A 144,179-nucleotide genomic window follows, 5' to 3' on the forward strand; every position below is an offset into this window, starting at 1 on the left:
TTCATAATAGCTGGCCCTCAAGTTGAGGAGGACTGCCCATGCTGTCTTCATAGCATACCAGATGGTCATTTGTCTTTCTGTTCCCTTCACCCCAATCACTCTCCCACGCCCAACCACCCAGCCCTCTGGACCTACATGAGAGCCACTGGTCTTATTGCAAATTAGATGGCACTCTCATTTGGAGACCTTGTGCAGACATGATGGGCCGAATGGCCTCCTTCTGCACTGCAACAGTTCTATGTTTCTATGTTGGGATTCATTTACCTTTCATTAGCAGGCTGATATTGTGCTCTCAGCCTTGGTTGCATTGGTTTGATTTGATTTATTATTGTCACATGTATTGGGACACAGTGAAAAATATTGTGTCTTGCACGCTATACAGACAAAACATACCATTCATAGAGTACGTAGGGGAGAAGGGAAAGAGAGGGTGCAGAATGTAGTGTTACAGTCATAGCTAGGGTGTAGAGAACGATCAACTTAATATATGGTAGGTCCATTCAAAAGTCTGATGGCAGCAGGGAAGAAGCTGTTCTTGAGTCGTTTGGTCGGTGACCTCAGACTTTTGTATCTTTTTCCTGACAGAAGAAGGTGGAAGAGAGAATGTCCAGAGTGCGTGGGGTCATTGATTTTGCTGACTGCTTTTCCAAGGCAGGAAGTATAGACAGAGGCAATGGATGGGAGGCTGGTTTGCATGATGGATTGGGCTACATTCGTAACCCTTTGTAGTTTCTTGGGGTCTTGGACAGAGCAGGAGCCATACCAAGCTGTGATACATCCGGAAAGGACATTTTCTATGATGCATCTGGAAAAATTGGTGAGAGTTGTAGCAGACATGCCAAATTTCTGTAGCTTCCTGAGAAAGTAGAGGTGTTAGTGGGCTTTCTTAACAAAGCACCAGCAATGGGGGGGACCAAGACAAGTTGTTGGTGATCTGGACATCTAGAAACTTGAAGCTCTCGACCGGGCGGCATGATGGCACAGTGGTTAGCACCGCTGCCTCACAGCGCCAGGGACCTGGGTTCAATTCCTGGCTTGGGTCACTGTCTGTGTGGAATTTGCACGTTCTCCCCATGTCTGCGTGGGTTTCCACCGGGTTCTCTGGTTTCCTCCCACAGTCTGAAAGACATGCTGGTTAGGTGCACTGACCTGAACAGGCACTGGAGTGTGGCGACTAGAAGAGTTTCACAGTAACTTCATTGCAGTGTTAATGTAAGACTTACTTGTGACTAATGAATAAACTTTACTTTAACTTTACAATCTGAGCAGGAAGCCTTTATGGTTCACTGAGATGACTGGCTCATTGGGAGATCCCATGATTAGTGCATGAGTGCAGTTATGAAGCTTGAACTTTCGGGAATCCTATAGCACTTCCCTGGTGGCTGCTTCTGTCAATCCGGACGTGGGCTGCAGACAGGCTAACATGACAGATGTCATCTGCTGTTGCCCAGAAAGAGTCAAACAAAACTACAGATCATTGTGACTTCCAATCCCACAGGCAGGGTGAGCTGGGGGAGAGGGCTTCAAGTCTTGCTGAAAGAAGCTGCAACATCTCTGGGGAAAGGGACACGACTGAGATACTGCTCCTTGCAAAACAGAGGCAAGAGGACCCTGAGCCTAGAGTTCTTTATAAATACAAGTTGTTATTCTCTGGAGCTTGGGGCTTGATTCACCTAGGAAAATTTTTGTGTGAGAAAAATGCCCCATGAGACACATGGTTTTCCTGCCAGTACAAAACTCAACATGCTCTGTAATAACCCAGGTAGAAATATACAAATCACAGTGATGTGATGTGATCTGTAGAAAAATATACAAAGATATTGGTGTTATTTACAAAGAGCTTTCAAAGTAGGATAAAAAACGAGTAACATTATTGTTCAGAATAATATTTGGACTGATTTGTGTTCTAGGATCAGTGAGAATGTTTATGAAACATATCAGTGCTGAGGTCAGACATCACGGTTTGACGCTAGACATGGTTGACTGTGGTTGACCTGTTGTTCATGTGCTGGTCACTGGAGACTCACACTGGGCTAAACAACCTTTCTGGTGCAACATTATACAATCACAGTTTTAACAAGATGTAAGGGGGCAGAAAATATTTTTGACAATTGTGTATCTAACAGAATAACAAGGGAAGTTTTGAAGGTTAGAATAATAAATGACTATGTGCCTAATATTCAGCTAAATGGTTGAAAACTGGACAGGTATGCTGGATCCTGCCGACACACAAAAACCCTTCTCGGCCTTGGAAGGAATGGAGGTTCCTTAAGGCTGGAAGGCCTGGGTCAGAGTTGGAGGTCTCCAAATTCTTTATTCATTTATATGATGTGGGCGTCACTGGCTGGGTCAGCATTTATTGCCTGTCCCTAACTGGTTTTGAACTGAGTGACTTGCTAGGCCATTTAAGAGTTGCAGTGAGTCTAGAGTACCATGTAGGCCAGACCACGTAAGCATTTCCTTCCCGAAAGAACATTATTAACCAGATGGATTTTTATGACAATCGACTGCAGTTTCATGGTCATCATTAGACTTCTAATTCCAGATTTTTATTGGATTCAAATTTCACCGCCTGCTATGGTGGGGTTTGAACCCGGGTCCCCAGAGCTCCCTGGGCCCCAAGATTACTAGTCCAGTGACAATACCATTACACCCCATTGAGCATATCTTTCATCTTCATGAGGAATACATCACACAAACGAAATTGCAGAAGATCTGTGCACAATGACCAGACACACCCCAGCCAAGCTATTCCAGTGTGACTACAATAATGACACCTGCCTGATAAGGAAGAAAATGGCCCATGTCCTAAAATGGATAGATTTAACCAGAAAATTATCATCCAATCACCTCTTCTTCCATCACTTTGCTGAGCATTGAGATGTTGTCAATAGTCTCAATGAATAAAATCTAGAATTATAGAATGATTACAGCACAGAAGGAGACCATTTGGCCCATTATATCCATGCCAGCTCTCTGCTAGAGCAATTTAACCAGTCCCATACCCCTACCATTTCTCTGCAGCTCTGCAAATTCTCATCTTCTGAAAATGATCCAATTCTCTTTTGAAAGCCTTGATTGAATGTGCTTCTGCCTTACTCTCAGGCAGTACATTCCAGATCCTAACCACTCACTGTGCAAAAATATTTTCCTCATGTCGACATTGCTTAATTTACCACCTTCTCAAGGGCAACTAGGGATGGGCAATAAATGTCAGCAATGCCCACATCCCGTGAAAGAATGAAAAAAAAATCACCTTAAGTCAGTATCCTCTGGTTGTCAGTCATTCCATCAACTGGGAACAGTTTCTCCTAATCTATTCTATCAAATCTCACCTCAGCGTTTTCCATTCTAAGGAGAACAGCCCCAACTTCTCCAGTCTATTCACGTAACTAAAGTTCTTCATCCCTGGACCCACCATCGTGAATCCTTTCTGCACCCTCTCTAATGCCTTCACATCTTTCCGAAAGTATGCTATCCAGAATTGGGCTTAGTCCTCCAGTTGAGGCTGAACCAATGTTTTATACAGGCTTAGTATAACTTCCTTGCTTTTCTATTCTTATGCCCCTATTTATCAATCCTCAGATCCTGTATGCCTTATTAACCGTTCCCTGAACCTGAACTGCTAACATCAATGATTTGTGCACAAAATTCCACAGGTGCCTGCTTCTTCTGGAACTCCTATGGAATTGTAGCCTTTATTTTATATTGTTTCTGCATGTTCCCCCTACCAAAATCAATCACTTCATACTTCTCTGCATTGAAGTTCATCTGTCCACCCATTCCACCAGCTTGTGTGTGTCCTTTTGAAGTTTAACACTCTCCTTCTCACAGTTCACAATGTTTCCAAGTTTTGTATCATGCACAAATTTTGAAATTGTGCCCCTTAATTGATCCGATTTGATTTATTATTGTCACATGTATTGGTATAACAGTGAAAAGTATTGTTTCTTGCGCGCTATACAGACAAAGCATGCTGTTCATAGAGTACATTGGAGTGAAGGAAAGGAGAGGATGCAGAATATAGTGTTACAGTCATTGCCAGGCTGTGGAGAAATATCAGCTTAATATATGGCAGGTCCATTCAAAAGTTTGATGGTAGCAGGGAAGAAGCTGTTCTTGAGTCGGTTGGCACGTGACCTCAGACTTTATATCCTTATTCTGATGGAAGAAGGTGGAAGAGAGAATGTCCGGGGTGCATGGGGTTCTTGATTATACTGGCTGTTTTTCCGAGACAGTGGGAAGTGTAGACAGAGTCAGTGGATGGAAGGGTGGTTTGTGTGATGGACTCGGCTACGTTCACAACTTATTGTAGTTTCTTGCGGTCTTGGACAGCGCAGGAGCCGTACCAAGCTGTGATGCATGTGGAAAGGATGCTTTCTATGGTGCATCTGTAAAAGCTGGTGAGAATCATAGCAGGCTTGCCAAATTTCCTTAGCCTCCTGAGAAAGTAGAGGCGTTGGTGAGCTTTCTTTACATAGTGTCGTCTAAATTATTAATATATGTTAAGAATAGCAGGGGACCTAACACCGATCCCTATAGAACCCCATTGTAAACCTTCCTCCAATCCAAAAAAACAACAGTTCACCACTATTCTCTATTTCCAGTCACTCAGCCAGTTTTGTATCCATGTTGCTGCTGTCCTTTTTATGAACTCTAACTTCATTGCCAAGCCTGTTGCACTGCGTTTTATCACAGGCCATCTCCACCACATCAACAGCATTACCCTCATCTACCCTCTCTGTTACCTCATCAAAAATCTCAAATTAATTACTTAAACATGATTTTCCTGTAACAATTCCAAGTTGTCTTTCCTTAATTAACCCCCATTTTCCCAAGTAACTATTAATTTTATTCTAAGTTATTGTTTCTAACAGTTTGGTCAGATTCATACTGGGAGGTCAAAGCAAAGAATCCTCTTGTGTTAGATAACTTAATATTTTTCCTCCCCTTCATTTTACAATTGCAAGTTCTTTCAGTTTCTACGCCCTCTTCCTGTGGAAGCTTTACTCCCCTTCCTCAGAAACTCCTCCGTCTTGACAGCACTCCCCATACTTTCAAAATGTACCCTAGAAGACTGTGCTCTCGCTTGAGCTCAGCACCTCCATCCACACCCTCACTACCCATTCTCCCTCGTTTCCATTTTCCTCCGATTTGATGCCTGCCTTCTTCTCTCTGCAGCCTCTCTGTATGTGAGCGAAGCCATGGAAATGCAAATGCTCCAATTCTCTGACAGTAAAAATGAAGGTGGCAAATTCCAACTAATAAAATAATATTTCCTATTTAATGAACTTGCTTGTCAGAAGTTGAAGTCCAAAATAAGGGCCTGTTTATAACTGCAACTCATTATTGTAGATCTCTGGCTCGGTGAATGATGGATTGTTCTAGAAAGACAGGGGTCTATTCACACCTCAGGAGTGAAGCAGACAATAAAGGCAGCATTGTAATTGTTGACAGGGTCACAGAGAAGGATATGACCTTTAATCCCTGAGGAACATTGGTTTACCAAGTATATCTCCAGAGATCGTTATCAAACTGTTTGTTGTGGGTGCATTTCAGTGGATTTATATTCTCTTCATTTACAGAATGAATAAAGAAAGCACATCATTTGTGAATCCTACAAGCAGCTTAATTAGAAAACTATTGGAAATATGGAATTTGTCCATTAGCATCTGTAAAGACAGGTTAACATTCCAGGTTTTGATGCTTCAGTGGAATGTCAAAGGCTATTGATATTGTATTGCAGTGAAGGATCTGTGGTAGATTCTTTTACATAACTCTATAGTTAAAACAGTTATTAGAACATGGAATGGTTTACTTCAAGTGTCAGCAAAGAAGGTATCAGTGGAGGTAGCAGCCTTACCTGAGTCAGAAGGTCTGAAAGATGGCATCCCTGGTTGTGCAGTATTCCCTCAATACTGCTCTTAAATTCAGCCTGTATCTCTGAAGTATCACAGAGTCACAGAATTGTTACAGCTCAGAACGAGGCCATTTGGTCTGGGAGGGGTGGATTTTGCACTCTGTTTTTGGCAGAGGAATTGTAATGTGAGTGGAGAATTGAGTGGGAGTCCCAAAACAGCATTTATGCTGGTAGGATTTCTCCGCATGTTTGTCCTGGCTCCTCCCAGTAACGTAATGGAGTTCCTGTCATGGCATGGTGGGACAAGCACATAATATATTTAAATATGACTCCCCATCCCCAGGGTGACATCACATTGGCGGGGTTTACAAAAGGTTTTTAAGAACTGGGAACAGGCAAACAGAACATGTGGGGGCGCACAGTTAAGTACAATTCCCAGGGGAGGGAAAGGGCTGTTCCCTGGCATTGCCCCCTTGCACTGCCAGGGGGCAGTGGCAGGAAGCAGTGGCAGGGGGAGGTGCCAGAGTTTCTGTGTCTGTATCGGAGGAGGTGGGGCTGTGTCCATTTGTTGGGGGGGTGAATTCCATGCTTTGGTGGGGTTCTTTAATTCTACTGTTATCTTTTTGACATTGGGATGCCTTTTAAATATGGTGACTTGATCTATCAAGAGCTAAGTTTAAGTTTTTTAAGTTTATTTATTAGTGTTGCAAGTAGGCTTACATTAACACTGCAATGAAGTTACTGTGAAAATCCCTTAGTCGCCACACTCTGGTACCTGTTCAGGTACACTGAGGGAGAATTTAACATGGCTAATGCACCTAACCAGCATGTCTTTCGGACTGTGGGAGGAAACTGGAGGAAACCCATGCAGAAAGGGGGAGAATGTACAAACTCCACACAGACAGTGAGCCAAGTCAGGAATCAAACCCAGGTCCCTGGTGCTGCGAGACAGCAGTGCTAACCACTGTGCCACCATACCGCCCCAGAGTTACTGTTGGGACAGACTCATGCAATGACATCGTGGAACCAACCTCCTTGATTTCTTTTGACTAAGTGTCAAGGAGGTTCACAAGAATGATCCTTGGAATGAAGAGCTTGTCGTATGAGGAACGGTTGAGGATTCTGGGTCTGTACTCATTGGAGTTTAGAAGGATGAGGGGGGATCTTATTGAAACTTACAGGATACTGCGAGGCCTGGATAGAGTGGATGTGGAGGGGATGTTTCCACTAGTTGGAAAAACTAGAACCCGAGGGCACAACCTCAGGCTAAAGGGATGATCCTTTAAACTGCCAGTTTCCAGATGCAATTTTACATCTCATCCGCTTCATCCTGGACCACAATATCTTCACCTTCAACAACCAGTTCTTCATCCAGACACACGGAACAGCCATGGGGACCAAATTTGCACCTCAATATGCCAACATCTTCATGCACAGGTTCGAACAAGACTTCTTCACCGCACGGGACCTTCAACCGGTGCTATACACTAGATACATCGATGACATTTTCTTCCTTTGGACTCATGGTGAACAATCACTGAAACAACTCTATGATGACATCAACAAGTTCCATCCCACCATCAGGCTCACCATAGACTACTCTCCGGAATCGGTTGCATTCTTGGACACGCGCATCTCCATTAAGGACGGTCACCTCAGCACCTCACTGTACCGCAAGCCCACGGATAACCTCACGATGCTCCACTTCTCCAGCTTCCACCCTAAACACGTTAAAGAAGCCATCCCCTACGGACAAGCCCTCCGTATACACAGGATCTGCTCGGATGAGGAGGATCGCAACAGACACCTCCAGACGCTGAAAGATGCCCTCATAAGAACAGGATATGGCGCTAGACTCATTGATCAACAGTTCCAACGCGCCACAGCGAAAAACCGCACCGACCTCCTCAGAAGACAAACACGGGACACAGTGGACAGAGTACCCTTCGTTGTCCAGTACTTCCCCGGAGCGGAGAAGCTACGGCATCTCCTCCGGAGCCTTCAACATGTCATTGATGAAGACGAACATCTCGCCAAGGCCATCCCCACACCCCCACTTCTTGCCTTCAAACAACCGCACAACCTCAAACAGACCATTGTCCGCAGCAAACTACCCAGCCTTCAGGAGAACAGTGACCAAGACACCACACAACCCTGCCACAGCAACCTCTGCAAGACGTGCCGGATCATCGACACAGATGCCATCATCTCACGTGAGAACACCATCCACCAGGTACACGGTACATACTCTTGCAACTCGGCCAACGTTGTCTACCTGATACGCTGCAAGAAAGGATGTCCCGAGGCATGGTACATTGGGGAAACTATGCAGACGCTGCGACAACGGATGAATGAACACCGCTCGACAATCACCAGGCAAGACTGTTCTCTTCCTGTTGGGGAGCACTTCAGCGGTCACGGGCATTCGGCCTCTGATATTCGGGTAAGCGTTCTCCAAGGCGGCCTTCACGACACACGACAGCGCAGAGTCGCGGAGCAGAAACTGATAGCCAGGTTCCGCACACACAAGGACGGCCTCAACCGGGATATTGGGTTTATGTCACACTATTTCACATAAATATTTCTGCTTTTTTCCTCCTGAGTCTTTATCATGCGATCCTAGAATCAGAATTTATGTCACACTATTTGTAACTCCCACAGTTGCGTGGACCTGCAGAGTTTCACTGGCTGTCTTGTCTGGAGACAATACACATCTTTTTAGCCTGTCTTGATGCTCTCTCCACTCCCATTGTTTTGTTTCTTAAAGACTGGATTAGTTGTAAGTATTCGCATTCCAACCATTATTCATGTAAATTGAGTCTGTGTCTTATAAGTTCTGTTTGTGAACAGAATTCCCACTCACCTGAAGAAGGGGCTCAGAGCCTCGAAAGCTTGTGTGGCTTTTGCTACCAAATAAACCTGTTGGACTTTAACCTGGTGTTGTTAAACTTCTTACTATGATCCTTTAAAGCAGAGATGAGGAGGTATTTCTTCAGCCAGAGAGTGGTGAATCTGTGGAACTCTTTGCCACAGAAGGCTGTGGAGACCAGGTCATTGAGTGTCTTTAAGACAGAGATAGATAGGTTCTTGATTAATAAAGGGATCAGGGGTTATGGGGAAAAGGCAGGAGAATGGGGATGAGAAAAATATCAGCCATGATTGAATGGTGGAGCAGACTTGATGGCCTAATTCTGCTCCTATGTCTTATGGTCTTATGGTGTCAAAAAATATAGCAGGAGAAGCCGGCGGTGGAACCAATGGGCTTTCCCGCTTTTGCAGCCTGACCTGACACTTTGTCAAAAAATGAGAAAATTCCACCCATTGTGTCAGCTCCAGCTGTCTAAACGAGCATTATGACTTAGTGCCGTTCTCCTGCCTTTTCCCCATACCCCTGTACATTGTATCGGTTCAAGTAATCATCTAATGCCCTCTTGCATGCCTCAATTGAACTTGTCTCCAACACACTTCCAGGCAGTGCATGCCACATCTGAACCACTCGCTGTGTGAAAACATCTTTTCTCACATCATATTTGTTTCTTTTGGAAATCACTTTAAATCTGTGCCCTCTCATTCCTGGTTTTTTGAACAAACGGGAACAGTTCCTTCCTATATACTCTGTCCAGCCCCCTCATGGTTTTGAACATCTCTGTCAAATCTACGATTAGCCTTCTTCTCTCCAAGGAGAATGGCCCCAACCTCTCCACTGTATCCTCATAACTGAAATTCCTTATCCCTGGAATCGCTCGCGTAAACCCCTTCAGCACTCTGTCCAATAGTTCACATCCTTCCTATGGTGTGGCACTCAGAACTGTACACAATATTCCAGCTGAGTTCTAACTAGTGTCTTGTATAGGTTGAGCATAACCTCCTTGCTCTTGTGCTCTTGTGCTCTGATTATTGAAGTCCAGAATACTATATGTTTATTAACTGCACTCTCCACCTGTCCTGCCATCTTCAATGGTCTATGCACATATACACCCAGATCCCTCTACTCCTGCACTCCTTTTAGAAATTTTACCCCTTATTTTTTACTGTCAAGCATGTTGTTCCAAACAAAATGCTGACACTTCTCCACATTGAACTGCATCCGCCACTTATCTGCCCACTCCACCAACTTGTCTATGCCCTTTTGAAATTCTACATTGTCCTCTCCACTGTTACAATAGCTCCAAGTTTTGTGTCATCTGCATACTTAGAAACAGTCCCCTGCACACCAAGATCCAGATCATTAATATACATCAAGAAAAGCAAGGGTCCCAACATTGACCCCTCAGGAACACCACTCCAAACCTTTCTCCTGAAAAATATTCAATGAGCATTATTCCCTGCTTCCTATTATTCAGCCAATGTTGTATCCACATTGCTATTGTCCCTTTTATTCCATGAGCTATACATTTCTCATAAGTCTGTTGTGTGGCATTGTATTGGATGCCTTCTGCCAATCCATGTACACCACATCAGCAACATTACCCTCATCAACCCTTTCTGTCACCTCCTCAAAAAACTCCAGTGAGTTAAACACAATTTCCCCTTTTGAAATCCATGCTGGCTCTTCCTAATTAATTCACATTTTTCCATGTGACTACTAATTATACCCTGAATTATTGTTTCTAGAAGCTTGTCACTCTGATGTTAAATTGACTGGCCTGTAATTGCTGGGGTTATTCTGACAACCTTTTTTGAACAAGGGCGTAACATTTGCAATTTTCCAGTCCTCTGGCATCTCCCAAGTCTAAGGAAGATTGAAAGATTATGGTCAGTGACCCTACAATTTCCATTCTGACTTCCTTCAATATCCTTGGGATGCATCTCATCCGGTCCCGGTGCTTTGTCAACACTTCCTCTTCATCAATTTTGAACCCTTCTACAAGGACTTCAAGTAAGATAACTCATTGATTTGGCCAGAGTTCTCTGGCCATTTACGCCAGTGGGTTTCTCTGGTCTAGCCGGCAGTGTACCCCCCGCCATGGGTTTCCCGACGGCATAGGGTGGCTACAATGGGAAATCCCATTGACAGCGGCGGGACCAGAGAATCCCACCACCAGTGAATGGAACGGTGCCTCCCACTGCCGAGAAACACATGGCTGGGAAGCCAGAGAATCCCAGGACATGTTACCACTGAGCTCCAGCTAACTAGCTTAGAATGCTGGACTGACTGAAAAAGAGGTTATTGGAACAAGATAAATTAAAATGCAGCCTACCAGGATACACAACACTCACCCCCACCATGCACCACCTCCACCCCGCTGCCTGCTCCACCTGAAGGACAATGTAATCATTATTTCTATTTTTTATTGTTACTTGGAGAGAATAATGCTGCTAGATTGCATGTGACTGGACAGAATTGGAATGTTTTGAAAGTGAAGCTCTCAGCACCTCACTGACCAACCTGACTTTACCTCTCACTGGGGCAATCTCTGGCCACCCGTTCCTTGCCTGCTGCGTGCACATGGTGAGTGTTTGAGGTTTGGGTTCCAGGAGTTTCTTCCCAATCCATCCTTGTGGTTTCCTGGGGCTGCCATGTGGAAGGCAGTGCTAAGCCCCATGAAGATCTCCTGGACTCGTTTCGATCGCCTCAGGGGGTCGGAGAGGAATTTCCCAGATTTTTTTTTCCCATATTGGCCCTGGGGTTTTTCACTCTGGGTTTTCGCCTCTCCCTGGAGATCACATGGTCTGGAATGGGGGGGTGGGGGTGAGTTAATAGGTTGTAATGAACAAAGCATCGTAGCTGTGGGGGACAGCTCGGTGGATAGGATATTGGTATGTAGATAGGCTGGAAAATGGGCGGGGATCCTGGATTCAGGATTCAATCCTGGACCGGGGAGCGGCGCGGGCTTGGAGGGCCGAAGGGCCTGTTCCTGTGCTGTATTGTTCTTTGTTCTTTGTTCTTTGAAGAGATAGCAAAGATACTGAGTTCCACCTCAATGTGGGATATGACTTTCTTGTGGCCTCTTCTCCCTCCATTCTGACCCCGACTAAACATTTCTTGTAACCCTCAATCTCTGCAAGGCCCATTTGGCCTCTCTTGTGATCTGCAAGCTGCTTCTGTCATTTTAACTCCCTAGTATTGGTGGATGTTGAGGCTTGGCAACGATGAGCAGGGATAATGCCAAAAGCCTCCAAAATACCCTGTGATGAACCCCTTCAGGATGTGCCAGAGAGGTGAATGGAAGTCCCACCCTGCTGGTAACGTGGAGGCTGGGAGGAGTGCCCCAGCTGCCAGACTCACTTGCTTTGCAAAATTACTGTCCAGGTTAAAAGAAATTAGGGGCTGGATTTAACTGCATGGGGTGAACAACATGCATGTGTATGTTAATTAGATGCATAAACTGGCCTTGACGAATCAGGTAAGGTTATTGGGTGTTACAAGTCTGACCAGAGAGCAGCGATTATAGAAACATAGAAAATAGGAGCAGGAGACGAGGGGCAGCATTCGACCCTTCAAACCCGCTCCGCAATTAATTACAATCATGGCTGATCCAGAACCAGGGGCACAGTCTGAGGATACAGAATAGACGGTTTAGGACAGAGATGAGGAAATATTTCTTCACCCAGACAGTGGTCAGCCTATGGAATTCGCTACCACAGAAAGTAGTTTTTTTTATTGGTACCTTTCGGTACTTTAATTCCAATTAAATAGCCTGATCCCGCCTTCCCCCCCATATCCTTTGATCCCCTTTGCCTCAAATGCCATATCTAACTGCCTCTTGAAAACATACAGTGCTTTACCTGGCAGGGGGGAGTCAATGATCAGGCAGGGGACAAGGCTAGCCCATTTCACTTGGGGTGTGCTGACGTCTGTGATCACTGTTTGCCTAAGCTAGGGTAGAGTAAAGGATTAGAGTAGCCAATGAAGCTAAACCATGGCTTTGCCTGATGCAATTTTTCAAAGGCATCTCGGCCTTTTGGCTAAGGTGAGATGTCAGGTCAACCCCGGGAGGGGGTGCAGTGTTCACACAGGTAACTGTTTAAGCTTATTTATTAGTGTCACAAGTAGGTTTACATTAACATTGCAATGAAGTTACTGTGAAAATCCTCTAATCACCACACTCCGGCCCCTGTTCAGCACACTGAAGGAGAATTTAGCATGGCCAGTGCACCTAATCAGCATGTCTTTCGGACTGTGGGAGGAAACTGGAGCACCTGGAGGACACCCATGCAGACATGGGGAGAACATGCAGACTCTGCACAGACAGTGACCCACACTGGGAATGGAACCCGGGTCCTTGGTGCTGTGAAGTGCTAACCACTGTGCAAGTGTGGGCTCCTTTGGGGCAGCCAAGAATCAGCATCTCAGATTGTTTCTTTATACACACGAGAGTCTAGAACAAGAAAGGATCATCGGGTTCATCATATTCATTGGTGGATCTCATTCCCAGTTATCAGCCCACCCTCTTCTCCTTCCCCTTTTTATAACTCTACTTAAGGCTTGAGGATCCATTTAAAAGTTTCTCAGGCTTTTATTGTGCAATGTCATCCTTGACAACCAGCTCTCTCTTCCTTTTAACTGTTGCTATGGTCTCTTTCCATTTTTGTAAACAAAACTTTTTTTTTAAAGCACAACACAAGAACATTTATTATCCTTTTAACTACGTTACAGTCCCATCTAATAGCAAAGCCGCCTTCAGCTTCTTAATTGTATATTAGTTGTGTTTAACTATATGCACGTAGTGAGCATTAACTGGACGTTTATTTAAATGCCTCTATAAATAGACACAGCCGAAACCTCTTAATTGTTGGATCAGAATATATTAGGCTTGTAATTTGTACATAGGATAATGGCACAGGAGCAGGCCATTCGACCCACTTGAACCTCCTCCCATCCTTTCCTATCTAAATGAAGGATGAAGTAACAGAAAAGGTTATTGAAGAAAATGTGATGGATGTTCCCTGAATGGATCTTGAGGAAACATTTAAATACCACACAAAGGTTGGTTAACAAAATTAAGTCTTGTGGAATAGGATGGTCAATGTTCAATTAACTAAAAAAATGGGCTTAGTGACAGAAACCAGCAATTGTGGTTGTTTATCTCTGGAGGGTGGTAGACAGTGGTGTTCCCCAAAGGTCCATGTTAGAATTGCTGTTTTTTTGCTGTATATAAATTATTTGGATCCTAGAAAATGGAGCAAAATTTCAAAATTTGCTGTTGATACCATACTCGGAGGGATGGCAGAGTGAGGATGATATGAATTGCCTGCAGGGAAATGTAGATAGGCTAGCAGAATGGGTAGAGAAGATAGGAGGTAGATGGAATTCAGTACAAAGAAGTGTGGGTGATGCATGTGAACAGAAAGGAGAGACCAAGTAGACACAATGCCACGATTCTAAAGAGTGTGCACTTAGAGAGGGACTTTGGAGTACATTTGCATTGATCTTTCAAGATGGCAGTCTATATTGAGAGCATATTTAGTAAAGCATATAGGATCCTGGGCTTCTTAAAGAGAGACATCGAGTACAAAAACAGGGAAGTTATGCTGAATCTTTATAATAGTCTGGTTAGATCTCCTAACTAGAGTTTTGTGTCCAGTTCTGGTCAACACACTTTAGGACTCTTCCTAGTGAGTTGTGAGCAATTTGGGGCCAAATGTGAAGGCAGGACACCTCCGTTGGAATTCCACCTCCTTGCCTGTCACAGAATCAGAGCGAGCGAGAGGCAGACAACGGAAATGTCCGTTGACCTCTGGTAGAAATTTCAGGTCTCACTCGAGCGAGGCAGTAAAATCCCACCCATCATCTCAGCAACGGAGCAGCTATTCCCTCCAGTGCCAGTCAAACTTTGGATCTTTGTTGGGGTGGCTGCATGGGTGTGGTACCAAAGATGTGCGGGTTAGGTTGATTGGCCAAGCTAAAATTGCTCCTTAGTGTCCTGAGATACGTAGGGTTGAGGGATTAATGGGTAAATATGTAGGGATATGGGGGTAGGGTCTGGGTGGGATTGTGGTCGGTGCAGACTCGATGGGCCAAATGGCCTGTTTCTGCACTGTAGGGTTTCTAAGTTTCTATGTACCGGGGGAAGGAGACCCCTGTACTCCCCAATCGCAGACTGGACCGAGACGATGACACAGGATGGTCCATGGGTTCAGCAGCATGGTGCTGTTTCATGAATGCCAGCTTTGCATGGAGATAGAGGGCAGAAACCTATCTGGCCTGGCAGTGTGGTGTGCAGCACAGCAGGAGCAGTGCAGCGCTATGGCAGAAAGGTTTGTTGCACTCACCTCAAAGTCTCCAATGAACTGAGGGCCGCCCTGTGCGCGCCACGCTTTAGCAATCGGATTTGATGCCAATGTGATATTCCTCTGGCATGACGCAAGTTTGCGAGGCCTGATGGGTTGCCAACGAGCAGCCGTTTAACTGAGCATTCATGAGAATGAATGTAAAAAGATTCACGCCACCAGACAGCGGGAAGACCAACCTGCCATTAGCCTGCCCTTGGGAGAATTACAATGTAATTTTACGCCAGCGAATTTCCAACTTTTGGCTCCCGCCAGATTCTCTGCGCCCACCCAGCACCGTGCCCGTCGCAAACAGGTTGAGAGAAATTTGTACTGGGGCTTCAGTCAATGTCTTTATACATCTAATTTGATTTGTGCCTGGAAATCTGACAAAAAGCTGGAAACAATAGATTGCTAAACCGAAATAAAGTTTAGCACACACAAAGCAACAGAATGTATAATTGACACAGTTGAGAGAACAGGAAATAAAATGGAAAATAGAAACAGTCAAAGTAGAAAGAAAAAGAGGAAAAATGAAAAAAGCCATCACAGCAATGAATAAATCAAAGAACAATTTAAAATCTTTGATATTCTTGCTTCAGGGATTTTGATGGATGGGAAATCACATGAAGCTTAAAAACAATGTTCTGAAGCACATTCAGTACTTCAGCATGTAAAACAAGAACCCCCGTCAAACAAAACCTTTCAATTTTAAAATATTCACTTCTTAAATGAACATTTGTTATATTGCTCAGCACAACCGTTTGGTTTGCACATTTATGTAGAATTGTAAAGACTGAATTTAGCACAGCAGATGGGTGGAGACAAGAAGTTCTAGATTTAGCATTTCAAAATTTAGGTGGAATGAAAGGTTCTTATATAGTCACAATTGTAGCTGTTTAGCTGTAAAATTGCCTTTTAAACTGTAATTGCAAATATAATTCCTTAAATTTGTAATAATTAAAACTGTCCATATGTATGTTCTGTCCATGCTTAACTGCATTCGAACTAAAAGTAATGCTTTAGGCACCCCTAGTGGTTATATTGGCGAACTACATGACTTGCTTTCTCTCCAAGGTGAGAATATTCAATATTTCCTTCAATCCTCAAGAATGTCGTGGACAAATCAATAGGCTAATAGCTACAATGACCAACACACAATCAGTATTTGTTGGACTGCTTTATGTGTAACTTTTACTCATCACAAAAGGCCAGCACAAATTCTATAATAGATTGTTACCCCAGTTCAGGACAGAGGGGATGCTGCATTGACAAAGGGTCATCTGGACTCGAAACGTCAGTTCTTTTCTCCCCTTACAGATGCTGCCAGACCTGCTGAGGTTTTCCAGCATTTTCTCTTTTGGGATGTTGCATTGTCAGAGGTGCCAGTTTTCAGATGAAACATTAAACCAAGGCCCCATCTGTTCTTTCAGGTGGGTGACAATTATCCCGTGACACTTTAACAAAGAAGAACAGTGGAGTTACCTCCACACCCCTGGCCAAAATTTACTCTGAGCTGATAATCTGGTCACATTGCTGTTTGTGAAGACTCACTGTGTGCAAATTGGCTGCCCTGAATCCTAATTACAACAGTAGTTGAGGCAAATTGAGCACATTGATGGAAGGGGGAACTGTAGGGGAACAGAGGGTGGCGCTGGTAATTAAAGGAAGGTGGGGGGTGTAGGCTTGAGAGGATATGAATTCGGTACAGACTGGTTGGTCTATTTCTGTGCTGTATATTCAGCTTGTACATTGTCCAGTTTAGGCTAGCAGGAGCCATCAAAAGGGAGTCTGGTACATTAACATTACAGTTTCATCAACCAGTTCCTTAGCTCTAGTCTATAGCAGAGAATGGCAGCATCCATTTGTGCATTACATATTCCGACAGCCAATGATTATAGACCTGAACTGTCTGTGCTGACAATAATTTGTGCAAACGGAGCCCTCGCTACAACCTATGGTGTAAATGCTAATGAACTGGGCAGCTTGCTGACATTCATCCTGCTCCCAGTATTAGAAGCTTACGTGCCACCTTTATACTGAGGCAGAAACGTTTGTGAGAATACATTTCTTTCTCATCCAATGGTTAAAGTGAATAAATTTATCATTAAGTTTGTCTGTGCAAAAGACAGCAATATTTGAAGTAGGGATGCAGAGCTCCACAAACTATGTCTAGCTTCCACAGGCGCAAGACCACAAGGTTGCAACCTCCAATGGAGATTTTGAGTATATAATCCAAGCTGGCACTGCAGTCAGTGGGGGGTGCTACACTGTTGAAGGTGTCGTATTTTGGATGAGATGTTGAACTAAGAGTTGATTGCCTTCTTAGATTGATGTACAAAACTCACGTCACTATTCAAAGTGGATCAGTGACTCGGCCAATATTTAGCGCCTAATCATAACCTAATATAGGTTACCAGGTCATTTATTTTAATGTTGTGGGATCTTGCTGTGTGCAAGTTCCTGCCATACATCATATTTTACAACAGTGACAACAATTCAGATGTACTCTGTCAGCAGCAAAGCACTTTGGGACATCCTGAAACTGAAAGCTGCATTTGTTTCGATAGATATTAATTATGGCATTTGCATTTCAGCAACATATATGAGAAGCACTGCAAAGTGCTTTATTCACATGAAGTACTGCTTGGGAGGGAGCTCCAGGGTTTTGACCCAGCGATATGCTGATATAGTTCCAAGTCAGTTTGGTGTGTGGTATAGAGGGGAACTTGAAGCTGAAGGATGACCAACTGTCCCATATATTATGGAATGGTCCATAATTTAAAGTTTTGCCCTGAGTCCCATATGTTGGCTACCCGGGAAGCCACTTGGCCGTATTTTTTGGGCAGTAACTGGGAGACTGTTGGGGAGATTCCTCTTGCCGTTGCCCTTTTATCTTCCATTACTGCGCACATGCACTGTGTTGCTGAGCATGTGCTGCCCACTCAGCTACAAGGAGAAGGACAGCCAATATTCTGAGTCTCAAAGAAAGCTTAAGTTGGTAAAGCCACAGGGTTCAAAATGGTTGGAGCGCAGGAGCAGGAAGAACTACAGAGTCAGAGGGGTGGGGATGGAGGAAGAGAGTATAGCACGTGCACAGTAATGGACAACCTGCAGCTTCAAGTTCTCCTTTATACCACACACCAAACTGACTTGGAACTATATCACAGCTTGAGGCTCAGGCAGAAACAGAAAGCTGGAATAGATAGCCTAAGATCAGCCTTTGGGAAAATGCTAAAATTCATTATTAAGGAAGTGGGTGCAAGGCATTTAGAAAATCATAACACAATCAGGCTGAGTCAACATGGTTTTGTGAAAGGGGCATCATGACTGACAAATTAGCATTTTGAGGATGCAACAAGCAGGGTGGATAAAAAGGAAGCAGTAGATGGATTTCCAAAATACATTCACTAAATGCCACACACCAGGCTATTACACAGGGTGTAATGGTGTTGGGGGTAATACATTAGCAAGGATAGAAGAATGGCTGGGAGGCCCATTAGTTCAGCTTGTGTGTGATTTGGATTTAATCCAAAAGTGTGGGGTTTGACTCCTCATTCTGGCTGTGGTAAACTGAGGGCCTGCCTCCTCATCCTACCCATAGTTAACAAACATGGTATTTGTTGTACTATTTCTGCAAATAGTCACCAAGGACCTGCCTTTGGACAAAGAACTGAAGAAGAGGATTGGCTAACAACAGGAAGCAGAGACTCAGGGTTAGTGGGTCAGTTTCAACTTCAAAAACTATAATTAGTGAAGTGCCAAAGGGTCCAATGCTGGGGCCTCAACAATTAATGATCTATATTAATGATTAGGGTGAAAGTGCTGACTGTATCCAAGCCAAATTTACTGATGATACAAAAATAGGTAGAAGAGCAAGTTCAGGTTGTCACTGAGTCTAAAAGGAATACTGTTAGGTCAAGTGAGCGGACAAAAATTTGGCAGATGGGTATGATATGGGAAAATGTGAGACTGTCCACTTTGGTTGAAAGACTAGGAAAGCGGAATATTAATTCAATTGAGAGTGACTGCAGAATGCTGCGGTATAGTGAAATCTGGGTGTCCTTGTACACCTAACACAAAAAATTAGCATGTTGGTCTTTTTTATTCTTTCATGGGATGTTAGCATCACTGACAAGGTTAGCATTTGTAGTCCATCCCTAATTGCCCTGAACTGAGTGAGTAGTTTGCCAAATCATTTCACAGGGCAGTTAAGAATCAACCATCTTACTGTGGGTCTGGAGTCACATTTAAGTCAGACCTGGTAAAGATGGCAGATTTCCTTTACTAAAGGGCATTAGTGAACAGGATGGGTTTTTATGACAATAGATGGCAATTCCAGATTTGCTGATTGAATTCAAATTCCACCTGCTGCCATGATGGGATTTGAACCCTTGTCCCAAGAGCATTACTAGTTCAATGACATTACCTACACACCATCTACCCAATAGTTATGTTATTAGGAAGGTAATTGGAGAGTTGGCCTTTATAGCAAGGTGGATGAAGTATAAAAGTAGGGATCTTGCTAAAACTGTACAGGGCATTGGTCAGGATTCAACTAGAGTATTGTGCACAGCTTTGGTCATCTTACTTGCATTGGAAGCAGTTCAGAGAAGATTTACTAGGCTTATTCCTGGGATTATCATATGAGAAAAGGTTGGGCATATACAGTTTGGGCTTTAGAAGAATGAAAGGTGATTTTACTGAAACATAAGATTCTGAGGGGCTAGACACGGTAGGTGTTGAGAGGATGTTTCCATTTGTGGGAGAATCAAGTACTGGGGGTGCAATTTAAAAATAAGCGGTCTCCCGTTTAAGTGTGACATGAGGGGATTTTTTTTCTCCCAGAGGATCGTAATCTTTGGAATTCTCTATCTCAGTAAGCAGTGTGGGTTGGGTTATTTAAATATATTCAAGGTGAAGTTAGACAGATTTTAGATCAACCAAGGGAGTCAAGAGTTATGGGACAGGCCAGAAAGTGAAGTTAATCAGCCATCATCTTATTAAATGGCAGAGCAGGCTCCAAGGGCTGAATGGTCTACTTCTGCTCCAATTTATGATCTTAGTGCATCTTGTGGATGGTACCCACTTATGTCAGTGTACACCAGAGACAGATGAGCTGTTAATCAAGCAGCTTGCTTTGTCCTGAAAGGTGTTGACCTTCTTGAGAGTTATTGGAGCTGCACTCATCGATGCAAATGGAGAGTATTCCTGACTTACGGCTTGTAGATGTTGGAAAAGAATTGGGAAGTCAGGATTGAGTAGTAAGTCACATAATTCCCAGCTTCTAACCTGTTTTTGCAGCCACTGCATTTATATGGCTGCTCCAGTTCAACGCTAACCCCAGGATGGTGATGGTCAGGGATTCAGCAATTCAGCTGTTGAATGTCAAGGGCAGATGACTAGATTCTCTTTAGCTTGAGATGGTCATTGCCTGCTCTCGTGTGGAATGAATGCCACTCATCAGCCCGAGCCTAGATGTGTAAGTGTAGCTGCATGTGCACAGTATCTGAGGACTTCTGAGTGGTACTGAACACTCTGCAATCATCAGCAAATAATCCCATTTCTGTCTTTACATTGATGAAGTCATTCATGAAGTACTTGAAGTCGGTTGGGTATGGGACACTACCCTGAGGAATCTGTAGTGATGCCCTGGGACTGAGATGATTAGCCTTCAAAAACCACAACCCTTCTGCTAGGTATGACTTCAACCTCAGAGCGTTTTCCCCCTCCCAATTCCCATTAACTTCAGTTTTGCTAGGACTCCTTGATGCCACAATAGGTCAAATGCTGCCTTGATGGTAAGGGCAGTCATTTCCAACTCACTGCTGGAATTCAGTTCTTTCATTCATGTTTGGACATGGCTGTAATGAGGTCAGGAGTCAAATCCTCCAGCAGGACCCAAACTGTGTAGCTATGAGCAGGTTATTGCTGACTGAGTGCCGTTTAACAGCACTATCAACAACACCTTCATCTCTTTATTAATGACTCAGACTAGACTGATGGGGAAGGAATCGGTTTGATTGGATTCGCCTTGCTTTTTAAAGACAGGGCATATCTGAGAAATCTTCCACATTGCCGGGTAGATGCCAGTGTTATAGCTGTACGGAACTGGAAAAGTCTGGCGAGGGCATAGCAACTCTGGAGCACAAGTCTTCAGTACTATCAGGGTCCACAGCCTTTGCTGTGTCTAGGACAATTTGCTGTTTCTTAATATTATGTGCAGTGAATCAAATTACCTGAAGATTGGCATCTGTAATACTGAAGACCTTAGGAGGAGGCCAAGCTAGATCACTTTGCTCTTCTGACTGAAGATGATTGAAAATATTACAGCCTTGTCTCTTGCATCGCCACACTACCAGGAGGATGTGGAGACTTTGGAGGGGGTACAGAAAAGATTTACCAGGATGTTGCCTGGCATGGAGGGCATTAGTTTTGAGGAGAGGTTGGAGAAACTTGGTTTGTTCTCACTGGAATGACGGAGGTTGAGGGCCGACCTGATAGAAGTCTACAAGATTATGAGGGGCTTGGACAGCGTGGATAGTCAGATTCCCATGATGGAAGAGTCAATTATTAGGGGGCATAGGTTTAAGGTGCGAGAGGCAAGGTTTAAAGGAGATGTACGAGGCAAGTTTTTTTACACAGAGGGTGGTGGGTGCCTGGAACTTGCTGCCAGGGGAGCTCGTGGAAGCAGATGAGATGGTGATTTTTAAAGGACAAATACATGAATAGGATGGGAATAGAGGGATATGGTCCCCAGAAGGGTAGGGGGCTTTAGTTCAGTCGGGCAGCATGGTCGGTGCAGGCTTGGAGGGCCAAAAGGCCTGTTCCTGTGCTGTAATTTTCTTTGTTCTTTGACGTGCTGGGGTCCTCCCATTTTTGTAGATGAGGATGTTTGTAGAGCCTCCACCTCCTGTTACTTGTCTACTATCATTCATCCCATGAGGTCTGAAGAACTCCAGAGCTTTAATCTGTACTGTGCCATAGTACTGAAACAGCTCCTAAGAAAATCACAAATTATAGGCTACATGACTGTGTCAAAGATAAATTTTCTCTCTTCGCCTTCCTGACCTGCCTGCAGCCTTTGACACAGGTCAATGCCTCTCTACTCTTCCCCAGTTGAACGGGACTGCTCAATTTTTATCTAATCATAGCCATCCTGCTCCTGCACTGCTGCATCTACAAGGATCTATGCATAGCTCCCTCTATTTCTCTTCTACATGCTGCCTACAGAGAGATCATCCAAATGCAAAGTATCAATTTTCAAATGTGAGACAACACCCTGCTCTACCCCAGCACACATCTCCACTAGTTGCTAAATTATCAGACTGTTTATCCAACACCCAGTATTGGATGAGCAGATATTTCTTCCAATTAAATATTGGGAAGGGTTAAGTCATTGTTTACTATCTCTGCTCCAAACTCTGTTCCCTAGTTACCAACTCCATCTTTCTCTTTGACACCAGTCTGAGTAAGCTAGAGTACTCACAACTGAGGTGTCATATTTGATCCTAAGAGCTTCCAACCTCATTTGTGCCATTAACATTACACCTATTTCCACCTCCCTAACATTGCTCAACTTCATCACCATCTCATCTGTGGTTGAAAACCTCATTAATACCTTTGTTATCTTAACTTGACGGTTCCAACAACTCGTGGCTGGTCTGGTTTCCCACATTCTATCCTTTATAAATTTGTGCTGATCCAAAACACTACTGCCCACCTCTTTAATTGAACAAGGTTCCATTCATTATCATTCACGCTTACTGACCTGCACTGGCTCCCTTCAAGTGGCACCTTTAAAATTCTTATCCTGGTTTTCGAATCACTCTACGGCCCTCCCCTCCCCTTTTCTGTAATGTCAAGCCCCACAACCCTCCAAGATATCTGTGCTCAGATTCCAGTCTTGTGTGTTCCTAATTATAAATGCTCCAACTTTGGTGGCTGTGCCTTCAGCTGCCTAAGCCCCAAGCTCCACAACACCCACCTTACACCTTTCCACAATCTTTTCCTCCTTTAAGACACTCCTTTAAAACTCTTGCTTTGACCAAGCTTTTGAATACCTGACCTAATATCTTATGTGACTCAGTGCCATACTTCACCAATATTGTCATGGACAAATGCATCTATAACAGGTCAATTGGTGAGGACAAGGTCAAGTAGATACTTCCTCTTTGTTAGTTCTCTCACTACCTCCCCTATGCATAGTTTTTGATTTGATTTATTATTGTCACATAGCAAAAAATATTGTTTCTTGTGCGCTATACAAAGCATACCATTCATAGAGAAGGAAACGAGACAGTGCAGAATGAAGTGTTACAGTCATAGCTAGGGTGTAGAGAAAGATCAACTTAATGTGAGGTAAGTCCATTCAAAAGTCTGAGCAGCAGGAAGAAGCTGTTCTTGAGTCGGTTGGTACGTGACCTCAGACGTTTGTATCTTTATCCCCATGGAAGAAGGTGGAAGGAGAGAATGTCCGGGGTGCGTGGGGTCCTTAATTATGCTGACTGCTTTTCCGAGGCAGCGGGAAATATAGATAGAGTCAATGGATGGGAGGCTGGCAGACGTATCCTTGAGGACTCAGCCAGCTGTGTTAGTAATAATCCTCTTGGTGATAGTCCTTAAAATTCCCAGGGTACGTTCTGCACCTTTACTTTCCTCGTGTTCAACACTGGAGAACACTGATTAATCAGCTGAGGGAGGGTAGTAATCAATAGGTTTCCTTTCTCAGGACAGGATGCTATGAGACTTTGTGAGGTCCAGAGTTGAGGGTCTAGATTCCAGGGTCACTCCTTCCTGACTGCATAGCACTGCGTCATGGCCTTCTGACGGACAGGACATATTGAGGTAGGGTAATTGATGAATCTGGGACATTGGTTCTAAGATACAATTCATGGAGTATGATGATGTCAGGCGTTTCTTGACTGCTTTCCCAAATTCAACTCAAGTCCCCATATGTACCTGAGGAGGAGTTTTCAAGGTCGACTGGGTTGAGTGTGCCCATTGTCGTTTCCAGTGCTGAGGTTGGTGCCAGTGGTCTGTTAGGTTTCATTCTCATTTGACTTTTCTGCAGTGGCTTGCTAGGTCAGTTCAGACAGCAGTTAAGTGCCAAGAATACTGCTGTGGGTCTGGAGTTATATATAGGCCAGACCAGCTTAGGATGGCCGATTTCCATTTCTAAAGGGCATCTAGATGAGTTTTATGACAATCCGATAGTTTTGTGATCATCATTGCTGAGACCAGATTTTTATTCTATATTTATTAAATTTAAATTCCCTCAGCTGTCATGGTGCGAATAGGACTGATGTTTCTAGAGCATTAATCCGTGCCTCTGGATTAGTTGCTAATCAACTACTATCGTAAATCAATTTGAACTCCAAATAAAGCTTTTATATATTTTATCAATAAACAAGTGTGAAGCATAACAAACTACCATAGAAACCATATACTAACATACAAACATGAATATTACTTTGTATCATCCTGTGGTATTGTCCTTTAGCAACCAAATAAATAATGTTTATCTGACTTTGAAATATTCTGCTGAACTCCGTGCATCTTCAATTTGTATTCTGTATCAGTGGAAAGATAGAATAGCCATCAACAGAATAATTATTCAGAAGGGATTTTCTGATTTTAATTACAGTTTGCAATATTGCAATGGATTTAGATTAATGAACTGGCAGAGAAAAAAATCTAGTATCTCCAATAGAGTGCGCACTCTCGGATGTGACTGCAATAACGACACATTCTGCTGAAAAAGCACTATGTACAGACGTAATACTGCTCATACAGATTTAGAATCGCACTAATATGAAAGATATGGTTCATCCTTTACAATATACAGATGGTTAGAACATATGGACAGTTCAAAAGGAATCACATTTGCCATTACATTAGAATTTTATTAAATATGGAAAGGGAGGGATCATGTCAATTTAGTGTGTAATGGATCTACCACTGAACTATTAGCCTCATTGAACTTAATAAGAACGAATTGCTGGTGGAACTGTGGAACAGTCTTTTTCATCCAACGTTGTGTCAATTACAGGTCTGTATTCCAATGTCACCTGGAATTTAAAACAAAGATTTTAATAAATGCTCAGAACAGAAACATGTTTAGTGCCCTGTTCCTTGCCTCGACCATCCCTCTACTTCACTTCAAGCAGCAATTTCCAAGGATTGGAGGCTCCCTAAGGAGCTTCCAATCTTTTGTGTGTGGAGAATGATCCACAGGTATGGAAATACTCAACCGAACACCCAACCCCTTTAAAAAATATCAAAAGATATTAATTCATAAAGTGGCAGTAAGTGACTGAAATTTGAGAGTCCTATCCAGACTGGAGTGTGACGACTAGGGGATTTTCACAGTAACTTCATTGCAGTGTTAGCCTACTTGTGACACTAATAAATAAACTTTAAAACATAAACCCGATGACCGCCCCAGCAGCTGGTCACAGAAACTTCAGTTTAAAAACTTATGTTCCACAACTAATGGGATAACTGCATGAAAGCTGACTCAATGGGAGTTAATTTAGTGCATTCATGCTTCACATTTACTTTTCACCTCTCATCATAAGCACATGCTCCTCATTAACGTATTAAAGAAACCCCATGTGGAGTCTAATTAGAAACACTGTATTTCAGATACACCATTTTAATCAGACTTTCTGCTGCATACAAGCTCTCGCACAGTAAGCCTCCAGCTAAGTGGTAGCGTTCCTGCCTGTGTCAGCAGATGCAAGGTTCGAACCGCTCTGCAGATGAACCTGACAAGCAGAGGCCAGAGTTCCGGCTCTGCATTCTGGTTTGACATCCAACGGGTACTCGTGTCTGGTTCAGGGTATTTTTCATCCCCTTGCTCATTGTATGGGTCATGTGAGCCTGTAAAACCCTCCCACCACGTGGGACTTAGCACTTAGTTGACTAATATGAAGATGGTCATGGTCATGGAAGGAGCGTTCACATTGTAGCTTGCCAGGCAGTTAACCAACCTGCAAATCCCTGTATTCTATCATGCAAAGTCCCATCATATAGAACTGCTCACTGTTTTCTGACCATTAATGTTAATGATAGAAAGTCATGGTAGAACACCTGTAACTTCCTATTTTGTTTATGCAAGTGAGGACTCAGTCAAAGAAGCCTTTGTAATATTGATATTTTGAAACTAAAAGTTCGTAACTACAAAAAAACATGCTTTATAGAGGTGCATCAGTGCTCTCAGGTAAGAAGAGCATTCAAAGAATTCTACTCATGCAAATTATCTTCCATTTGCTGCAGTCAATAATTCTCACCTTGCCAGTCTTGGGATCCACATATGAGAGTGTGTGCTTTCTCCAATGTTCATTGAATGATTTCTTCTCTTGGCCTTGCAATGGTTTTGAAAAGTCATATTCATCAATTCTCACCTAAAATGAGAACAGAAATTAGAAAGAGAAAAAAGTACTGCACATTTCAGACCAAAGCCCAGAGAAACATCCTCAATTATGTGCTTTACAAATGAGGCCATAAACCATCTTCCCTTTCTGTTGGGACTTGAAAGATCCCGTAAGCGCTATTCAAAAACAAGCAGTGGCATTCTCTCTCATATTCTAACCAATAGTTACCCATCAACATCTGTGGAGAGAAACAGCGTTAATGTTTTGGATCCAAAGGGTTAACTTTGTTTCTCTCCACAGATGTTGCCAGACCTTGTCATGACTGTGCTGCTATTTGTGGAACTTTGCTGTGTGCAAATTGGTTGCCACATTTCCTACATTAACCAGGGAATATATTTCACAATGCCATCGCCGGTTGTAAAGCACTTTAAGATACCCTAAAATCATGGAAAACATTACCTAAATGCAAGTTCCATATTTCCCCCTTTCCCACTACCTGGTTGCAGACACTTTAGATTAACTTTATTTATTAGTTTCACAAGTAGTCTTACATCACAATGACTGATCTTCTGAGTGCACAGTGCAGCTAATGAGCCTCCCTTACCAGGACACACATTGAGGTATCACAGACAATACTGCCCACAAATTTCCAGTGATTAATTTGAAAAGGGTGTAAAATCAGAAGGAGCGTTCATACCATTTTCCAGCATACGCTCCCAGGAAGGTGATGGTCTACGTTAGCAGCCTACATTCTGAAAAATTGGCCGTCTATAACAAACAGCCAGTATTATTTTAAAATAAGTTCACTAAAACAATCCCACTGCTATTTGAAAATATGCTTTCTAAAACAGACCCCCACAAGTATTTGAAAAACACTAAAACAGACCCCTACAGTTTTTGAAAAGCTACCAAAACCAGAGAGGTACATCCTTGCTCCCAGAAACAAAAGTAAACATAATTAGGAGGACTAAGATGCTTTTAATAGTTAGAAATTGGCCCTCAGTTTGCAATCTCCTTCTCCTATTAAAGTGGCGCCTTTCACCTCACTCCTTACTGCAACTTTTGTTTGAAATGATTCTGAATGTGTTTTTTTTCTCTAGGTAGTGAGTTGCACTGGAGCAAAGTTCCGTTACTATGAACCACCCACAGTATCTGCCCCAAGTGAACAACCATCATTTGTGAGCCTGGATCATGCTGGCAGACTGTATGACTGGATGGCAGGAGATGAAGCACAACATTGAAGTAAAATTCTGTTTAAAAGCATTCACATGGTTAGGGAAAATAAAATTCTATTTATAGGTTAGAAATTCTTCAGGTAACTTGTAATGTTGTGCAGGATTAAAAGAGAAAAATACTTGTATTTATATAGCACCTTTCACAACCTCAGAACGTTCCAAAGCACTTTATAGACCAATGAAGTTCTTTACAAAGTGCGGTCACGACAGAAAAATGCAGCAGCCTATTAACATGCACAGGCATAAATAGCCAGATAATCAGTTTTATAACAAAAGCAAAATACTGCAAATAATGGAAATCTGAAATAAAAACAGAAAATGCTTGATAAACTCAGCAGGTCCAGCAGCTTCTGTGGGGAGAAACAAAGTTTAAGGTTTTGGATCTGAAACATTAATGCCATTTCACTCCACACTTGCTGCCAGATCTGCTCAGTTTATCCAACATTTTCTGTTTTAATCAGTTTTAAAACTGGCTTATTGTACACAGATATCAGCTTTCTCAGCTGCCAAATGCAATCTGCTTCCAAGCGAAGTCCCAATCTTAACTGAAAAACCAAGAGGACCAAGTAAAGGCCAGTTAGCTTCTTACACAAAGGGAAAGAAAATTCATAGAAGGGTTAACTCAGTCCACTCTTAAAGCAATAGCCAGAGTGAATCACTTGCAGAGGAGGGTGCATGTTGCAAGTTGTAGTCATATGGCAAACATGGCACAGGAATTAGAAAAAATGTGTGGGGAGCCAAGGGGAGAAATTCTAACAGTTAGTTAGAGTATACAATAGATGCAGAGTTCCCAGGAATACTTAGATTATGAGGGAATATTTTTACTGTCTGTGGTCGCTGACAAGATATTCAATAGAATTACATTCAGCTTCAGCACAGAAACCACCTTTTCGGTCCAATTGATCTATGCCAGCATTATGTTCCATAAGAGTCTCCTCTTATTTACTTCATCTAACTATCAGCAGAACCTCTATTTCTTTTTCTTTCATGTACTTATCTAGTTTGCCCTTTATATGTATCTATGCAATTCAACCCAACTACTCCACCTGGCAGCAACTCTCAGAATCTAACCAACCTTTGAGTACAGAAGTTTCTCCTGAAATCCCTATTGGATTTGTTAGTGAATATCTTATTTTTATAGCCCTTACTTTTGGATTTCTCTCACAGATAGAACATTTTCTTTATGTTCATTAAATCCTTTCATAATTTTAAAGACCTCTATGGGGTTACTACCTCAGCTTTCTCTATTTTCTTTTAGAAAAAGACTCCTGACCTGTTCAGTCTTTCCTGATGATTGTAACTTTGAGAGTCCTGGCATCATCCTTAGTTCTTTTATAATATGAAGACCAGAACTCTCTGTAATCTTCTAAGTGTGGTCCAATCAAGGTTAACATAGCTTTTCAATTCTATTCCTCTAGAAATGAATGTTTGCATTTTTATGGCCGTGCTAACCTATATTGATACTTTTAATGATTTATGAATCTGTACCCCAGATCACTTTGTACCTCTATCCGATTTAATTTCCAAGGATCATGCAGTCTCCTTATTCTACGTTCCAAAATGCATACCCCACAATATCTATATTCAAATTCATTTTCCATTTACATGTCCATTCTGTACGTTTGTTGACAGTCTAATATTTTGTCAGTCTTCCTCAGTATTCCCTATATCCCTAATTTGTTATCCACAAATTTTGAAATTACACTACTGACTCCAGACTGCAAATCATCTATGCAAATGGTGAACAACAGTGGTTCCAGCACTGAAGCCTGTGAAACACCACCACCACCTTATGTAAATCTGAATAACAGACATTAACCCTACTTCGTGGTCTGTTTTGCAGTCAGTTTGCTATCCATTCGGCTACTTGCTTCTTGATTATATTCTCTGATCTTACCCAAGGTCATGATTATGATCTTATTGAAAGTTTTTTGGAATGCCAAAAATACTAGAGGCATTAGCCCTACTCTTTCAGATATTCCTTCAACTAAATCAATAAATTGATTAAGCATAAACTTCCATTTTGGAACCTGTGCTGATTATCATTTTCAGTTTCTAGATGATTTACATTGCATTTTTGCATAAAGATTTCATTATCTTTCCTACCATCAATATCAAGCTAACTGGTCTGTTGTTCCCCAGACTTGCTCTATCTCCCTTTTTAAACTACAGGAATAATGTGAACTGTCAACCAGTTCTCAAATTCTCTCCGTTTTAATTTGCACAGATGCAATCCATTTGGACTTAAATTTATTAAACTTGAGAGAATAAAATTCCATTAATTATCTCTGCCTTTCCTTCACACTTTAACGTTTTTTCTAAATCTCAGGTCTTACCCACCCTGATTAAATCATTAGTAATTAATGAGGGAAGTCATTATTCACTATTTCTGACATTTTACTGTCATTACATAAGTAATAGGAGGAGTAGACCATTTGGCCCCTCAAACCTACTTTGCCATTCATTGAAATCAGGTTGATCTGATTGTGGTCTTAACCCTATTTTCCTGCCTCTCCCCTTGGCTCCCATGTTGATCAAACTGAACAGATTTAATGATATAGCATCCACTGCTCTCAGATAGAGAATTCCAAAGATTGACTCCTCCCAGAAGAAATTCCTCCTCGTCTCCATCTTAAATGGGAAACCCCTTATTCTGAAACCTTGCTCTCTAGAACCAGATTCCACATGAGTGGAAACATTCACTCAGCATCTACCTTCTCAAGCCCCCTCAGAATCTTGTATGTTTCAATAAGGTCACCTCTCATTCTTCTAAACTCCAACGAATATAGGCCCAAACTCTTCTGTATCCCTCAGCAGCCTTATCCCTACTCTTTTTGCTATTTGTGTTAAAATATTTTGCTCTCCTTGATAATTTGTGTTCCTAATTGTATTTTTGATTTATTTCCTAACCCCTTCATATTCCTTTTTATTATCTATTTATTGCCTTTTCCTTTAGTTTTTTTTTGTCCTTTTCGCTTTACTTAGCCACGGTTTCATTATTGATTAGCTTGTTCTTGTTTTCAAAGTGGAAAAAAATTCTCCTGAACTCTCGATCACATTTTAAAATATTTCTGACTGCTGCTCTATTTTTGTGTTTGCCAATATTTTTTTCCAGTTCACCTTCCCTAATTTTATTCTCATTCCCTTTTTTTCCCCCCCAGTCATTTACTTTGGTCTTTATCTTATGCCTTTCTCAATCATTATCTTAAATGTAATTATGGTGTGATCGATCTTATCTAGATTCTCTTTGTTCACTTCTCTCAACTGCTCTGGTTTATTTCCTATTATTTGATCCAACAGTTCTCTTTAGGGCTTTTTACGTAGTTGGTGAGAAAGGAGTAGTTATTACAATACATAATGTTATTATTGAAACAGCCAAAAACTTTCCCATTATTTTGAGACCATCAAACATTAGATACAGCCTTTGAGCAGGGACCTAGCCAGTTCCATAATTCATGGCAGCTCTATCTCATCAAATCAAAATTCTCTGCACTTGTTCACATCTCTAATCTAAGCTGGAATTTTTGAATTTTGTTTATTCAGCATATCTCTACCAGAAAGCTTTCCTTGACTACTCTACTTTAATACAGTACTTCAATCAGATCCTCCTTTAACCTCATCTCCAGATTTGAACATAACTCTTTTATGCATCTTTTGTCATAGCTCAGCCCCTTTTATCCCAAATTCCATCCTGGTGAATCATTACATAGACTCTAGATGACCAGTGTCCAGTAATGTTATCTGCTCAGAACTTTTAAAACATGGCAAACAGTAAAAAAACACAGCTGTATTATATAACTATCAGTAACTCATTTGCTTGTACAATACTAAAGCTATCTTTGACCAGCCAGTTTGATCACAACACTGTCGTATCACTCAAACCTTGAAATCCTCCCGGGCATGTGCTCCCCTGCTCTCTTTGCGAGCCTCTGCACCATAAATGGTTTGTAGGGCACAAAGCATCAGGTTCTGCAGCTCCAAGGTCTCGATTAGGTCAGAGTTCCAGACAATACCTGAAACAAAAGTGTAGCTCTCATTAAACACCAAGTACTGGTTTAATAAATTTACTGCATATTTGAACAGGACACAAATTTGTTCTCAGGATGTGGGTGTTGCTGATAATGGTACATTTAACAGTTGACCTGGTCAATGGCTTGTTAAACCACTTCAGAGAGAATCAAAAGTCTGCCACACTGTGTGGTCTACAGTCACATGTAGCCAGTCTGGTTCCTTCAAGCTTTAATAACAATCTGGCATCACTCGTGGTCAATTTGTTTTCCTGGTGCCAGCCACAATTTACCAGATTTATTACATGCAATTGCGCAATTTGCCATGGTGGGATTTGAACTTTCAACCTTTGAACTACTAATCCAGTAGCTTAACTGCTACATTACCATGCCAGTTCAAATGTGTATCATTATGTACTATTATTAAAAACAATTGTGATAAGTTTGGAGCTTTTGAGACAGGCGTACACTTTGCTCATTCGAATTAAATACCAGCAACAACACTCGGGAGGCTCAATACCTTCCAGAAGAAAGCAGTCCATTTGATCACTCTCTTCATTATTTAAACATCAACCCGTGACTGCAGTGTGCATTATCTACTTGATGCCCTACAGCAACTCACCGAGATTTCTTTGTCAGTATCTTTCAAACTCAAAATTTCCCACTCAGGACAAGGTCAACAGGTGCATGGGAACACCATCACTTCCAACTCATGCACTATCCCTGTTCCTCCATCATAACTGGGCCCAAACCCTAGAACTCCCTACCTAAAAGCATTGAGGAAACACCGTCATGTACACTGAAGTAGTTCAAGAAGCTGTCCAATCAGCATTATCTCAAGGATTGCTGGGGATGGCCACCCACACCCTAAGAATTTTATTTTTTAAGCTTACTCTATCAATTAAATAAAACAGAAAATGCTGTGCAAAGCTGCAAAACCAGAACACTCAAAATCTGGTCCTGCGTTAACTTTTAGAAGAATGAGTGGGGTTCTTATAGAAACATACAAAATTATGAAGGGAATAAATAAGATAGAAGCAGGGAGATTATTTCCACTGGCGGGTGAAATTAGAACTAGGGGGCATAGCCTCAAAATAAGGCGGAGCAGATTTAGGACTGAGTTGAGGAGGAACTTCTTTACCAAAGGGTTGTGAATCTGTGAAATTCCCTGCCCAATGAAGCAGTTGAGGCTACCTTGTTGAATGTTTTTAAGGCAAAGATAGATAAATTTTTGAACAGCAAAGGAGTTAAGAGTTATGGTGAGTGGGCCGGTAAGTGGAGCTGAGTCCATGAAAAGATCAGCCATGATCTTATTGAATGGCGGAGTGGGCTCGAGGGGCTAGAGGGCCTACTCCTGTTCCTAGTTTTTATGTTTTACAGCACTGAAATGGACACAGAATTCTGTGCACCCTGACCTAGCAGCATCCTTGTAAAATGACTGAGGGAATCTGGAATCAATTTGCTTTACAACAATATGAGAGATATTTTAAAATTTTAATCCCAATATTATATATGCATAAAGTAAAACTCAAATAGATCTACAAATAATTGTTAATATTTAATAACTTGAGGAACAATTTTGAGGGTTTTCTGTTGATGTGGAGGTTTATTAACAGAACGAGTCAATGACAATTGAGGAACAGGAGTGCTATCTCCAGCCCGAATCCACCTGTAGCAAGGATCCTCTGAGAATTAACCCTGGGTGGTTTACAGTTATGCAGACAAATATATGCAATATAACATTCAAATGATAATCACCCATGTGACAATTAAGTGAATTAACATCTACCTCTGTCAAATGTCTTGATGTCATCCAGAGAGCTATACAATTCACTCAACTGCTCACAACCTTCTTTTAGTACAGAGCCTGTACGGAACACAGCTGCGTGACTCTGCATGCACTGTTGAAAATAGGTATTAAAGGAACATTAATCTCCAGTCTCAAGTACAGCCATTGAATGAATAATGTGAATTAGTCACACAAAGTCCCTACTTGTGAATGAGCAGTAAGATTTTATGTAAAGGATATCAATTTAAACAAAAATACTTCTCATTTACACCAGGTCAATTTACATTAAAATGGTACAGATATCCTTTTACTATTGCCTTCACAGCTGAATACGGCATGAACTGGCTTGAGCCAGGGTGCCTAACACTCTGCTTATGATGCCAAACCAATAGAGGTTGAATGCAAACAGTGAATTATACAATACATTTATTAGGAAATCTTTACTTTGGTAATCAGCAAAGTGGATTGAACCAGTTTCAGTGTATGGCTGAGCTGTGAGCCATATCCAACAAACGGAGTGAAATTTCACAATAAAACCATATAGAGCAGAACTGGCCAGCAAAAAGCTGGCAACTTATATAATGTGAAATATTAATTTCTCCCTTCATAGATACTAATTGGGTAGATTTGGAGTTTTCCACTCAGGTTTAAAACAAGCAATTGCAGAGCAACCACCTAGAACAGCAGCACCTAGAGGAGAATGAGAGAGGAGGGCACTGGGACAGACAGTCAGCACCGAGAGGAGAGTATGAGAGGCAGACACTGGGACAGACAGTCAGCACCGAGAGGAGAGTATGAGAGGCAGACACTGGGACAGACAGTCAGCACCGAGAGGAGAGTATGAGAGGCAGACACTGGGACAGACAGTCAGCACCGAGAGGAGAGTATGAGAGGCAGACACTGGGACAGACAGTCAGCAGCACCTAGAGCTGGAGTAGAGGCTGCAAGGGAGAGAGCTGATTGGTAAGTAGTGGGTTAGTTGTTCTTTTTCCAATTCAAAGCTACATTTAGGAAAAGTAAGAGTTCTAACTTTTAAAAAAAAACTTAAGTATTTTTTCTACTTGGAATAATTGTAGCTAAGAGTCTTTTAACTGGGAACTCAGCAGTTTTGCACGGCCGGCAGCATGTGGGAATTCCTAGATGCTCCTTGGAGTCTGGGTGGCTACATCTGCAGGAAATGCCACCAGTTTCACCAACTTAAGAACCAGGTTTCGGAGTCTGTCGTCTGGAGGCACAGAGGTGCATCCGCAAGGCTGAGAGATTCATGGATAGCATGTTTTTAGATGTAGTCGCCCCACTGCTTAAAGTGCAGTCAGAGAGGGAATAGGTGACTATTAGTCAGAGGAACAGGGGCAGGTATGTAGTCAGGAAAGCCCCAGAGTGTATCTCACTCTAGAACCGCTTCTCTGTGTTGGAAAATGGTGAGGGTGACAGTGGGGAGGTGAGCAGTCAGAAGGTATAGTTCACACTGGTATCAATGACATAAGAAGAAAGGGGGATGAGATCCCACAGCAGGAATTTAGGGAGGTAGGTGACAGATTGAAAAGCAGGACCACAACAGTTGTAATCTCTGGGTTACTCCTGGTCATGATGTGGAGATGCCGGCGTTGGACTGGGGTAAGCACAGTAAGAACTGTGCTTACTCCTGGTGTCACATGCAACTGAGTATAGGAATAGGAGGATAGAGTAGCTGAAAACATGGCTGAAGGGATGATGTAGGAGGGACGGCTTTCGTTTCCTGGATCACTGGGTCCGTTTCTGGGGAAGGTGGAATCTATACGTATTTTTTCTATGTTCTATAGCCTATATATAAGCCTAGGTAGGCAGGGACATGACTGGCGCAACTTGTGGGCCGAAGGGCCTGCTTGTGCTGTATTTTTTCTATGTTCTATATAAGTTGGATGGGTTGCACCTGAACAGGAATGGGACCAATATCCTAGTGGAGAGCTTCACTAGCTTATGGGGGGGGGGGGGGGGGGGGGGGGGGTACAGTTAGTCTGGAAGGAAGAGCAAAGATAGACATGCTAAGGCACAAGGGAATGTGGCAAGGCTGGATGGCATTTATTTTAGTGCAAGGAGTCTTATGGGCAAGGCAGATGAGCTGAGGGTGTTAACACATGGGTGTATGATATTATTTGTTATCACAGAGACATGGTTGAGGGAGGGGCAGGACTGACAACTCAATACTGGAATAGGCAGAGTGTGAAAGGCATCGAGGGGCAGAATTCTTAAAAATGCATCCAGGAGAACTTTTAAAGCCAGCACTTAGGAAGCCCTACGAGGAGGCGGTACTTGACCCAATTTTAGGGATTGAAGCCAGGCAGGTGGGAGAAGCGTCAGTGGGGGAGCATTTTGGTGAAAATGACCATAACTCAGTAAGATTTAAGTTGTTATGGATATGACAAAGTTGGGCTGGAAATAAATTGGGGGAAGGCCGGATCTGGCCAAAGTGAACTGGGAGCTGATATTTGTAGGAAAATCCACATCAGGGCAAGTGGCAACTTATGTGTGGAGCCGAAAGACGTGGGTGAGATATTAAGTATTTTGCATCTGTGTTCACTATGGAGAAGGACAATATGAGTATAGAAAGCAGGAAGGGGTCTGTGATACAATTGAACAGATTAGCATTGATAGGGAGGAGGTGTTAGTGATTTTAGTGGGCTTAAAAGTGGATATATCCCCAGGCCCAGATGAGATGTATCCTAGACTGCTGCGTGAGACGACAGAGGAGACTGCAGGAGCTCTGAATTTAATTTTCAAATCCCCTCTGGCCACAGGTGAGGTGCAAGAGGACCGGAGGACAGCTAACATGGTGCCATTATTCAAGAAGGGAAGTTGGAAAAAAACATGGATAATCACAGGCCAGTGGGTCTAACATCAGTGATAGGGAAATTATTGGAAAGGATTCTGAGGGACATAACTAATCTCCACTAGGAGAAGCAGGGATCAATCAAGGATAGTCAGCATGGTTTTGCCAAGGGGAGACCATGCCTTCCAAATTTGATTGAATTTTCCAAGGTGACTAGGTGTGTAGATGTAGTCTACATGCTTTTCACTAAGGCTTTTGACAAGTTCCACATGGGAGGCTGATCAAGGATTAGGAGCCCATGGGATCCAGGGCAATTTGGCAAATTGGATCCAAAATTGGCTTAGGTGGCAGAAGGTGATGGTCGAAAGTTGTTTTTGTGTCTAGAAGCCTGTGTTCAGTGGTGAACACAGTAAGAAGTCTCACAACACCAGGTTAAAGTCCAACAGGTTTATTTGGTAGCAAATACCATAAGCTTTCGGAGCGCTGCTCCTTCGTCAGATGGAGTGGACTTAACCTGGTGTTGTGAGACTTTTTACTGTGTTCACCCCAGTCCAACGCCAGCATCTCCACATCACGACTTCAGTGGTGTACACAGGGATCAGTGCTGGGTCCCTTGCTGTTTGTAGAGTACATTAATGACCTGGACAGGAAAGTGGCGGTATAATCAATAAATTCTCAGATGACACAAAATTTGGTGGTGAGGTACATAGCGAGGAGGAAAGCCTTCGATTACCAGATGATAGAGACGGGCTGGTCAGATGGGCAAAACGGTGGCAATTGGGATTTAACCCTGCAAAGTGAGGTGATGCACACTGAGAGGACTAACAAGGCAAGGGAATACACAATGGAACGGTAGGACTCTAGGAAGTATAGAGGACCAGAGGGACCTTGAGGTGCATATCCAAAGACAGCAGGACAGGTAGATAAGATGGTTAAAAAGGCATATGGGATATTTGCCTTTATTATCTGAGGCAAAGAATACAAAAGCAGGGAAGTTATGATGAAGCAGTATAAAATGCTCATTGGGCTACAGCTAGAGCACTGTGTGCAGTTCTGGTCAACATATTATAGAAAGGATGAGATTGCACTAGAAAGACTGCAGAGCAGATTCACTAGTACGTTACTTGGGCTGCAGTGGTTCGGATATAGAGAGGGGCTGGATATCCTGGGGATGTTCTCCTTAGAGCAGAGAAGGCGGAGGGGAACCTGATCTAAGGTGTATAAAATTATGAAGGACATAGATAGTGTAGATAGGAAGAAACCTTTCCCCTTTGTAGAGGGAGCAATAACCAGGGGGTTTAAAAAGATTTAAGGTAATTGGCAGGAGATTTAGAGGGGATTTGAGGAAATACATCTTCACCCAGAGGGTGGTGGGAATTTGGAACTTAATAGCTTAAAGGGCGGTAGAGGTAGGAACCCTCACATTTAAGAACAATAAGAAGTCTCACCATACCAGGTTAAAGTCCAACAGGTATATTTGGAATCACAAGCTTTTGAAGTGCTGCTCCTTCAGGAACAAGAAAGCTCGCGATTACAAATAAACCTGTTGGACTTTAACCTGGTGTTGTGAGATCTTTTACTGTCCAACACCTGCATCTCCACATCATAACATTTAAGAAGCATTTAGATGAGCATTTGAAACACCAAAATATACAAGGCTATGGACGAAGTGCTGGAAAGTGGGGTTAGAATAGATAGGTGCTTGATGGCTGGCATAAACATGATGGGCCAAAGGGCCTCCTTCTGTGGGATAAAATTCTCTGACTCGAATAGCAACTGTCTATTTTTATCTTCACGTTTGGATGTTGGCTGACATACATGAAAGTCAACAAGGGCCAATAAATGTTTTTATATTTGGACCTTCATCATGTCTATTTGGAAATGTGATCTGTCAGCTTTCACTTATATTTTACATCAGAATAATACTGGTGCTTAAGAGGGTTCAATTCTGAGAGCAGGTTGCATAAACCTGGCTCCTGTTCCTCAGATTAAGAGTTGATCTGATGTGTTTTAAATGATTGAGGGATTCAAAAGGGTTAATATATTGAAAAACTATTTTCTATGGTAGCAGGGTTGAGGGGCTGTGGACTGGGAAGGAGATCAGGAAAGAGAGGACATAACCATAATATTAAGAGCCAGGCTGTTCAGGAGTAAAATCAGGGAACACTTTTTCACACAAAGTTAGTAGAAACCTGGAATACTCTTCCCCAAAAGATTGTGAATGCTGGAACAATTGGAGTTTTCAAGACACTAGGTAGATTTTATTAGGTGAGAATATCAAGTGGTATGAACCCAAGGTTTGTAAAGAGAGTTAAGGTGCAGATCATCCACAATCTAATTGAAAGGCATAGCAGGTTCGAGGGGCTGACTTGCCTATTCCTATGATTTCGGGATCACTTTAGAATAAATCTAGTTGTCTATTTGTAAAGTATGCTAACAAGAAATGTGAAATCAATGTCGAATACTTCGGTTTCATAGTTACATGCAGTAACAGTAATTCAGTTTCAGGCACTCTGTATTCCTTCACTGAAATCCTGAGTTTTAGCCAAATAACTGAGCGATAACTATCACAGTGGCACAGTGGTTAGCACTGCTGCCTCACAGCGCCAGGGTCCCAGGTTCAATTCCAGCCTCAGGTTACTGTCTGTGTGGAGTTTGCACATTCTCCCAGTGTCTGTGCACGTTTCCTCCCACACTCCAAAGATGTACAGGTTAGTTTGATTGGCCATACTAAATTGACCCTCGTGTCAGGGGATTAGCAGGGTAAATATGTGGCGTTACGGGAATAGGGCCTGGGTGGGATTGTGGTCAGTGCAGACTTGATGGGCCGAATGGCCTCCTTCTGCACTGTAGGAGTCTATAACAGGGGTGGCACGGTAGCACAGTGGTTAGCATTGCTGCTTCACAGCTCCAGGGACCTGGGTTCGATTCCCGGCTTGGGTCACTGTCTGTGTGGAGTTTGCACATTCTCCTCATGTCTGCGTGGGTTTCCTCCGGGTGCTCCGGTTTCCTCCCACAGTCCAAAAATGTGCGGGTTAGGTCGATTGGCCATGCTAAAAAATTGCCCCTTAGTGTCCTGAGATGCATAGGTTAGAGGGATTAGTGGGTAAATATGTAGGGATATGGGGGTAGGGCCTGGGTGGCATTGTGGTCGGTGCAGACTCGATGGGCCAAATGGCCTCTTTCTGCACTATAGGGTTTCTATGATAAATTCTTTGAGCAGGTGTCAGTGCTTGTTCGGAATGAGAAATACTGTATTACAATTACATCTAAAACTTATCCAGCAAATGACGCAAGAGTAACCTCAACATCACAAAATAATTGCATGTGTAACATCGCTGAATAACTACTAATAAATCAAAAAGCTCCACATGTAGATGTGCACATCTGTTGAAGCCACAGGCCTTGGCATTGTCGCACCCTGTAATGGTGTTGCACTGATACTCATCATGTTGAGCAGAGTTTGCTTAGAAATAGAAAGCTCTTGCACTTTCAGCAGTGACAATTAACCCTGTGCAGTCCAAAAATATCAGAAATATACAAAGTGGGAAATTGTGAAAGGGGCTTCCCTTCCCTCACCCTCTGCATGTCCTTTCGCATCTCTGATGTACGGGTGCCTCCATCAGCAAATCGCAGCCTGTCGAGGTTGGCTACCGACTCCTCACCAGCATTTGAATTAATTGGTGCGACGGGTTCTCCTGGATTCAGAGCAATAAATAAGAGTATGTCAGATTCCAAGAACTGTTTTTCAAAGTATTGAATTAATTCAAGTATGCTAGGAAGAGATCTGAAAATAATTCTCCCACAAGGGAAATGTGGGCTGCAAAATTTAGCTGCAAAATCCCCAAAATCTAGCCAGGTGTAAAACCTGAGCTTACAAGAACAAAGCAATCATTGCAAAGTACACTTAGATCAGTTGGTATCACATTATCTGCAAAAGTCAGGATGTTCTGGGGTTCAAGGCCCGTTATGGATTCCAAAGTGTAATCTAGAAAGATATTAGAGTGAAATACTGACAAAAGTTTGCACTGTCAGTGATGCTGTCTTTCAAGTGATCTGTCTTGCAACTCATGGCATCGTTTCAAAAGTAGGGAGGTGCCACAATGTCCTCAATTAGTTAATCTGCTCAGCCTGGTCATTTATTGCTTGAGATTCTGATTGTAAGCATACTGGCTACCACACATGCCCTTCTAATAATCAACTCATTTCAAAGTAATTAATTAGTTATAAATCATAGAATCACAGAATCACTACAGTACAGCTATTCGGCCCATCGAGTCTGCACCGACAACAATCCCACCCATGCACTATCCCCGTAACCCATGTACTTACCCTGCTAATCCCCCTGACACTAAGGGGCAATTTAGCATGGCCAATCAACCTAACCAGCACATCTTTGGAATGTGGGAGGAAACCAGAGCACCCGGAAGGAAACCCATGCACACACGGGAAGAATGCGCAAACTCCACAGTCAGTCACCCGAGGCCGGAATTGAACCTGGGTCACTGGTGCTGTGAGGCAGCAGTGCTAACCACTGTGCCACCCCTAAAGCTGAGGAAATGAAAGATGCTTTACAAAATTAATAGTAAAAATTAACAGCACAATACTGAGAGCCAGGGAAATTTCACTTTTCTGGGGAAATATGTGGAAAGATCATATGGAAGTAAAAAAACACTAACTTTAAATCAAAAGTAATGAGGAATGTTATTTAAAATATTCCATAAGAAAAGGGAAGCCAAAAGTGGCACTACTGCTCTCATCCACTGCTGCTGTTATCAAAATCAATGGCTCATTCAAAAAAGATGTCTTGATTTTTAATGTTTCTATGACATAGAAACCCTACAGTGCAGAAAGAGGCTATTCGGCCCATCGAATCTGCACCGACCACAATCCCACCCAGGCCCTACCCCCTTATCCCTACATATTTACCCGCTAATCCCTCTAACCTACGCATCTCAGGACACTAAGGGGCAATTTTAGCATGGCCAATCAACCTAACCCGCACATCTTTGGACTGTGGGAGGAAACCGGAGCACCCGGAGGAAACCCACACAGACACGAGGAGAATGTGCAAACTCCACACAAACAGTGACCCGAGCCGGGAATTGAACCCAGGTCCCTGGAGCTGTGAAGCAGCAGTGCTAACCACTGTGCTACCGTGCCGCCCCCGTAAGATAATTGGAGCAGAGGGGAAATGAGAATTTTATTTGCCATGTTATGATTTGGAATCCAGTGTTTAAGAGGGTGGTGGAAGCAAATTCAATAACAACTTTTCAAAAAGGAAGTGGCTAACCAATTTAAAAAGGAAAAAAAGATGCAAGGTTTGGGGAAAGAGCAGGGGCTGGGACGAAGTGGATCGTTCTTTTCAAGAGCTGCCGCTGGTACAATGGGCTTCTTCTGGCCCTCCCTACAACAGAGGAGCAAGTCACCAAGGAAATGCTGACCCTCCAATGATGTATTTAATGTTGCCTTTGATGGTGCTGTCAATTTTATGATTAGCTGAGATTAACTTTTAAGGAAAAGACTACTAAAATGTCTCAATTTGGGTTTGTGGCACAGCTGCTTGTGGCTACATTTTATTTAAGTCCTAAGTGGTGTTATAAATTATGGATGTCGCTGCACAGAAAGTCACTCAGCTGCAGTTCCAGTACATTTCCAATCAACACTCTGGTTAAATGAAGCTCCCCAACATTCATGTTTTGCCCTGCATAAAGCATGATATGACTGATCAGTTGAGAGACCAATATTTAATCTCCAAATCACTGACTCAGACATATAAAGCAGAAACCAACATACCCTGAAACAAATAATTTTCTCTATGGTGTTCATATTTCAGCTGAGAGGCACAGTGCTATTAGAGGGAGTTCCAGGATTTTGACCCAGCGACAGTGAAGGAACAGCAATATAATACCAAGTCAGGATGGGCAGTGGCTTGGAGGGGTCTTCCAGGTGGTGATATTCCCATGTGTCTGCTGCCCTTGTCCTTCTAGTTGGTAATGGTCATGGGTTTGTAAGATGCTGTTGAAAGAGCCTTGGTGAGTTCCTGCAGTGCATCTTGCACATGGTACACACTGCTGCTACTGTGCGTCAGTGGTAGAGGGAGTAAATATTTGTGGCTGGAGTGCCAGTGAAGTGGACTGTTTTGTCCTGGATGGTGTCAAGCTTCTTGAGTGTTCTTGGAGCTGCACTCATCTCGGCAAGGGAAGAGTATTCCATTTCACTCTTGACTTGCGCCTGGAAGATTGTGGACAGACTTTGGGGATTCAGGAGGTGAATTACCTGCCGCAGGACTCCTAGCCTGTGAGCTGCTCTTGGAGCCACAGTATTTATATCACTGGTTCAGTTCAATTTCTAGTCAATGACATCCCCAAGATGTTGACAGTGGCGATTAGGTGATGGCAATACCATTGAATGTCAAAGGACTATGGTTAGATCCTCTCTTGTTGGAGATGGTCATTGTCTGGCACTTGTGTGGTGTGATCGTTACTTGTCAGCACAAGCCTGGTTACTATCCAGATGTTGTTCCATTTGGACCTAGACTGTCTTAGTATCTGAAGGGTTGTGAAGAGTGCTGAACATTGTGAAATCATCAGCAAACATCCCTATTCTGACCTTATGATGAAAGAAAGGTTGTTGATGAAGCAGCTGAAGATGGTTGGGCCTAGGACACTACCCTGAGGAACTCCTGCAGTGATGTCCTGGGACTGGGATGATTGGCCTCCAACAACCACAACCATCTTCCTGTGTGCCAAGTATGACTCCAACTAGAGGAGATTCCCCCCCCACCCTCCCAATTCCCATTGACTCTAGTTTTGCTCGGGCTGCTTGATGCCATATTTGGTCAAATGCAGCCTTGATGTAAGTAAGGGCTGCCGAACAAGCCTGCGATGGACTCTTCCAGGCACACTTCACTTAATGGTTATGTAAAGCCATCTGTGAGTGTCATCAGAAACTCTGTATCCTGCCGGCCCCCATTAGCCTCCCCCCAAGATACTTATTCTAACAGACAACGAGCTAACCATCATTCATCCATATTGCTCTTCATAAAAACTGATCAAATATATTCACTTGAAGTCTACTGTCCAGAGTGAATGGGTCTACAATGAAGCAGAATCCATCAGAATGGGGAATTCACATAAAGGCTTTCCTGCTTTGAAATAGACATTATAACTCCATTAATGCTTGTGCAAACACTCACGTGAATTCCCTTATTCAACTAAGATGTTGTTCTCATCTACTTTCTATTACTTTTACTCAGTGTAACTCCTATACCATTAGCTGAGTTAGGCTCCTCGCTCCTCTGCTCGGTAACCAGTAATGCCCATGGTGGGCATCCTCTAGATTTTTAAAGCCACGAGGGCCCCGCTGTAAACTGTGAAGGGCCAGAATTGGACATCTGTCAATTACTCAGCAGGAGAATATCCGTGTGGCTCTGTATGGAGGGTGGCATGGGATTAGAAGTAGGAGCACCCAGAGAAGAATCCTCACAGCCATGTGTCCTTTCCCCACCTCCCTTTTCAAGACACTCATGCTAGAAATGAACTCCTCCATTCTCTCAGACAGTGTACTGCCCTGGAAATGCTGACAATTTCCCCTGGCTACTCCACAAGTTCCCTATTAATGCTTGATCCGTGAGTTTAGTATCTATGCCCAACTGAGCAGAGCTTGGAGTGTATTGTGTCCTCCAAAAGGGACTCTCCATTGCTTGTCCCTGTCTCCAGCACCTATTCCTACTTACATGTGATTTGCTCTTTACCATGTGACATTCTACCTATCACTAATGCACACCTACTTGAGGTGTGTGTGTGTATCTGTGTTGATATCCCCACCTAGGTTGTGAGTGTGCATCTTCCATTCATTCTCCTGCTCTCAGAAAGCTTTACAATCAAGCTTTCAAGCAGCCAGTCAGACCCCTCCCAGGGCCTTTTAAACAGAGAGCCTTCATTCTGAGTGTAGGTAGGTTATCATCACTCCTGCATTTTGGTCGGCCAGAAAACCTGGAGGCAACATATTAGTGCCGAGTCTGATTTAAACAGCAACAAAGCCTACTACTTCAGTAACGGGTTGCTGACTTGCTACCCACCTCCCTGTGCATGTGGATCTGTTCTATTAACATGCTGTTGATTATCTCCATGCAAAGACTGCTACAGAAGATAAAGGTGGAAAGTATTACGGGTAACATATTAGCATGGATACAGGGTTGGTTAACGAACAGAAAGCAAAGAGCGGGGGTAAATGGATGTTTTGCTGATTGGCAATCAGTGACTAGTGGTGTGCCTCAGGGATCAGTATTGGAACCGCAATTGTTTACGATTTACATAGATGATTTGGAGTTGGGGACCAAGTGTAGTGTGTCAAAATTCACAGATGACATTAAGATGGGTGGAAGAGCAAAGTGTGCAGAGGACGCTGAAAGTCTGCAAAGGGATATAGATAGTCTAAGTGAGTGGGCGAGGGTCTGGCAGATGGAGTACAATGTTGGGAAATGTGAGGTCATCCATTTTGGTAGGAATAACAGCAAAATGGACTATTATTTAAATGGTAAAAAATTGCAGCATGCTGCTGTGCAGAGGGACCTGGGTGTCCTTGTGCAAGAATCACAAGGAGGTGGTTTGCAGGTGCAGCAGGTAATTAAGAAGGCAAATAGAATTTTGTCCTTCACTGCTAGAGGGATGGAGTTTAAAAACAGCGAGGTTATGTTGCAGCTGTATAAGGTGCTGGTGAGGCCACACCTGGAGTACTGTGTACAGTTTTGGTCTCCTTACTTGAGAAAGGATATACTGGCACTAGAGGAGGTGCAGAGGAGATTCACTAGGTTGATTCCGGAGTTGAGAGGGTTGGCTTATGAGGAGAGACTGAGTAGACTGGGGCTACACTCACTGGAATTCAGAAGAATGAGGGGAGATCTTATAGAAACATATAAGATTATGAAGGGAATAGATAAGATAGAAGCAGGGAAGTTGTTTCCACTGGCAGGTGAAACTAAAACTAGGGGGCATAGCCTCAATATAAGGGGAAACAGATTTAGGACTGAGTTGTGGAGGAACTTCTTCACACAAAGGGTTGTGAATCTGTGGAATTCCCTGCCCAGTGAAGCAGTTGAGGCTACCTCATTGAATGTTTTTAAGGCAAGGATAGATAAATTTTTGAACAGTAAAGGAATTAAGGGTTATGGTGAGCGGGCGGGTAAGTGGAGCTGAGTCCACGAAAAGATCAGCCATGATCTAATTGAATGGTGGAGCAGGCTCGAGGGGCCAGATGGCCTACTCCTGCTCCTAGTTCTTATGTTACGTTACTCCTTGTCCGAGTTTGAACCATATTTTTTGTATCAATGTGGAGGAAATTCTGCATAAAAGGATTTTCATAATCCAACTACAGCTTGAACTTTTTTTCTAGGAGATTCCATTAAGTACTATAAACAGCGATCAAGAGAAACTGCTATTATTACTAGTAAGAAGTCTCACAACACCAGGTTAAAGTCCAACAGGTTTATTTGGTAGCAAATACCATTAGCTTTCGGAGCACTGCTCCTTCATCAGATGGAGTGGAAATGTGCTCTCAAACAGTGCACAGAGACACAACATCAAGTTGCAGAATACTGATTAGCGGAACTTGGCTATCAGTTTCTGCTCAGCGACTCTGCGCTGTCGTGTGTCGTGAAGGCCGTGTCGTGATAGCCAAGTTCCGCACACATGAGGACGGCCTAAACCGGGATGTTGGATTTATGTCACATTATCAGTAACCCCCACAGCTTGCCTCCTGGGCTTGCAGAATCTCACTAGCTGTTCTGTCTGGAGACAATACACATTTCTTTAACCTGTGTTTAATGTTCCCTCCACCCACATTGTCTGTACCTTTAAGACCTGGCTGGCTGTAGGATTCGCATTCTAATCAGTATTCTGCAACTTGATTTTGTCTGTTTGCACTGTTTGAGAGCAGATTTCCACTCCATCTGACGAAGGAGCAGTGCTCCGAAAGCTTATGGTATTTGCTACCAAATAAACCTGTTGGACTTTAACCTGGTGTTGTGAGACTTCTTACCGTGTTCACCCCAGTCCAACGCCGGCATCTCCACATCATTATTACTAGTAACAGGTTTAAATTCCAAAGCAATCTAAATGAGGTAACTATCTGTAAAATCTAAATTATGCAGCCTAATATTTGTCCTGTTCTTACACACCCCAGTTGGCGCACACAAGAAAGCAAATGTTGGTAACTATGTGGAAGGGCAATACTGCTGATAGTTAATGACTGCGCTGGTTATCTTACTGCACAGTAAACTGCTTTCACTTTTTTCCCCGACTGTAGCTCCCAGTCAAGCCTAAGTCCCTTTCTACTTATGTGCCATCAATCATATCCTGAACAGATCCACAAGGAAAAGGCAGGAATGAAAGGTGCAAAGGAGATCAATAGTTAGAAATTAAAGTTTAAAAGTTTATTTATTAGTGCCACAAGTGGGCTTACATTAACACTGCAATGAAGTTACTTTGAAAATCCCCTCGTCGCCAGAGTCTGGCACCTGCAGGGGTACACGGAGGAAGAACCCAGCACGCCCAATGCATCTAATCCAACTTGCCAACCCACTCATCAGAACAGTCCCAGCAAAGCTGTTTTTCTTCACATTTCAACCTACACAAGCTTCCCACACAATGTTTCCTGATTTGTATTGCAGGTTATGATGCAAAAGAATTACTTGCACCACATTTTCTCCAAGACTCCTTTTTAACCCTCAGAGTCATAGCATTTTGTGATAATAGTTTTGCACGCATTATTTAGTGTTGGCTATTGTACACAGGTTTAAATGTAGATTTTAAATTCTTTTTCTAAAAAGCATCAGTAAGATTGGCTGATAACATGAACCACATGAGGCTCAATTACCTCCCTGTTGTTTGGTCAGGAAAAATGCTGGACCTCTGAGCATAGATTTCCACTCACAGAGTTGCTGGTTAAATGTTGGTCCTTAAAAATATACATTTCAAAAGATTTGTGAAACGAGTGAGGTGTCAGATGAACAGCCATGAGTTGCTCTGGCACTGCTTGTTTGGATTTGAAATAAAAGACAAGACTTACCAGGCTTGCAAGTTTCTGCTATGGTTAGAGCACAGGCACGACCAAACACCACCAAGTCAAGGAGAGAATTTGCTCCAAGTCGATTAGCTCCATGAACTGAAGCACTGGCAGATTCACCACAGGCATAGAGGCCAGGTACCACAACATCCTTACCGTTTGTCTGGTTTATCACCTGCAAGAGGCAAAATTCATGTTTAAACATTGTGTGCTACATTTTCATACTCTGACTCATAATACTGGTGACTAGCGAGCCCACCAGCAGCAAATGAGGGAGACAAACAGTCTCTGATTGAACAGGTAGTGAATACCGCTGGCTGTGAATGTGCTGATGGTTGTCTGATCCAGAGAAGCAAAGGTGCAGCAGGGCCGGTGACTGGGGGAGCGAAGGTGCAGCAGGACCAGTGACTGGGGGAGCGAAGGTGCAGCAGGACCAGTGACTGGGGGAGCGAAGGTGCAGCAGGACCAGTGACTGGGGGAGCGAAGGTGCAGCAGGGCCGGAGACTGGGGGAGCGAAGGTGCAGCAGGACCAGTGACTGGGGGAGCGAAGGTGCAGCAGGACCAGTGACTGGGGGAGCGAAGGTGCAGCAGGACCAGTGACTGGGGGAGCGAAGGTGCAGCAGGGCCGGTGACTGGGGGAGCGAAGGTGCAGCAGGGCCGGTGACTGGGGGAGCGAAGGTGCAGCAGGACCAGTGACTGGGGGAGCGAAGGTGCAGCAGGACCAGTGACTGGGGGAGCGAAGGTGCAGCAGGGCCGGTGACTGGGGGAGCGAAGGTGCAGCAGGGCCGGTGACTGGGGGAGCGAAGGTGCAGCAGGGCCGGTGACTGGGGGAGCGAAGGTGCAGCAGGACCAGTGACTGGGGGAGCGAAGGTGCAGCAGGGCCGGAGACTGGGGGAGCGAAGGTGCAGCAGGGCCGGTGACTGGGGGAGCGAAGGTGCAGCAGGGCCAGAGACTGTGCAGTGAAAGTCAGCAGGGCTGGCGGCTGGGGAAAAAAAAGATAAGGTGGGGCTTAGGTCCACGGAAGGGAAGATGTGGCAGAACTGGGGAAAGGGGGAGTGAGAGTGTGGCAGGACTGGAGCCCAAAGAGGCAAATGTGTGGCAGGGCCCGAGCCCGGGGATGTGTAGGTGTGGTGGGCCTGGGGAAGGGGCATGACTCGTGAGAGGCAGACCCCAAGGTGGGACCTGGATGATGGAGGTGCAGAGGTGGGTGTGTGAGAGAGATGGAAAGTGTGAATGTGAGGGAATGTTTGTGAGTGTGAGAAAGAGAGTCAGGGTGTGTGTTGGGGGAGGGAGAGATGTTGTGTGTGTGAGAGAGAGAGAGAGAGAGAGAGTGTGATGGAGTCTGCTGGGGAAGAGGGTGTGCATGTGCTGGAGAGAGAGTGTGTGCGTGTGTTCATGTCCATGTCAGTCAGCCTTACCCCCACACATCCTCACCCACACGTACAGTGAGCAAGTTAACAACAAGACTGGGAGTGACACACAGACATTCAACTTTTTTTGGAAATTCTTGTGCATTTCTGAAATTAGGTCATCGAGGAAAAAAATGGAAATGTGGCCCCCTTGCAAAGGGTTGCACAAGCCTGGTCTCGATTGAGTGCTCGGGTTTCGAGAGGGAGGCTTGAACCCACAATCTTCTGATTCAGAGGCAAAAGTGTCCCCACTAATCCAAGGCTGACGCCTATAGAATTTGCAGAAATTAAACCCAAAAGTCTGCGATTACCTGTCCTCTATAGTTGGTGGGGACACCTCCCATGTTGTAATGCACTGTAGGAAGAACAGGAATAGGCTCTTTGGTGACATCCACACCAGCAAAAATCATGGCGGTTTCTGAAATACCAGGCAATCGCATTGCCAGCTGCTCAGGGGGCAGGTGGTGCAGTTGTAAATACACATGATCTTTGTTAGGGCCACAGCCTCTGTTAAGACAATAAAGGCAAATGTCAAAAGTCACAGAAGTCTAGAGAAAGTACAATCCCTATACATATGCCATCCATGCTTCTAACAATCAAATGTCCATGTAGCAGAATTAACAACCATCATCTATCGTCTGACATTCAGACAGACATTGCAGCGGGATCTTGATCAACTGTGCCAGTGGGCTGACGAATGGCAGATGGGAGTTTAATTTAGACAAATGCGAGGTGATGCATTTTGGTAGATCGAACGAGGGCAGGACTTACTCAGTTAACGGTAAGGCGTTGGGGGGAGTTATAGAACAAAGAGATCTAGGGGTACGGGTTCATAGCTCCTTGGCGGCACGGTAGCACAGTGGTTAGCACTGCTGCTTCACAGCTCCAGGGTGCCGGGTTCGATTCCCGGCTCGGGTCACTGTCTGTGTGGAGTTTGCACATTCTCCTCGTGTCTGCGTGGGTTTCCTCCGGGTGCTCCGGTTTCCTCCCACAGTCCAAAGATGTGCAGGTTAGGTTGATTGGCCATGCTAAAATTGCCCCTTAGTGTCCTGGGATGCGTAGGTTAGAGGGATTAGTGGGTAAATATGTGGGGGTAGGGCCTGGGTGGGATTGTGGTCGGTGCAGACTCAATGGGCCGAATGGCCTCCTTCTGCACTGTAGGGTTTCTATGTTTCTATGAAAGTGGAGTCACAGGTGGACAGAGTGGTGAAGGCGGCATTCAGCATGTTTGGTTTCATTGATCAGAACAGTGAATACAGGAATTGGGATGTCTTGTTGAAATTGTTCAAGACATTGGTAAGGCCACACTTGGAATATTGTGCACAGTTCTGGGTCATCCTATTATAGAAACGATATTATTAAACTAGAAAGAGTGCAGAAAAGATTTACTAGGATGCTACCGGGACTTCATGGTTGGAGTTACAAGGAGAGGCTGGAGTAGATTGGGACTTTTTTCTCTGGAGCGTAGAAGGCTGAGGGGTGATCTTATAGAGGTCTATAAAATAATGAGGGGCACAGATCAGCTAGATAGTCAATATCTTTTCCCAAAGGTAGGGGAGTCTAAAACTAGAGGGCAGAAGTTGAAGGTGAGAGAGGAGAGATACAAAAGGGTCCAGAGGGGCAATTTTTTCACAGAGGGTCTGGAACAAGCTGCCAGACGTAGTAGTAGAGGCAGGTACAATTTTGTCTTTTAAAAAACGTTAGTTACACGGGTAAGATGGCTATAGAGGGATATGGGCCAAATGTGGGTAATTGGGACTAGCTTAATGGTTAAAAAGAGGGGCGGCATGGACATGTTGGGTCGAAGGGCCTGTTTCCATGCTGTAAAGCTCTGACATTAATTCTCTGCGCACTGGCGCTGCACGAAAGCAGTGGATACTACTGCATGGAGATGCTCACGTGTGCGCGCATGTACTCCGCGACTTCTAAAACAACGTGGGTACATCTGTTTTTTTTCTCTTTTGTTGTGGCTATGGGCGGTAATAATTTCAGAATGGCTTATGTGTCTGCCTGCCAGTGGGCAACTTTCTGAATGTTTTGGGTCGTAACAGGCATATAAAAGTGTTTATTAAATATCTTTTAGTTTGTTAAACATTCACCCGAGATATTGATGATGAAGGAGCAGCGTTCCAAAAGCTCGTGATTCCAAATAAACCTGTTGGACTTTAACCTGGTGTTGTGAGACTTCTTACTGTGCCCACCCCAGTCCAACACCGGCATCTCCATATCATCTCTTTTTTAGGGCAAAGTAGAAGAGCTGGAAACCAGACTGATTACAGACATTGTCTTTAGTTAGTCCTCAGCTATGCGAAATAAATACGGCAGAGGGTGAAAGATATGAGTTTCAAGTTGTTACAGATATGTTTCAGCTCTAGCCGCAGTTGTTTGAGAAAGCAGTTTTGGAAAATACCCAAGGACAGGTTCTCTTCATTGCGCCTGGGGAATGATCAATCCCCAGGTTGATGAGCTCTCGTCCCCACTACCCTCCCCTGGTAATTATTTAAGTCTTCCTTATTAAATATGTCTGGACCTAAACTACTATACATTGGCATTAGGCAGAAGGGGGGTCTGTGTCCTCAGATTCCTGCCATTATTTTCTTCACTGCCTTATTTTGCTTTATAATGCCCGTGAAGTCCTTGGGATGTTTCATTACAATAAATGCGCTATATAAATGCAAGCTGATGTTGTTGCCTGTTAAATACCCAAGCAGAAGGCTGCCTAGAGAAATCTGGCACTGGGGCTTGTGCAGGGAGGGTACCCGGTGTAAATAAATGATCCAAGACAGAATAACCTTAGACGCTCTATGTACATCAAGTAAATTGTGCCTGATATATCCTACAATTGATAATTGGCAGAAGTCGTAGATCTTTTGTGATTTACTCAATTTCGTGATGCCTCTATTATCTGAATTAAGGTGACGTTTGTGCTCCAATACATTACAGGACATTCAGGCTGCAAATAATTGGAAACAGATTTCTCAAAAATAACTTCACACACAAACTTGATACAATGATAATGGAGCTGTTGATTAAAGAATCTCAACTAATTAGATTACAACAGACCCAGACAGGAGGCGAGGAAAACTGCAGGGGCAGGGCGCTTTGGGAATCATAGGTCCAAACCCATTCATTCCTTTCAAACATGCTATACTCCATGTATGGTATATCTCAAAATAATCATGTACATATCCTCAATATTATTTTTCTGAAAGAACATTAATTGGGATAGTCATAGTATAAAAGGGTTCAGAGGGAGCGTGGATTTCTTGAAATGTATTCAGGGGAACTTTTTATGTCAATATATTAAAGGCCAACAAAGGTTGGATATAATTATGGGGAACAAAGCCAGACAGATGTTTGAGGTGGCAGTGAGGGAGCATTTTAGTGACAGCAATCACAACACAGTACAATTTAACATGGAAACAGAAATTACTGGAAAATCTCAGCAGGTCTGACAGCATCTGTGGAAAGAGAGTAGAGCCAACGTTTCAAGTCTGGGTGACCCTTCGTCAGAGCTGTACACTTTAAGTTTGTTATGAAAAAGCCAAAAGATGGTCTGCAAAAAACGATTTTGGATTGGGGAAGGGAGATTCTATTAAAATAAGGCAGCATCTGGCCAAAGTAAACCGGGAGCAGTGGGAGTGTTTGAAAAGGAAATGGGGAGAGTACAGGCTCAGCATGTTCCCTTTGGGGTGAAACGTAGGAATAACAAGTCCAGAGAACCGGGATGTCTAGGAATATTCAGGACTGAATAAGAAAAGAGAGGCTTTTAGCAGGTACAAAGGGAGCAAATAGTAGAGACTTTAGTGGAGAATAGAAAGTGCAGGAGGGAACCTGCGGAAGCAATTAGGAGAGCAAAGGGGGACATGAAAAATCACTGCTCGGTAGAATTAAAGAGAATCTCAAGATATTCTATAAATATGTTAAGGGGAAGAGGATAACCAGGGAAAGAGTAGGGCCCATTAGGGACCAAAGGAAAAATTTGTACAGGAGCCGGAGGATATTGGTAGGGTTAAAATAGTATCCTGTCTTCGCTCGAGGGGAAGAGAGGTCAGGGACAGAATTCAGGGAGAGGGACTGTGAGGTCCTTGAACAGTTTGACAAAGATTGAGGAGGTATTGGAGGTTTTGGCAGGCTAAAAGTAGATAAATCCCCAGGTCCAGATGAGTTGCATCACAGGCTGCTGTGGAAGGCAAGGGAGGAATTTACAGGAGCTCTAACCCAAATTTTTAATTCCTCTCTGGTCACAGGGGAGGTGCCAAAGGACTGGAGGACAGCTAATCCGGTTCCACTTTTCAAGCAGGGTGGTAGAGATAAACCAAGGAATTGCAGACCAGTGAGTCCCACATCTGTGCTACGGAAACTATTGGAAAACATTCTGAAGGAGAAAATTAATCACCACTTTGAGAGGCAAGGTTTGATCAGGGATAGTGAGCATGGCTTTGTCAGATGGAAGCCATGCTTAACGAATTTGATTGAATTTTTCAAGGTGGTGATCAGGTGTCTAGATGAGGGTAGTGCAGCTGATGTTTTGATTTTAGCAAAGCACAAGGTCCCACATGGGTAGGGCAGAGGGAGGGCGGGACAGACGGAAGGTGGGGCGAGGGACAAAGGCACACAAACCCATAGGTAAATCTTACCGTCCTTCACGAATTTCAATTGTCATAGATCGTGAAACCACATCTCTTGAGGCAAGATCCTTTGCAACAGGAGCATAGCGCTCCATAAACCTCTCTCCCTCATGGTTGATGAGAATTCCACCTTCACCACGACATCCTTCAGTGATGAGGCAACCAGCACCATAAATTCCTAGGGCATACAACAAACATAACTTTCAGGCATTTCCTGATCTAAAAGCAGGATTCAGGGTACAAGTCAAACAAACAATCCAATGTGATTGATCATTCTACAATTATCCAACACAGATGTAACAGCTCTGAAGAAGAGTCATATGGATTCAAAACAGTCACTTTATATTTCTCTTCACAGATGCTGTCAGACCTGCTGGGCTTTTCCAGCATTTCTGTTTTTGTTACAGACAAGAGCAGTTGTCACAAATTATTTTAAAGCATTGTAAACTCACCTTGTACTATAAACTCAATGCTTTAAGTTTTTTAAAGAGTCAGCCTCGACTCAGTGGCAGTACCCCACATCTGAGTTAGAGGATTGTGTATTCAAGCCCCACTCCAAAGACATGGAGCTGACACGCCAGTGCACTACTGCATATGAACCTAACCCTAGTGCATTCTTGGGTACGAAGCCATCTGCCCTCGCTGGTGGACGCAATGAAATCCCACAGCATGGTTCAAAGAAAAGGAGGCCAGTGTCTTGGCTAATATTTGTCCATCAATCGAAATCTAAAACAGATAATCTTATCAATAATTTCATTTGCTTAGGGTAGCATGACGTGTATAACATGCTCCTGAAAACCTACTGGTGAGAAATTGGGATTTTCTGTGCTGATTTCTGGGCATTGTGAATGCTCCCAGAGCTCCACACCACATGGGCACATCTCGTAGGACTATTCAGGCTACAACATCATTTCGGTGAAGCCATTAGAGCAAGCGAGCTTTGAATGCCTACTAGACGTATGCAGAGCAAGGACATCATAACATCAATCAGCACTCTAGTACTGTCAATGTGGAGCTCAACCAATATCCACTACACAGCTGAACATGCATTCAACAGCAGCAACACCAAAGGGATCATCAACTACTTACAGCAATGCTTTCCAAACTTTTTCCGATTGTGACTCCATTTTAAAGACTTTGATGGGGCCTCGGACCCAAGAATGTATTAGATTTTTGGGGTCAGACAGAGAGAGAGGAGATGTCCCCTTTTCCTCTTGCTCTGCCACTTTTCGTTCAGCTCGCATCCAACCCTTGTTACAGGCTTGCTGTCTCCTTGTCCCCCTGGAGGTTTTCTCTTTTTTATATTCATGTCAAGAATGCATTAGGGTTAGGGCCATGTGTAGAACTTCAATGCCGATTCCCAGGACTGTCCCAATAGCATCTTCATTTGACATTCGTCATTGCTTCCTCAGATTCACAAGCCCAAATCATCTGTGACCCCAATGTACCCCTGACTTATAGGTTAGTTGCTGGTTTATTTCCAAGTGGCAAAACCATTGCTCTCACACAGAAAAACTTTGTTTGAGCACCCATTCTGTAAATGAAGTCCCCTGGCATCATTGAGCTTGCAAAGCCATTCTAGTCATATCCTTTTTAGTTGCTGCCACAAAATCACTTAAGGCCTTCATTAAAAAAAAAGAAATAAAATCAAACGAAAACACTGGGTATGTGTGGAAGTAATCCATGTACCTGTGGGGTGAAACTGGACAAACTCCAAGTCCTGATTGGGTAATCCAGCTCGAGAAACCATGGCACTCCCATCTCCAGTACTTGTATGTGCTGAAGTGCAACTGAAGTAAGTTCTTCCATATCCACTGCCAAACACAACAAATATTTACCCAACAGCTTAACTTCACATAAAAGCTATTTGCCTATATTTCTTATCCACAATCTTATATGACATCTTGTGATCAAATTGTACTTTTTAAAGGACAATTTATCGCTCCATTAAATTTCAGTTTTAATTCAGTTCTTGGTGGACAGGGGAATGATTTCTGATGTTGTTTATAAGGATGTCCAATAGATATTTGATAAAGTCCCTTAAAAGAGACTTAATTTAAGGGATTATGGAAAAACATGAAATTATGTTCCAGATCAGCCATGATCTCACTGACTGGCAGCAGATTTGAAATGCTTCAACCAATAACTGGGTGAACACATACAAACTGCAGGATGAGCAACACCCCCATTGTATTTTCCACATTTGTTCAGGGCAAATACCAGGGTCTAGTGTTGCAGGTTGACAGAGCGGACCTATGGACCTGGAGAGGGACAGACTTGTGCAAGTGCTCTTTGAACTCAGGGGTGCACATTATAAATTCCATCCCTCTCCAAAAAATAAGGCTGTTCCCACTAAAGCACTTCACAAAATTTAAAACAGATGGCAGTACATTACCACTAAATAAGGGCTGGTTAAGCATACATTTTACCACATACCAAGCTAGATAACATAGACGTTGGAGGTGACGACAGCCCAGGCTCGACCAAATCCCGGCTGAGGCAGGGATCGGATCAAACACAATTAACACAAGACACGGTCAATGAGGTTTCCTGGACATTTCTGAATCACCTAGAGGAGTTGGAGAGGTTTTCCACATTCCTTGTTTTACACTTCTCCTAGGAGATTATGTCACCTTGCTTTGATGCATTAGGCATCAAAACTCTATAGAACAGGCGACATCAGCGGTGAGTAACCTGTGGCCCGGGGGCCATGCGCAGTCCGTCTGGATTCTGATTGTGGCCCATGAGACATTTTATTGACCGGTGGCCGCACGCAGGGTTGCCACATTCCACTGATTTCCATCCGCGTTGTTTTATTCCTACTGGTATAAGTGAAGTGATACACACATAAAAGAAGGATAAGTGAAGTGAGGTGCATACTGATTACACACATTGACTGTGAGAGCCACGCGCTCTCCCTGTGTTTAAAATGTAAAAAGTTTTTTTTTAAAGTTTATTTATCAGTCACAAGTAAGGCTTATATTAACACTGCAATTAAGTTACTGTGAAATTCCCCTAGTCACCACACTCTGGCACCTGTTCGGGTCAATGCACCTAACTAGCACGTCTTTCAGACTGTGGGAATAAACCAGAGCACCTGGAGGAACCCACACAGACACGGGGAGAACGTGCAAACTCCACTCAGACAGTGACCCAAGCTGGGAATCAAACCCAGGTCCTTGGCGCTGTGAGGCAGCAGTGCTAACCACTGTGCCACCCATTTCTTTTGTTTTTATCATTTGAAGCTGATGATGGTTCTATTAATAAACAAATTAAGCATTTTCTATAACTCATTATGAAATATTCAGCAGGTATTAAATCTTATATATGGGGTCACGGTTAGTGAACAAGTTTGATTTTAATCTTTTGGTCCACTAAAATGAAGGAGGGCCACTCATGCAGCCCACTCATTAGCCTAGATTGCCTATCACTGGGCTAGATTGACCAGCTGGTCTTTTTCATCCAATATTTGTGTGTGTTTGTTCATGTCCCTGTCACATTTGATTTTTGCACCACCAAAACTTAGCACCTGGATTCAAACTTAGAGCTTTATGTTGCTTCTGAATCAACACAGTGTATCAAGTGCTCATCAGGATGCAACAGTGACAAAGCTGTGTGGGGTAGTTGATGAGTTCGGATGGAATAAAGTACTAAGCAGAGAAAAAAAATTTCCCGTAACATTTTCCTCATTGTGGTTTCATGCTAAAATTTGGAAAACAAAAATCAATATAATTCTAAATTTAATTATGCCCTTAAGGAAACCACTGTAACATTGTAGGATTACTTCAGTATCAGAACTGTATATATGCATTTTATAATTATATATAAAATATAAATGTTAGAATGGTATGCTTTCAATTTTAAGTTGCATTGTTCTACGATGAGCATCTTCCCAGCTGCAATAGTTTTTCTTGAATAATTTTAGTCTATCATACTTGAACTATCTTTAATTGGTGATGATACTGTTGCGCTTTTTGGTTCCTGAAGCATTGGTTTCGTGGCTCCCTAATTTGGGGAATGAGTGGCAGGCAATACACAAGATAACTTAATTTTATGTAGCACCTTGCAATGTGCATAGCATGTCCCAAATGCTTCACAGCTAATAAGTACTTGTTAAGCATTGCTACTATCACATAGGAAAGTGTAAAAGCTAAATGTGTACTGCAAAGTTCCACAAGCAGGAAACAAAGAAGCCATTTTGTTTCAATCCTGTGGACCAATGGGCTCTTGCTGACTAGAACATTGGAAGTACTCAATGTGGGGTGAGAACTTCGACATTCATTTTAATAGGCTTTGCTTTAACCTCTCCTCTGTAGACTGGATTCCCACAATTTAGGAGTACTAGCTGTACACTTGCAAAGCAAATGCAGATACCCATTCTTACCCAGTAGCAAGCACAGTATTATTGGCTCTAAACCGGTGAATAGAACCATCTTCCATACACAGTGCGATGACACCTCGACACTCTCCGTTCTCCATCAGGAGGTCCAAGGCAAAGTATTCAACAAAGTAGCTGGTGTCATACCGCAGTGACTGTAAAAACATATTATAGCAACTCTGATTATCCAATAGCAAAAAGGCAATACATACACCTGCATTTTCTCAGAAATGTGGACAAGTTAAAATTGTGCATCAAAAACAGAAAATGCTGGAAAATCTCAACAGGTCTGATAACATCTATGGAGAGAGAACAGAGCTAACATTTCGAGTCAGGATAACCTTTCACCAGGGGTGTTACATTAGGCATTAACCAAAGCTCCGATGAAGGGTCATCCAAATTCAAAACGTTAGCTCTGTTCTCTCTCCAAAGATGCTGTCAGACCTGCTGAGATTTTCCAGCATTTTTTGTTTTCGTTTCAGATTCCAGCATCCGCAGTATTTTGTTTTTATCCTAAAATTGTGTGTGGCTGCCAATTACTGCATGGCAATTGGGTTTCAAGATTTTAAGGATATGGTACATTTGCACTGAAATTTGGGGTGGTTTACAAGGCTAACATAGGTTGCAGGCTCCAGTGTGATTTGTGAACTGGTTTCAAATGGCTTCAGTATTTAATCTTCTTAAAATTTCTCCTTTTTAACTATTTTTTAAAGAGACACAATTTCTTATAAAGTCGAACTGTAACACTGGATAACAATTTTCACATACTATAAGCAAATGTTTAACCCTTTAATTGGTGTAAGTGTTTATGTGGAGTTAAACATAATTTAAGCAAAACAGCTGATCTCCACTGAACAACTACGGCAGAGATTTCAATTATACGGCCAATTATACAGATTCAGGTTGTTGTGCGTCCTGAAACAAGAGACTAATCTTTCTGGAGCTGCTTCCAACAGCCTAGGAGATTGTGCAGAGTGTGTCAGGATATTACATTAAGATGCATCTCATGGAGAATTGGGGGAGGACATTAACATTGATCCGTGAGAAAGATGAGGGCCAGGATATTATCTTGGTTCCTGAGTGGAGTTCAGGGCTTTAAGATCGGGACTGCAGCGAGGAGGGAGTTCAGACATTAAAATTGATCTCATAATTCAAATTAAATATGTGACATATTTTGTTAAATGAATTAATTCGATATGGCTACCATTAACCATAATCAACATGTTTTAAAATCTTGTCTGTTATAATTCAGGTCAGAAACTCCAAAGTGTTGTATGAAGTCTGCCTGGATCACAGGTTTTGCATTTTGAATTTGGTTAGGGTGAGCATGAGATGTTTTACTTCAGGTATGATTCAAATAACCCACGAAGGAGCTTTATCAAACAAAGTCTATTTAAGTATACAGTTAACGTGTATAGAAAGAAAATTAGCAGCAACCTTTACCAATTAAACAAAAAAAAAGAACAATGATATTGTATAAACCTTAACAGCTAAATACCATTCCAACAAAACAAATCCCATAAACAAAACCTTTGCCACGGGTTTAATACATAGAATATGAATGCTCACATGATGCTGGAACTTAGACCTTTGGTTGAATGCTGCAGTTCTCTTGAGGCATACACAGACAAGCCTCGAGTCAGAATAGCTTCCCAAAACACCAGGGAGACACTCTGGTCAAGTCAACCACCAACAGCAAATTTCCTACTCCAGGAAGGCAAGGAGCCTTGCTTCCAGCTAACAGCAGAATTTTCAAAACCGGGAAGAGAGAGAGAGAAACACTGCTTTCCATCTTTATGTCCACCCGCTTCTAAACTAAAACTGAAAAATGAATCCTTAAGGTCTTTTCCTGGGGAGGAACCACCTGACTTTCAATTTCAATCAATACTCCCCCTCATAATGCAAGGTCATAAAAGATCCTGGAGGAAAAATAAACAAACCCCCATTTAAGCCATTGAAGAAGCAATGAAAGGACTTCCTAAAAGCAGACGGTCTGGCAACAATGAGAAAAAGAAAACTGAAAAGGTCTGCTTACAGCTGCAGAGAATGTGATTTTTAAAAAAAATTTCTTAAAGGTACACTAAAGTCACGTCAAATTTGTTGTCTTTGGCCTCTCACTCAAAGCGTTCATCAAATTCATTGCGAGTCACTTTGGCTATGACATCATCATAAGGATCCCATTCTGGATCAGATTTGGCGCTTTTGGTTTCAACCGTCCCTCTACAAATCACCTTCCAATCCATCTACCGAACTGGATATTCCACATTTTTTGAATGATCTGATGATGTTTTGTATATTAACAGCATTCCATGATTTGACAATGAAACCTCACAAAGCATCAATCAAGTATATTTCCACTCCTTTTGAAGGGATTTTTCCCTCCGCCATCCATCCACATATTCCACTCAACACAAACATGATCCTTGATTGGCTTGTTGAGTCACGCATATAAAGGATGAAAGAGGGAAATTAGATCCTCTGGTAATAACTGCAATTTGGGTGATATTGCTTCACAGAAAGCTCTTGATATCATCGGATATATGGAATCTGAATAGCCGCATTCTTTTTTGGCCCAAGACGCCCATTCCACACATTATCAATTCATAACCTCACTTCGCCCTCACCCCTGAATATGCACAAAGAGTCCGGTAGGAAACTTAATTTTTGGCATGGTTATCTTGAAGATTAACATAGACTTTAATTTCATTCAATTGACCATGCAAACTAGTATCATCATGAATCTCATCTTCTCATCTCATTCCTTGTGGTTTTCAAACAGTTTTCAAACCTTTCTGTTCCACAGTTTGGTCACCAACATATTGAAATTCAAGGGCATTTAACCATGTCACCATAATTTAGCATCATAGGTGTTTGTGTTTTTGCTGCTATCTGATGAAGAATTGCTGGAAATTGGTAATTTTGGCATTGAGATCTTTTGGGCCTTTTGGTAACCTCCGAGCCATCTTGGTCTTCTGCACAACACTAAACATTTTCATTCCATAAAGCAGCTACTTCATCTGACTGTTGGTGTGAAATCATTGCTGGATTCAGGGTTTGATTCGACTCACTTAAGTGTGTTCATATGCATTGCATTTCCGGTGATGATGTAACTAGTCTGACAATATCAGGGACCCATTCCAATTCTTGCTTCCCAAGATGAGGCCAGTGACTGGTTCTGTTCTCAGGGCACATTTGGTCTGCGGCATCTTTTTCAGGGAAGATTCCTCCTTCTATTCCTGTACAAGTTTTTCATGAACTCTGACTCTGCACAGTTATTTGAGTCATCAAATGACATGACCTTTAGCTTAAAACCAGCTTTGTACTTCATTCTTTCTGCCAGAGGACCCATTTCTGTTCATCATTCACTAACCACAGTCTGCTGTGTGGACATGTCTTAATTTTAATTACATCATCAGCAGCACTTGTATCTTCAGCTGCCAAGGCCCTAAAGCTCTGGAATTCCCCCAATAAACCTTTCTGCTTCATTCCTCCTTTAAGATGCACCTCAAGATTTACTCCATTGACTGACCTGCCCTAATATCTCATTATGTGCTTTGGTGTGAAATTTTGTTTGTTAAAATTAATGTGAAGTACCTTGGAGCAGGTTTGGTTGATTGGCTATGCTAAAAAATTGCCCCTTAGTGTCCCGAGATGTGTAGATTAGCGGGTAAATGTGTAGGGATATGAGGGTAGGGCCTGGGTGGGATTGTGGTCGGTGCAGTCTCGATGGGCCGAATGGCCTGTTCCTGCACTGTAGGGTTTCTATGACTTCTATGATTAATTGAAGACAATACAGAAATACAAGTTGTTATTGAGAAGGCAAAGTAAAAATTTATATTTACAGGTTCAGAACTTAATCCCACTTTTCTGATGAATGATCAATGCCCAAAAATGTTAACTATCCCTCTGCTCTATGGATGCTGACTGACATCTTGAACATTTCTTACCCTGCCATATAGTGTATGCAGCAAAGAGTGTCCAGTCCGGTCTGCAACACAACAGCAGCGATGAGCCTGTCCCCCTTTTCCAAACTGTAAACTTTGTCCACCAAATGCACGTTGGTAAATCTTGCCTGCCTCCGTCCTACTGAAAGGCATTCCATAGTTTTCCAGCTAGTGTGGAGACAAAAGGAAACACAAAACTTGTCAACAGTTCAATATCGCAGAAAAAGATTTCGACTCCACGAGCCCAATCTTCTAAGCTAGATAATAGCGAGTCGCTTTCCCCAGTGTTTTCTGCTGCCAACGTGTGGTTTCCATGAATGGGGATAACGCTGACAGGAAATGCACTGATAAAGTTTTTTGAATAAATAATAGCAAAAATAGACAAGAAAATCATTCTATCTAATGAAACTTGCAAGAATTGCTACCGCATAAATATAGCATCTTTATACCGCCAAGTCAATCAACCAATTAGTGTAGTAATATACTTAAATTCATGTTGTGGACTCACACCCCTCAAAATTTGGTTGAGGAGGCTCAAATTTAATTCATTGAGGACTTTAACTGCTGTCAGAGGGAGAATAAAGGCTTTCCAATATTTTGGGTACAAACTTATGTCACAAGGGCAGCATGCTGAGCTGTTACCCCAACCACTCCACCGTTAAAGCATACCTGCTGTTTAAACATCTCCTTGTGCCATCTTACCTCAATGACAGCAGCTGGTGCCTGTTCGGTCATATAGTGGATTGCATCTTGATCTCCCAGCCAATCAGATCCTTTCACTGTGTCGTAAAAATGCCACCTCCAGTCATCACTCTCCATATTACCCAGTGCAGCATTTATTCCACCCTGCAAACAGAACCAGAATGTTTCCCTGAGCCTTCTTTTCATTTGTTGGGTAGCTGTCATTGGAGGGTGTTAGGAAGAAATCAAACTCTTCCCCACCATTAGTATCAGCATACAAATCATCAAACACTCTCAAGTCAAGCTCAGCACAAGTTAGATGAACAGTGTAGAAACATTCTTTTGACTTTGTCCCATTGTTGGTTCTTAATCTTAACCTCAGCAATGAACTTCCGACTCATCAGAATCAATTTTCGATAAGAACAATCATGATTAACAATAGTGTAAAAATATTTGGATAATTACAGTCTATTGTTGGGCTGCCATTTGCTATTATTAAAAAACAAAGAAGCACTGTTAAAACAGGTAAACTCATTTCATAAATAATCTTAAAAGAAAGGTAACACACATCCGTCAGTCTCCCCTGCATTAAAAAATGTCAAACACATTTCAACACCTTTTAAGTAAACATTCTCCTATCTCTTTCATTCAAATTCAACAGAACAACTGGATAAGAAATAAAGTATTTATGTAACATCTTTCATGACTAAGGACCAATTGTCTCAAAGTGCTTTATGGCCAGGAATTACTTTTAAAGGGTAATCACTGTTGTAATGTAGGAAATACAGCTGCCATTCTGTACTCAGCAAGCTCCTACAAACAGCAATGTGACGATGACCAGACAATCTTGTTTTCCATGGTGTTAATCGAGAGATAAATATTGGTTAGATTACTGGGGATAGCTCCTCTGCTTTCTTTGAAATAGTGTTATGGGAGCTTTAATGTCAACCTAAGGAGGCAGACTGGGCCTTGGTATAATGTTTCATCCAAAAGATGAAGACAGAAAGGGAGAAAAAACAAGAGAGAGAAAGTGAGCCATTGAGGAGATGCAAGTGTGAGGAAAAGAGAGGACACGAGAGAGCAAAGAAAGACTTGCATTTAGATAGCACCCTTCACAACTACAGGAAGTTCATATTTTTTACATAAAAGTACTTATGGTGTTTATTCAATGCTGCAATGTATGAAACACAGCAGCCAATTAGAAGATCTTTAACCCAGGACGTTGGCACAATGGTTAGCACTGTGGCTTCATAGTCCAAAGATGTGCAGATTAGGTTGATTGGCCATGCTAAATTGCCCTTTAGTGGCAGGGGGACTAGCGGGGTAAATACATGGGGTTATGGAGAGAGGGGCTGGGTGGGATTGTGCCGGTGCAGACTCGATGGGCTGAATGGCCTCCGTCTGCACTGCAGGCATTCTAACCCACAAAACTTTCAACACAGTGAAGTGAGTGTTATCAGTAAGGCTGACATCTTGCTGGTACTAAACTAGTAACTAAATCCTTTCCATTTTTAAAGATTTTCAATATTTCATTTACAGGAGGTTAAAATAGTCACGAACTTTGTCACTAAGCATTAAATCTATACAACGCACAAATGTTGTGTGCTAGATTTAGAATCATCTTCTATTCCATGTGTCCTTGATGCTGTTCTATGCTCAAGAAACTCAACAGTTTAAGCAATACTGATTGCATGTATTTCAGTTACTGCAAGAGCTGAAGGTTATAGTTTTGCAGTGTAAGATACACTTCCTCAGCTATTACTGTAGTCTTTACACAGTTCTAATCTACAAGATGCACAACATACACCCCATAATTGGCAGCTCCACATTCCACCCCCCAAACAGCATCCTTCATTCTGCAATCCATGGAGTTCTGTATTCTACCCTGTGCAGAATATACTCTCTACTCTTCTGCGGTAAAATTTACAGCTTTACATCCCAACTCATGCTCACTTAGTCTGTGTTCAACCTTATGCACAGGTTGCAAAATCCGCAACACTGCAGTTTTCATACACCTTGAATGGACCTATTATCTGAAGTTGTTCAATACAGTGCCATTTGTGGCTCAGAGGCAGCAACTTTTGCCTGAGATTAGATCTTGTGTGTTTACGTCTGACCCCAAAAACTCTATCTCAAAATTCTGTGTCGTACTGAAAGAGTGTTCTGTTGGCAAATGTGCCATTTCCTGATGGAACTTAGGCCCAATCTGGCTGTGCGGATTTAAAAAGATCTGGCTTTTAATCCTATTGCTGCACGTGGGATCTTGCTGTGCACCACATGGCACCTAGCCACAACCACACCTTTCATGCCTGCCACAATCAGGTCCCCAGCCAAATCCTTGAGCACTGACGTAAGTCACATAGGCTAGTATTGGCCCTTGCCACAGCGGTGTGCCTGAACACCAGCTGAGCCACTTGTTGCCCAGCCACATTCCCTAACACCTGCCCCAACTGGATCCCCTAGCACTGACTCCAGTCACATCCCCACCCATCACCCCAACAATTCCCATTCTGAATGGTCCTCATGATCTTCACTCACAATGGCCGTGGGAACAGTCCAGTCAGTACACTGCTCACATTTAAACATGAATCAGGAAACATCATTGCTTGCGACACATGGAAGAAACGTTAGTGCATCTTACCTGAGCAGCGACTGTGTGTGATCTAGTTGGAAAAAGTTTTGAAATACAGGCAGTGTTGAAACCAGCCTCGGATAAACCAAAAGCTGCTCGTAAACCAGCGCCACCTGCTCCAACCACAACCGCATCAAACTCATGATCAACCACTGGGTACTGATTGGAGATCTGCATCAGGGAAACAAGACACAGACACGTTGCGATTACCAAGTCTAACAGCACGGACTTTAAAATTAAAGGATTAGAGAGACAACATCACTGGTGTGCAAAACAATTTATATTTATATAGTAAATTTAACACAATGAAAGGTCCAAAGCAATTCGCAGAAGCATTGTAAAACTGTGGCACTGAACCAAATTAGAAGATATTAGGTTACATGACCAAAAGCTCAGTCAAAGAGGTAGGCTTTGGAGTGTCTGAAAGGAGGAAAGTGAGTTGGAGAGGCAGAGTGGTGCAGGGTCAGTGTTCCAGAGTTTGGAGCTGAGACACTGAAGGTACAACCACTGATCGTGCATTTCTCAATTATAATCACATCACTCAGGGGCAGAATTAGTGGAGCACAGATAACCCAGAAGGTTGGGGGCTGGAGGAGATTGAAGATGGGGAGAGGTAAAACCATGAAAGAATTTGAAACGAAGTTTGACATCTTTGAAATCAAGACATTGCTTGACAGGGAGCCAAAGGAGGCCAGCGAGCACCGTGGTGATAAAGGAAGGAGAAGGGGAACTTGCTGAGAGTTAAGACACGGGCAGTTAAGGTTTGGATGACCCCAGGTTTAAAGGGTAGAATGTCACAGACCAAGGTGGTCTTAATATTGGCATCAAGGTCATACAAGGTTGGAAATTCAATCAGCATGAGCGGTAACACCAAGTTTGCAAACAGACTGGCTTAATCTCAGACTGCAGACAGGGAGAGGGGCGAAGTCGGGAGTTAGTAAATGCAGTTTGGACGAGGAACCGAACACAATGGCTTCAGTCTTGCTAATATTTAATTGGAGGAAATTTCTGCTCATCCAGTAATGGATGTCAGATAAGCAGTCTGATAATTTAGCAACAGAGGAGGAATAGGGGGCAGGATGTAGATGAAAGCTGGTAGGGGACCAATGCTCGAGGGACATCAAAGGTAATGGTGCGATGGTTGGAAGAGCAGGCATTGTAAGTGATCCTCTGGCTACGATTAGATAGATAAGACTGGAACCATGTGTGAACTGTCCCACCCAGCTGGATGACAGGAGGGAGGAGTTGGAGGAGGATAGTTGGTCAGCCGTTTAAAAAGTTGCAGACGGGTCGAAAAGGATGCTAAAGGAAAGTTTACCTTTGTTAGTCACATAAAATGTCATTTGTAACTTTGATAAGAGCCAATTTGATACTGTGGCAAGGCAGAAATTTGATCGGGGGGAGATTCAAACAGAGTTCCGGGAAAGGATTTGGGAAGTGACAACATGTTCAAGGATTTTGGCAAGGAAAGGTAGGCTGAAGATGGAATGGTAGTTTTCAACTGTAAAATTAGGAACTGGAGGCATACTAGAGGCTACCTATTCTCTTTTCCCTTTATGCTATAGCACTGTGGATGTATTTGAGGAAGGTTGTTCTTGGTATAGAGAGAGTGCAATGAAGGTTTACCAAGCTGATTCCTGGGATGGCAGGTCTGTCATATGAGGAGAGACTAAGTCAGTTAGGGTTGTATTCATTGGAGTTTAGAAGAGCGAGAGGGGATCTCCAAGACCTATAACATTCTAACAAGATTAAACAGGGTGGATTCAGAAAGAATGTTCCCAATGGTGGGGAAGTCTAAAACTTGGGGTCATAGTTTAAGGTAAGGGGTAAACCTTTCAGAACTGAGGTGAGGTGAAATTTCTTCACTCAGAAGGGGGTGAACATGTGGAATACACCCCCACAGAAAGTAGTGTGGCCAAAACATGTGATTTCAAGAAGAAATTAGACATAGCTCTTGGGGCTATAGGGATCAAGGGATATGGGGGGGAGCGGATATCAGGACATTGAATTTGATGATCAGCCATGATCAAAATGAATGGCGGGGCAGGCCCAAAGGGCCGAATGGCCTACTCCCGCTTCTATTTTCTATGCTCTTGAGTCACTGGAAGGAAAACATGGAGTTGATCACTCACCTTTAAGATAAACCAGCAACAAATCCATTTAAAATTAGATAAATGGATATATTTCTTGTGAAGCATAATGTACAAGTGTCAGCTCAATATTATCATCAATATTAGAAATAAAAGTTAAATACTTGTTTTGTAAGATAATGGGGCAGATATTTGTGGTGATAAGGTTGAATGGGTGACATTGAACTGACATCCATTTTACTTCCCCCCCCCCCCCCCACCCTCCATGGTTGGGTTTACCAATTCACATGAAAGGTACCTTTAAGAAGACGCAGCTCCTCACACTTCCCAGATCTGGGGACACTCTCTGAAAAGGCCCAATAACTGACCTTTCACATTGCTGCTCTGATTAGTGGCTGTGACTACTCCCAAAATCCAGCCTATGGTTTGGTTTCCCTGCCATGACCCAGATGGTTGCAGTGGGGTCTATGGAGCAGAATCCCATCATCCCTCATCCACACCTCTGACTTTGGTCTTAATTCAGTCACGATGACACCCAATGGACAGGTTTTTGGCTCTGGAGAATCCAAAGATCTCCAGTGTCATGGTGGGACTATGTTTTTTTTCTCTCTGTAAGCAAGTCGCATTTTCCAACACACACAGACTGAAACCATTAAACTGAAATGAGGTCTTACTAAAAAACAGCCGGCTTTAAAAGTGCATGGGTCTCAAAATCCAGAAAACATCAACAAGATTCATTTGGACACTTGTTAGAATTTTCTGTCTCAGTGCTGGGCATTGGTGATCATGTGAAGAATCTCAGAACTCTAACCAATAGCTACAGTAAGAGGCTGACGTTTGAGTTTTATGGATCTTTACTCACTGCAGTTGAAACTTTGGCTGCATCTTTGTTACGTTTCCCATTGACGGCAAAGTGGAATCTGTGAGCTGCAGTTTGAAACACTGCAGGAACCTGTGTTTAAACAAAAAAACAATTCAATCGATTAGAAATAATAGATCAATCCTCCTGGCACAAATGGAGACACATTTCAAACTGTCAGAACAAGTGATCTCAGAAATTTTCCCAAAACAAGTGGAAGGGAAAAGATGTGCACTCATGCAGTGTCCAATCAACAGAAATCTCTTAAAGTGCTTTCATTAGAATCAATCACTTCAAGATGCAGTAACATTCGTGGAGGGGAAGAAAGCGGCCATTTTGGATCCAGCAAACCAAATGCTTAATGCTTCAGTTCTGTTTTTTATTGATTTAGGAAACAATGCTGAGCAGAACGTCAGGAAAACGCCTGGCTCTTCTTCCAAAAGTGGCGACAAAACTTTTAATGGCCATCTGAACTAACAGAAATGGGAGAGTCTTCAGCTAAGCCAAATGCATTGCCTCTGACAAATCATTCGTTCAGAAATAGGAGGTATCACACTTGGAGGAAATGCGAGACAGGCTAAGATGGATTCGGAGTGAATGTGCAAAAGGCACCGGATGCAATTGATAACGTTGGTGACCTTCAGGTACAAGTAGTCACATGGGATTATGATATAATGACAATAGAGACCGGAGTCAAACAAGGGGAGGAATAGGCAGCAAATATCCACGGCTACATAGTAAACAAGAAAACTAGAATAGGGAAATAGGAGGGGGGCATGGCAGCATTGATCAAAGATATTGTTACATTATTAGAAAGGAATTAAGTGGCTGTAGGGTTAAGGGCAGAATCGATTTGGCCCCAGGGATCATTGCTGGCTCTGACATATATTAATGACCTGGACTTGGACATAATTTCAAAATTTGAAGACGCCTTGAAAGTTAAGAAACGTAGTAAATGGTGAGGATAGGAGGGGGGGCCCAGCAGTGACAGCCGGTGAAATTTGTTATAGTAGGATTGAAATAATCCTAGCATTAAAAGAGGACAAGCCCCTGTCTACATCGATGGTAGTCATGATATGGAGATGCTGGCGTTGGACTGGGGTAAACACAGTAAGAAGTTTAGCAACACCAGGTTAAAGTCCAACAGGTTTATTTGGTAGCAAAAGCCACACAAGCTTTCGGAGCTCCGAAAGCTTGTGTGGCTTTTGCTACCAAATAAACCTGTTGGACTTTAACCTGGTGTTGTTAAACTTCTTACCCTGTCTACATCAACAGGGATGAAGTGGAAATGGTCGAGAGCTTCAAGTGTCCAGATTACCAACAACCTGTCCTGGTCCCTCCACGCCGACGCTATAGTTAAGAAAGCCCACAATGCCTCTACTTTCTCAGGAGGCTAGGGAAATTTGGCATGTCAGCTACGACTGTCCCATTGGTAAGACGCAGCATGGGTTCATGAAGGGCAGGTCATGTTTGACTAACTTGGTGGAATTCTTTGAGAACATTACATGTGCAGTGGACAATGGGGAACCTGTGGATGTGGCGGATCTGGATTTCCAGAAGGCATTTGACAAGGTGCCACACCAAAGACCGCTACATAAGATAAAGGTGCACAGTGTTATGGGTAATGTATTAGCATGGATAGAGGATTGGTTAACTAACAGAAAGCAAAGAGTGGGGATAAATGGGTGTTTTTCTGGTTGGCGATCAGTGATTAGTGGTGTGCCTCAGAGATCAGTGTTGGGACCACACTTGTTTACGATTTACATAGATGATTTGGAGTTGGGGTCCAAGTGTAGTGTGTCAAAATTCGCAAATGACACTAAGATGGGTGGAAGAGCAAAGTGTGCAGAGGACGCTGAAAGTCTGCAAAGGGATATAGATAATCTAAGTGAGTGGGCGAGGGACTGGCAGATGGAGTACAATGTTGGTAAATGTGAGGTCATCCATTTTGGTAGGAATAACAGCAAAATGGACTATTATTTAAATGGTAAAAAATTGCAGCATGCTACTGTGCAGAGGGACCTGGGTGTCCTTGTGCAGGAATCTCAAGGAATTGGTTTGCAGGTGCAGCAGGTAATCAAGAAGGCAAATGGAATTTTGTCCTTCATTGCTCAAGGGATGGAGTTTAAAAACAGCGAGATTATGTTGCAGTTGTATAAGGTGCTGGTGAGGCCACACCTGGAGTAGTGTGTACAGTTTTGGTCTCCTTACTTGAGAAAGGATATACTGGCACTGGAGGGGGTGCAGAGGAGATTCACTAGGTTGATTCCGGAGTTGAGAGGGTTGGCGTACGAGAAGAGACTGAGTAGATCGGGGCTATACTCATTGAAATTCAGAAGAATGAGGGGAGATCTTATAGAAACATATAAGATTATGAAGGGAATAGATAAGATAGAAGCAGGGAAGTTGTTTCCACTGGCGGGTGAAACTAGAACTAGGGGGCATGGCCTCAAAATAAGGGGGAGCAGATTTAGGACTGAGTTGAGGAGGAACTTCTTCACACAAAGGGTTGTGAATCTGTGGAATTCCCTGCCCAGTGAAGCAGTTGAGGCTACCTCATTGAATGTTTTTAAGGCAAGGATAGGTAAATTTTTGAACAGTAAAGGAATTACGGGTTATGGTGAGCGGGTGGGTAAGTGGAGCTGGGTCGACAAAAAAAATCAGCCATGATCTTATTGAATGGCGGAACAGACTCAAGGGGCCAGATGGCCTACTCCTGCTCCTAGTTCTTATGTTTGTTCTTATGATTCTCATCAACTCTCAGATGCACCATGGAAATTATTCTTTCTGGTTGAATCACAGCTTGGTATCATGGTCACCATTATTGACGCTAGCTTTATATTCCAGATTTGTTAATTATTCCAGATTAATTGAATTTGAACCTATGTCCCCAGAGCATGAAGCTGGGCCTTTGGATTACTAGTGCAGTGACACAATGACTACACCACCATCTCTGCTTGACAGCATGACTTCTGCTAAATTTACCGACTGTAATACTGACATACTACAGTTTGCCTTAACATGTGATCCTCCTCCTTCTAAATCTCACCCTGGCAAATTCATTCACAAAGTTCAGAGCTCACACAGCCCCTATAACTTTCCATTTCTACTATCACAAACAGTGACTCATCTGCTCCATAGTACTACTTTTTGAACTAGTTATTCACTGTTTATTTTGTATAAATATTGGAGAGGTCCCATTAGCTGAATAACTCACAACACAATGTTTAACTTGGCTTAATCAGATTGGGCCTGTACACAATAACCATGATCTACAATCACTACTTAAATGCTAGTTGGTACCTTCTTGAATAATTATAGCCCCATAGGCATTACAATAACTAAGCCTTTTATAAGTTACACTAACTAGTTCAATGTGCTAAATTGACCAGTAGGGTTACACTGACCTGTATAACCACACACCCTCAAAATAAAGAATTTGCATTTTGATAATGCCTTGTAGGCCCTCAGAAGTCCGAGAGTGTTATACAGCCAATGAAGGAAAGTCTGAGGTAACGTAGAGAAAATGTGGCAGCAAATTTACACATAGCAAGACCCCAAATAGTCATGAGATAAAGATCATCCAGGATACCATTTTTGAACATTGGCATCAAATATTTAATATCCAGGAAGTGGGTGGAAGCAGTGAAGAACAAAAGGTACCCGAATTTAGCATCGCATGTGAAAGATATCAACTCCAACAGTGCAGTACTCCCTCAATACTGCTTTAAAGTATCCATTTACATTGAGCACTTCCATCCCATCATTTTTTGAACCAGGTTGAGAGCGCCAGCCAGAACTGCAATTCCAGAGTAATCGGCACTAACTGATGGACTCTTAGGTCAGTGGAAGACTGGTGATAATTCACTGCATCATGAGCCTTCTTACCATGCACAACACCAGGGCCATTGTGTGATTTCAAGAAGAAATTAGATAAAGCTCTTGGCGGTGAAGGGATCAAGGGATGGGGGCGGAGGGTGAAGGGATCAAGGGATTGGGGGATGGTGGTGGGGGTGATGGAGAAGGAAGACGAGGTCTGGATATTGAATATGATCAGCCATGATCAAAATGAATGGCAGAGCAAACTTGAAGGGCTGAATGGCCTACTCCTGCTTCTATTTTCTGTTTCTATGGAGTTTGCATGTTCTCACCGTGTCTGTGTTGGGGGGTGGGGGGCTGGGTGAGATGCTGTTGCGATGCTGTTTCGAGAATTGGCGCAGACTCGATGGGTCGAATGGCCTCCTCCTGAACAGTAAGAAGTTTAACAACACCAGGTTAAAGTCCAACAGGCTTATTTGATAGCAAAAGCCACACTTTTGCTAGTGGCTTTTGCTACCAAATAAACCTGTTGGACTTTAACCTGGTGTTGTTGAACATCTTACTGTGTTTATCCCAGTCCAACGCCGGCATCTCCACATCTCCTCCTGCACTGCAGGGTTTCTAACAATTTGACCAATATAATCACCATTTATATAACTCTTGTTTACTTCCTGTAGTTACATAACCAGAATAACCTTGAAGCCCTACAGTGACCTCCAAGCATCACAGTAAGTGATTAGAAGCTGGAATAAAGGCTGGACTCCAGTGCTGACCATCCCCAGGTAGCCCTGGCTGATTACACTGAGCGCCCTGACCCACTGACCTGGCTCAGCCGCCCCCTCTTCACACTCGCCACCAGGCAACGCGCCGCCATCTTGCAACAGCCGGCGCAGGCGAACTGCCAGCAGACCGGCTCATTCCACACCCCGGGAGGGGAGTTGGACCAGTCCACTGCTGGACGGGGGGGCCGGATCAATCCATCGCCAGACAGGGGGGTCGGATCATCCAATTTCTGAAGGGGGAATATTCCCATCCGGGCCATTGCAGGTAAAGTGGGAAATAAGTAAACACTGGAGCTCCAAATCGATCAGGTAAAACTGTGAAAAGCACCGTCTACTATTCAATCTCTGCAGCGTGTTAGCCCTCCGACTCACATCGCTGCTCACGGCCGCGGGTCAGTAACTAACTGCGCCACCGAAATAAGAAATGGAGAGAGTGAGGTCCACCCTGGCGGGGAGAGATTCTGCGCTGCAATACTGCAGAGGGCCATGAGAAAGGGAAAAGCAAAACACCCGGACATTCAGCACGGTCACTGGGAGGGTACAGGGGGCAGAGGGAGAGTCACTGGGAGGGTACAGGGGGAGACACTGTGAGGGCACAGGGAGAGTCACTGGGAGGGTACAGGGGGAGACACTGGGGGCACAGGGAGAGTCACTGGGAGGGTACAGGGGGAGACACTGTGAGGGCACAGGGAGAGTCACTGGGAGGGTACAGGGGGAGTCACTGGGAGGGTACAGGGGGAGACACTGTGAGGGTACAGGGGGAGACACTGTGAGGGTACAGGGGGAGACACTGTGGGTACAGGGGGAGACACTGAGGGTACAGGGGGAGACACTGTGGGGGCACAGGGGGAGACACTGTGGGGGCACGGGGAGAGTCACTGGGAGGGTACGGGGGAGACACTGTGGGGGCACAGGGAGAGTCACTGGGAGTCATAGAGGTTTACAGCATGGAAACAGGCCTTTCGGCCCAACTTGTCCATGCTGCCCTTTTTTTAAAACCCCGAAGCTAATCCCGATTGCCTGCGTTTGGCCCATATCCCTCTGTACCCATCTTACCCATGTAACTGTCTAAATGCTTTTTAAAAGACAAAATTGTACCCGCCTCTACTACTACCACCCTCAGCTTGGTTCAGACACTCACCACCCTCTGTGTGAAGAAATTGCCCCTCTGGACACTTTTGTAACTCTCACCTTGAACCCATGCCCTCTAGTTTTAGACTCCCCTACTTTTGGGAAAAGATATTGACTATCTAGCTGATCTATGCCCCTCATTATTTTATAGACAACTATAAGATCACCCCCTCAGCCTTCTACGCTCCAGAGAAAAAAAGTCCCAGTCTTTCCAGCCTCTCCTTATAACGCCAACCATCAAGCATCCTAGTAAATCTTTTATGCACTCTTTCTAGTTTAATAATATCCTTTCTATAATAGGGTGACCAGAACTGTGCACAGTATTCCAAGTGTGGCCGTACCAACGTCTTGTACAACTTCAACTCCAACTCCTGTATTCAATGTTCTGACCAATGAAACCAAGAATGCTGAAATGCCTTCTTCACCACTCTGTCCACCTGTGACTCCACTTTCAAGGAGCTCTGAACATATACCCCTAGATCTCTTTGTTCTGTAACTCTCCCCAACGCCCTACCATTAACTGAGTAAGTCCCGCCCTGGTTCAGTCTACCAAAATGCATCACCTCGCATTTATCTGAATTAAACTCCATCTGCCATTCGCCAGCCCACTGCCCAATTGATCAAGATCCCGTTGCAATTGGAGATAACGTTCTTCACTGTCCACTATGCCACCATTCTTGGTGTCATCTGCAAACTTACTAACCATGCCTCCTATATTCTCATCCAAATCATTAATATAAATGACAAATAACAGTGGACCCAGCACTGATCCCTGAGGCACACCGCTAGTCACTGACCTCCAGTTTGAAAAATAATCGTCTACAACCACCCTCTGGCTTCTGCCAAGAAGCCAATTTTGTATCCATTTAGATACCTCATCCTGGATCCCGTGAGATTTAACCTTATGCAACAACCTACCATGCGGTACCTTGTCAAAGTCCATGTAGACAAAATCAACTGCACTGCCCTCATCTACCTTCTTGGTTACCCCTTCAAAAAACTCAATCAAATTTGTGAGACATGATTTTCCACTCAAAGCCATGCTGACTGTCCCTAATCAGTCCTTGCGTCTCTAAATGCCTGTAGATCCTGTCTCTCAAAATACCTTCCAACAATTTACCCACCACAGATGTGAGGCTCACTGGCTTGTAGTTCCCAGGCTTTTCCCTGCAGCCCTTTTTAAAGAAAGGCACAACATTTGCCACCCTCCAATCTTCAGGCACCTCACCCGTGACTATTGATGATTCAAATATCTCTGCGAGGGGATCTGCAATTTCCTCCCTAGTCTCCCACATGTCCTGGGATACACTTCATCAGGTCCCGGGGATTTATCTACCTTGATGCGCTTCTTTCTCTGTAATATGGATACTCCTCAAGACATCACTATTTATTTTCCCAAGTTCCCTAACAGCCATGCTTTTCTCAACAGTAAATACTGATGAGAAATATTCATTTAGGATCTCACCCATCTCTTGTGGGTCCGCACATAGATGACCTTGTGGATTCTTAAGAGGCCCTACTCTCTCCCTTGTATGTATTTGTAGAAGTTCTTTGGATTCTCCTTGGCCTTATCTGCCAAAGCAATCTCGTGTCCCCTTTTTGCCCTCCTGATTTCTCTCTTAACTCTACTCCTACACCCGCTATACTCTTCAAGGGATTCACTTGATCCCAGCTGCCTATGCATGTCATGTGCCTCCTTCTTCTTCTTGACCAGGGCCTCAATATCCCAAGTCATCCAGGGTTCCCTACTTCTGCCAGCCTTGCCCTTCACTCTTAAGAGGAATGTGCTTACCCTGAACTCTGGTTAACACACTTTTGAAAGCGTGCCACTTACCAGACGTCCCTTTGCCTTCCCACAGACTCCCCCAATTAACTTTTGAAAGTTCCTGCCTGATACTATCAAAATTGGCCATGCCCCAATTTAGAATTTTAACTTCTGGGCCAGACCTATCATTCTCCATAGCTATCTTAAAACTAATAGAATTATGGTCACTGGTCCCAAAGTGATCCCTCACTAACATTTCTGTCACTTGCCCTTCTTTATTTCCCAAGAGGAGGTCAAGTTTTGCCCCCTCTCTAGTCGGGCCATCCACATACTGAATGAGAAATTCCTCCTGAATACACTCAACAAATTTCTCTCCATCCAACCCTCTAATACTATGGCTGTCCCAGTCAATGTTGGGAAAGATAAAATCCCCTACTATTACCACCTTATTTTTCTTGGCGCTATGTGTAATCTCCTTACATATTTGTTCCTCAATTCCCACCGACTATTTGGGAGCCTAAAGTACAACCCTATCAAAGTGATTTCCCCCTTCTTATTTATCAGTTCTAACCATATAGACTCAGTGGCCGAACTCTCGGATATATACCCTCTCAGTACTGCCGTGATGTTTTCCCTAATCAAAAGTGAAACTCCCCCTCCTCTCTTACCTCCTGTTCTATCTTTCCAATAGCAACACAGGGGGACTTGGGAGTGTACAGGGGGAGACACTGTGGGAGCAGAGGGGGAGGCACTGCAGGGGGCAGAGGGTGGGGAACCACAGCAGGGGGCAGAGGGGGGAGGCACCACGGGGGGCAGAGGGGGGAAGCACCGCGGGGGGCAGAGGGGGGAGGCACCGCGGGGGGCAGAGGGGGGAGGCACCGCGGGGGGCAGAGGGGGGAGGCACCACGGGGGGCAGAGGGGGGAGGCACCGCGGGAGGCAGAGGGGGGAGGCACCACGGGGGGCAGAGGGGGGAGGCACCGCGGGGGGCAGAGGGGGGAGGCACCGCGGGGGGCAGAGGGGGGAGGCACCACGGGGGGCAGAGGGGGGAGGCACCGCGGGGGGCAGAGGAGGGAGGCACCGCGGGGGGCAGAGGGGGGAGGCACCGCGGGAGGCAGAGGGGGGAGGCACCGCGGGGGGCAGAGGGGGGAGGCACCGCGGGGGGCAGAGGGGGGAGGCACCGCGGGGGGCAGAGGGGGGAGGCACCGCAGGAGGCAGAGGGGGGAGGCACCGCGGAGCCAGAGGGGGGAGGCACCGCGGGGGGCAGAGGGGGGAGGCACCGCGGGGGGCAGAGGGGGGAGGCACCGCGGGGGGCAGAGGGGGGAGGCACCGCGGGGGGCAGAGGGGGGAGGCACCGCGGGGGGCAGAGGGGGGAGGCACCGCGGGGGGCAGAGGGGGGAGGCACCGCGGGGGGCAGAGGGGGGAGGCACCGCGGGGGGCAGAGGGGGGAGGCACCGCGGGGGGCAGAGGGGGGAGGCACCGCGGGGGGCAGAGGGGGGAGGCACCGCGGGGGGCAGAGGGGGGAGGCACCGCGGGGGGCAGAGGGGGGAGGCACCGCGGGGGGAGGCACCGCGGGGGGCAGAGGGGGGAGGCACCGCGGGGGGCAGAGGGGGGAGGCACCGCGGGGGGCAGAGGGGGGAGGCACCACGGGGGGCAGGGGGGGGAGGCACCGTGGGGGGCAGAGGGGGGAGGCACCGCGGGGGGCAGAGGGGGGAGGCACCGCGGGGGGCAGGGGGCGGAGGCACCGTGGGGGGCAGAGGGGGGAGGCACTGTGTGGGTAAAAATGGTGGTGGTCAACAGAGAGGGGGACACAGGTGGGGGTATGGAGAGAAAGACCCTGGGAAGGGATTTAAAGAGAGAGAAACACTGTGGGACAGGAGTATAGAGAGAGACGCTGGGGTGGGGTTACAGAGAGACTCTGCGGAGCGGGGATTACAGAGAAGTGCAGTAGGGAGGCTATACAGAGACACTAAGTGAGGAGGAAAGGTATAGAGAGACACTCTGGGTAGACAAAATTGGAGTTCATGGGATTGGGGGTAATATACTGATATGGGTTGAGAATTGGCTAACAGATAGAAAACAGCAAGTAGGGCGAAATGGGTCATCCTCAGGATGGCAGGCTGTGACCAATAAAAGGCAAGGATCAGTGCTTGAGCCCCAGCTGTTCGCAGTCTATATAAACGATTTGGATGTGGGGACCAAATATCGTTCTAAATTTGCTGATGACATTAAACTAGATGTGAACTTAAGTTGTGGGGATTCAAGGAGGCTTTAAAGGGACTTGGACAGGTTGAGTGAGTAATCAAGAAAATGGTGGATGGAATATAATGTTAATAAGTGTAAAGTTATCCACTTTGTTAGGATAACAGAAAGGTAGAGTATTTCTTAAATGATTCACCAGGCGAATTCTTGGAATGGGAGGATTGTCGTGTGAGGAGAGGTTAAGTCAACTCAGCCTGTATTCTGTAGAGTTCAGATGAATGAGAAGGAATCTCACTGAAATCTTTAAACTTCTGACGGGGCTGGACAGACTGGACGTAGGGACAATGTTTCCTCTGATTGAGGTGTTTAGAACAAGAAGTCATGGTCTCAGGATATGGTATAAGCCATTTAGAACTGAGATGAAGAGAATGTGTTTAATGAGGTTAGTGAACCAGTGGAATTATCTACCACAGAATGCTATGGATTAAGTCACTGAATGTATTTAAGAAAGAGATAGATTTCTAGACACTAAAGATGTCAATGGGGTGGGGATATGGCGCTGAGATAGAGAATTAGCCATGATCATGTTGAATGGTGAAGCAGACTAGATGGATTGTATGGCCTACTCCTGTTATTTTCTATGTGAGAGGTTGGGAGTGTTGATGTCCAAAGGGACTTGGGTGCTTTGTCCATGAGTCAATGAAAGCTAGCATGCAGGTGTAGCAAGCCATGAAGAAGGCAAATGGTTTGTTGGTCTTGATCGCAAGGGGATTTGAGAACAGGAGCAAAAATATGTTGCTGCCATTGTATAGAGCCTTGGTGTGCAGTTTTGCCATTGAGGGATTCACCAGACAAATCCCTGGGATGGCAAGATTGTCGTACAAGGAGATATTGAGGAAACTAAGCATGTATTATCTAGGGTTTCAAAAAATGAGAAGTGATCGCAATGAAACTTAGAAAGTTCTTACAGGGTGTGACAGTTGATGTAGGGTGTTTCTCCCAGCTGGTGAGTCTAGAACCAGGGGACACAGTCTCAGAATAAGGGGCAGGTCATTTAAGACTGAAATGAGGAGGAATTTCTTCACTCAGAGGGTGATGAACCTTTGGAATTCTCTAACCCAGAGGGCTGTAGAAGCTTGGCCATTGAGCATGCTCAAGCCAAAAATCAATAGACTAAGGGATATAGGGATAGTGAGGAAAATGGTGCAAGAGATAGATGATCAGCCATGATCTGTTTGTATAGCTTAGCATGTCAGATAGGCCAAATAGCCTACTCCTGCTTCTATGTTCTTAGGAGGGGACAAATATGGGGAAAGGGTATTAGAACTACTGGGGAGAAATCCAATAAAATACTTAAATGTTAAATTATGATCTAACCTTTGTTTAGTTGTTCACGGGATGTGGGTGACACTGGCAAGGCCACATATGTTGTCCACCCCTAAATGCTTAATTGCCTTTGAGAATGTGGTGGTGAGTCACCTTGAACTGCTGCAGTCCATGTGGTGTAGTTGTACCCAGAGTACTATTAGAGAAAACGTTCCAGGATTTTGATCCAGCAAGAGTGAAGGAACAGTGATATGGTTCTAAGTCCAGATGGAAGCTTGGATGGAAACTTGCAGCTAGTGGTGTTCATGCACCTCCTGCCCTATAATTTCTAGGTGGTAGGGTTGTGGATTTGTCACTATCCTATCTCCTTCCACTACCTCCCTCGGCAGCAAGTTCCAGGCACCCACCACCCTCTGTGTAAAAAAACTTGCTTTGTACATCTCCTTTAAACCTTGCCCCTCGCATCTTAAACCTGTGCCTCCGAGTAATTGACTCTTCCACCTGGGGAAAAAGCTTCTGACTATCCACTCTGTCCATGCCCCTCATAATCTTGTAGACTTCTATCAGGTCGCCCCTCAACTTCCATCATTCCAGTGAGGACAAACCAAGTTTCTCCAACCTCTCCTCATAGCTAATGCCCTCCATACCAGGCAACATCCTGATAAATCTTTCCAAAGCCTCCACATCCTTCTGGCAGTGTGGCACCAGAATTGAACACTATATTCCAAGTGTGGCCTAACTAAGGTTCTCAAACACTGCAATATGATTTGCCAATTTTTAAACTTGGTGCCCCAGCCGATGAAGGCAAGCATGCCGTATGCCTTCTTGACTACCTTCGCCACCTGCGTTACCACTTTCAGTGACCTGTGAACCTGTACAACCAGATCCCTCTGCCTATCAATACTCTTAAGGGTTCTGCCACTTACTGTATATTTCCTATCTCTGTTCGACCTTCCAAAATGCATTACCTCACATTTGTCCGGATTAAACTCCATCTGCCATCTCTCTGCCCAAGTCTCCAACTGATCTATATCCTGCTGTATCCTCTGATGGTCCTCATCGCTATCGGCAAATCCACCAACCTTTGTGTCGTCCGCAAACTTACTAATCAAACCAGTTACATTTTCCTCCAAATCATTTATATATATATATTACAAACAGCAAATGTCCCAGCACTGATTCCTGAGGAATGCCACTTGTCACAGCCCTCCATTCAGAAACGCACCCTTCCACTGCTATCCTCTGTCTTCTATGACCGAGCCAGTTTTGTACCCACCTTGCCAGCTCACCTCTGATCCCATGCGACTTCACCTTCTGCACCAGTCTGCCATGAAGGACCCTGTCAGAGGCCTTACTGATGTCCGTGTCGACAACATCCACTGCCCTACCCTCATCAATCATCTTCGTCACTTCCTCGAAAAACTCAATCAAGTTATTGAGATACAACCTCCCCATCACAAAACCATGTTGTCTCTCGCTAATACGTCCACTTATTTCCAAGTGGGAGTAAATCCTCTGTAATAATTTCCCTACCACTGATGTAAGGCTCACCGGCCTGTAATTACCTGCATTATTCTTGCTACCCTTCTTAAACAAAGGAACAACATTGGCTGTTCTCCAATCCTCTGGGACCTCCCCTGTAGCCAGTGAGGATACAAAGATTTCTCTCAAGGCCCCAGCAATTTCCTCCCTTGCCTCTCTCAGTATTCTGGGGTATACCCCATCAGGCCCTGGGAAAAGGGCTGACTAGCAGACACAATCTCTGAGTCTGCGCTATCAGAATTTTGTACATTTTAATGAGATTGCCTCTCATTCTTCTAAACTCCAGAGAAAATAGACCTGGTTTGCTCAGCCTCTCATCATGGGACGGCACCCTCATGCCAGGATCAATTTTAGTGAACCTTTGCTGTATTGCCTCCAATGCAAGGAAATCTTGTATTGGGTGTGGAGGCTGAGACTGCACACAGTGCTGCAGATGTGGCGTCCCCAAAACCGTGTACAACCATAGCAAGACTTCTTTATTCCTGTGCTCCAATCCCCTTGCGATAGAGGCCAGCATGCCCTTTGCTAATTTCTTGCTGTGTTAACTTTTTATGAGCTTTGTACGAGCAGAAAAAGCTTGTTTGAACATCAACACTAATAAGTTTCTCACCTTTTAAAAAAATATCTAGCTCTACTTTCAACTAAAGTGAATGATTTCACACTTCCTTACATTATAATCCATCTTGTTGCCCACTTACTTAACCTGTCTAAATTCTCTTTGCAGCCTCTGTGTGTCCTCCCCACAGCTTACCTTCACATCTGGTTTGGTTTCATCAGCAAAGTTAAATACGTTACTCTCTCTGCCTTCATCTAAGTCATCAATATAGATTGTAAAGTAGCTGAAGCCCCAGCTCTGACCTTTATAGTACTCTGCTATTCACTACTTGCCAACTTGAAACAGTTTCATTTATGCCCACTCTCTGCTTAGCTGTTAACCAATCCTCTATCCATGCTATTACTACCAACTGCATGCACACTCAACTTGCCCAATGCAACCAGTAAAGAGCCGGTGGGAGCAGGTCTGGGGAAGGGTCATGAAAAAGTTCTGGCCTCGAGTTAGTGTTTTTACTCTGATTTGTTTTTCTACTTGCTCCATATGTTTAATTTCTATTTCCAGTCAAAACATGTCAAGCATCAGTGTGCACTGAAAGGGAATTTGCACTGTGTGGGAGCATGGGCATGGATCAAAAGGAGATTCAGTAGGTTGAACATGGGCATGGGCATAATAGGAGGTTTCAGTAATAAGAAATGAAATTCCTGGAAATATGCTGCATGTCAGGCCACACTTGTACAGAGAGTTAACATTTCAAGTCAATTACCTTCCACCAGGGCTGGAAAATATTAGAGGTGTACAACGTTTAAGGAAGCATTGATTTAGGGGAAAGAATAAAAAAGAGCTGTGGTGTAGTAAAGGACAACACGTGACGATGGTGGAAGGCGAAAGGAGGCAATAATGAGACCAAAAAAATGGGTCAGGAGGAGGTGTAGGTAGTTACTGCAGAATACCAGAGGAGAAGTCTGATAAATCTGACCAAGGAGATGCCTCTAATAGCCTGGGAATGTGACGGAAGAAAGGCAGGTGAACCTCATGTTGTACAAACCACCTCTTTGTTGACTGTACCAATAGGTGGTCCCCACTCCAAGCACCAGCCCACACCTACACTCGAGTGGCTCTGGTGCAGTCATCTTCCATTAATGGCATTTGCTGTCCAAGTGGCTGAGAATTAAAGTTATTACATTCAACATTAAGACTGAATAACTATTGTGCTGAGGAGAAAGATGAAGTGCTAGTGTTGAGCTTCATTGGAACAGAATAAAGATAAGTGTGAAAGTGAGATGGAGAATTGAACTGACAAGTGGTAAACCACAAACCTCGAGCAATGCTTTGGGATTCCAGGTTTGAGTCTCACCACGAAAGATGGCTACATTTGGATTTGAATTCTGAAATAAACATCGGCGATTGCACTTCCAACACATTTAACTGGTTTGGAACATCCTGGGATCATGAAAAGTGTTGCATAAATACCAATATCTAATATACACGTGAAAGTCGAAGTTTTGAAATGAACCTTTTTAGAAAGTTAAGATTTCAAGTCAATTAATGCTTTTGAGGGGTTTACTTTCAACTAAAACATACCTGCCTGACACACCCAACCTGGCTCTCACCAGCCACTTATTAATCTGCTGCTGAGTTAGTGGGAGAGAAAGGTTGGGAAGAGGGACTGCCACGTGAGAGGGGTTGGGAAGAGAGGCTGGTGAGTTTGTGGAGGTGGGGAGGCAGGGGCCTTACTACAGCCTCTGTCAGTAGGGAATATAGCGAGGCTGAAACCTCCTGACGAAGGGTCACCCAGCCTCGAAACGTTGGCTCTATTCTCTCTTCACAGATGCTGTCAGACCTGCTGAGATTTTCCAGCATTTTGTTTTTGCTGTATAAGGTGCAACCCATGCAAGTACATAAAAGAACATTTTTACTAAGTACTTTAAAACTCAGCTTTTCATATTTATACAGCGTCTTATATGTTGATCTGTAAGAAGTGAACTTGGCTGGTCTCTGGGATCATGTTAATTTTCAAGTGTTAAAATGACATCACATTGACAGGCTGGTCAGATGGGCAGAACAGTTGCAAATAGAATTTAACCCTAAAAAGTGTGAAGTGATGCATTTTGGGAGGACTAACACAGCAAGGAATACACAGTGAATGGTTGGATGCTAGGAAGTATAGAGGACCTGAGGGACCTTGGGATGCATGTCCAAAGATCCCTGAAGGCAGCTGACAGGTAAATAAAGTGGTTAAGAAGGCATATGGGATACTTGCCTTTATTAGCCAAGGCATAGAGTATAAGTGCAGGGAGGTTATGATGAAGCTGTATAAACACTCGTTAGGCCACAGGTTGGAGTACTATGTGCAGTTCTGATCGCCACACTATAGGAAGGATGAGATTGCACTAGGAGATTGCAGAGGAGATTCACTAGGATCGTGTCTGGGGGGCTGGAACGTTTCAGCTATGAAGAGAGGCTGGATAGGCTGGGGCTATTTTCCTTAGAGCAGAGAAGGTTGAGTGGGGAACTCATCAGGATGTATAAAATTGAGGGATATAGATAGGGTAGATGGGAAGAAACTTTCCCCTTAGTAGAGGGGCCAATAACCAGGGGGCATAGATTTTAGGTAAGGGACAGGTGATTTAGAGAGGAATTAAGGAAAATCTTTTCTACCCAGAGGGTGGTAGGAATCTGGAACTTGCTGCCTGAAAGGGTGGTAGGGATAGGAACCCTCACAACATTTAAGAAGCATTTAGATGAGCACTTGAAACACCATAGCAGACAAGGCTATGGACCAAGTGCTGGAAAATGGGATTTGAATAGACAGGTATTTGATGGCTGCCACAGACACGATGGGCTGAAGGGCCTCTTTATGTGCTGTAAAACTCTATGACTATATGGAAAATAGTTTGAGAAGCACTGATTATAGAGTATTTCTTTCTATATCTGTATGCTGCAATTTTGAATATAATGTATTCAATGTTGGTAAAAATGGCAGTCACTCAGTCCTTCTGAATAATTCTTCATCTGGTACAACAAATCATAACTTGATATAAAAGGGGTTGAGTATGTTGCTGACTGTGTAATGCACTCAAAAACAGAAAATGCTGGAAAATCTCAGCAGGTCTGACAGCAACTGTGGGGAGAGTAGAGCCGATGTTTCGAGTCCAGATTACCCTTCATCAGAACGCACTCCTCGGCTTCCATACCCATTCTTAGATATTTAAGGTTTTGCCAATATAAATTACTTCGTCAAAAGATCAGAATGTTCTTGAAATGAGGCCAGGATGTAGATGCAGTGTTTAGTTTGAACAGTTTGGTGAGAGGCATCCAGCAGTCAGTTATGCTACAAGAGCTTGTAAATCCAAGGTCATTTCCACACATCATTAACTTTCAATGATGAGGGTAATTGCTGGCTTTTGAAACATTTAACACAGTTCAGATATCTTGGGTCATGTTTTCCTGTAATATCGGTGTGACCTAATAGCACATTCTGAATTGTTTTAGCTTAGCCACTATTACTTAATATAGAGAAACTATTTGCAATGCACGTAACGACTTAATCTTCTCCAGTTAGCATAGCACTGTATGATGCAGTGACGTGGAATATAGCAAATGCAATTACACTACAGCAGCTGTGTTGTTCAGTTGTGTTCAGTGTCAGTCTTGGCTCAGTTGGAGCACTTTCACCTCTGAGTCAGGAGTTCCAGTTCCAAGTTCTATTCCAAAATTGGAACAAAAAAAAATTAGTTGACACTCCAGGACATTACTGTTGGAGTGAAAACAGAAAATGCTGGAAAAGCTCAGCCGGTCTAACAGCAACTGTGGAGAGAGAAACAGAGTTAACGTTTTGAGGCCATATGACTCTTCAGAGCTAAAGAGAGGGAGAAATGTGATGGATTTTATACTGTATAATAGGGGATGGAGCAGATGGAGTAAAATGAAAGATCAGTGATGTGTGAACTAGGAGAGATTGTACAAAGATGTTTAGGACTATAAAAGGTACATGTGTGTGTAGCTGTGTGTATAAGTGTTTTGCAAAGCGGTCATCCAGCCTGCATTTAGTCTCCCCAAGGTGGAGGGGACCCTGTTGGGGACTAACTTGAAGGAGGTGTAAGCTGTTTCATCTGAAAAGTCTTTTTGAGGCCTTGGGCAGAGAGGAGGTAAAGAGATGATTGCATAAGAAGCTGCCGTGGGAAGGAGATGAGGGGTTGGGGTGATGGAGGTGTGGACCAGGGTGCTAATTTTAGACTGTAAACTTTCTCCTCCATCTTGACCCTTTATTTAGATCCAAAAACGTTTTGTTCCCTCCCCGTCGCACAGGGCCATTAGTCATTTTTTCTTAAATTTTGCTTTCATTGAAAACTGACCTTTGTTCTTCTCTTAACATATTCTGCTATCTTACCTTTATGCTACTGTCAGCACCTTTTATAGTCTTTAACACGGCCATTAACACTTCCTTAGTTTTGTGTCCAAAGCATCTTTATGCAATCTCTCCTCACACATATCACTGACCTATTTTGTTCTATCTGCTCCACCCCTCCCCTTAATCAGTATAAATTCTATCACATTTCTCCCTCTCTTTAGCTCTGAAGAATAGTCATTGGAAGAATCAATAACTAGGAGGCACAGGTTTAAGGGTGCGAGGGGCAAGGTTTAAAGGAGATGTAAGAGGCAGATTTTTTACACAGAGGGTGGTTGGTGCCTGGAACTCGTTGCCGGAAGTGGATACGATAGTGACTTTTAAGGGGTGTCTTGATAAATACATGAATAGGATGGGAATAGAGAGATATGGTCCCCGGAGGGGTAGGGCGTTTCCGTTAAGTCGGGCAGCACGGTCGGTGCAGGCTTGGAGGGCCGAAGGGCCTGTTCCTGTGCTGTAATTTTCTTTGTCCTTTGGTCTCAAAACGTTAACCCTTTATTTCTCCACAAATGCTGCCAGACCTGTTGCATTTTTCCAGCATTTTCTTTATTTCAGATTTCCAGCATTCACAGTATTATGCTTTTAAATTACTGACAGAGTGCTGCATTGTCAGAGGTGCTGTCTTTTGGATGAGACAGTAAACCAAGTCTGCTCTGTCAGGTAGCTGTAAAAGATCTGTGGCAGATTTTGAAGACAGGAAGGGAAGTAATTACTGGTGTCTTGGGCAATATTTATCCCTCAATCAACATCAATATTTATCCCTCAATCAACATCTCAAGAATAGGTGATCTGGTCAGTATCATGCTATTTGTTACAGCTTGTTCTGTACAAATTGTCCTCCCATGTTTCCTATGTTGCATTACACATTGATTACACTTCAAAAATGCTGCAGTGACTGCAAAGTGCTTTGTGACATAGAATCATAGAATCTCTACAGTGCAGAAGGAGGCCATTCGGCTCATCGAGTCTGCACTGACTTTCCAACAGAGCATCCCATTCAGGCCCTATCCCCGTAACCCCTAGATCATGGTGATGTTTATCTTTCAATATTTCCAGCTCATGTGCCTGCCCTGTTCCCATGAATTTTTATCACCCTTTCCTCCAACCACTTATCTAAGCCTTTCTTCATACTTGTATTTCTTGATATCTGGCAGAATCCTGGTGAGTCTGTACTGAACCTTTTTGTGACCCTAATGTGCCACAGAATTCATGCTGAACTGCGACAGGGGTCTTTCCTAACGGATGTAGCCATATCTACTTTTATATTCTAGAGACCTCTGTGCTTGAATGTCTTGTGTTTCAAACAGTTTTGTTCCCAGGGAAAAATTAAGATAACAACAGCAGTTTATTTAGCACTACTAGCCTAATAAAACATCCCAAATTGATTAACAGGAGCATTATAAAGCAGAAATATGATTACTGAGCCATATAAGCAGACATTGGGCAAGATGATCAAAAGCTTAGTAAAGTATGTAGGTTTTAAGAAATGTTTTAAAGGAGGAAAGTGAGGTAGAGATGCAGTGAGTATCCAATAGCTGTGAACACAGGATATAAATTTGTCTTTTTTTCAATAAATAACAACCAAATCTCGTTAATTGGGATTCAAGATAAATTGCATTATAATTAAATAAAGCGGAAGTAGAGTTAGGCTTGTGATCTCAGTCCTATACCTGCACAGCATATTCATGCTTTAACTTTTTAGCACGTTTGTTGGTAAAATAGTAAGTCGAAAAGCTGACTGCACATGTTTAATGAACACAAGTGCTTTACTTCCTCAGCTACTGAATGATGGCAGATGTTTTGTTAAATAAATATGCAGAAGCAAACTTTTGCATGCGAAAGTAAGGTAATTTCTGCTAAAATGGTGTCACCAGAGCCACACCTGTCACTAGCCAGTGGTTTCTTTTGGACAGCATTGATCTATGACTATATTAAAGCAAGACACTGACATGCATTATGGAGATCCTCTGCTTTTTACATGAGTTCAGACAGGGATGAATCTGTCTGCAGTGTCATGGAAATGGAAAAGAAAGTTTGGATTAAGGAATAGAAAAAGAGACAAAGGAATAGTAAGGTTTTGAAGAAGATTTTACATTTTAAAAATCTGTATCAATGCATGGATGAGACTGAACACTTAAAATTTTTCCCATTTTGGGCCAGAGAGGGTGATTGACATTGCATTAATAATTAGCATGATAATAAAAAGGTATGTGTGCTCCTAATTGCCAGACTTCACTATTAATGTGCAATTAATATGCTAATCCAACAAGCTCTTAAAAATAATGAGGCCAAGGGCAGCAAGTTTTTTTGTGCAAATTAAACAGTGAAGTGATCTAAATTGATTAGCAACTTCTAGAGATTCACAATTCACAGCTTGCCTCAGTCTCCTGAATTTGCTATGATTTTAACATTTAATAACAATGTGCATTAACATATTTATTTTTCAGGAAGAATTCAGCCTGACATTGCTAAAGTTTATGCACCAAATGTTTTTCTAGTATAATGGTATTTCAGTTGTGCAGAAAATGATGTTCTAGCATAATCCCTTTTGGTAGTGATTTAATGTGCAATCACTCAAGTAAGCCATGTTAATTCAGTTTTCATCATTTGCTCGTTCCAATTTGCTTATGCCTAATCTTAAATCAGAGTACACGAGAAAGAAAGGAATTTATATTTACATAGTGCCCTTCACAAACCTCAGGAGCCCCAAAACTCATTACAGCGACTGGAATACTTTTGAAGTCTAATTTTGCTTTTGCCTGTATGGATGCTTTGGACTTTGATGAAATAAAATGATTTGCTGGCAACACAAACATAGAGGTGAACTATAAAATTACCTCGGGAAGTTAGTAAATGGGCAGCTATGTGGGAAATGCAGTCGAGTTTCATTAAGTGAGAGACAATATATTTTGGGAGAATAAGAAAGAGCTAGGGCTAGATACTTGATTGATAACCACCAAAGTGTGAGAGTAGGTAGATAAAATGCTATTGACTTTTTAGTGGCTTTTGGTTTTATATAAAGCGCCATAGAGAGGCAAAATAAAGTTTCCTTTATTACTGCTATATCAAACACACAGATGAAATATAGCACAAATTACCTACAGTATAATTTTTGTTTTGATAAGATGACATTCATCTTGACAGAAGGAGTGACAATAATGCACAAACAAAAGAATCCATCAGCTTGAAGATGTAATGTATTGACCAGGTTCAATTGTCTTTGCTTTTGTCAGCATGCTAGAATTGGGGAGTTACAATTCTGTATTTGAGAAAACCCTATTACATTTTGCACCATATATGTGATTAGAGAATCTAAAGATTGTTGGTCACAAGTTTTTTTTATGATTCTAAACGTCATCCAACGGTGCTGCACATAAAGATAATTTAATAGAAGTCACTGCAACTTAATACCAGAACTGTGGTGTTATATCTATCAGATGTGCACAAACAGGCTAGGTCTCTTTTCTCATAAAAAGAAAAAGACTGAGGAGTGACCTACCAGAAGTCTCTAACATTATGAAAGATTTTGATGAAATAGCCACACAGTGAGTGGCTACCCAATGTGCGGGATCAGCAAATTTGAGATTATTGATACGAGATAGTCACCAAGAAATAAAATGCAGAGTTCAGAAGAAACTTAGTAGCACAAGGGGGTAGTTGAAGTGGATAGCATAGATGTGTTTAAGGGGAAGATAGTCAAGAAGGAGACAGGAATAGAGGGATATTCTGATATAATTGTGACAATGGATGGGAACATCCCTGAATGGGGCATAAATGACAGCATAGAACTGGTTGGCTCAGATAGCTTCTTTCTTTGTGCTGTATTCAATATAATGCTATGTATTTTACTTTGTGTTCCCTATCACCTGAATCCAGATAGCTAGTCGACTGCGACTTCATGAATAATCTCAATGAACCAGTGTGGAATATTTGCCCTGGTCGCCGGGATGGTGGAGGTGATGGAAGCAAATGGAATTATGCTTTGCTCGTGCCTATGTTGGGACTGGCAGCCTTCCGTAAGTGTTGTGAATTGAGATTTATGATGCCATGTTCTGGCTGTACCATTTTCCCCCTTAACATTGTAAAACAGTGCTTTGGGAGTAAAAACAGACCTGGGAACAGAAGTGGGCCATTCAAACTTCTGATTTTTTTTTCAGTGAATAACCGCTCCCCACCCCCCCAAATCTCCCCCACCGATTTCCTTATGCTAATAATATTGCTGTTGTATGATAAGATATACATGCTTCATAGTTATTTGTTGATGTCTGTTATCTATAGTTCAAAGTTTTTCTCCTACACGTTTTAGAAAAAAGAGCAAATTGGAATAAAAGTAGTCTTAATTTTGTTTCTCAAGGTTGGATCTGGTCCAGGGAATCGCAGAAAGAGATTGAGCAAGTAAGAGCAGCATGTAAGAGCACAATAGACACTATGGAAAAAGATCTCAAGTTGAAGTATGAAGACACGATTATTCAGAATCGACGCTTACTTGCACATTGTGAGTTAGAGCAGGAGAAGCTCAAAAATAAAGTCCAGAGTTATCGTGAAGCCCTCTCATCACAGAGCCGGCAGTTGGTTGAAGAACGCAGACAGCTAGAGCAAGAACGCTTAAATTTAGAACAGAAGAAACATTCCCTGCAATATTCTGGTGTAGCAGGTGCTTTGTATCAGGATATGGTGGTGAGGGAAGGAGTGTGGGAAAGCCAAGCTAGATCACTAATAAAAGAATTTGAAAAATCCCTGGTCAACAGGCAAAGCCTGTTCTGCAGCTACTTTAGACCACGGCAAGAAAGACTGGAATTAGAAAGGAAGATGCTTAGCCAAGCTGCTACAGACCCAGTAGCTAGAGAGTTGGATATTGAAGTTGGCTTGAACAATATATTTAAACATGAAACACACTGTGCGACTGTGCATAACATGGACAAAAGACAAAATGGCAGGTTAATGTGGATATATCTTGCATACTGGGAGCTTCAAGCTGAGCTACAGAAATTCAAGAAAGTAGAAGCAGCCTTAATGGGGAAACAAGTCAACTAAAATGGTGATGATTTTTCTGTAAATAGGTAGTCATTGTACTAGAAATTGTTGGAAGATAATGATGAATTAGCTTTATTATCAGTTCACAAATTATCCTGCAATTTGAAGTGGAGAGCTACATCATGAGTTCAATTCTGCACAAATTGTGGACGATTTAATATTAGCCATGCAAAAGATTTTAAAAATTGAGATCGCATTGTGAGCCCCTCCATTACATCATGACATTTCTGAATTTGTGCTGTAATTGCAAATTATTCTCATTGCTGCCATTTGGAGCTGGTATTTAATGCAGTAAGGATGCTGTTAATGATCAGATTCATGGTCCTAACTGTGACACTCCAACCCTGCAGGCTCTAAATGGGAACAATTGACACTGCCATCCCTCACTCCAGCACGTGTTGTTCCTAGAAGTTTTTAAAACTGCTTTAATTGAAAAATGCAAATTAGATTGATTTCTTTCACACAATCGTTTTTATGTGAGGATGAGTAATTTGAGACATTTAGCGTTCTTGGGAGTTAAAAAACGGCATTGGTCATGTCATTGCCAAAGCTCTTCACCACTGAGTATTTGTGCATGTTTGCCTGGATCTGCATTGGCCTTATTCATAGAGACTGAAAGCTATCATGAGACAACTCCATATCAATGAGAATAAAGCAATTCTGCGACTACCAGAATAGTTGAAAGCAAATGAGATGAACTCGGGCATTTCTTTTTTTTAGCAATTCCTATGTTCTTTGAAAGTAGCTTCATGATCATAATCATGATGGGCTGCTTTTTTTGTTGATAAATGCAAAATAATGCGGATGCTGGAATCTGAAACAAAAACAGAAAATGCTAAAAAATCTCAGCAGATCTGACAGCATCTGTGGAGAGAGAATAGAGCCAAGGTTTCGAGTCTAGATGACCCTTTGTCAGAGTTCTGATGCATTTTCTGTTTTTGTTGCTGCTTTTTCTGTAGTTCATTGGTCAAGAATGTTATACCCTTCCATTTCCTCATTTACTTCTCCAGGAACAATAAAGCAATTCCCAAACACAATTAGACTACAATGTCCTCTCTGATTATTTCTTTTAGTTCGTGTACTTTTCCTTTGTGTACCTTTTTCTTTCTCCCTTAATCCACTCTCTTTATTTCTCTTTTGGTACCTAAATTGACTCAAATTGAACCTGTTTCTTTACCTGTCGTATGTTGTGTTTCTTCTCTATTCTTTTCAATGGTTAAGATGATAGTTCACTGGATCCAATATTCACAAACTGCTAGGTTTGACTTTGAAGTGGCTCCGCCATTACCATTTACATTTCCAGCAATTTGTATTGCAAATATAGTATCATCTATGTATAGGGTGAGAAATTAAGTCAAATTCTTGGCAGTCACCTCATGATGCGCCCGCCATTCTAGCAATTTCTGGGTCAGCGTGTCCCGTTATAGACCTAGTTGGATATTGTTGCACCATTCACTACCAAAGGAAACATTCAGCCAATATAAGTAAAATCCACTGGTCCTTCAATCAACTATCATAAGAACATAAATAGGAGCAGGAATTGGCCATTCGGCCTCTCAAGCCTATTGTGTCATTCAATAAAACCATGATTGATCTGAACATGGTCTTAGCTCCACTTTCTTGCCACTTGCCCATAATCCTTGACTCTTTTGTAGATCAATAACCTGTCTAACTCAGGCTTGAATATGTCCAATAATCTAGCATCCACATAATGAAGTCATCTCCATGGATAATGGAAGCTGACAGATAATCTGTAAGTCTCCTTTCACCAGGTGTTCGAAGTCAACTTTGTGAATTTTCCATTCCATTTTGAATTGAAAGCTTTTTTTTTGGTCACCCCAAAAATCTTGGGAGGAATAATAAGTGATAATAATGAGTCCTGATAACTGAGATGGTAAGCACAGTATAAAAATCTTCATCTCTTTTGGTTTCAGATTCCAGCATCTGCAGTAATTTGCTTTTATAAAAATCTTCACTTTCTGCTTGGGATTGTTTGTGTCACCTACATCAGTAACATTTACTTCATGTTTTGAATGGTCTCTTCCATAGAAAGGTGGGTCAATTGTTCAAATACAGTAATAAGAAGAAGAGCAGGCATACTGCACATCAACAGATGTGTGTCCAATATACTAAAAACTTTTATGGTTGATCTGTTGTTCAGATTATACCTTGTTACCTACTGCTTCACATCAGAGACACAGGGAGGGTTGAAGTACGCATACATTGCACAACTCCAATTGTGGCATTGTTCAGCGATTCAGTAGGTGGTCCATGAATGTTTTATTTAAATGATTACCACTTACAGGACGACTGTGCTGATCATGGGGAATTTCACAGTAACTTCATTGCAGTGTTAATGTAAGCCTTATATGTAACTAATAAATAAACTTTAAATAAAGCATTGAGAATCATGGTGAAGGGATGTGTGTAGATTTGTGGGATTTTGGATCATGTCTAAGGGGTTTGAAATCAATTGGTTTTGGATTGTGTATAAGAGGTTGAACTCATGAGATTGGAATATGGGGAAAGAATTTAAACCACCTGGTTTTGAATTATGTATAAAAATCTGTTGGATTTGTTGCATTATTTTTAAGGGATTTTCAATGAGAATATGCTGTGCTTGTTCAAATATTTCATTGTTTGAGTGTATGTCTTTTTTTTAAGCTCTTGTGAAATTTCAATGCAGTAAAGGTGTAAATTATATCTGGACTGATGAAAATACATCCTGTAAAATAAAAATAATCATTATGCTCACTGCCTTGGTCCTATTTGTTGAATAAACAACACTTTAGTATTCGTATTCCACTGTTTGTTAATGTTTCCAATTTTCTTCCTGTTTTCACTGGAAATGAGAGGGTTTAGATGTGATTTCTATTTTTAGGATTCATTAGGGACTGAATAATGTGAACCATAGCAAGCTATTTCACCTTCTCCAGCACCATAAAACGAGTGGACATGGCATGTATTTGAAGGGCAATTGAGATGCAAGAAGAGGAGGGATAGATTTTGAATAATTTGAGGCAAAAGATGGAAAGTATAGTAGCTTTAGAGGAACATATGACTTTGAATCAATGATTCCCAAAATCCGTGACCATTGAGGTTTTCCTCGTGTCCTGTCTGGGTCTGTTGTGGGTTAATTGATAAGAGATGATTGCTGCAATTACAATGTACTGACACGTATTCCAGTGAGTGCCAGTAGATAATCTTTAGGAGCTCTGACATTTTTTTTCTCTCTGCTCCTTCAGCCTGGACAACTGAAGCCTATTATAGTCATAGAATGTTGCAGCGTAGAAAGTTAGTCAGTCCATGATGCCTGTTCTGTCTGAATTAATGCTGTTCCAGCTACGATCACAGACTGAGATTCAAGCACTGGGTTGGCCGTCTAATGTGTGTGGCTTAATGCAACATTGGATCTTGCCTTGTGTAGTTGGCTCAAGGGAAGCTAATGACACAGGTTAGGGAGAAGTTAGGGTTTAGGAGAAAATTAAACTTTGAAGCAAAGAGCATTAAGTACTGGTATGTTCCAGAGTTGATTGCCATTGTATTGGAAAGAATTTTGGGGAAGAATACATGTGTGGGAAATGCCGACTGATGCTTCACACTGACGCCTCTGATGCTGACCCCAGGTTGAGCAATAATATTATAAATACTGAAGCTGTAAATGTGACCCACACATTGGAAGAGGAAGTTGTTCTTTGTGTGCTTTTTTTAAGTAAGATATGACTTCATGTATGCTATTGAGTTATTTTACAGTATTGTCACGCCCTGATTAACATCATATCAAATATCACTCAGAAACCCATGGCACTGAAGGAGACCATTCAGCCCAGTATGTCTGTGCCAGCCAAATTCCACTTTCCAACTCCTGGTCTGCAGCTTTGTAGGTTACAGTATTGCAAGTGCTTATCAGAGTTTATTTTAAACCTGATGAGGATTCCTGCATCTACTTCCCTTTCAGGCAGTGCGTTTGAGACTCCCACCACCCTGGGTAAAAAAAAACTCCCGCTAATAGACCTTCCTATCCACTAACTAGACTGCTTATGATGTTCAACACCTCAATTAAATCTTCCATCTGCTTTCTCTGTTCCAAAGGAAACAACCCCATCGTAGCCAATCTTTCCTCATCGCCAAAGATTTCTAGCAACATCCTTGTAAATCTCCGCTGCACCATTTCTACTGTGATTACATCCTTCCTGTAATGTAACCAGATCTCTATGCAGTACTCTAGCTGTGGAAAAATAATTTTTTGTACAGTTCTAGCATAGCTTTCGTGCTCTTCCATTTTATGTCCAGGTTAGTAAAGTATCTTTAATCCACCTACTTGCTTGTATCTTCAGAGATGTGTCAACACGTACTCCAAGGTTCCTATCCTCCTCTACGCTTCTCAGTACCCTACCATTTATTACCATTTTCCCTCCAAAAATGCATTACCTAATGGTTCTTTGGATTGAATTCCATTTGCCACTTTTCTGTCCAGTTGACCAGTCCATTGATGTCTTCCTGCAGTCAACAGCTTTCTTCCTCAATGTCAATCAAATAGTCAATTTTTGTATCATCAGCAAAGCCCTAACTCATGTCCTCCTGCAATCTGTATTGTATGTTGCAGAGATGTTTCAAAGTGATGCAGAAGATGAATTTCCACGTGCAGCAGATCAGGAAATTAGGATTATTAAACTGATAGGAGTAGTTTCAACCTAATTTATCCAGCAGAACACAGAGGATTAGTTTGGAAACCATCTGTTTTGTATCATCCAATTTCTTTACCCCCACCTTTGGTGGCTATGCCTTCAGCTGTATAAGCCATGGAGTTTTCTCCCCAAATTTCTTCTCTCTTATATTAAGATACTACTTAAAACCTACCTCTTCAACCAAATATTTTGTTACCTGTCTTAATGTCTCCTTTTTTGGTTCGGATACATTTTTTTGACAAGACGCTGTTGAAACGTTTTGTCCTGCACTCATCAAGACAGATGCAAGAATGCCACTTTCAAAGGGAGCAACAATTTATACTGCATGAGAAAAGGGTTGGCAAGTCGACCATGGTTGAGGTGTTGCACTTGGGACTATACCAGGGTACTGTCACTTTTTAATGTCTGGACAATTTTTGTTTTGCCTGTAGAGGACAGGTCTGTGTATGACTATATGTACCTTCTAACAAGTATAAATGAGCGATATTGGGAACACGATAATATTAAATCGATAGTGTGATTCTTAGCATACTCGGGATTGTTTAGCAAGTGCTGTCCAATCACAAAATGGGATCTAACGTTAGACATGTTGTGAATTTTGCAAGCTTAAGCTGATTGAGTGCAAGTCAGCACTTTATTGTGAACAGCCAAATGGATATAAGGACATCACATCAACACTGAAATTCATATACTACTAACTGGATGCTGCCGTCAAGCCAAAAAGATGTTCTGCCTACCACACAATTGGTTCATGAATTTCAGTGGTAGTGTGATGCCAGGTATGTCTTCTCAAGTGTCCCAGTGACATGTGGATCATGTCAAGTAGCACATCCCTTCAGCTGTTTGCAATACGCAAAGTCCTGACTATTCAACCAACCTGTTCCAGCAAGGCTCAGAACATAATGACTAAATGGGTTTCTGCAATTGGCTAGCATTTAAAATTTATCACCAGTGATGCAACAGCACAAAAAACAGCCCTTTTAAAATTCCCAGCCCCCCCATTCAACAAGAGTAAAACAGGAATAAACATAAATGCAAACGGGGCTGGGATGAAGGGTCTGTGCAGGTCAGGTTGCTTTCTAGTGTTTTCTAGGGCTTTCATTTGGATACCCATTCTATGGACCAATGTTCTATGTTGACTATTTATTAAACAACAGGAACCAAGGGAATAGTGTTCCACTGTGTACAATAACAAAACACGAGGTGCGTATGTTCTGGAGGGGAGGAACAGATTACTATGTTAAGAATTTGGAAAGTTAATGAGCTGTTGAACTTGATATAAAAACTAAAGAACAAATAACAAGATTAGCAGGCGTCTAGTGAAATTGAGGAGTGAATTGCCATATTAGAAACATTGTTTACCAGAGATCATAACTTCTAAAGGCAAGGAATTTGTGAGATGACAGATGAATCCGCAGGGTGGAATATCAAAGAGACTGAAAAGTATAATTGCTAGCACCCTCATTGGGAAAGCAAACAGTCAGTCAGGCTAGCTCCTATCTAATCTTCAGAGAAGCCGGTTCCACCTCTGATCAGAGCCATGCAGGCCTGTTCCATCTCGCATGGCAGATTGCAGATATTCTCAGACGCAGTTTTGTGCCTTTGCTGAATCAGGAAAATATGTTTTCCCAGATTTGGTCATCTAAGCTGTATTGTGTGATAACCTCGAGCTTGATTTGACTTCCAGAGTTACTAAATTGAATGTTTGGGAAAAAGGGTCTGGTGAGTTCAGGGAACGTGGGTATGTTTTGAGAACAAGATCATTTCAAATAAAATGGTGTGTTTAGACAATATACTTAAATGTTGTAGTGTATATTAGTCTTTCTTCTTGTGTGTGTGTTTTTATTTTCTGTTACTTTAATGAATACTCTTTATTAAATGTTTACACAATGACTGGACTGGTTCCTCCCTGGGTTGTACATTGTTCCTCACACTATTCCAAACAAATATGCACTATTAGGAATCAATGTTTCAGGTTATCCTTCAGGGTTTTGAGACACTCTCACAGGTAACAACAATGGGGTTCATAACATGTAATCATCTCCATTCTCACAGTACTGGGTATTGAAAACTCAGGGAGAGCCACAGTGTTGTCCATGGTGACCCACAACCAACTGTACAATTGTAGGAGTACCTGTACCAGAATAACTGCAATAGCTCAAGAAGGGCTAAAGACAACTAGGCGTGGGCTTTGTTGTTGACGTATAATCATACCTCTGAGAATGAAGCATTTCCTCTTGCGCTGCTAGTCCAAACAAAATAGAATTAAGCTACACAGATGCAATTAGCTGTAAAGGAGCTCCAGCAAACCAAGTCATGTCAACTCCTAAGGAGCAGTAAAATAGATTCCTCCGTGCAATTCTCCACCTTCTGATTGGCTGTTATCCATTGCACTATCGTGGAAGAAATGGAGCTAGGGTCAGGTGTTCTGGTCACAGGGAGTTTAATTATCTTTCTACCCAGTGCTGCACCTAATCTGGAAGGATGTGAATCTGGGACTGGGTAAATTGTGGGTCCAGTACTAAAGGTCCATAATTGTGGATCCAAAACCTTATCAACATAACATTACAAACAAGCCAATAAAAATGTTTTTGCAATCAGCACCAGTTTAGGCCTTCATACTGCTGAGCATTGTTCTGATATAGGAAGTAAATGTATTTTCTGTTGAAGTGTTGCATGGAGAGTACAAGTAAAATGAGGATTGAACACTATTCATCCTGGTATTTTTGAGAACATCATGATTTGAAGAACTGAGACTGGGTTCCAATGAGATAGTGAAGGATTTACTTGAGGATTAACCCAGGACTCTTCATGGGAGGATCCATTCAAACAGTACTAGCTTTAGGATTCATTTCAACTTTGTTTCGCCAGGTGGCAGTGTTAGAGATACATTTTATTCTCAAAGTGAAAGAGACCCACGGATTCAAGATGTTATTTTGATGAATCTTGTTGCATGTGGTATATTTGCTGGTTTAAAAGGAAAGTGGCACTTAATATATTAGTGTTGAATTGAATATATGTTTAAAACAGAAGTTTTACAATTTGAACAAATGCCTCCTTGTGATTTGTTATTGATGTATATTTTGGAGAAGGCATTAACTTGATTCAGTGGCACTATTTTGCAGATGTCCTGTGCAGTCTTGGTCTGCTTATTTAAGGAGCGATATATTTGTATTGGAGGAAGTTCAGAGGTTTACAAGGATGATTCCTGCGCTGAAGCTGTTATCTTATAAGAAAAAGTATGGACTTATAATCATTGGAGTTTAGCAGAATGAGAGGTGATCTTATTGAAATATGAGATTCTGAGGGAACTTGCCAGGGCAGATGTTGAAAAGATGTTTTCCACTCATGAGGGCATCTAGACTTAGGAGGAATAGGTTCAAAACTAGGGGTCTCCCAATTAAGATGGACATGAGGAGGAATCTCTTCTCTCTGAGGATTGTGAATCTTTGGAATTTGTGACCCCCAGAGAACTGAAGGCAGGGTTATTCAAGGTCGAGAAAGATTCTTGAACTGTAGGGGAGTAAAAAGATATGGGTAACAGATAGGAAAATGGCGTGATCATGGTTTAATTGAATGGTGGAATAGACTCAAGAGGCTGCATGACATCCCCCAGCATTTCTGTTCTTGTCTTCTAAATGCTAGGGAATTCTCCCTGGTTCCTGACAAATACTCACCCTTCAATCAACATCACTAACATAAGGGGTGGGATTTTACGGCCTTACTCATCCCGAAACCGTAAAATCCCACCCAAGGTCAATGGACCTTTCCATGGTCAACCCCTCACCCACTCTGATACCCATGTTGGTGAACCAGTAAAATTACGGCCATGTTGTCTGATCATTATCTGATTGCTGTACATAGGACCTTGCTGTGCGTAAACTGCTGTTTCTTACATTCCAATGGTGATTAAACTTTAAGTACTTCAGTGATTGTAAAGTGCTGTAGGTCATCTGGAGGTCATGAAAGATGCTGTAGACATGCAAGTTCTTCTTATTCTGTTATTGTAAAAGCCATTTTATTGTAAGTAAAGAGTCCAGCCACCGTCCAACTATAACACATTTATTTGGGTTACTTATGTTTCCTCATAATGACAATTGAGAAGCTAAAGTATTGTTGATCTCTTTAGCTCTGCAGTGTTCTGCTGCTCTGAGATTGACACAGACAGTGACCATGTTTGTCACTAACAAGATTGTAAGCAAGAATAACACAAGTGATTGAATAAGAACCAAATGTGCAAGTCTTGGAGAATTGGAGCGCCTGAGTTCAAAGAACATCTGGATTTATTTACAAGGGGTCTGTTAGTTCATTATTTTTTGTTCTTGAACTAGATTTAACATTGTGGTACAATTCACTGTTTTGCTGAACAATGGCAAGAAACATCTAGAGATAATGTATTACAGTGTCTGACTTGCTTCTTAGCATCAGCCTCACAGTGTCAACCAGCATGTTACACCATAAACTTAATATTGGAGTGAAGTGGTTTCAGTTCTGCACTAACAATAATCTTGGGCATTGAGGACGGACCAACTCCGAAACAAAGTGGAGTGACATTTTTTTTTGCAGGAAATTTGGCTTGGATTCTCATCTGGAATACTGCATTCAGTCTGGGAACTTTAGTATAAAGGGTTACCAGATGGGATATGCAAATGTATGACAGGTAATGATGTACAACTGATACCGATCAGTCATGTGTTAAGAGGTTGGAATCACACCTAGAAGCTATGGGCCTACTGTCTAACCTGTTTAGATGTAGCACTAATAGACAAGTGTTAAACAGATACCAGAGTACACCTTCAGTTTGTCTAAGTTCCAAGTCCAATGCCAAGAGTTGAAGATAGAAATACCAATCTTAGAACATGGTGACAGCAGTGGCGAAACCTATGTAAAACAAACATAAGTATTATCAAAGAAACCACAGAGTGAAGAAACCTTTGAAAGCTCGAGGAATTTCGGCAGATGAAGGAGGGACACAGGAGAGAGGTAACGGTGTCCGTACCTAAGGAACAGTCCCTGCTGTTTGGCTGCCCCGAAAGCCCATAGAGAGGCCAATAGTGGGAGATATGGAAACGCCATTTTCTCCAATACCGAGCAGTGTCTTCACAAAATAGAACCAAAGCTTCAAGTTATTTCATTTCTTTATGCAGTGGGTCCAGTCACAGATAACATTCTCTTAAAGCAGAGTGTGCAGGAGTCCACCATGGATTTTGATACCATGAGTAAAACCTTTGATACTTTTTTAAATCCACCATGGAATCCTGTTATCAAGCCTGGGTTTCTGTGCAAGATACAACCCCAAGTCTGAGCAGAAAATTGAGCTGTAATTTAGAGAACATAGAACATAGAAAGCCACAGCACAAACAGGCCCTTCGGCCCACAGGTTGCGCCGATCACATCCCCACCTCTAGGCCTATCTATAGCCCTCAATCCCATTAAATCCCATGTACTCATCCAGAAGTCTCTTAAAAGACCCCAACGAGTTTGCCTCCACCACCACCGACGTCAGCCGATTCCACTCACCCACCACCCTCTGAGTGAAAAACTTACCCCTGACATCTCCTCTGTACCTACCCCCCAGCACCTTAAACCTGTGTCCTCTCGTAGCAACCATTTCAGCCCTTGGAAATAGCCTCTGAGAGTCTACCCTATCCAGACCTCTCAACATCTTGTAAACCTCTATCAGGTCACCTCTCATCCTTCGTCTCTCCAGGGAGAAGAGACCAAGCTCCCTCAACCTATCCTCATAAGGCATGCCCCCCAATCCAGGCAACATCCTTGTAAATCTCCTCTGCACCCTTTCAATGGCTTCAACATCTTTCCTGTAATGAGGTGACCAGAACTGCGTGCAGTACTCCAAGTGGGGTCTAACCAGGGTCCTATAAAGCTGCAGCATTATCTCCCGACTCCTAAACTCAATCCCTCGATTAATGAAGGCCAGTACGCCGTACGCCTTCTTGACCGCATCCTCCACCTGCGAGGCCGATTTAAGAGTCCTATGGACCCGGACCCCAAGGTCCTTCTGATCCTCTACACTGCTAAGAATGGTACCCTTCATATTATATTGCTGCTTCATCCCATTGGATCTGCCAAAATGGATAATTTGTGGCAACTCCGCAGTTTTACATAGCTCTATAAATTTGGTAGGCCCACGGGCAGTGGCCCCACCAATACAAAAGCCTGCCAAACACAATGAAAGGGCTGAAAACTCCACACCTGGCAGCCATTTGAAGATGCTAGCATTGTGGTGTGAAAATTCAGCCAAGAGAGGGGTGCAGAAGGCTTCCACTGTGGCAACACTGGACATTTCAAGCATTTTTGCAAATCCAGCAATTTTAATCAAAGTTGGAGATTAGCAATTATTTATGAAACACATTCTTCCCAAGTCCCGAAACAAATAAAACTACAAGTGCCCAGGGGAAGTAGATAGTCTTAATCCAGGCTACTACTCAGTTAAATGCGAACTGAAAGAATAGTCTAGGTGAGTAACCCCAGAACAAATACTTTAGCACTGTGTTTAAATAGTTAAAAATAATAATGAAACAAATAACATTCTTCAAGCCTCATCCCTCACCCCAAACACTCCTTATGCTCCATCCATGCCAACCTTTGCCAACTCAAACCTCTATGTCAACTTAGTGCCAATTCTTGCCAACCAATGTCCCCCCACCCATCACGTTTTGGCCTTATACCCTCCATGTCAATGCACCCAGCATCCTTAGATAGTTCCTGACAGTTGGACAACTCTTTGATAGCTTGACAATTCCAATGATTTTGTGGTTAAAAAGGGCATAACCATGTTCCCTGTTAACATTCCCAAAATACATCTATCTCTCCCAGAGCATGCTCTACCTCTCCCAAAAGGTGCCTTACCTTCCCCAAAGGTATCCCAGGATTCTATGCAAAGGGGTACCTTACCTCTCCAAAGGGTGCCCTAATTATCCAAACACATCCACCAACTTCAGATTTGTTCCATTCTTCACATTCCAGATTCCACACTCCCATTCTTCCAAAAGCCCACCTCAGTGGAAGCAGCTGGTGATTGAATGGCCAGTTGCCTCCATGGATCATGCATGCATAAAACTCCAGACCTGCCCAGGTGAAGATGGCAAATGCTGGGTTCAGGAGTGGGATTTAGAATTTTCAACCATTTCTGGGCTTTTCACCACAGAGCCTCTTCAGCATTCTGAAAATTCAGGTCATAGTTTCATGTTGTTGCTAAAAACTAGGGGATACCATACTTGGGGGAGGTGGAGTCGAGAGGATTAACAGGTGAGATATGCTAATGCATGGCGTGGATAATAATGTACTACTAACACCAGTCAGTCATGTGTTAGACTCGAGAGAGAAGTTGGAATCATGCCTAGAGGCTATGTGACTACTCTAACCTGCATAACTAAAAAACAAGTGTTAAGCAGGTACCAGAGAGTGGGTCTACAGTCTAAATACCAAGTCCCATGCTGAGAGTTGAGACAGCAGGACCAATCTCAGAACAGGAACCACATTTCAGGAACAAAGAACAAAAGAGAACAAAGAAGAGTACAGTACAGGAACAGACCCTTTGGCCCTCCAAACTTCGCTGATCACGTTGTCCTATCTAGACCAACCGCCTGTATCCCTCTATTCCCCGTCTATTCATGTCTATTCAGATAAGTCATAAATGTTGCTAAAGTGTCTGTCACAACCACCTCACTTGGCAGTGCATTTCAGGCCACCACCACACTCTGTATAAAAAACTTCCCCTTGCACATCTCCACTGAACCTTTCCCCCCTTACCTTGAACATGTGCCCCCTTGTAATTGTCATTTGTGCCCTGGGAAAAAGCGTCCAACTGTTCATTCAATCTATACCCCTCATAATTTTATAAACTTCTGTCAGGTCAGAAGAATATATTAGCCTTGTCAATGCAGTAGAAGGATTAAATTATGAGGATTGTGTATTGATTTTAGTGTAGCAATCATTTTCAGGTTAATTTAAGTTATATTTATTATAATAAGCTAACAAGGTAAAAATGCCATTTTATGCTAAGATAAGCTTTAATATTGTTAACCTTTTACAACAAACTAACCCAAAACAGTATTACAAAGCAGTCACAAACCAGCAACTGGATGGTTTCATTAGAAGGATCTTTGGTATTTGAAGGATAAGTAATTAATAATCAGCAGTTAATTAGAAGTCACTTATGTTACTTCAGTATTTCTCATTAGTTTTACTTATGAGAACATTCCAGTGCTATAACAGCTGGGAAAGAAATGGTATAAAGCCTTGGACTCCCTCCCTATTAGGAATACATACTATCCTTGGTTGTTGTGTCTGTCTTAATGTTTGGGGCCCGAGTAAAAACAATAAGATAAGAGACATAGCTTAAATAAAGACATTGTCCCAAGTTTAGAACAATGTGCCTAATTAGCTAGAACCATTAGGAAGAACTGGTTTAGATCCTTGGGAATAGTTGAATAACTTATCAGGGCGAAGATAATTTCCAATAAACCTCAAGGCAGCTGAGTAATTAACTCCAGGACCGGTTTGGCAACAAATTGCCTGCCGGGAAATTGTAGTGCTTCCCGGAGGCAGTGACTGTTTCTCTGCAGCTTCAAGAAGTTTCACGTTGTCCATTTCTCTTGGATTGATCACCCATTTAAAAGAGTGGAGTTGGTAGAATTTCATCAATAAGTGTACCTTACCTTTGTTCTGCCTCTGTTAGATAGTTGATAGGTTTCTAAAACTTGCTTATAATCAATAAAACTTGATATTATTCATTCATTTTATGTCTGAGTCTTTGCCTGTTGGTTATATCTCTGTCGAATTCAAAAAGTTTAAAAGGGCAATTTGGGTTCCAGTATTAAGCCTTACACAGCCAACTTGGAACAGACTAAAACATCTAAACAACTCCTTTTAAACTTCCAATAGGACACGTTGCATATTCTAGGCATGTATTCCTTTAAGTATAGAACATTAATCGCTGATCTAGTTAAGGTTAAAGATGGTTAAAGCATTTCACAGTAGATCAGATGATGAAATGTTGTTCGTCCAGTTTACGCCGGGCTTCACTGGAACATTGCAGCAGGCCCTGAATGGAAATATAGGCATGAGAGCAAGATGGTGAGTTGAAATGGCAAGCAACAGGAAGGTTGGGGCCACATTTGCAGACTGAGTGAAGTGTTGCGGTAACCTTATCTTCCAATTAGGTACTTTACAGTTGTCTGGATTTAACATTGAGTTCAACAACTTCAGATTACGAACTCTGTCCTGCACCTTGACCTTTTTAACCCAATTATTTTATCCCAATGCTTCCCTCCCCCCGTCAGATGGCCATCAGTCACTTTTTCTTAAGTTTATCTTTCGCTGACCACTGACCCTTATTCTCCCGTTAATACATTCTGCTATGTTACCTCTATCACTATTAGCACCTTCTCTAGTCTTTAACACTGCCACTAACAACCCCTCTGTCTTGTGCCTGTGACATCTTTGTCAAATCTCTCCTGGCTCCAACCTACCCGTGACCTTCGATTTTGTCCCGCCCTCAACCAGTATAAAATCTATCACATTTCTCCCTCTCTTTAGCTCTAACACAGAGTCAAGTGGACTCAAAGTGTTGACTCTGTTTCTCTCTCCACAGATGCTGCCAGACCTGCTGAGCTTTTCCAGCATTTTCTGTTTTTATGACGTTCTTTATGCTGTCACAGAAACAGAAATAATTGGTGTGCCTCCTCCCATCATTGCTTCATTCACCGTATACAATGGAATGTGTGTATTGTGTGAAACATTATCATTTCACCAACTGTCTCTTCTCCATTTCCTTCACTACAAAACCGCATCTCATCTCAGAAAATTACACACACGTGTGGAGAGAATCCACAGAACAGACAGAGAACTGTTCAAACTACATCACTTTCAATCCCAAACCAAGCGCACACCAATCTCAGACACAGAGCTTCAGTTTGCGGGTGGCACCTGTGTTTGCACTCACTCAGAAATTGAGATCCAGGTCATCGTTGACTCCTTCTCCAAAGCTCATGAAAAAATTGGCCTTTCACTAAATCCTCTTCCAACAAGCTCCCACAGCAAAACATCTCCCCTTGTCAATCACAAGTAACGACGAGATCCTGGAAAATAGAGAACAAAGAATAAAGAAAAGTACAGCACAGGAACAGGCCCTTCTGCCCTCCAAGCCTGCGGAGATCACGATGGCCGGCCTAAACTAAAACCGTATGCACTTACAGAGCCTGTATTCTTCCATTCCCATCCTACTCATGTATTCGTCTAGTTACCCCTTAAATGTCGCTATCGTACCTGCTCCCACCACCTGCCCGGGCAGTGCGTTCCAGACATTCACCACCCTCTGTGTAAAAAAACTTGCTTCACACATCTCCTTTAAACATTCCCCCACGCACCTTAAACTTATGTCCCCTAGTACTTGACTTTTCTATCCTAGGAAGAGCATCTGACTATCCACTCGGTCCATGCCACTCATAATCTTGTAGATTTCTTTCAGGTCACCCCTCAACCTCCGTCATTCCAGTGAGAACAAACTAAGTTTCTCCAACCTCTCCTCATAGCTAATATCCTCCAGACCAGGCAACATCCTGGTAAACCTTTTCTGTACCCTCTCCAAAGCATCCACATCCTTCTGGTAGCATAGCAACCAGAATTGTACACAATATTCTAAATGAGGCCTAACTAAGGTTCTGTACAGCTGCAGCATGACCTGCCAATTTTTATACTCAATGCCCCGACTGATGAAGGCCTGCATGCTGTATACTTTCTTGAGTACCCTATCCACCTTCGTTGCCAATTTCAGTGATCGGTGGACATGTGCGCCCAGATCTCTGTGCCTGTCAATACTCCTAAGGGTTCTACCATTTACTGTATAATTCCTACATGCATTAGACCTTCCAAAATGCATTATCTCACACTTGTCCACATTAAACTCCATCTGCCATTTCTCCGCCCAAGTCTCCAATCGATCTATATCTTACTGTATCTTCTGACAATCCACTTCACTATCCACAATTCCACCAATTTTTGTGTCATCTGCGAGCTTACTAATCAGACCAGCTACATTTTCCTCCAAATCATTTATATATACTATGAACAACAAAGGTCCCAGACTGATCCTGTGGAACACCGCTAGTCACAGCCTTCCATTCAGAAAAACACCCCTCTACTGCTACCCTCTGTCTTCTATGGCCAAGCCAGTTCTATTTCCTTCTTGCCAGCTCTCCTCTGATCCCGTGTGACTTCACCTTTCAAATCAGTTTACCATGAGGTACCTTGTCAAAGACTTTACTGAAGTCCATGAATATACCATCCAATATATTCCCTCATCTTCCATCTTCGTCAGTTCCTCGAAAAACTCAATCAAGTTAGTGAGGCACAACCTCCTCTTCACAAAACCATGCTGTCTATCACTAAAAAGTCCATTTGTTTCCAAATGTGAGTAGGTCCTGTTCCTAAGAATCTTTTCCAATAATTTCCCTACCACTGACGTAAGGCTCACCGGCCTATAGTTTCCTGGATTATCCCTGCTGTCCTTCTTAAACGATGGAACAACATTGGCTATCCTCCAGTCCTCTGGAACTTCACATGTTGCCAATGAGGATATAGAGATTTCTGTCAAGACCCCAGCAGTTTCCATCCTTGCCTCCCTCAGTATTCTGGGGTAGATCCCATCAAGTCCTAGGGACTTACCTACTTTAATGCTTTTTAAGACACCCAATACCTCCTCCTTTTTGATATCGACATGACCCAGAATATCTACACACCCTCCCCTATGCTCCTCATCCATCAAGTCCCTCTCTTTGGTGAATACTGAGGCAAAATATTCATTTCATACCTCACCCATTTCCTCTAGTTTCATGCATAGATTCCCTCCACTACCCTTGAGTGTACCGACCCTTTCCCTGGCTACTCTCTTGCTCTTTACATACGTCTACAATGCCTTAGAATTTTCCTTAATCCTCTTTGCCAAGAACCTTTCATGATGTGGATGATTTTTCTTATCTTGGGAGCCTCCTCTTAGTGGAGATAGACATTGACCAGCACATTCATCATGATCTCCAATGTGTCAGCTCAGACCTCACCCCACTGAGGAGAAAAGTATTTGAGGATCAGGATCTCAAATCCAAGAAGAAGATCATGGTTCTCTGGGCAGCGGTAATCACCATGCTCCTATATGCTTCAGAGACTTGGACAACCTACAGCAGACACTGTAAAGCATTGAAGATTTGCCACCAACTGTACCTTGGCAAGATTGTTCAAATCCACTGGTAATAAAGATGGTCCAACACCGGCATCATCTCCCAAAGCAACATACCCAGCATTGAGACACTATTCACTCAAATTCAGCTCCGCTGGACAGGGCATGTTGTTCATGTGCCTGACACCAGACTCCCAAAGCAACAGCTTCACTCAGAACTCAGTCACAGGGCAGGAGACTGGGTGATGGAAACACATTTGGAGATGTCCTCAAAACATCCCTGAAGAGATTAAACATACCCACTGATTCGTGGGAGACCGTGGTTGTGACCAATCAAAATGGAGAAGGCTCATTTGTGAAGGCACTGACCACATCAAGAGACTTCATTGGGCATATCCAGAGGTTAATTTGAGGCATCAGAAGGAGTGCACAAACCTCTAAACAACCAGCTACCCAACTTTTAAGTGTCACCAGCTCTACATGTGGCAGAGTCCCAGATCACGCATTGGACTTATCACCCATCTCAGAACCCAGTGGAAGCAAGACATCCTTGATCCCAAAGGACTGTATAAGAGGAGGAGGAAGACGTTAATGTGTTTACAAAATCCAAACTCCCTTTGTAGTCCTCTGTGAACATCAGTTGAAAGGAGATGTTGCTAAACCTCCTGAAGCTTCTTCTAGAGTGAGGAAGAATGGTGTTAGGGAGCTGCATGAACTGTCTTGAATTGTTCATAACTGTTTTTAAAAAGGTACACAAAATCTTGCTATTTGTAGAAGTTAAATATTTATATTGAAGTGTAAATTGCGGCACTGATTTTGTTCATCTATTTTTTAATTCTGTGTAACTCCATACCCGATATAAAATGAGCGTCCTTACTAGATGATATGTTGTGGATCAAATTCATGCATCAAATACTTTTCTATCTTAATAATTATTTTATTTGGCCTTAACAATGATTTACTGGCATGTGATATTTTGATAGCGGTTTGATGTTAAACTATCCAAGCGTGCTAATTCTATTACATTTCTATCATTGTGCCTTTTCTATTTAGCTCTGCATAATCTCAGTTAATCTGCAAGAAAATGAAAGAAGCAACTTGTATTTATATAGAACCATTTATAATCTCAGGACATTGTAAAATGTTTGATAGCCAATGAATTTTGAAGTGTGGTCACTCTTGTAATGCAATGCAAATAACTAAAGGAAGCTCCAATGTTAGATTGTAGATGTAAGTGCAAGGCTTATATCCAATGAAGAACAGTGCAAAACATTCCAAAAATGAGTCAGGATCGGTTGGGATGTATGTGAGTTTTTAAAGCATCCAAAAGTAAATTGCAAAATTAGAAGAATTAATGATTATAGAGGGAAATGACAGAAACTCCAACAGATACATGGATCCAATAGGAAGGGACTGAGAACTTAATTTTCCTGATTAGAATATTTTCCAAAGAGAAAGTATAGAAATGGTTTTGAGGAGCAGTGTTAATATATCATAGTATATTGTTTATAGCACAGTAAGGATATAGTGGGGTTAATTCAGAATCCATATGGATAGGGTTAACAAATAGGAATGGTGGGCATTACAGTCAGTTCTGGGTTCATTTTTGCTCTGTATGTACAGCTGATTTGGACTTGTTTATAGCAAAAGGAACTTGGCACCACAACAGTAGGTTTGTCAAAATATGAGGAGGATTGCAAAGACTTCAGAAAGACAGGTCAACAGAATGGGTAGGTGCAGGTTAGTGTAGGCAAATGTGATGCAGTACATTTTGGGAGATAAAGAAGGAATGGAGTAGACACTGAATGGATCACAAGTTTAAATACATCATTTTGTGAAAGTGCAAGAGCAGATGATAATGTGCTAATGGCCTTTTAATAGCTTTGGGCACAGCAACAGAAAGTACAAGGAAATGCACACTAAAACTCCATCTTAAAATTTGCAAATAACAAAACTTGAAAGTCTTGTGAACTGTGAGGAGGATAGTAATAGACATCAGGACAGCATATACAGGGTGGCAGAATGAGTGGACACGTGGCAGATGGAATGTAGTGCAGGGATATGTGCAGTGAAATATAGGTAGGAAAAATAGCAAAGGCAGTAAGAATAAAGGATACATTTCCAAAATTGTTGTAGGAGCAGAGCGACCCGGGGTTATATGTGGACAAATCATTGAAGGTGACAGAGGAAGTTGAGAAAGTGGTTAATGATGCATCCAGCATCCTGGGCTTTATAAATAGAAGCATAGAATACTAAAGCAAGGGTGTTATGGTGAATCTCCATACCACAGTGGCTCACACTCACCTAGAGTACTGGATCCTCTGGGTGCCACACTTTGTGGAGGATATTAAAGCATTAGAGAGGGTGCAGAAACGATACCCAAGAACGGTTTCAGGAACGATGGACTTCAATTATGTAGATAGATTGGAGCAGCTGGGACTATTTTTCTTAGAGGAGAGAAAGTTAAGAGGAGATTGCCAGAGGTGTGCAAATTCATAAGGGTCCTGTACAGAGTAAATAGGGAGAAACTGTTCCACTGGCAGAAGGATTGAGAACCAAAGGACATTAAACTATGGTGAATAGCAAAAGAATCAGAGGATAAGAGGGGAAGTTATTTAAAACAGCGAGTGGTTAGGATCTGGATTGTACTGCCTGAGAGTGTGGTGGTGCCAGATTCAACTCCAACCTTCAGCGATATGTAGAGATGACACACACCCGGATCTATGTTTGAACAAAATCTTTATTACAATGCTTTTAAAATGTCTGTTTTCTCATGCTTACTCTTGTTTCTGTTTCTCTAACCACACTCACTGGCAAGCAGTGAATATTCCTCACAGCACAATGAGCAGTCAACAGACAGACACAGTTAAACACCAAACAATTGAACACAATATTCTTTCCCCTTGCAGCATGGTGGCACAGTGGTTAGCACTGCTGCCTCACAGCTCCAGGGACCCAGGTTCAATTCCAGCCTGAGTTGATTGTGTGGAGTTTGCACATTCTCCCCATGTATTTGTGGGTTTCCTCTGGATGCTCTGGTTTCCTCTCACAGTCCAAAGATGTGCAGCTTGGATGTATTAGCAGTGGTAAATTGTCCCTTAGTTTCCAAAGATGTGTAGGTTATTTGGATTAGCCATGTGGGGTTACGAGAATAGAAGGGATGGCCTGGCTGGGATATTCTTTCAGGGAGTTGGTGCAGATTTGATGGGCCGAATGGCCTCCTTCTGCACTGTAGGGATTCTATGGTTAAATTACAGGATCATATTTTGAGTCATTTTTTAGAGTATCTGTTTTTTCTAAGTTCAGAAACAGCCTTTGAGATATGATGGTCGCTGATGACAGCGCTGATATCTCCGAGCCTGAGTATGATCACTTCAATGAAGTGAATGATCAACATTGCACTCATTCAATCGAAAAAGAAATCCTCATAATCACTGTCCTTGAAATATTCTGGTCTGCTCACTATCAAGTCTTTCGTGTTCCACTACGTGTTGACATCCAACAGACAAGAGTTGGTACTGGGCAACCGTTTGAGCTGCTTTGGTCCTGATAGAGATGATGCGAGCTGTGTTCATGATTTGGCCATTTGGTGTGATGTGATTTCGATTTTTTGATCAGAACAAAATCTCCAACTTCAAATCCCTGGCTCGTGTTCACTTGTTAGGGTATGTTTTAGCGTTACCTTTCTGATTTCTCCTGCTTTCGCTCTGACATTCTCACTGGATAGTGTTGACAGCTTCACGATGATGTGAAAGTTACAACCAGGCATTCGTTCAGCCAGTGCCTTTGGGACTGATGGATAGATCAATATGTGCACAGTTAGATGTGACTTAGATTGCTCAAACATTTTCTGCTTCAGCGTGTCCATGGTCACCCTGCCAAATCATTTGATTCCACCAGGTAAACCACAGGTTTTACCACAATGTTAGGATGCTAGGAATTCTGTGACTGGAAACAAACTGCAGTCTATTGTTTGTAGTTACTGTATATGGCAAACATTGTTTTGTAAACAAAATGGCGAAATTGGGAATGAGGAACATGTTTTTGATTAGGACTCAATTAGAAAGGTCCCAGCCATGCGATTGGAATATTAGTTTGGGCAGTATTGTGTTGCAGTACCTATATGCAACAGATGAGGGAGCCTCTGAGCAATACATTGATGAAGAACCTGCCCATCAGTTCAGTTCATGGTCCCATCCCCCCATGCCATGTTCCTGATGTGCCCATCCAGGGAGGCCCTCCAGCCCTGACCTATTGGGAGCCCCTCTGGTCAAGATGAAAACTGTCGATTCGTGATGGAGAAAGAGAGGGCCCTCAACATGAAGAAACTGAGAGTAGATGCAGTTTCCAATTAATTTTTATATGCGGCGATCTATTGCTGGCCACTGAATAGTAGTTAACAGGACAATAACCACCAGGGGTATTGACTGGGAAACAGCATACACAAGACTGAACGCATTTTAGACCTGTTTTACCAGATGATCATTTCAATGCAATTGTATCATATATTGCAACGCAATGCAATTGTATCATAAATACCTGGATGAGGAAGTGGAGGGATGGGTTGGTAAGTTTGCCGACGACACGAAGGTTGGTAGTGTTGTGGATAGGTTGGAGGGATGTCAGAAGCTGCAGCGTGACATAGATAGGATGTCTAGTGGCAGATGAACTTCAACCCGGATAAATGTGTAGTGGTCCATTTTGGCAGGTCAAATGGGATGAAGGAGTATAATATCAAGGGTAAGACTCTTAGCAGTGTAGAGGATCAGAAGGACCTTGGGGTCCGGGTCCATAGGACTCTTAAATCGGCCTCGCAGGTAGAGGAGGTGGTTAAGAAGGCGTATGTGCTGGCCTTCATCAATCGAGGGATTGAGTTTAGGAGTCGGGAGATAATGATGCAGCTTTATAAGACCCTCGTCAGACCCCACTTGGAGTACTGTGCTCAGTTCTGGTCGCCTCATTACAGGAGGGATGTGGAAATGATTGAAAGGGTGCAGAGAAGATTTACAAGGATGTTGCCTGGATTGGTTGGCATGCCTTATGAGAATAGGTTGAGGGAGCTCGGTCTTTTCTCCTTGGAGAGACGAAAGATGAGAGATGACCTGATAGAGGTGTACAAGATGTTGAGAGGTATAGATCGGGTGGATTCTCGGAGGCTTCTTCCCAGGGCTGAAATGGCTGCTACGAGAGGACACAGGTTTAAGGTGCTGGGGAGTAGGTACAGAGGAAATGTCAGGGGTACGTTTTTCACTCAGAGGATGGTGGGTGAGTGGAATCGGTTGCCGTCAGTGGTGGTGGAGGCAAACTCGATAGGGTCTTTTAAGAGGCTCCTGGATGAGTACATGGGACTTAATAGGATTGAGGGTTATAGGTAAGCCTATATATAGGCCTAGGTAGGTAGGGACATGACCGGCGCAACTTGTGGGCCGAAGGGCCTGTTTGTGCTGTATTTTTTCTATGTTCTGTGTTCTATGTATTCTTGAGCTGGCTAAAACTGACACTTCTGTTTTGCAGTTGCTTTTCTTGCCCAGAAGCAGGTTTGCTGTTTTCCTGCATTGGATATTGATGCCTTTTTCTAAAAGGAATAGTAACAATGAAATGAACATTTTTTTGGGATCTAAAGAATGGTTTTGAAAATTTGAGTCATTGTCTGGTTATAGATTGCTTCTATCGTTTGGTGAATCAATAACAAAGGGACTAAAGATTATCAGTTTGGATTTCCAAAAGGCGTTTGATAAGGTGCCTCACAAAAGGTTGCTGAAGAAGATTGGGTCACACGGAGTTGGGGGTAGGGTGTTAGTGTGGATTGGGGATTGGCTATCCGACAGGAAGCAGAGAGTCGGAATAAATGGGTGTTTTTCTGATTGGCAGATGGTAACTAGTGGCGTGCCGCAGGGATCGGTACTGGGGCCTCAACTATTTACTATTTATTTAGATGATCTGGAAGAGGGGACTGAGTGTAGGGTAAAAAAGTTTGCAGATGACACAAAGATAAGTGGAAAAGTGAATCGTGTGGAGGGCGTAGAAGGTCTGCAGAGAGATTTGGACAGGCTGAGTGAGTGGGTGAGGATCTGGCAGATGGAGTGTAACGTTGACAAATGCGAGGTTATTCACTTTGGAGGAAATAATAGCAAATTGGATTATTATCTAAATGGAAAGAAATTACAACATGCTACTGTGCAAAGGGACCTCGAGGTCCTTGTGCATGAGACGCAAAAACCCAGTCTGCAGGTGCAACAGGTGATCAAGAAGGCAAATGGGATGTTGGCCTATATCGCAAGGGGGATAGAATATAAAAGCAGAGATGTCTTGCTGCATCTGTACAAGGCATTGGTGAGGCCTTAGCTGGAATACTGTGTGCAGTATTGGTCCCCTTATTTGCGGAAGGATATATTGGCCTTGGAGGGAGTGCAGAGGAGGTTCACCAGGTTGATACCAGAGATGAGGGGTGTTGATTATGAGGAGAGACTGACCAGATTGGGTTTGTACTCGTTGGAATTTAGAAGGCTGAGAGGGGATCTTATAGAGACCTATAAGATAATGAAGGGGCTGGATAGGGTAGAGGTGGAGAGATTCTTTCCACTTAGAAAGGAAACTAGAACTAGAGGGCACAGCCTCAAAATAAAGGGGGGTCAGTTTAGGACAGAGTTGAGGAGGAACTTCTTCTCTCAGAGGGTGGTGAATCTCTGGAATTCTCTGCCCACTGAAGTGGTGGAGGCTATCCCGTTGAATATGTTTAAATCACGGATAGATGGATTCCTGATCGGTAAGGGAATTAGGGGTTATAGGGATCAGGCGGGTAAGTGGAACTGATCCACTTCAGATCAGCCATGATCTTATTGAATGGCGGGGCAGGCTCGAGGGACTAGATGGCCTACTCCTGCTCCTATTTCTTATGTTCTTATGGATTATTTAAGCAGGAGGTTAGAATTGTTTGCATACAGATAGTTAATAGAATGTGGAATGCTTTAGCACTGGGAATATTGAAATTGATTTTATTTGTTCATGGGATATGGACATTATTGACCAGGCAAGCTTTTACTGCCCTTGAGAAGGTAAAGTTGCAATATCTATTTGAACCACTGCAGAGGTGTGTTGTAGGAACACAGTGTTGTTAGGGAGGGAGTTCCAGGATTTTGAAGATGATATATTTCCAAGTCAAGATAGTGTGTGGTTAGAAGGGGAACTTGCAGGTGGTCATGTTTCCAAAGACCTGCCTCCCTTACTCCTTAGGCAGTAGAATTTGCAGATTTTGAAGGTGTTGTCGAAGTAGCCTTGGTGAGTTGCTGTAGTGCGTTTTGTAGCTGGTACACACACACTGCTGCCATGGTGCACCAATGGTGGAGGGAGTGAACGTTTAATGTGGTGGATTGGGCGCTGATCAAGTCGGCTGCTTCATTCTGAACAGTATTGATTTCTAGAATGTTGTTGGAGCTGCACTCATCCAGGAAACTGGCCTTACTTGCTTCAATTTTACTAAGGCTCCTCAATGCCACACTCAGTCTCCAAATGCTGCCTTGATGTCAAGGAGAGTCACTATCACTAGATAGGTTGGGGGGAGGGGATCAAAGTGACGTGACTGAGAGTGAGGAAGGTAGCTCGCAAACAGAGAAGGGTTATAGGCAGTGCAAGAGGGCAGGTGGACTGGGAACAGAGAAGGGGAGAGGTCAGACCGTAGGATTGAGATGTGTCTACTCTAATGCCAGGAGTATAGTGAATAAACAACTAGCTAAAGGAGGAGAGGGCTTGGGAGATGTTAGTAGCGCTTCAACAAACCGGGTCCAGATAAAGGCTGGCATAAAGACACTTTGCCTGAATGCACGAAGCATTCGAAACAAAGTAAATGAGTTGATAGCACAAATCCATACAAATGAATAGGATCGAGTGTCCATCACAGAAACGTGGTTGCAGGGTGACCGGGACTGGGAACTGAATATACAGGGTTATCAGGCATTTAGGAAGGATAGACAGGTAGAAAAAGGAGGTGGGGTAGCTTTGTTAATAAAGGATAATATCAGGACGGTAGTGAGAGACGACATAGGCTCTAAGGAGCAAAACGTGGAATCGTTGTGGGTGGAGATAAGGAATAGTAGGGGGAGAAAGACACTGGTAGGCATGGTCTATAGGCCCCCAAATAATAACTTAGAGGTGGGGAGGGCTATAAACAAGCAAATAATGGATGCGTGCAAAAGTGGAACGGCAATAATCATGGGGGATTTTAACCTACATATTGATTGGTCGACTCAAATTGGACGTGGAGGGCTTGAGGAAGAGTTCTTGGAATGCTGTCGGGATTGTTTCATTGAACAGTATGTTACAGAACCTACGAGAGAGCGAGCTATCTTGGATCTTGTTCTGTGCAATGAGACAGGTAGGATTAAGGATCTTCTTGTGAAGGATCCTCTTGGGATGAGTGATCATAATATGGTGGAATTTCTGATACAGATGGAGGGTGAGAAAGTAGGGTCCCAAACCAGTGTCCTCTGCTTGAACAGAGGGGAGTACGATAGGATGAGGGTGGAATTGGCTAATGTAGACAGGGCGAGCAGACTGGTAGGTAGGACAGCTGAGGAACAGTGGAGGATTTTTAAGGAGATTTTTTTAAGTACTCAGCAAAAATATATTCCGGTGATAAAGAAGGACTGTAAGAAAAAGGATAACAGGACGTGGATAACGAAGGAAATAAAGGAGAGTATTAAAATAAAATCAGATGCGTACAGAGTGGCCAAAAATAGTGGAGAATTAGTGGATTGGGAAAGCTTTAAAGAAAAACAAAGAACGACTAAGAAAGCGATTAAGAAAGGAAAGATAGATTATGAAACTAAACTAGCTCAAAATATAAAAAATGATAGTAAAAGTTTTTACAAGTATATAAAAAGGAATAGAGTGGCTAGAATGAATGTTGGACCCTTGGAAGATGAGAGGGGGGATTTAATAGTGGAAAACGAGGAAATGGCTGAGACTTTAAATAAGTTCTTTGTGTCGGTCTTCACGGTGGAAGACACAAATAGTTTGCCGAATATTAGAGATCGAGAGTTGGTGGGAGGGGAGGTCCTTAATACAATTACTGTTACTAAGGAGGTGGTGCTTGGTAGACTAATAGGACTGAAGGTAGACAAGTCCCCAGGCCCGGATGGAATGCATCCCAGGGTACTGAAAGAAATGGCTGAGGTAATAGCAGATGCGTTAGTAGTAATTTATCAAAATTCGCTGGACTCTGGGGTAGTGCCGGCTGACTGGAAAACAGCTACTGTTACGCCGCTGTTTAAAAAAGGAAGTAGACAAAAGGCGGGTAACTACAGGCCGGTTAGCTTAACGTCCGTAGTTGGGAAGATGCTAGAGTCCATTATTAAAGAGGAAATAACAGAGCACCTGAATAAGAATGGTTCGATCAAGCAGACGCAGCATGGATTCATGAAGGGAAAGTCGTGTTTGACGAATCTACTGGACTTTTATGAAGATGTCACTAGTGCGGTTGACAGAGGGGAACCGGTGGATGTCGTGTTTTTAGATTTCCAGAAGGCGTTCGATAAGGTGCCTCACAAAAGGTTGCTGCAGAAGATTGGGGTACACGGAGTTTGGGGTAAGGTTGGCGTGGATTGGGGATTGGCTATATAACAGGAAGCAGAGAGTTGGGATAAATGGGTGCTTTTCTGGTTGGCAGTTGGTGACCAGTGGCGTGCCGCAGGGATCGGTGCTGGGGCCTCAATTGTTTACCATTTACATAGATGATCTGGAGGAGGGGACTGAATGTAGGGTATTCACGTTTGCTGATGACATGAAGGTGAGTGGGAAAGCGAATTGCGTGGAGGACGCGGAAAGTCTGCAGGGAGATTTGGATAGGCTGAGCGAGTGGACGAGGATCTGGCAGATGGAATATAACGTTAGCAAATGTGAGGTTATCCACTTTGGAAGAAATAATAGTAAATTGGAATATTATTTAAATGGAGAAAAATTACATCGTGCGACTGTGCAGAGGGACCTGGGGGTCCTTGTGCACGAATCGCAAAAACTCAGTCTGCAGGTGCAGCAGGTGATCAAGAAGGCGAATGGAATGTTGGCCTTTATCGCGAGGGGGATAGAATATAAAAGCAGGGAGGTCTTGCTGCAACTGTACAAGGCACTGGTGAGGCCGCAACTGGAGTACTGTGTGCAGTTTTGGTCCCCTTATTTGCGAAAGGATATATTGGCCTTGGAGGGAGTGCAGAGAAGGTTCACCAGGTTGATACCGGAGATGAGGGGTGTAGCTTATGAGGAGAGATTAAACAGATTGGATCTGTACTCGTTGGAGTTTAGAAGGATGAGGGGTGATCTTATAGAGATATATAAGATAATGAAGGGGCTGGATAGGGTAGAGGTGGAGAGATTCTTTCCACTTAGAAGGGAAACCAGAACTAGAGGGCACAGCCTCAAAATAAGGGGGGGCCGGTTCAGAACAGAGTTGAGGGGGAACTTCTTCTCTCAGAGGGTGGTGAGTCTCTGGAATTCTCTGCCCATTGAAGTGGTGGAGGCTTCCTCGTTGAATATGTTTAAATCACGGGTAGATAGTTTTCTGATCGATAAGGGAATTAGGGGATATGGGGAGCAGGCGGGTAAGTGGAACTGATTCGCTTCAGATCAGCCATGATCTTGTTGAATGGCGGGGCAGGCTCGAAGGGCCAGATGGCCTACTCCTGCTCCTATTTCTTATGTTCTTATGTTCTTATTTTCTCTCCTCTGAAATTTAGCTCTTTTCTCCATGCAATGAGCAAGACCAAGCTGAATGCATCTGCCAGGATGAGCATCAGAGATCAGGTTATTGCTGAGTAAAAAATATTTGATGGTACATGTCAGTGACACTGATCATCATCTTTCTGATATTTGAGAGTATTCTGATTGGGCTGTAACTGGTCAGATTGGATTTGTTCCGCTACGTGTGGACAGCTAGCACACACATACCTGAGAAATTTCCCACTTTGGGGTGGATGCCAGTGTTGAAGCTGTATTGGAACAGCTTAGCCAGGGACACAGCTAATTCTGGAGCATGAGTCTTCAGTGCGACAGCCAGAATATTGTCAGGATCCATGGCGTCTGCTGTATGATATGGTTAGTAAATATTTCAAAAGGAGGAATATAAAATAGATCATTCCCATTGAAGAGCGGACACAGGCATCTTGGGCTGAATGACTCTCTCTTTCTCTCTCTGTCTGTCTCTCTCTCTCTCCCCCCCCCCCCCCCCCTCTGTCTCTCTCTCTCTCTTTCTGTCTCTGTATGTGTGTATGTCTCCCTCTCTTTGTCTCTCGGCTGTAAATTCTATTGATTTGTAAATATGTTAGTGAACAGATAGATGTAGAACAAACTCTGATAGTTAATACATTTCAATTACTAACGGTTAATATTTTGGGATCTATAATTGCAGTTAGCTTTTTTAGGTTTAAAAAAATGGAACCAGTTGAGTTAAGAAAACATAAAAGTTGCTGTTTGGTTCCATGTTTATTTTCCCTCTTTCCCTCTCTGACTTTGCCTTACCTTGTTCTCATTCCGTTTTTCCCTTTTTCCTTCTCCAATTCATGCCATCCATAATATAACTGAGATGCGATGCAAAGTACACAAGTGAGTTATTGCTATTTGCTGTCAAGGAGATGAATTTGATGCACAGTTGAAAATGTCCTCATGTAGTTGAAAGTAAAACAAGTTGGAATGAAAGCTGGATTTTAGAGCTGTACTTGCTCCAAAGAATCGCAGAAAGCGATTGAGCAAATAAGAATTGTATCTAAGTACGAGATTGAAATAACAAAGGAAGAGCTAAGACTGAAAGATTAGGACATCATTAATCATTATGAGGATAAGCCCAAAAGTTGCAGTACAAAATTGCTGTCATCCCTTTTCAGCACTGAATCAAAAACGAGATGGAAAATACAAGCAGCAGGAGCAAGAAGGTACAGGTAATGAGAAAGAATTTAAAGCCAGCCCAGAGTACTAATAGAAGAATTTGAGACATCCTTGGGTAACAGGCGGTGTATCTCTACTGGTAGGAGTGCAGCTAGGAGTTCTCAACCTTCGTACTTGAGATGGAGGCAGCCATCTTACATTACTGTAGATACATCTTACGGACCTCCTGCAACTCAATGCCTGTATCTTTTCTGTATAAAAATTGGACATACAATTAAAAGGCTATTTATTATTATTTTTGTTTTACTTACTTAATGTGATACTTGTAAGTGGATATACAATGTGTGCTATTGGTGGGAGTTTTAGCTGCATTCACATACCAAACACTCACAGCAAACTCTCCACTTTGGATGAATTGGTTCTGAGCACTGTTTCTCCACTCTCTGAAGGTAAATAATCAGGAGCTTGCTGTTCTGGCTTTGACTGACTAAAATCCTATAACATTTTTGCCTAAAGTTTTGTTGGCTCATTTCTGAAGACTGCATAGGCCACCCTGTTGCCATGGCACCCAACTTCTTGCCCTAAGGATTATTTCTTTTTATTTTAATGCACTTGTTTCTCCTTCTTGGTTTGTGAGTTTCAGAGTGCTGCAATTCAGATTAAACTCAACTAGACCATTGGGCCCAGGTCCAAAAAGAACCCCACAGTTATTTTTAACAACCCATTTGAAACTTTTTCACAGACCTGAGGGGACCATGGCACCCAGTTGAGAATCTCAGCTGCAATGGACATGTGGCATGTGGTATTAGATTGGAATTACAGGAGATGCTTAGCTAAGCTGTTACAAATCCCATTGCATTGACATTGACTTAATAAATATTTTAAATATGAAACAAACTATGCAAGGAAGCTAAGCAATATAAGTGAAAGCAATAGATTAAGGTTCGTTTTTCCCAAGAGTTTGGCGATTGAATTGAACTGCAGAAATTGATATTGGTGGTGAGAGCCATTTTCTATTTGTGTAACAAATATTATTCATAGTCCTTTAAAATGTCCACTCCATTATACAGCTCTGGCTTCTAGTCATAGAATCATAGAATCCCTACAGTGCAGAAGGAGGCCATTTGACCCATCAAGCCTGCATCGACAACAATCCCACCCAAGCCCTATCCCCATAACATCACGTATTTACCCTTGCTAATTCACCTGACACTAAAGTCAATTTATCATGGCCAACCCACCTAACCTGCACATCTTTGGGGTGTAGGAGGAAACTGGAGCATAGGGAGGAAACCCAGGCAGGCACAGGGAGAACAATCATAAAATAGAATCCCTACAGTGCAGAAGGAGGACATTCAGCTCATCGAGTCTGCCCCGGCCACAACCTCTATCCAGACCCTATCCTCATAACCCCATACATTTACCCTAGCTAACCCCCCTTTCACTAAAGGGCAATTTATCATGGCCAATCCACCTAACCCGCACATCTTTGGACTGTGGGAGGAAATTGGAGCATCCGGAGGAAACCCACGCAGACACGGGAATAATGTGCAAACTCCACATAGACAGTGAACCAAGCTGGGAATCGAACCCGGGTCCCTGGCGCTGTGAGGCAATAGTGCTAACCACTGTGCTATCGTGCTGCCCCACGATAAAGTTATTACACACAACATTAAGATTGAATAGCTCTATTGTGCCAAGGAGAAAGGTGAGGCGCTAGTGTTGAGCTTCATTGGAAACAGCAAGGGACAGAAAACATTGGTGCGAGTTTGTTTATAGGCCACCAAGCAGCAGTGGTAATGTAAATCGCAGTATATATCAGGAAAGTAGAGGTGTGTGTAACAAGAGCAATACAATAATCATTGGAGATTTTGATTCACATCAGTATTAATGTTATGGAGGATGAGGTTTTGGAATGTATGCAAAATGATTTTCTAGAGCAATACATCGAGGAGCCAAATAGGAAACAGACTATTTTGGATCTGGATTGTGCAATGAAAAATGGCTAATTAATAATCTTGTTGTAAAGGAACTGTAGGAAAGGGTGACCATAATATGATAGAAATTTCCATTAAATTTGAAAATGATGTAGTTCAATCAGAGAGTAGGGTCTTAAATCTAAACAAAAGAAACTATGAAGATATGAGGTGGAAATTGGATATGGTAGATTGAGAAGCTATGTTAATAAGTATAATGGTAGACAGCCAATGGCTAATACTTAAATAACTAATACATAGTTTACAAAAATACATTCCTTTAATTCACAAAAAAGCAGAAAGGAATATGATCCAACTGTGGCTAATGAAAGAATCAAGGATTGCATTAGATCAAAGGAAGAGGCTTGTAAAGTTTACCAAAAAGATAAGCCTAAGAAATGGGAGCATTTCGGAATTCTGCAAAGGAGGACCAAGAAAAAGATAAAGAAAAGGGAAATAGAATATGAGAGTTACAGTAAAAGCTTCTATACGGGTATAAAGTGAATGATTAGCAAAAACAAATGTTGGTCCATTATAAGCAGAGTTTAAGGTCTTGTGGTGCAGTGGGTAGTGTCCCTGCCTCTGAGCCAGAAGCTCCAACTTTGAGTCCCATCCCAGGACTTGATGGACAAGGAAGGTGTGTTCATATTGAACTGAGTGTCAACCTGCAAATCCTGTCAACGTGTCAATGGCTGACAATAAGAACACAAGAGTCTCCTGGTGAGCCACGCTTGTTGCTGCCTCTGGCGACAGGCCAGCAACTTGCTCCAGGAATAACTAGCAATGGAAACAGACAAAAGTCCACCTTAGTGCACCACTAGGTGTGGGAAGGGAATTGGAAATGGAAAAGTGGAGTCAAGAGAATTCATAAAGGGGAATAAAGAAATGGCAGAAAAATTAAGCAAATACTTTGTGTCTGTCCTCACAGAGGAACTTAAAACCTCTCTCAGGAATAGTGGAGCATTAAGGAACTAGTGCAAATGAGAAACTGCAAGATATTAATATTAGTAAAAATTAAATGAGTAATTAATGGGATTCAAAATAGATAAATCCACTGGACCTGATGATCTACATTCCAGAGTATTGAAAGGGGTGACTGATAGTAATGCATTGATAGTCATCTTTCAAAATTCGACAGATGCTGGAATGATTCCTGCAGATTGAAAGATAGGAAGTGTAACACCAGTACTTAAGGAAGGAGGGAGAGTGAAAATGAGACACTATAGACCTGTTAGCCTGACATTGATAGTAGGCAAAATGCTAGAATCTATAAAAAAGGATGTGATAACAGGACATTTGGAAAATAGCGGTGAGATTGTGCAGAATCAACATGGATTATTGTTGAAGGTTTCTGAGGATGTAACTGAAGTTTTAAAGTTTTTTTATTAGTGTCACAAGCATGTTTACATTAACAATGCAATGAAGGTACTGTGAAAATCCCCCAGTCGCCACTCTCTGGCACCTGTTCAGGTACACTGAGGGAGAACTTAGCATTGCTAATGCACCTAACCAGCACATCTTTGGAGTGTGGAAGGAAACAGGAGCACCCAGAGGAAACCCACGCAGATGCAGGGAGAACGTGCAGACTCTGCACAGATAGTCATCCAAGCCGGGAATCGAACCCGCATTCCTGACGCTATGAGGCAGCAGTGTTACCCACTGTGCCACCGTGCCACTCCGAGCAGAATAGATAAGGAGGAACAAGTGGATGTGATAGATTTAGATTTTCAAAAAGCTTTTTATGAAGTCTCACCCAAGAGTAAACAAAATAGTGCTCATTGGATTAGGGGTAAGAAACTGGAATGGATTGAGAATGGGCTAATGACTAGAAAACAGAGTTAGAATAAATAGATTATTTTCAGGTTTGGAAGGCTAATGAGATACCGTTTGGATCAGTGCTGGGCTCCAGTTACTCACAACCTATATCAATAAATGTGGGAGTTAAATATAATACTTCCAAATTTGCAGATGACACAAAACTAGGCGGGGGCATCAGTTGTGAGAAATAAGCAAAAATGCTTCAAAGTGATTTGGAGAGGCGAAGCGAGTAGGCAAAAAATTGGCAGATGGAATACAATGTGGAGAAATGTGAGGTTATCCACTTTGGTAGGAAAGAAAGAAATACAGAATATTTGTTAAATAGTGGAAGGCTGGCAAGTGTTCAACCTCAAAGGGACTTGGGGGATCTTGTTCTTGAGTCACGGAATCTAACTTGCAGGTACAGCAAGTAATTAGGAAGGCAAATGGTATGTTGGTCTTTATCGCAAAAGGATTTGAGTGTAGGAGTAAAGATGTCTTACTGTGATTATATAGAGCCTTAGTGAAACTGTACCTGGAGCATTGTGTGCTGTTTTGATCTCCTTGCCTCAGGAAAGATATATTTGCCATAGAGGGAGTGCAATGAAGGTTCATGAAATTAATTCCTGAGATGCTGGGTTTGTCCTATAAGGAAAGGTTAAATAAACTGAGCCTTTATTCTCTGGAGTTTAGAAGAATAAAAGGTGACCTCGTTTGAACATACAAAATTATTATGGGACTCGACAGGCTAGATGCAGGAAGGATGTTATCCTTGGCCAGTGGGTCTAGATATAATCTCAGAATAAGGAGCAGGCCATTTAGGACAGAGATGAAGAGGAATTCCTTCATTCAGGATTGGTGAATCTTTGGAATTATCTTTTCCCTCGAGGGCTATTGAGGCTCAGTTGTTGGGTAAGTTCAAGACTTGAGATCGATAAATTTCTACATATTAAAAACATCAAGGGAAATGGGAAAATTCTGTTAAAGTAGAAGTTCAGCCATGATCTCATTGGAGGGTGAAGCAGGCTGAAAAGACTGAATGGCTTTCTCCTGCTTCTATTTGTTCAAATATTCTTGATATATGTTGGGTGGAGATGAACGAACCTGAGCCCCACAATCCGCTCTGCAAGAACCAAACCCTCTATTATTAATCAATGAGGAAAAACTGGAACAACCAACCACACTATCCACACCCAAACCTGCTCCTCCCTGTAAGTGCAATGTCTCTCACATTGGTGTTAATGATTGCTGCTCATTAGAGAACTGAATCAAGGTGAGAAAAACAGAATGAGGAAAAGGGAGAAAAGGACTGGGGAAGAGAGAGATACAGATAGGGGAAGTCAGTGAGACTTGGGAGAGAGACAAACACTCTGGAGACACTATGGAAAGAGAGACATACACAGTGGAAGAGGAGAGAAAGACAGGAGAGAGAGGGAGACTGGGGAGAGAGAGAGAAAGACACTGGGAAAGAGAGAGGGACTGGGAAGTGAGAGAGACTGTGAGAAGGGCGAGAGACTGGGCAGAGACAGAAACCAGTGTGGGGGGGGGGGGGGGGAGAGAAAGAGACCGACGCACATTTGGGGAGGAGAGAGTGAGTAGGGAAGAGAAGGTTGGGAAAGACAAAGTCTGAAGGTGTGTGTGAAAGAGAGGGAGAGAGGGAGACTAGGGGAAAATGAGGGAGAGAAATTGGGGGGAAAGGGAGAGATGCTGGGGGTGAGAGAGAGAGAGAGGGAGACTGGAAGGAGAGAAGGAGAGACAGGGAGAGAGATTGGGGAGAGACAGGGAGAGAGATTGGGGAGAGACAGGAGAGAGGCTGAGTGAGAGGGAAAGATTACAGGGAGAAGGAGAATGAAGGCAAGTGTGAGAGCAATTGTACAGAGATAGCGAAGGACTGGGGGAGAGATGGAGAAAAGAGTGGGACAGAGTAGAAAAGAGACTGCAGATGGAGAGTGAGACGGGGAAGGGAGAGAGAGAGAGAGATGGGGAAAGTGAGTGAGAGACAGAGAGAGAGAGAGAAACTGGGAGAGAGAGGTGATGAGGGATTGGGAGATAGAAATTAAGAAAGATTGGGCGAAAGAGAAAGAGACCTGGAGAGATTGGAAGAAAGATGGGAGTGAGACTGGGGAGACAGATAGAGAGGCATGGGAAAGAGAAATAGACTGGGGAAGCAGCGAGAAAGAGAGACTGGGGAATGAGAGGAACTGGTTGTGGCAGAGAGATGTGGAAACTGGGGACAGAGAAAGGGAGAGTCTGAGAAAGAGAGATGTCACAGGTTTGGAAGTTGCTGCAGCACATCTTGTAGATGGTACACACTGCAGCTTTGTGTGGCCATGACAGAGGGATTGAATGCTTATGGTGGTGGATAGGTTGCTTTATCATGGGCAATTCAAGCTTCTTGTGTGTTAGAGCTGCTGTCATCTAATCAGGTGGGAAATATTCAATCATGTTCCTGACTTGTGCCTTGTAACAGGTTTTGGAGAGAAGGTAGGAGAGATACTCTCTGCGGATTACCAAACCTCTGACCTGTTCTTGTACATACATTATTATATGTATGTACCTGTTCAATGAGAACTCCCAGGTTGTTGATGATGGGAAATACAGTGATGCAACTGCTGTTGAATGTCCTTAAATGGCAACAGGAGGTGATTAGATTCTCTCTTTTCGGAGAGGAAATTGCTTGGCACTTGTGTGGTATAAATTTTATTTGTTAATTATCATCCCAAGCCTGAACATTGTCCAGATCTTGTTGCATATGGATACGGACCTTTTCAGTATCTCAGGAATTGTGAATGGTGCTGAATATGGTGCAGTCATCAGCAAACATCCCCATTTCTGACCTTATGATGGAAGGAAGGTCATTGATGAAGCAGCTGAAGATGGTTGAGCTTAGGACACTGTGGTGAACCATAGATGGTTACCACTATGGGTACTGAACCATAGATGGTTATCACTATGGGTACTTGTACATATGTTACTCTTGTTACTGTTGGGGTTAGGGTTGGGGTGTTCCACCTGTTGGCATTGTTCTGTGGTACACTCCGGTTGGCTCCGCCTTCCTATAAGAGTATAAAGGTCACTGCACTTCCTAGTGACCCTTTAGTCTGGGATTGTATTGTTAAGCAGTATGCTCTATTCTTGTTGCTAATAAAAGCCTTTATTTCCCGGGTACGATCCAGCCTCCCGAGTGAATTAATCGCGCATCAATTTTATAAGCAACAATTTTTGTTTTGAAAAAAAAACATGGAGCAGATGTTAAAACCAGATCGCCTTACCTTAGATCCGTGTGTCGCTGGAGCATCGAACACTTTCGACCATTGGTTGAAGTGTTTCCAGGATTATAGCGACGCCTCAACAGCAGTCCAAAACGACGCCGACAGATTGCGGGTCCTCCACACAAGGGTAAGCGACACTGTGTATGCAACAATCCGTGATTCCCAAGACTACAAAGAGGCCATCGAATTACTCAAGAAGCTGTACCATAAACCGCCAAACGAGATTCATGCTCGTCACCTACTAGCCACTCGACGGCGGCAGCCCGGCGAAACGACGGGACAGTACCTGCGCGAACTTCAACAGCTAGCCAGAGCCTGCAATTGCAAGCCTGTGTCGGCTACTCAATACACTAACGATCTGATCCGAGATGCGTTCGTGGCGGGAATCGGCTCATCCTATATTCGCCTGCGGCTGCTAGAGCAGGGTAACTTGGACCTAGCTAAGACGGTGGAATTGGCTGATGCGATGGAAACGGCCTCCAGTCTTGAAACTTACCCCACCGACCACGTGGGAACATCGTGGCAAGTACAGCCACCGACTCAACTCTACCCAGCGGCTCCTAGGAACTGCGCAATCGTGCTTTCAACCTCGGACCTGGCGGCTGCGGCAGCTCCAGGAGGCCCACGGTGCTATTTCTGTGGATTGGCGAAGCACCCTCGCCAGAGATGTCCGGCCAGGACGGTATTTTGCTCCGCTTGTGGAAAGAAAGGGCACTATGCTAAAGTGTGCCGAGCGAAGCCCCCTTCGAAGCCAAGCAGTGCTGCGTGTGACTCCCCAGGATCCGTCTCCTCGTCTCCAGCTTCGTCAATGTCTTCAACCACGTGCGATTCACGGGCGCCGCCATTCCTGATGACGACGACGCAAGACACGTGCGACCTGCGGGTGCCGCCACTTTCAAAGCCATTGACCACGTGCGATCCATGGGCGCAGCCATCTTGGTCGACACCGGCTGCTGACGACCAGCAGGGGTCCTCATCATCGACCATCTCAGCTGCCTGCAGTTGCACTCGGGATCCAACAGTGGCGTCAATCATCCTGGACCAGGCCAAGCCTCACAGACTCGACAAGTCCATGATGGGCATAGAGGTAAATGGATGCCTGATACATTGTCTGTTTGACAGCGGGAGCACGGAGAGTTTCATTCATCCGGATACCGTGAAACGGTGCGCTCTCCGAGTACAAACTGTCAGGCAGACAATCTCTATGGCTTCGAGGTCCCGATCTGTTACCGTTCTTGGGAGCTGCGTGGTAACTCTAACGGTGCGCGGCACAGTTTATGAGAACTTCAGGCTCCTCGTGTTACCGCACCTTTGCGCTCCGGTACTCCTGGGACTAGACTTTATGGTCCACCTGAGGAGTGTGACCCTGCAGTACGATGGGCCACTCCCTCCACTTTCAGTGGGAGAACAGCAGCCTCCAAATTGCCCAGCGCGCTCTACGTGCAGACACTCAAAATTACCCCGCCTTCTTTATTTGAAAATCTCGTGCCAGGCTGCAAGCCCATCGCAACTAAGAGCAGGCGTTACAGCGCTGAGGATCTGATCTTCATTCGATCTGAGGTTCAGCGGCTCCTCAGGGAAGGGATCATTCAACCTAGCACTAGCCCATGGAGAGCGCAAGTCGTGGTGGTTAAGACTGGAGACAAGCCACGGATGGTCATGGACTATAGTCAGACCATTAATAGGTACACGCAGCTGGACGCGTACCCTCTCCCGCGCATATCTGACATGGTCAACCAGATTGCGCAGTACGAGGTGTTCTCCACCATCGACTTAAGTCCAGGCAACTGAAAACAGATGGAGCTCTGGAGGAATACAGAGAGAGTAGGAAAGAAGTCAAACGGGGAGTTAGAAGGGCAAAAAGAGGTCACGAGATGTTCTTGGCAGGCAGGATTAAGGAGAATCCTAAGGCATTCTATTCATACGTTAGGAACAAAAGAGTTGTCAGGGAGAAAATCGGACCTCTCAGGGACAAAGGAGGGGAATTATGCTTAGAACCCAAGGGAATAGGGGAGATCCTAAATGAATACTTTGCATCGGTATTCACGAAGGAGAGGGGCGTGTTAACCGGGAGTGTCTCGGAGGGAGGTGTTGACCCGTTAGAGAAAATCTCCATTACAAGAGAGGAAGTGTTAGGTTTTTGAGGGAACATTAAAACTGACAAAGCCCCCAGGGCCTGATGGCATCTATCCTCGACTGCTCAGGGAGACGAGAGATGAAATTGCTGGGTCTCTGACGGAAATCTTTGTCGCTTCTTTGGACACGGGTGAGGTCCCTGAGGATTGGAGGATAGCGAATGTGGTCCCGTTGTTTAAGAAGGGTAGCAGGGATAACCCAGGAAATTATAGGCCGGTGAGCTTGACGTTCGTGGTAGGGAAGTTGTTGGAGAGGATTCTTAGAGACAGGATGTATGTGCATTTAGAACGGAATGATCTCATTAGTGACAGACAGCATGGTTTTGTAAGAGGGAGGTGGTGCCTTACAAATTTGGTGGAGTTTTTTGAGGAAGTGACAAAAACGGTTGATGAAGGAAGGGCCGTGGATGTCGTCTATATGGATTTCAGTAAGGCATTTGACAAAGTCCCACATGGCAGGTTGGTTAAGAAGGTTAAGGCTCATGGGATACAAGGAGAAGTGGCTAGATGGGTGGAGAACTGGCTTGGCCATAGGAGACAGAGGGTAGTGGTTGAAGGGTCTTTTTCCGGCTGGAGGTCTGTGACCAGTGGTGTTCCGCAGGGCTCTGTACTGGGACCTCTGCTATTTGTGATATATATAAATGATTTGGAAGAAGGTGTAACTGGTGTTATCAGCAAGTTTGCGGATGACACAAAGATGGCTGAAATTGCGGATAGCGAAGAGCATTGTCGGGCAATACAGCAGGATATAGATAGGCTGGAAAATTGGGCGGAGAGGTGGCAGATGGAGTTTAATCCGGATAAATGCGAAGTGATGCATTTTGGAAGAAATAATGTAGGGAGGAGTTATACAATAAATGGCAGAGTCATCAGGTGTATAGAAACACAGAGGGACCTAGGTGTGCAAGTCCACAAATCCTTGAAGGTGGCAACACAGGTGGAGAAGGTGGTGAAGAAGGCATATGGTATGCTTGCCTTTATAGGACGGGGTATAGAGTATAAAAGCTGGAGTCTGATGATGCAGCTGTATAGAACGCTGGTTAGGCCACATTTGGAGTACTGCGTCCAGTTCTGGTCGCCGCACTACCAGAAGGACGTGGAGGCATTAGAGAGAGTGCAGAGAAGGTTTACCAGGATGTTGCCTGGTATGGAGGGTCTTAGCTATGAGGAGAGATTGGGTAGACTGGGGTTGTTCTCCTTGGAAAGACGGAGAATGAGGGGAGATCTAATAGAGGTGTACAAGATTATGAAGGGTATAGATAGGGTGAACAGTGGGAAGCTTTTTCCCAGGTCGGAGGTGACGATCACGAGGGGTCACGGGCTCAAGCTGAGAGGGGCAAAGTATAACTCAGACATCAGCGGGACTTTTTTACACAGAGGGTGGTGGGGGCCTGGAATGCACTGCCAAGTAGGGTGGTGGAGGCAGGCACGCTGACATCGTTTAAGACTTACCTGGATAGTCACATGAGCAGCCTGGGAATGGAGGGATACAAACGATTGGTCTAGTTGGACCAAGGAGCGGCACAGGCTTGGAGGGCCGAAGGGCCTGTTTCCTGTGCTGTACTGTTCTTTGTTCTTTGTTCTTTGACTTGAAGTCAGCCTACCACCAGCTCCCCATTCGCCCAGAGGACCGCAAATACACGGCCTTTGAGGCGGATGGCCGTCCCTACCACTTCTTAAGGATCCCTTTTGGCGTCACTAATGGGGTCTCGGTCTTCCAGCGTGAGATGGACCGAATGGTGGACCAAAACGGGCTACGGGCTACCTTCTCGTACCTGGACAACGTCACTATCTGCGGCCATGACCAGCAGGACCACGACGCCAACCTCCTGAAGTTTTTACGCACTGCGTCTCGCCTGAATCTGACCTATAACAGGGAGAAGTGTGTATTCAGCAAGCACCGCCTAGCAATCCTCGGATACGTGGTGGAAAACGGGGTAATCGGCCCCGATCCAGACCGTATGCGCCCCCTCCTTGAACTTCCCCTACCCACTAGCATCAAAGCACTGAGAAGATGCTTAGGCTTCTTCTCGTATTACGCACAGTGGGTTCCCAATTATGCGGACAAAGCCCGTCCGTTCATAAAGTCTACCTCTTTTCCCCTGGCAGCAGAGGCTCGCTTAGCCTTTGAAGGGATAAAAGCTGACATCGTGAAAGCCACGATGCACGCTGTCGATGAGTCCATCCCCTTCCAGGTAGAGAGTGATGCATCTGATTTCGCCCTGGCCGCCACACTTAACCAGGCGGGCAGGCCCGTCGCCTTTTTCTCTCGCACCCTCCAAGGCCCTGAAATTCGGCACTCCTCTGTGGAAAAAGAGGCTCAGGCCATTGTGGAGGCCGTACGGCATTGGCGCCATTATTTGGCTGGAAAACGATTCACCCTGCTCACGGACCAGCGGTCCGTGGCATTCATGCTCAACAACACGTTAAGGGGTAAAATTAAGAATGATAAAATCTTGAGGTGGAGAATCGAACTCTCCACCTACAACTATGATATCATGTACCGTCCGCGGAAGCCCAATGAGCCCTCAGATGCCCTGTCGCGTGGAACATGTGCCAGTGTGCAGGAGGACCGGCTACAGGCCCTCCACAATGATCTCTGCCATCCGGGGATCACTCGGCTCTTCCATTTTGTAAAGACCCGGAATCTGCCCTACTCCATAGAGGATGTCAGGTCGATAACTCGAAGCTGCCAGGTATGTGCTGAATGCAAGCCGCACTTCTACCGACCTGACAGGGCACACCTCATTAAGGCCACTCACCCTTTTGAACGACTGAGTGTTGATTTCAAGGGCCCCCTTCCTTCGACAGATCGGAATGTGTGTTTCCTCAACATGGTTGACGAGTACTCCCGATTCCCTTTTGCCATTCCCTGTTCTGACATGTCCGCTGCCACGGTCATCAAAGCCCTGCGGAGTCTTTTTACCCTGTTCGGCTACCCCAGTTATATCCACAGTGATAGGGGTTCGTCGTTTATGAGCGACGACTTGAGGCAATACCTGCTCTCTAAAGGAATTGCCTCAAGTAGGACTACGAGTTACAATCCTTGGGGTAACGGGCAGGTCGAAAGAGAAAACGCTACAGTCTGGAAGGCTGTCTTACTGGCGTTGAGGTCTAGGGGTCTTCCAGTCTCCCGTTGGCAAGAGGTACTTTCTGATGCGCTCCATTCAATCTGGTCCCTCCTGTGTACGGCAACCAATGCTACCCCACATGAGCGGATGTTTACCTTCCCTAGGAAGTCTTCCTCTGGGACCTCACTGCCGTCTTGGTTGACATACTCAGGACCTGTCCTCCTGCGGCGGCATGTAAGGACCCGCAAGTCCGACCCTTTGGTTGAACAGGTCCATCTCCTCCACGCCAACCCTCAATATGCCTATGTAGCATATCCTGACGGGCGAGAGGACACGGTCTCTATCCGAGATCTGGCGCCTGCAGGGGACCTGGAAACCCCCGTCGCTCCCGCACCCCTGGTTAGTGTTCCTTTGCCCATTCTCTCCCCTCCTGACACGGCGCGGGCAGTATCGGGACCTCCGCTTAATCCTCTTACTCCCGTGTACAGCTTGCCTGAGTCCAGGAGATTGTCGCCACCTTAAGGTCCACCCGTGCGTGAGGAACTGGAGGAGTCACGGGACACCACCTTGGAGAGAGGGACACCACGGTCACCAGAACCGGCACTACCGACAGTGCTGTGGAGGTTGCAGAGACGGTGCGGACCTCCGATACGACTGAACTTGTGAATATATGGACAGTTCGTACGGTTTTTTTGCCTCACCAGCCTTTGTTTTTAAAGGAGGGGTGAATGTGGTGAACCATAGATGGTTACCACTATGGGTACTTGTACATATGTTACTCTTGTTCCTGTTGGGGTTAGGGTTGGGGTGTTCCACCTGTTAGCATTGTTCTGTGGTACACTCCGGTTGGCTCCGCCTTCCTATAGGAGTATAAAGGTCACTGCACTTCCTAGTGAGTCTTTAGTCTGGGATTGTATTGTTAAGCAGTATGCTCTATTCTTGTTGCGAATAAAAGCCTTTATTACCGGGTACGATCGAGCCTCCCGAGTGAATTAATCGCGCATCACCATGTTTAAAAAATATTCAGAGCAATAACAAAGCAGATATAGAAATGTAAAATGTGAGAGATGTTTGTGGAACCATGGCTATGATTAACAAGGTATCTGATGTCAATGACTCAATTACAGCACACAAAAACAAATGAAATGATCTCCATTGGAATATAATTGGGGTATAATCTTACACCCCAGCCAATCAAACTTTCTCCTTAATCTATTTAATTAAAGTCTCTAAAACCAACTGATATTATTAATGAAGATTTATTCGACACTCGGGTTCTGTGAACAAAGCTTCAAGCTGTGAATATATATTTGGAGGAGGCAAAAGGGCCTGAGCCCTAAGCCTCACGATTCCTGACTGTCCCAAACTGTCAAATTCCAGTAAGCTGCAGTAACGTTGGCACCAGTAATACTGGACTTCCATATTGAAGTATATAAGACCAGTTCCAACACGTTTTACTGGTACCTTTCATTCCGAAGATTTTCTGGGGTTTCCAACAACTCTGCATTAACCAACCCCTTAATTATTAAAGAATGAGGAAAGACTGGAACTGCCAACTATACCATTCACACCCAAATCTGCTCCAGTCTGTTCGTCTCTGTAAGAGCAAAGTCTCGGCCTCCAACATTGTCGCTAATGTTTGCTGCTCGGTAAAGAACTGAATCAAAGTAAGAGAAACAGAAGGAGAGAAAGAAAGATGTACCGGGGAGAGAGAGGCTGGGAAGAGGAAGAGTCAGTGAGGGAAGGATGGGAGATAAAGAGACTTGGGGAAAGAGAAAAAGGCTGGGCAGAGAGAGAGACCCACAGTGCGGAGGGAGAGAGAGACTGGAAAGAGAGTTTGTGGGCAAGTGAAAGATGGGAAAGAGAGAGACTGGACATGAAAGGGAGAAAGGGACTGGGTGGAGACAGGGAGAGATGGAGTGGAAAAAGAGAGAGAGAGACTGAGAGTGCAGCTTGAGGCCAGACAGAAAGAGACTGGGAGAGGGACAGAGACAAGAGGACCACAGAGAGTGAGAGGAAAAGACTGAAAAGAGATAGCGAAATAGAGACGGGGAGAGAGAGAGAGGCTGGAGCGCAAGACAGAGAGCGAAGGACAGACTGGGACAGAAGGACTAGGGTGGGAAGGAGAAAACTGGCAAACATGATAGCAACTGGGCAGAAATAGAGAGAGGGAGAGATGGACAGAAAGGGAGAGAGGCAAGCAGAGTGAGACCGGAGCAAGTTGCAGAGACTGCCGATGGAGCAAGTGAAACGGGGGAAAGAAGGAGAAAGACTGGCGTAGAGAGATTGGGGGTAGAGAGAGAGGGCGAGGGACTGCAAATTAGGGAGTAGGAGAAATATGAAGAGAGAAACATGGGAGATATTGGCAGAGAGAGAGGAATGAGATTGGGAAGAGAGATAAATGGGGGAGACAGAGAGAGACTGAAGGAGAGACGTAGACTGAGGAAGCAGAGAGAAAATGTCACTGGGATAGAGAAAGAGAGGGATTGCTTTGGACAGAGAGAGATAGTGAGAGAGGGACAGAGAGGTAGAGAGAGATTGGGGTCAGATGGGAGAGAGAGGGACAGGGAAAAGAGGTTGCCCGTTTGGAAATTGAGGCAGTGCATTCCAAACTCCCTCCAGACTGTTCCAGCAAGTGGAAACAGGAGCTCCACTCTAAATACTGGTTTGATCCAGTGGAATACTTGAGGCTGATGGAGTATGTGGCCTCCTCATTCATTCCTGTCCTCGTCATTGTATGGGATGTGGAGCCCAGGTTTGCCATCTGCAGTACCAATATCTCCTTATGTATATATCCAATTCCCATTTGTAAATTACAATTCACTCCAATTCTATTGCAAAGTATTGCATTCGAAATCATAACTTAATCTGTTCAAAATAACTCATCGCCCCCTTGTATCTACATCCTATGGTTACCATCTGTGCTGCCAGTAGAAACAGTTTCTTCTTGATTATCACAATCCTTCATGATTTTTCAACATCTCTATGAGGGAGAAATGGTGGCCTATTGGCAATGTCACTGGACTAGGAATCCAGAGGCTCAGACTGTTAATCTGAGCAGATGGGCTCAGACCCCACCTTTATCCTACATTTATCTGGTCTGGCCCACATGTGATTACAGACCCACAAATGTTAACTGGAACATCCTGTCGACGTGAGGAGCTGAAAAATTCCAGCCAGTGTCATTATCTTGATTAGTTTTTCTATGTACTCCAGTTCTTGGTTTTTATTCCCAACCATTGTCAGTTCACAAGAAAAAGGTACACACAAAACAATGAATTAATGAAGATTTTAAGAAGTTCACCCAAGAGACATGGGTGAAGACTTGCCATGTGTCTAACTTTACAACCTTTCCAAATTTTTATGAGCAATTTGTTTTGCCCATCGTATCTTTTTCAATTTTAATGTTGAGCATCAATGTGTCCGAGAAGGGAGTTTTCATTATGTTGGAACATTGGCATTTAACCAATGACAGGTAGTTAAGTAGGGGCAGCCTTGGCATGTTGCCAATGACAGGGGCCTGACCTTTGTGCCTGTTTGATGCGTGCACTCGACGGGCCTGCCAGCCAACCAGAAAAGCAGACAGGCCACATGTGACCCAATTTATGTTTTGGTTGGATGGACTTCTGACTATGGTGTGCGCCCACTAACTGAAATATTGTGCGAGTGCGCGATGATGTTTGGAAGAGTGCTCTACATTTTTTCACATACTTTCACCCACCCAAGCAACAAAAACTTCTGGCCAAAGTGTTGTCAGTATGTGGGAGCTTTGGTATGTAGCCAATAACAGGCAGATTAATATGTGAGTGCATTGGCAAGTAGCCAATGACAGTGAATTTTGGTCTTTGGAAACATAGGTTTGTATCCAACGACAGAGAGTCTGCTGGCTGATTGACATTCACAGTCAGAGAGAGAGTTTGATATGTTCCTGCAGAAACTGGCCTATTTGCAGGGGCCTGCCTCAGTTACTGTTTCCTTTTCAGTGTTGTAAACTTCCAGCTCGTTTTCTCTCAGCACACAGATTGACAGGCAGACAACAATGACAGGGCAGATACTGTTAGGCAGACAGGCAGTCAGGCAGCTCTGTAACGTAGCTATTATCCCCCGTCTTTGTACATTGCCAGAGGAAACTGGAATACGTTAGTCCATCTCGGCAATTACACACAGGACAGGCGATTTTGCACCCACATTCAGCGTCAGCAAGAACGGCTATGCAGGGACAAAATACTGTGAGATTTGAGAATCAAGATTCTTACCGGTGTGATCTCGTTTCCCGATTTTTGCCACCCCTCACTGGTGATGTATCAAGGTTCACGGCCAAAAAGGGTGGGAACCTCATTTTAATAAATCTCACTAAATTTAAATAGGGTTCAAGCGGGTCCTCAAGATATGTTCCCCCCTCACTAAATATTCATACCTTGCTGACGTGATGACATGTCTGCGAGGTTCACAACAGCTATTCAAGAACGTGAGGCAGTCGAGGGGAACCCAAAGAGGGAGGGGGAGAGCCCCCCTCCAGTAGTGCGATGGTGGGGGGGGGTGGTGGTGGAGGATTGGAGAGGGGGAATGTGTCCCCTGATATTGCAGTTGTTGGGGGGTGGAGTGGGGTCACCCCAATGTTTCTGGGGCTGCGAGAGTGGTTCTCCATGTCCTCGGAGGAGTGGTGTGGAGGGAGGGTGCGTGGAAGTTTATTTTTAGTGTGCTGATTGGGGCACCCTTTAAAGATGGTGCCCTGATCTCTGTGGAGACGGCCTTGCCGGCTCTTATCAGGCGCCACCTCACCGCAGTGAAGGCATAAACCATGGTCCCGGATCTATTTTGTCAGCGTGCCAGAAAGTCTGGTCAGAAAATTTGGCAGTGCATCTGGAGAGATACACACCGGTTTTCAGTCAGAGCCTGACACTCTGATAAATAGGGGTGGCACAGTGGCACAGTGGTTAGCACTGCTGCCTCACAGCACCAGGGAGCCGGGTTCGATTCCCGGCTTGGGTCACTGTCTGTGTGGAGTCTGCATATTTTCCCTGTGTCTGCATGGGTTTCCTCCGGGTGCTCTGGTTTCCTCCCACAGTCCAAAGAATGCGGGTTAGGTTGATTGGCCATGCTAAATTGCCCCTTAGTGTCGGGGGGTTAGTAGGGTAAATAAGTACAGTTGTAGGGATGGGGCCTGGGTGGGATTGTGGTCGGTGCAGACTCGATGGGCCGAATGGCCTCCTTCTGTACTATAGGGATCCTCTGATTCTAAATCATGGGAAAATTCCTCCCTCGGGCTTTGAGGTGGGATTGTCGTTATGTCTCTTTGTCTTTACCAGAGATTGTGATCAGTCTTTGGATGCTTATAGAAATATTTTCTCTCGAAACACAATGTTCCTTCGGGAAACTCCCTGTAGCCATGCCAGTCAGGGGCGAGCTTACATTCTCAGCCATCTTTGGTGTCTGTGCCCATCTTTAAGATACAACATCATACCGGCCAATTGCAATGTGCGCAACAAGCTCATTTACCTTGTTCAGGGACCAGGGACCTGGAATTTGTTTCCATGTTTAAAAAATATTCAGAGCAATAACAAAGCAGATATAGAAATGTAAAATGTGAGAGATGTTTGTGGAACCATGGCTATGATTAACAAGGTATCTGATGTCAATGACTCAATTACAGCACACAAAAACAAATGAAATGATCTCCATTGGAATATAATTGGGGTATAATCTTACACCCCAGCCAATCGAACTTTCTCCTTAATCTATTTAATTACAGTCTCTAAAACCAACTGATATTATTAATCAAGATTTATTCCACACTCGGGTTCTGTGAACAAAGCTTCAAGCTGTGAATATATATTTGGAGGAGGCAAAAGGGCCTGAGCCCGAAGCCTCACGATTCCTGACTGTCCCAAACTGTCAAATTCCAGTAAGCTGCAGTAACGTTGGCACCAGTAATACTGGACTTCCATATTGAAGTATATAAGACCAGTTCCAACACGTTTTACTGGTACCTTTCATTCCGAAGATTTTCTGGGGTTTCCGACAACTCTGCATTAACCAACCCCTTAATTATTAAAGAATGAGGAAAGACTGGAACTGCCAACTATACCATTCACATCCAAATCTGCTCCAGTCTGTTCGTCTCTGTAAGAGCAAAGTCTCGGCCTCCAACATTGTCGCTAATGTTTGCTGCTCGGGAAAGAACTGAATCAAAGTAAGAGAAACAGAAGGAGAGAAAGAAAGATGTACCGGGGAGAGGGAGGCTGGGAAGAGGGAGAGTCAGGGAGGGAAGGATGGGAGAGAAAGAGACTTGGGGAAAGAGAAAAAGGCTGGGCAGAGAGAGAGACCCACAGTGCGGAGGGAGAGAGAGACTGGAAAGAGAGTTTGTGGGCAAGTGAAAGATGGGAAAGAGAGAGACTGGACATGAAAGGGAGAAAGGGACTGGGTGGAGAGAGGGAGAGATGGAGTGGAAAAAGAGAGATAGAGAGAGAGACTGAGAGTGCAGCTTGAGGCCAGACAGAAAGAGACTGGGAGAGGGACAGAGACAAGAGGACCACAGAGAGTGAGAGGAAAAGACTGAAAAGAGATAGCGAAATAGAGACGGGGAGAGAGAGAGAGGCTGGAGCGCAAAACAGAGAGCGAAGGACAGACTGGGACAGAAGGACTAGGGCGGGAAGGAGAAAACTGGCAAACATGATAGCAACTGGGCAGAAATAGAGAGAGGGAGAGATGGACAGAAAGGGAGAGAGGCAAGCAGAGTGAGACCGGAGCAAGTTGCAGAGACTGCCGAGGGAGCAAGTGAAACGGGGGAAAGAAGGAGAAAGACTGGCGTAGAGAGATTGGGGGTAGAGAGAGAGGGCGAGGGACTGCAAATTAGGGAGTAGGAGAAATATGAAGAGAGAAACATGGGAGATATTGGCAGAGAGAGAGGAATGAGATTGGGAAGAGAGATAAATGGGGGAGACAGAGAGAGACTGAAGGAGAGACGTAGACTGAGGAAGCAGAGAGAAAATGTCACTGGGATAGAGAAAGAGAGGGATTGCTTTGGACAGAGAGAGATAGTGAGAGAGGGACAGAGAGGTAGAGAGAGATTGGGGTCAGATGGGAGAGAGAGGGACAGGGAAAAGAGGTTGCCCGTTTGGAAATTGAGGCAGTGCATTCCAAACTCCCTCCAGACTGTTCCAGCAAGTGGAAACAGGAGCTCCACTCTAAATACTGGTTTGATCCAGTGGAATACTTGAGGCTGATGGAGTATGTGGCCTCCTCATTCATTCCTGTCCTCGTCATTGTATGGGATGTGGAGCCCAGGTTTGCCATCTGCAGTACCAATATCTCCTTATGTATATATCCAATTCCCATTTGTAAATTACAATTCACTCCAATTCTATTGCAAAGTATTGCATTCGAAATCATAACTTAATCTGTTCAAAATAACTCATCGCCCCCTTGTATCTACATCCTATGGTTACCATCTGTGCTGCCAGTAGAAACAGTTTCTTCTTGATTATCACAATCCTTCATGATTTTTCAACATCTCTATGAGGGAGAAATGGTGGCCTATTGGCAATGTCACTGGACTAGGAATCCAGAGGCTCAGACTGTTAATCTGAGCAGATGGGCTCAGACCCCACCTTTATCCTACATTTATCTGGTCTGGCCCACATGTGATTACAGACCCACAAATGTTAACTGGAACATCCTGTCGACGTGAGGAGCTGAAAAATTCCAGCCAGTGTCATTATCTTGATTAGTTTTTCTATGTACTCCAGTTCTTGGTTTTTATTCCCAACCATTGTCAGTTCACAAGAAAAAGGTACACACAAAACAATGAATTAATGAAGATTTTAAGAAGTTCACCCAAGAGACATGGGTGAAGACTTGCCATGTGTCTAACTTTACAACCTTTCCAAATTTTTATGAGCAATTTGTTTTGCCCATCGTATCTTTTTCAATTTTAATGTTGAGCATCAATGTGTCCGAGAAGGGAGTTTTCATTATGTTGGAACATTGGCATTTAACCAATGACAGGTAGTTAAGTAGGGGCAGCCTTGGCATGTTGCCAATGACAGGGGCCTGACCTTTGTGCCTGTTTGATGCGTGCACTCGACGGGCCTGCCAGCCAACCAGAAAAGCAGACAGGCCACATGTGACCCAATTTATGTTTTGGTTGGATGGACTTCTGACTATGGTGTGCGCCCACTAACTGAAATATTGTGCGAGTGCGCGATGATGTTTGGAAGAGTGCTCTACATTTTTTCACATACTTTCACCCACCCAAGCAACAAAAACTTCTGGCCAAAGTGTTGTCAGTATGTGGGAGCTTTGGTATGTAGCCAATAACAGGCAGATTAATATGTGAGTGCATTGGCAAGTAGCCAATGACAGTGAATTTTGGTCTTTGGAAACATAGGTTTGTATCCAACGACAGAGAGTCTGCTGGCTGATTGACATTCACAGTCAGAGAGAGAGTTTGATATGTTCCTGCAGAAACTGGCCTATTTGCAGGGGCCTGCCTCAGTTACTGTTTCCTTTTCAGTGTTGTAAACTTCCAGCTCGTTTTCTCTCAGCACACAGATTGACAGGCAGACAACAATGACAGGGCAGATACTGTTAGGCAGACAGGCAGTCAGGCAGCTCTGTAACGTAGCTATTATCCCCCGTCTTTGTACATTGCCAGAGGAAACTGGAATACGTTAGTCCATCTCGGCAATTACACACAGGACAGGCGATTTTGCACCCACATTCAGCGTCAGCAAGAACGGCTATGCAGGGACAAAATACTGTGAGATTTGAGAATCAAGATTCTTACCGGTGTGATCTCGTTTCCCGATTTTTGCCACCCCTCACTGGTGATGTATCAAGGTTCACGGCCAAAAAGGGTGGGAACCTCATTTTAATAAATCTCACTAAATTTAAATAGGGTTCAAGCGGGTCCTCAAGATATGTTCCCCCCTCACTAAATATTCATACCTTGCTGACGTGATGACATGTCTGCGAGGTTCACAACAGCTATTCAAGAACGTGAGGCAGTCGAGGGGAACCCAAAGAGGGAGGGGGAGAGCCCCCCTCCAGTAGTGCGATGGTGGGGGGGGGTGGTGGTGGAGGATTGGAGAGGGGGAATGTGTCCCCTGATATTGCAGTTGTTGGGGGGTGGAGTGGGGTCACCCCAATGTTTCTGGGGCTGCGAGAGTGGTTCTCCATGTCCTCGGAGGAGTGGTGTGGAGGGAGGGTGCGTGGAAGTTTATTTTTAGTGTGCTGATTGGGGCACCCTTTAAAGATGGTGCCCTGATCTCTGTGGAGACGGCCTTGCCGGCTCTTATCAGGCGCCACCTCACCGCAGTGAAGGCATAAACCATGGTCCCGGATCTATTTTGTCAGCGTGCCAGAAAGTCTGGTCAGAAAATTTGGCAGTGCATCTGGAGAGATACACACCGGTTTTCAGTCAGAGCCTGACACTCTGATAAATAGGGGTGGCACAGTGGCACAGTGGTTAGCACTGCTGCCTCACAGCACCAGGGAGCCGGGTTCGATTCCCGGCTTGGGTCACTGTCTGTGTGGAGTCTGCATATTTTCCCTGTGTCTGCATGGGTTTCCTCCGGGTGCTCTGGTTTCCTCCCACAGTCCAAAGAATGCGGGTTAGGTTGATTGGCCATGCTAAATTGCCCCTTAGTGTCGGGGGGTTAGTAGGGTAAATAAGTACAGTTGTAGGGATGGGGCCTGGGTGGGATTGTGGTCGGTGCAGACTCGATGGGCCGAATGGCCTCCTTCTGTACTATAGGGATCCTCTGATTCTAAATCATGGGAAAATTCCTCCCTCGGGCTTTGAGGTGGGATTGTCGTTATGTCTCTTTGTCTTTACCAGAGATTGTGATCAGTCTTTGGATGCTTATAGAAATATTTTCTCTCGAAACACAATGTTCCTTCGGGAAACTCCCTGTAGCCATGCCAGTCAGGGGCGAGCTTACATTCTCAGCCATCTTTGGTGTCTGTGCCCATCTTTAAGATACAACATCATACCGGCCAATTGCAATGTGCGCAACAAGCTCATTTACCTTGTTCAGGGACCAGGGACCTGGAATTTGTTTCCATGTTTAAAAAATATTCAGAGCAATAACAAAGCAGATATAGAAATGTAAAATGTGAGAGATGTTTGTGGAACCATGGCTATGATTAACAAGGTATCTGATGTCAATGACTCAATTACAGCACACAAAAACAAATGAAATGATCTCCATTGGAATATAATTGGGGTATAATCTTACACCCCAGCCAATCGAACTTTCTCCTTAATCTATTTAATTACAGTCTCTAAAACCAACTGATATTATTAATCAAGATTTATTCCACACTCGGGTTCTGTGAACAAAGCTTCAAGCTGTGAATATATATTTGGAGGAGGCAAAAGGGCCTGAGCCCGAAGCCTCACGATTCCTGACTGTCCCAAACTGTCAAATTCCAGTAAGCTGCAGTAACGTTGGCACCAGTAATACTGGACTTCCATATTGAAGTATATAAGACCAGTTCCAACACGTTTTACTGGTACCTTTCATTCCGAAGATTTTCTGGGGTTTCCGACAACTCTGCATTAACCAACCCCTTAATTATTAAAGAATGAGGAAAGACTGGAACTGCCAACTATACCATTCACATCCAAATCTGCTCCAGTCTGTTCGTCTCTGTAAGAGCAAAGTCTCGGCCTCCAACATTGTCGCTAATGTTTGCTGCTCGGGAAAGAACTGAATCAAAGTAAGAGAAACAGAAGGAGAGAAAGAAAGATGTACCGGGGAGAGGGAGGCTGGGAAGAGGGAGAGTCAGGGAGGGAAGGATGGGAGAGAAAGAGACTTGGGGAAAGAGAAAAAGGCTGGGCAGAGAGAGAGACCCACAGTGCGGAGGGAGAGAGAGACTGGAAAGAGAGTTTGTGGGCAAGTGAAAGATGGGAAAGAGAGAGACTGGACATGAAAGGGAGAAAGGGACTGGGTGGAGAGAGGGAGAGATGGAGTGGAAAAAGAGAGATAGAGAGAGAGACTGAGAGTGCAGCTTGAGGCCAGACAGAAAGAGACTGGGAGAGGGACAGAGACAAGAGGACCACAGAGAGTGAGAGGAAAAGACTGAAAAGAGATAGCGAAATAGAGACGGGGAGAGAGAGAGAGGCTGGAGCGCAAAACAGAGAGCGAAGGACAGACTGGGACAGAAGGACTAGGGCGGGAAGGAGAAAACTGGCAAACATGATAGCAACTGGGCAGAAATAGAGAGAGGGAGAGATGGACAGAAAGGGAGAGAGGCAAGCAGAGTGAGACCGGAGCAAGTTGCAGAGACTGCCGAGGGAGCAAGTGAAACGGGGGAAAGAAGGAGAAAGACTGGCGTAGAGAGATTGGGGGTAGAGAGAGAGGGCGAGGGACTGCAAATTAGGGAGTAGGAGAAATATGAAGAGAGAAACATGGGAGATATTGGCAGAGAGAGAGGAATGAGATTGGGAAGAGAGATAAATGGGGGAGACAGAGAGAGACTGAAGGAGAGACGTAGACTGAGGAAGCAGAGAGAAAATGTCACTGGGATAGAGAAAGAGAGGGATTGCTTTGGACAGAGAGAGATAGTGAGAGAGGGACAGAGAGGTAGAGAGAGATTGGGGTCAGATGGGAGAGAGAGGGACAGGGAAAAGAGGTTGCCCGTTTGGAAATTGAGGCAGTGCATTCCAAACTCCCTCCAGACTGTTCCAGCAAGTGGAAACAGGAGCTCCACTCTAAATACTGGTTTGATCCAGTGGAATACTTGAGGCTGATGGAGTATGTGGCCTCCTCATTCATTCCTGTCCTCGTCATTGTATGGGATGTGGAGCCCAGGTTTGCCATCTGCAGTACCAATATCTCCTTATGTATATATCCAATTCCCATTTGTAAATTACAATTCACTCCAATTCTATTGCAAAGTATTGCATTCGAAATCATAACTTAATCTGTTCAAAATAACTCATCGCCCCCTTGTATCTACATCCTATGGTTACCATCTGTGCTGCCAGTAGAAACAGTTTCTTCTTGATTATCACAATCCTTCATGATTTTTCAACATCTCTATGAGGGAGAAATGGTGGCCTATTGGCAATGTCACTGGACTAGGAATCCAGAGGCTCAGACTGTTAATCTGAGCAGATGGGCTCAGATCCCACCTTTATCCTACATTTATCTGGTCTGGCCCACATGTGATTACAGACCCACAAATGTTAACTGGAACATCCTGTCGACGTGAGGAGCTGAAAAATTCCAGCCAGTGTCATTATCTTGATTAGTTTTTCTATGTACTCCAGTTCTTGGTTTTTATTCCCAACCATTGTCAGTTCACAAGAAAAAGGTACACACAAAACAATGAATTAATGAAGATTTTAAGAAGTTCACCCAAGAGACATGGGTGAAGACTTGCCATGTGTCTAACTTTACAACCTTTCCAAATTTTTATGAGCAATTTGTTTTGCCCATCGTATCTTTTTCAATTTTAATGTTGAGCATCAATGTGTCCGAGAAGGGAGTTTTCATTATGTTGGAACATTGGCATTTAACCAATGACAGGTAGTTAAGTAGGGGCAGCCTTGGCATGTTGCCAATGACAGGGGCCTGACCTTTGTGCCTGTTTGATGCGTGCACTCGACGGGCCTGCC

The 144,179-nt window shown here is 43.6% G+C and overlaps 2 protein-coding genes across 6 annotated transcripts; one reads left to right on the top strand and one right to left on the bottom strand.

The window, feature by feature from the left end:
* Window positions 1-24,448: 24,448 nt before the first annotated feature.
* sdha (succinate dehydrogenase complex, subunit A, flavoprotein (Fp)) lies at window positions 24,449-72,745 on the bottom strand. The gene is made up of 15 exons (XM_078216535.1): window positions 72,625-72,745; window positions 67,986-68,075; window positions 65,043-65,204; window positions 62,423-62,566; window positions 61,724-61,888; window positions 57,783-57,931; window positions 55,088-55,212; window positions 53,408-53,576; window positions 49,079-49,274; window positions 47,362-47,533; window positions 39,871-39,989; window positions 33,483-33,594; window positions 31,569-31,699; window positions 26,368-26,481; window positions 24,449-25,143 (listed from the first exon to the last, which is right to left on the bottom strand). The coding sequence occupies exons 1-15, from the start codon at window positions 72,673-72,675 to the stop codon at window positions 25,057-25,059; spliced, it is 1,986 nt and encodes a 661-aa protein (XP_078072661.1). The 5' UTR covers window positions 72,676-72,745; the 3' UTR covers window positions 24,449-25,056.
* Window positions 72,746-72,763: 18 nt separating this feature from the next.
* On the top strand, window positions 72,764-93,299 carry LOC144495867 (coiled-coil domain-containing protein 127-like). Of its 5 annotated transcripts, none has more exons than XM_078216537.1 (3): window positions 72,764-72,848; window positions 89,388-89,527; window positions 89,866-93,299. In XM_078216537.1, the coding sequence occupies exons 2-3, from the start codon at window positions 89,410-89,412 to the stop codon at window positions 90,543-90,545; spliced, it is 798 nt and encodes a 265-aa protein (XP_078072663.1). In that variant the 5' UTR covers window positions 72,764-72,848; window positions 89,388-89,409; the 3' UTR covers window positions 90,546-93,299. The 5 variants fall into 5 exon arrangements, with proteins under 5 accessions (XP_078072663.1, XP_078072662.1, XP_078072667.1 ...); XM_078216536.1 differs by having other exon boundaries at window positions 72,787-72,892; XM_078216541.1 differs by having other exon boundaries at window positions 72,813-72,892; window positions 89,392-89,527.
* Window positions 93,300-144,179: the final 50,880 nt, after the last annotated feature.

The sequence above is a fragment of the Mustelus asterias genome, chromosome 7, assembly GCF_964213995.1.
Source record: "Mustelus asterias chromosome 7, sMusAst1.hap1.1, whole genome shotgun sequence".
Classification (NCBI taxonomy): domain Eukaryota; kingdom Metazoa; phylum Chordata; class Chondrichthyes; order Carcharhiniformes; family Triakidae; genus Mustelus; species Mustelus asterias.

Excerpts from the sequence above, each read along its gene's own strand:
- sdha (XM_078216535.1), bottom strand. The coding sequence starts at position 72,675 with ATGGCGGCGCGTTGCCTGGTGGCGAGTGTGAAGAGGGGGCGGCTGAGC. Across the intron at positions 65,205-67,985 it reads CAGCCAAAGTTTCAACTGCA|ATCTCCAATCAGTACCCAGT; the intron begins GTGAGTAAAGAT and ends TCCCTGATGCAG. Across the intron at positions 26,482-31,568 it reads ATGCCCGGGAGGATTTCAAG|GTGAGAATTGATGAATATGA; the intron begins GTTTGAGTGATA and ends TTCTCATTTTAG.
- LOC144495867 (XM_078216537.1), top strand. The coding sequence starts at position 89,410 with ATGAATAATCTCAATGAACCAGTGTGGAATATTTGCCCTGGTCGCCGG. Across the intron at positions 89,528-89,865 it reads GTTGGGACTGGCAGCCTTCC|GTTGGATCTGGTCCAGGGAA; the intron begins GTAAGTGTTGTG and ends TTGTTTCTCAAG.